The 114,233-nt window shown below is 63.8% G+C and overlaps 2 protein-coding genes across 3 annotated transcripts; both read right to left on the bottom strand.

The window, feature by feature from the left end:
- Nucleotides 1–8,857: 8,857 nt before the first annotated feature.
- PARVG (parvin gamma) lies at nucleotides 8,858–27,331 on the bottom strand. Its single transcript, XM_028533336.2, has 13 exons — nucleotides 27,083–27,331; nucleotides 25,375–25,469; nucleotides 24,307–24,371; nucleotides 22,987–23,089; nucleotides 21,969–22,112; nucleotides 21,094–21,209; nucleotides 20,222–20,277; nucleotides 18,570–18,592; nucleotides 16,192–16,250; nucleotides 15,946–16,014; nucleotides 13,855–13,956; nucleotides 9,448–9,520; nucleotides 8,858–9,194 (listed from the first exon to the last, which is right to left on the bottom strand). The coding sequence occupies exons 2-13, from the start codon at nucleotides 25,454–25,456 to the stop codon at nucleotides 9,085–9,087; spliced, it is 1,002 nt and encodes a 333-aa protein (XP_028389137.1). The 5' UTR covers nucleotides 25,457–25,469; nucleotides 27,083–27,331; the 3' UTR covers nucleotides 8,858–9,084.
- Nucleotides 27,332–28,625: 1,294 nt separating this feature from the next.
- On the bottom strand, nucleotides 28,626–98,633 carry PARVB (parvin beta). Of its 2 annotated transcripts, none has more exons than XM_028532520.2 (13): nucleotides 98,337–98,633; nucleotides 63,763–63,852; nucleotides 61,299–61,369; nucleotides 55,754–55,856; nucleotides 54,214–54,354; nucleotides 52,941–53,056; nucleotides 50,267–50,325; nucleotides 47,593–47,612; nucleotides 41,474–41,535; nucleotides 38,789–38,857; nucleotides 33,539–33,640; nucleotides 31,341–31,413; nucleotides 28,626–29,991 (listed from the first exon to the last, which is right to left on the bottom strand). In XM_028532520.2, exons 1-13 carry the CDS (start codon nucleotides 98,449–98,451, stop codon nucleotides 29,915–29,917), a joined length of 1,098 nt encoding a protein of 365 aa, XP_028388321.1. In that variant the 5' UTR covers nucleotides 98,452–98,633; the 3' UTR covers nucleotides 28,626–29,914. The 2 variants fall into 2 exon arrangements, with proteins under 2 accessions (XP_028388321.1, XP_035875619.1); XM_036019726.1 differs by lacking the exon at nucleotides 98,337–98,633 and adding an exon at nucleotides 78,624–78,647.
- Nucleotides 98,634–114,233: the final 15,600 nt, after the last annotated feature.

The raw sequence follows: 114,233 nt of genomic DNA, 5'->3' as shown, positions 1-114,233 counted from the left end.
GGCCACAGTGGGCCCCCTCCCCACCCAGGTCCCTACCTCATTAACAGTCTGCCAGAGCCGTGGCTCTCCAAAAGCAAAGGGGCCAGGCCCAGATTGGCTCAGCTTCAATATCAAATGCTAGTCAGAGCTCTTCCTCCCTCCCCCATGGGCTTGAGCCGCATGTGATGGCTTAGTGGGTGGGGCGTGGCTCTCAGCACACCCCCCTCCTCCTCCTCAGCCCAATGGGTCTCGGGGCTGGGAGACAGAAAAAGTACCAGAGAAAGGGTGAGGCTGGGGCAGATTGCTGTCACAGCTTTGCTGCTGTGCACACGTTCTCGGGGGCAAACATCGGAAGATGTCTTTGACCCCAGGGGCGTCTTCTTGTGCCCCCGTAAAGCTTATATTCATATAAAACCTGTACCCCCAAACTGGAAAGCATGCGAATGCCCTTCAGCTGTGAACGGCTGAACAGACTGCGTACGCCCTTGAGGGATGCCGCTCAGCAACAGAACAGAAGGCGCTGCTCAGTGGCCTGTGCAACCGTCTGTTTGAAGCTCCAGAGAGTCCCACTGCGCCAACAGAGCCAGTCCCAAACGGTCACACACGGCGTGACTCCATGGCCAGAATGTCCTTGAAATGGCACTGTTATAGAAATGGGGCACAGATTGGTGACTGTCAGGGACTGAGGTGGCCAGGGGCAGGAGGCCAGTGGGCGCAGCTATAAGTAGGGGCAGAGGAGGAATCCTGGTGACGATGGAAATGTTACCTATCTGTGTGCCAATGGCAACACCGTCGATGTGACATTGTCCTACAGTTCGTGCAAGATGTCACCATCAGGGAAAACTGGGTGAGGGGATCCCTCTGCACTGCTTCTTACAACTGTGTGGGAATAGGTTCGATTTGGAAAAGCAGATTGGACACCACTGAAGAAAGAATGAATGAACCTGAAGATGTGTCGGAAGACAATGCCCAGATAACGACCATGAGCCAGAAGGACGGAACGCACTCGATTGTGGGAGACGCGCGACTGGCAGGAAGCTGTGGCTCTGAGGAGGGGTGAAGGGGAAGGAAGAAGAGGCTACTTGGAGAGCTAAAAGGCCGAGACGTTTTTACAAACGATTAAAGACATAAAGCCACAGATTCAAGAATCTTTGCTTCTTAACATTTGCATCACCACAGGGCCCCCTCGTGTTGCCTTTTATGGCCACACCCACTTCCCTCCAGCCCCGCCCCTGAACCAAACAACAGTCACCGATCTGTCCTCCATCCTATAACTGTGTCATTTCAAGAATGTTCTGTCAGTGGAATTATACAGGATGTAACCTTTCAGCATTAAAGTGGGGCCACTTCAAACAAGTAGCACCCCTTCAAGATGCAAAAGGCAAAGAGAAAATAAAATCTTAAAAGCAGCTAGAGAAGGGTGGGCATCACCAAGCAATGCCCTAGAGAAGTCCCCTCCATAAAGTGACTCAGGAATCCAACTGCTCTTGATTTCTGTCTCCTCAGCATTCCACTCGGAGCTTACCCGTGGTCAATGCCACTAAACGGAAGTAGAGCGAGAAGGGAGGTTCTCTTAGCACCTCACCCCAGAAACTGTTATGTATTGTCTTCCTAAAATCCCCAAATGAAAACTCAGTCTAAACACACTGTGATCAAATCAATATGCTGTTGGCATAACAAGAGACACACTAATCAACCCTGGCTGGTGTGGCTTAGCGGGTTGAGCACCAGCCTGTAAACCACAGGGTCGCCGGTTCAATTCCCAGTTGGGCACATGCCTGGATTGCCGGCCAGGTCCCTGGTGGTGGTGGTTGGGGGGGGCTCTCCAGAGGCAGCCGCACATTGATGTTTGTCTCCCTCTCTTTCTCCCTCCCTTCCCCTGCCTCTAAAAACAAATAAAATCCTAAAAAAGAGAGACACACACACACATCAGACTACAGAGATATATGTGATTATATATGATAATTTAATAGAACAGAAGTAGTGTTTCAGTACAGTGGGGAATTGCTCATTAATACATAATTAGTATTATTGTTTCACAAGTATTTACAGATGCTGTCGGCATGACTGGATGTCCATCCAGGAGAAAATAAAACCGAACCCCTATTTTAGCCAATAAACATTCAGCCAGGAGTTTTAAAGGGTTACATGAACGCCCTCAGTGTAGAGAACGTTCTTAATCAAGACCAGACACCCAGGAGCTACGGAAGAAATGGTAAACATTTGGCAATATTATAATTACTTTCTGTATGACAAAAGATCACACAAATGTGAGCGAGAGATGTAAACGCAGAGAACAGATACACGGCTTATGTTTAATTAGCAGGGAGCACGAGCAGACAGAAGAGAGATAAACAACCCGACCTCAGAAGCAGGAGAAGGGGCGTCAGGAGGCAATTCACAGAATGACTCTCAATGCCAACAAACGCTGGGAAGACTTTCAAACGCTCTGGTGCGGAGGGGAGCGAAGTAAAATAAAGAGATGCCGCTCTACACCCATCAGACTGGCAAAAAGCAAACCTATAAATCTGTCGTTAGCAGCTGGGTGAGAACAGGGTTCTCGCACGCACGCACTGCCGTTGGAAATGAGAATTATTTTAACCTTTGTGGAAAGCAATCTGAAAATATCTATTAAAGCTGAAAACACACGCAGCCTTCGACGACCCAGCCGGGAGGGCAGGGGATGGAATCCCACGTTGGCATGGAAACGATGATGCTGAGCAGCAGGGACCCGGCTGAGAGCGCTGAGCACGCAGCTCTCCGGAAGCAAACACGTGCGTGCGTGTCCACCCCTGTATTTACCATCAAACGTGTTCGCATAGAGGATGTGTGGCCCAGAGTTTACAAATAATAATAAAACAGTATGTAATACTCTTTATTGTAAGTTTTATTAGTCGACTGATCCTCCAGGAAGGTCTATCGCAACCAGCCAATGAACAAGTGCCGGGCCGTCGCGGACGCCCTGGCGCGCGCAGTGTCGTCTTTGTCCAGCGGAAGGCGGAAGCGAAACCGGAAGACGCGGCGGCAGGACCCTCCTCTTTGGGGGACCAAGTAACAGTTTGGGAATCCGGGGAGCATCGTCTTGTGCACTATTCCCAGTGCCATCGCTACAGACGTGGCAGTTTTAAGACGCATTTGCGTTATTAACGCTACCGTGTCTTAAGTCTAGACAGCCAACGCGGCACTAAATCAGGCCCTGGCTTGTCGCGTGTGCCAAGGTCCACGGTGTGTGCGCCGCCACCGCGGCCCCCGGGGCGTGCCTGCTCGCAGGCGCGGGAAGAGTGGCGCAGAGGCAAGCCGTTCCACAGTGCGTCGGAGGGTTTGTCACCCCTGTTTCTAACGCATTTCATTATAAGCGTACAGAATTTAATTTTTCATGGGCTGCATGAGTAACTGGCTCGCAAAACTAACCACAGGCTGTGTCACGAGCCCACGTGCGCCACCTCCAGCGTGCCCCTGGAGGTGTCTGGCTAGCGCGGAAAGGCCACACCGTGGGAGTGTATGCAGCTATTCAAGGGAACGAATCGGGGGTCTACCGGGGATTTGGAGGGGCTGTCAAACCAGAACCCACTCTTGTGCAGACACAAGAGTACAGGATCGAGCGCTTGTCTGTGACCTAAGGCCCCGCACAGAACCTGTGTGTGTGTCCGCACATCAATGCACGCTGATGCGCATGGGCAGTGTGACCTGGGCACCTAGGGTGCACAAGTGGGGGGAAGGGAGCCAAGCAAAACAGGAAGACAGGACACAAGGACACCCACGGGGCAAACCGTGCCCACTCTACACAGTGCACCGTCCGTGTATAAACACACGCGTGTGTCTTCACATCATTAATGCACGTTTCAAAACTGAGTCGTCAGCTGGACGGGTGTCGAGGTTATTTATTGTTGCATAACAAAGCACCCCAAAACATAGCCGCTGAAAACACCCACGGTCATTTCCTGGGACGATTCTGTGGGGTGAGCATGTGGGTTCTCCACTCCAGGGGGCATGGGGCTGGGGTGCTGGGTGGCTGCGGGGTTCAGCATGGCCTGCCTCCCACGGCTGGTGGCTGAGCAGGCAACAAGCTGGGCGCTCAGCTGCAGCTATGGGGGGCACCTCATTCCCCCCCACCGCCACCCCGTGGCCTCTCCACATGGTTGTTCGGGCTTCCTCATAGCATGGCGACTGAGGGAGTGAGGGAGTGAGCCGAGGAAGTGATGCTACAAGGTACAGGACTCCAATTCAACGGGCCTTATAGACCCCTGTCAGGACCTTGTAGGCCCCTGCAGGACCTTGTAGGCCCCTGTCAGGACCTTGTAGAGCAGGGGCCTTTGTAGACCTCTGTGAGGACCTTGTGGGCCCCTGTCAGGACCTTGGCTGGTACTTTGGGTGAAACATGGGACACTTGGCAAGGTTTTGAAGGGAGGCGTCACCTGCTCTGAGTTAGTGTCTTCAGGGGTTCCATCCGACTGGCCTGAGAGCGCACAGGAGGGCAAGGAAGAAGGTGGCTTGTATGAACCCAGATGGAAGTGGTGGGGTGGTGAGAAGCAGTCAGACTCTGGAATCAGAAGTTTTAAGATTTTATTTGTTTATTTTTAGAGAGAGGGGGAAGGGAGGGAAAAACATCAATCCATCAATCATTTGCCTCTCTTGCGCCCCCTACTGGGGACCTGGCCTGCAACCCAGGCATGTGCTCTGACTGGGAATGGAACCTCTGACCCTTTTGCTTCGCAGGCTGGTGCTCAGTCCACGGAGCCACACCAGCCAGGGCCGGAATCAGAAGGTTGTCGGAAGTAGAGCCAACACGATTTCCTGACAGATCGGATGGGGCTGGGGGTGAGACAGAGAGGAAGCCCTGGTGGGTGCGAGGCGCTGGCCTGAGCAAGTGGCCCGGGGCTGCCGCCAGCACCAGCCGAGATGGGGTGGCCGGGAGGTGGCGGGAGGTCGGGGTGGACGGACTGAACTTCAGAGGCCGTGGTTCTGACACCCGGTGGAACCATCTCGGAGGCAGGTGGGAACCTGGCTGGCGGTCAGAGCGGAGCCCAGGCTCCAGGTGTCAGTCACATGGACGTCGCTGGCATCTCAGCGGTGGTTAAAACCCCGTGCAGGATCACTGAGGGTGCGAGGGGTTAATATGAGGAGACACACACGGTCCAAGGACTGAGTTCTGGGAGCCCAACACATTCAAGGCCAGGGAGACGGGAAGAACCAGCAGGCGAGTGAGGAGGCACCGGCAGATGCGTGCGGGGTCTGGGAGCCGGAGGAGGAGAGGGCAGCGGGCACTCAGCCCGTCGGGCACTGCTGCTCGTCTTCCAGGCCAGCACTTGAGGTCTGGCCAACGACGATGGACTTCCGGCTGGGGGCCGGGGACCTCACTCAGAGCGGTTTTAGGGAACCCACGGGACCAAGAGCTTGCCTGGGGGGCGGGGAGGAGTCAAAAAAGATGGGGAGGAGTGGTGCCCTTTCCTGGAGCGTTGATGCCGGGAGGAGGGAGGAGGCAGAGCAGAGGGAGCAGAAACGAAGACTTTAATGAAGACGGGAGAGCCAGCTGGACGCCTGGATGCTGGTGGAGGAGCTGCCGGAGGGGAAGCGGGCTGAGCACATTTCCCGAGCCGGCCTTGATGGGTGGGGACCAGACACACTGCAGGGACCCAAGTGGAGGCGCCCTGGCCCAAGCAGCCTGGGCTGTGATGGGTCTTTCCAGCCGGAGGGCACTGCACCCTCACCCAGCTTTCTCTGCCTCAGCCCTGCACCCCCAACTCCAAAAGGGAGGGTGAGCCCTGAAGCGCGTAGCAGCTCGGCACTCAGATGGGGCCTTTTCTGGAGCAGCATGCATCCCTTTAAAAGAACATCCTGCCCTGGCTGGTTGCAGCTCCGTGCATGGAGTGTCAGCTTGCAAACTGAAAGGTCGCTGGTTCAATTCCCAGTCAGAGCACGTGCCTGAGCTGCGGGCCAGGTCCCCAGTAGGGGGCACGTGAGAGGCAGCCACTCATTGATGTTTCTCTCCCTCTCTTTCTCCCTGCCTTCCTCTCTCTCTAAAAATAAAATAAAATCTTAAAAAAAAAAAAACATCCTGACTGTGGCTGGACGCCCCCTTTGTATTAACTGCCTCAGAAAAAACCCAGTGAGTGGCAGCAAGCCGTGACTTCACGAGGGATCTGCAGCCCGAGCCCGAGCAGGGCCAGGCGGCTGCTGTTAGGGACGTCTGTCTGCGGCTCCCAGACTGCTTGCTGGGTGTGACAGCGAATAACATCGGTCTTTCCTTCTGCGGCCCTCTGCTTCGGGTGCTTCAGCCACGTACATGTTGTCACCTCCGGTTTTCTAGAAGCACGGAGACACTGGGGCCCCGGGGGGTGGGGCATGGGGGACATGGCCCAGCATCTCACAGGAGGACGGTGGCAGGGCAGGGAGAGGAGCACCGGAAGGTCAAAGCCCCTCGGAGAGGAGCTCAGGGTGTCCTAAGCTTTTCTACTCCTGCTTTTGTTCCTCCCGTGCACCCTGACAAGTGCTCATCCAACTACTGCTTGCATACCACTAATGACGGGGAGCTCACTACTGCTAAGGGTTCACTCCATTGTTAGACAGTTCAGAATGTTAGCTCAGAATGATGGTGATGATGACGACGTCACCTGGCATTATTGAACTCAGTGTGCCCAGCAATGTTTCAAGCTCTTTAGATAGATTCTCTTTCTTGGCTTTCATACTAACCCCACAAAGAGTAGATTCCCATTGCTCCCATTGGATAGGGAAGGAAACTGAGGCTCAGGAAGGGAAGTGATTGATCCAGGGTCACACAGTGAGTAGAGGATGCACCTGGGATTCATGCCCTAGATTCAAGCTCAAGCACTGCACCCCGCTGTGTCCTCCGCTGGGGCTTCGAGTGCTGCCAGCACCGGGCTGCACCTGAGCCACCCGTGGGCTCCTCCGGCAACAGGCTGCACCTGAGCCTCTCGTGGGCTCTGCCAGCAACAGGCTGCACCTGAGCCTCTCGTGGGCTCCTCCGGCAACAGGCTGCACCTGAGCCTCTCGTGGGCTCCGCCAGCAACAGGCTGCACCTGAGCCTCTCGTGGGCTCCGCCAGCAACAGGCTGCACCTGAGCCTCTCGTGGGCTCCTCCGGCAACAGGCTGCACCTGAGCCTCCCGTGGGCTCCTCCGGCAACAGGCTGCACCTGAGCCTCCCGTGGGCTCCTCTGCCAACAAGCTGCACCTGAGCTGCCCATGGGAGCCCACTAGCAAGGGGCTGCACCTGAGCCGCCTGTACGTTCTCGGCCCCAAACCCGGAGCTGCACGCAGTGGGCGCTGGGGGACGGTCTGTGAGGAGTGGCCTGTCCACAACAAGGGTTTGCGGGATGTAAAAGCCCACCCGAGCACTGATGCCTTTTTAGGCAATAAGCGTATCAATTGATTTGAACTGCTCGTAAATGAGTGAATGAATTCACACAATTGTTGGCTCACCCAGGTCACTTGGCCGCTCTTCGTGGGAGAAGCATTTCTGGGGCACCCCCACGTTCCCCCCCCATGTTCCTCTTTCTACCACCCAAGCCTCTGGGAGGCTGCTGCCCCCGCTCAGTGCAGGCCCCCGAGAACCCAGGGGCCACGTGCTCCCTGGAGCGAACCTGCCATGGGCGGGGTGGGGGGAGGCCCCATGATTTCTGGAGTGACAAAGGATGCCCAATGGCACCGGGAAAGAGGCGCGGGGGCAGGGCTGGGGGAGGGGAGGCGGCAACTTGGCTCGGTTACCACAGAGAGAGGGGGCGGAACACACTTCTCTCTAGGCAAGCTGTTCGCCTACCAGCTGACTTGGGTAAAAGAAAAAAATATTCGTCAGGCCATCTGTTCCGGGAGCAGAGCGGGTGTGGGGCCTGGGGCTTCCCGCCGCCCGCCCGGGCAGCCAGACCCAGTTTCAGAGCCCGAGACAGCTGCCCCCGGATTATTTTGGGAAGAGGCTCGACTCGGAGGCACGCCCGCCTTCGAGGCATTTCCCGGCTGCGAAGCTGTCGGCACACCCAGCCGGGCCTGCCGCGCCTTCCCGGCCTGGCCGCCTTCCAGCCCAGCCCCGGGAGATGTCCTGCTTCCCACTTCAGAGGCAGCTTCTGCGGAGTCGGGTTTCTCGGGGAGGAGGAGGAGGGAGCCGGGGAGCCCCAGGGCGGTGCCCTGTGGCCAAGGCCGAGGGGCCTCGCTGTCCCCTTCTGTCTCCTCCTCTGTCCCCTTGGTGGGAGCCACTCCCTACCCCCCACCCCCAAGCACTGGGACCCCCCCAGGCGTCTGCCCCATCCCAGGGCTCACCCCTCCTCCACGGGCCCCTCCGTCTGTGAACGGGCTCCTGGGGGGAGGGGTGGCACACGAGGGCACCCCCGGCTGGCCGGCAGCACCAGAGAGCCCTGGAAAGGGCACGTGGCTTCCAGCTTGGAGAAGCTGGGGTGGGAGGGGTGTGGGCCAGAATGTGACCATCAAGAAGGTCACGAAGCCAGCGACGCCAGGAGGACCCACAGCACCGGACACCTCCCTGGGGACAGGGCACTGATCCACCACACAGATTTCTTCTTTGTGACTTGAGCAAAGCTCAGGATTTTAGCCACAGGGGTGGGCCTGGGCCACGGTTCTCCTGGCGAGGAACTGAGTTCGCTTCCCCGAGAGGCTCGGGACGGGGGCGTGGGTTTGGGGACACTCGGGGCTCCGGCCACAGGATGGCGATGCGGGCGCTGTCACCCCAGGTGGCAGCAACTGAGTGTGGGCCGGCCGGGGCCTCTGGCCACCAGCCCTGATACCTGAGAGCCCCATCTGCCCACAGAGCAGACCCTCCGACCCCAGGGAAGGTTCCGTGGCGGCAGGGCTCTGGCTGCCCCAGGGCGGACAGCACCCCCCACACCCAGCCCCACGGGGAGGGGGGCGGCGAGCTGGGTCAGCAAATGTTCACGCGCATGTGACAGCCCTTCCCGGGACCCTAGCAGGTGCCCAAGTCCCTCCCAGAAATACATCTGTTAAAATAAACCGAGTGAGGCCAGGGGTCGGCTCAAAATGGACCCGCGCCTGGCGGGTTTACATAGTCAGACAGACAGAAACAGGACACGGGGGTGGGGGGGCTCCAGCTGAGCAGAGCAGCAGCTTTGGGGGGGCAGTTGGTTAACTTGGGGGTCCGCGGGGCATCCTGTCCGTGCCTTCTTTCAGCTTGTGCTTGCGGAACAGGCTGTAGAGGACCCGCAGCGTGCTCTTGGGGTCCTTGTTCACGATGGCTGCGGCCGGAGGAGAGGGGGAGGCCGGTCAGGGCAGGGCAGGGCAGGGGCCGCCCCACCGTCCCACCGTCCCACTCTGCCCGGGACCCAGGGGCTTCCCGGGACGCGGGGCTTCTGTGCCAACTCCCGAAACCCCGGGCAGACCCGGCAGTCGGCCGTCCTCAGCCTGAATTCCCCGGGACCGCTCCGTGCACCCCGCTCCGGGCTGGCTGCACAAGGGACGGGCCGGAGCCCCGCGGGGCCGCGCACACACCTTCGGCGCTGACGGGCTGGTCGAGCAGGCCCTCGGTCTTCAGCAGCTCCAGGGCCAGGGTGACGTTGTGCACCTGTCATGACGAGACCCCATCAGATGCTGTCAAAACAAGGCCACCCCGGTCCAGGCCCTGACCCCAGTGGCAGGCCCGCCCCTCACTGGTGACATCCGTCACACATCAGGGAGGCCACCTCTGGCAGGAATGCGGTCATCACCAAGGAGGATAAGGGAAGGCTTCCTGGTGGAGGTGGTGCCTGGAGGTAAGGCCACCAGGGGAGGGGACTTGGCTGGGAGTAGAAGCATGGGCTCGCCCTGACCTCTTCTGAGGCCACCCCTGACCCTGAGGTGACAGGTCCCCTCAGCACCAGCTCAGTTGCAGAGGCAAAGCACAGATGAGGAAACCAAGGCTCCTTGTGGCGGAGGGGCTAATCTGCACTGACGAGACAGAAAGTGCTAGAAGTAGGTCTGTGACACTCAGATGCCTGTGCAAAGCGGGACGGGGCTGGGGGGACTGCCTCTGCCCAGGGCAGGGGGCCTCAGTCCAGCTCGGTCACTGGGCGGCCCCGGGCAAGCTGCTCACACCCAGGCCTCCCCTGCTCCCCTGCTCCCCTGCAGGGCGGGGTCACCGCCACCGCCCCCACACCTCGGTACAGGACACGGCGTGGGGAGCCCTGTCATCCTGGGCTCAGAGCAGACCCTCCACTGGGGGGCGGTCACCTCCCTCGACACATCCGGCCTCTCCCTGGGCCTCCGATGCCGCCAGACGGAGCCCACCCTCTGTGTGGGGTGGCAGCCCAGAGCCGTAGGGAGAGAGGGTGGGGGCGTGGGGCGAGCGAGGTCTACAGCTGGCCACGCCCCCGACTCACTGGGGCCTCAAGCAGGTCCTTCCTTCCATGGTCTCGGCCACCCGAAGGTCCACTGTGGGGGCTGGACATCCCAGACAGGTGGCCAGCCATCCCAGCCCCACAGCCCACTTCCCACATGCCAGGCAGTTCCCATGGCAACCCAGCCAGGCGCCTGGAGGCCCAGGTGGCAGCGTGGTGGACGGAGCCGACAGGCCCATGCAGGGTCCGGCCCCGCCCAGGCCGCCTACGGTCACCTCGTGGGTCTGGTCTGGGCAGGAGGGGTCCTGAGAGCTGGGTGGGACCTCCGTGCATCGGCCCCCACCAGGTCGACGAAAGTCACAGGTCAGACGAGGCCCACACCCTGGCTGGGCCTCAGGCCCCCCACCTGTTCCCGGGAAACAGCCCACCTTCCAGCTGGGTCACTTTCCAGCTGGGTCACCTTCCTGCTGGGTCTTTGGACTCAGCTTGGAGCAGGCACCTGCCATCCAAGGGGTCTCTGACGGACGGGACCCGAAGGCACCGCACAAGGTCTGGAGGTGGGGCGAGGAAGGCATGGCGGGGGCCTGGCCTCAGCTAAGGCTGCCCCGCACGTCCCCGGGGTGGAGGCTCCTACAAGGGCCCGTGGGTGGGACGGGTGGGAGTACTCAAGGCCCCCAAGAAAAGACGAACCCCGAGGGAGATGAGGGTGTGGGTCACAGTCCTGGGCCAGGGGGACACTAGGCAGAGTCCAGGGAGTACCTTCCCCCCGCCCCCCAGGGCTCCTGCTGTGTCCTGGGGCGCAGGGCTGGGGCCCCCCTGGCAGCTGGCTCAGCGCGGGGCTGCCCGGTGCCGGAAGGCCACCCTCCCTTGGGACCTGGCAGGCACGGTGAGCAGGTCCTTCCCCACTGCGGACGGTTGGCGTTGGAGCATCAGACGGACAGAGCGGCTGAGCCGGGGCTGCTCCAGGATGGGAGAGGGTGCGGGAGCGGCAGGGCTGTGCCCTCTACGGTTGGTCGGTCAAGAAGAAGAAACAAAAGCTGCCACAGGGTCCCAAGCGGGGGTGGCCACACCTCTGGGGACGGAAGGGGGTCTCCGAGTGAGCAGATCCGAGTCTGCCCCCCACCCCATGCTGTAGCTGTGTCCCCGAGTCTTCTCCCCAGACGGGAAAGTTCTGGAGAACGAGCATCGCCATTGCTCTTGTCCACGTCCTCACAGACACTTTCCGCAGGATGCACAGAATGTCAGGTCGGAGTGAGAAGGAGCCACCGGCTCTCCTCTGACAGCGGGAGCCGCTGGGCAGAGGCAGGAAAGTGTCTCCGCCCATTCCCTCGGGGGAGGGGCAGCAGACGCTGGCGTCAACAGAGCAACTGGATGTCCCCTGCCGCAGGCCTCCTCGGAGCCTGGGACACGTCACGGTGCATCACGACCCTCCGAGATGGCGCGTGTTCTCCCGCGTTGTTTCACCGTCGGGGCCGTCTGTCCGAGCCTCTCAGGAGACCACTGTCCGGGAGACATGCGGTCCACTCGCGTATTTCCAAAGTAGTGATGGAGCGTGGACTCCGCACTGGCCTGGCCGAGGGCAGCGCCGACCTGCCCCGGCCCCCGCTGCAGCCGGTGCCTGGAGGGTCACTGCTAGCGCCGCCCCGGCAGGGCCACGCGTGCTCCCGTGGGTCGCTCCAGCTGCCACTCCTCCTCAACGGGCACAGCCTAAAGTGGGCGGAGCTGCCCGGGCTCCGGAACCCTCTCGCCACGCTCTGCCCAAAGCATCATTTTCCTCCCGTGCCCCGTGGGGGAGGATGAAGGTGAAAATGCCGAGCTCCGCCGTGGAGCCGACGGGAGGTCCCGACCCGGGCGGGAGGAGGCGTCCGTCCTCGGGGGACAGTGTTAACTGTGTGTGGCAGCAGCCAACACTCCCTGGCTCCCGTGCCGTGGTTTCCACGGGGCAGACGGTCTGTCTCCCTCCGACCCCGATGTCCCCGCTGCCCAAACGGTGATCTCACGCGGACACCGTCAGCAAGGAAGGTCTGAGAATGACAGACCCGACTTCCCCAGGCCACTCTGCCGGCGGGCGTCCCGCCTTCTGAAGGGCTCTCGCTCCCTCCCCCTTCGACCACTGCTGTGCTCAGCACATCTGTCACACGTCCCCGTGGCTGGGTCTCCAGGAACCTGCCGACCACATGCATACCCCGGGGCAGAGCTAAGCGGCTGCCTCTTTCTCCCACATTGACTGACGTGGCTGGTCTTCGGCAGCTGGTTCTAAAATCATAGGCTGCATGGGGACATTTGCCCCCAGCTTGCAACTGGGGCTGGGAAGTGTGCAAGATATTGAGCATGGGTCTAGAGGTCCCCTCGACACCCGGGTCACAAAGCAGGGACCCCTGAGCTGTTCTGGGACTCAGCCCGCATGCGTCCTGGCCCGGTCCTTCGTCCCCTTTCTCGCACGGCTCACGGGTCAGGGTCCCATCTCCCGGATGCAGGGCTGGCCCCACGGTCTCAGCCTCAGTGTGGATCCCCCCGAGGCCCTGCGCTGGCCCAGCAGCATGGGGGGCAAGCCTCCTTCTCAGCCACAGGGAGGCTCCGTGCCTCCACCCTCTTCGGGGTTCCCACCGACCCCCCAGGAAGGAAGCAAAGGGTGAGGCAGCTCTGGCTTCAGGGACAGACGAGCCTGGACGCCATTCTGGCCTCTGCCCAAACCAACCATGTGCCCTTGACCGCTCACTGGACCCTCCTGCACTCGGGTTCCTGCCTACGGAGACGGGCAGGGGACAGTCCCTGCTGACCGCAGAGGCCGGCTTGCAGGGGGTCAGCGAGTGCACCCAGCAGGCCTGTGGGGGGAGCCCGCATGGGCCCCGATTCCACGCCCACACACTTTGCAGGGCTCTCCTGTATCCCCGCCAAGGCCGTGGGGCCTGCTCTGGCCGAGAGCGTGAGGCCAGCCCCCACCACAGGGCCGAACCGCAGACAACCGCCCCGAATGCTGGTGCTTCGATCCACCGCCGAGCCTCTGCCGACACTGCGCCCTCCCCCCGGGGTCCCCGCCGCAGTTGCCTGTGTGGACCACACCCTCATCATCGTGTCACAAGCCACCCACCCCTTACACAACGACTTTCCTGATTTCTTCAGGTCACACGAACCGCCCTTTCCTCAGATCCCTCGCTGGCCCACGCGCAACGAGCCAGCACGCCTCCCCGTGGCCCCGGAAGGCCGCGCAACGTTGAGAGGTTGCAAAAGCAGGCCCGGCATGGCATTGGCTCTGGGGACCCCGCAGCGCAGGGCCTGACCCCAAGCAGGGCCTCCCGGAACGAGGGATGAGGAGCATGGTGGGTGGGTGGACAGGTGGGCGGGTGGATGGATGGATGGGCAGGTGGGTGGACAGGTGGAAGAGGGAAGGGGTGACAGGATTGGGTGGACGGGCACGTCGGTGGAGGGGAGGGAGGGGGTGGTGAGCAGACACACAGGCACACGGACTTCCTCTCCACCCTGCCCTTCACCCGGAGGTGACCCGATAAGGGCGGGCCGTGCCGGTGCTGTCGCTGGGTCCGCTCAGAAGCAGATCACCCCAGGAGCATCTCTGGACACTCACCATTTCCTCAGGAGAGTTGGGCGTGAGGTAGAATTCCTTCAGGTGCAGGAAGAAGCCTTCCAGCTGTCCGATCAGCAAGAGTAAGATGACTCCATCTGCCAACTACAAGGTGGGGGCGTCTGGAGAGGAGGCACGTGGCCGGCCAGGGGACCCTGCTCTGCCTCTCAGGCCAAGTGGGCCTGTGGAGGTCACGCAGCCTCTCTGGGCCTCAGCGTCCTCCTTGGGAAAGGCGGCCAGCACCCCTGACCTTGAAGCCTCGCCGTGGACACCGGCCGCGGCGAGCACAGAGCGGCTACCGGAGGCCTGGCACCTAGGCCGCGCCCAGTGAGAGGAGCTGTGGCCTGCGCAGGGGAGCCCACCTCCTCCCATCCTGCCAACCCCCCACGTCCCGGTCCCCGAGCTCCAGCAGCGCAGGCGAAAGCGGAGTTCAGGGTGAAGCTGCCCCGTCAGGAACAGTCAGAGAACAGCGCACGGCTCACGGTGCCGGCCACCGTGTTACTATCTCCGCCTGTCCCATCTGTTGGGCTCCAGGACAAAGCCGGCTTCCAGCACTGGCGTGGCCCATGCTGACCCAATCCCGTCCCCCCGCCCCCAACCATGCCAAGTGCAAGGTTGTGTATCAGACGGAAACCTCCCCTCGAAGACCTGGATGGAAATTTCTCATGTTAGGTCCTGTCTGATGGCGTTTGGCCCGAAATCTTTGCTGCTGCTGCTCTGTCCTGGTGATGCCACCGAGACACCAGGGCCCCCAAAAGCCCCTCCTGGTCAGCCGTCTCTGAACACCGTCCTTGCCCAGGCCACCATCCTCCGAACACCGTGGTGTCACCGGGGGAGGGAGAAAGATGACACAGGCCGAATGCAACCCTAGCACGTCGCCCTGTTTGCACTCGTGCATGATGTAATGAAACGCAAATTCATTATGCATGTCATGACCCCGGGGCACAGGGTCATGATCTCATTCGTCACTTGTGGTGCCGTGAGGTTGGCATCCTTGTACCCGTTTTCAGAGAAGAGGAGCCTGAGGTTCGGAGAAGGCCAGGCCCCGGGGCGCACAGCCAGCGTGGGGGTGTCCTCGGAGCCCGGGGCAACACGGGTCCCTCTGCTGGCTCCACCCTGCCGTGTCCCCACGCCACACCCCACGGGCTTCCCCCGTGGCCACCGTGTGAGGTGGTGATGAGCACAAACTCTGGCCTCGGCAGGCTGGGGTTCAAATCCCTGTGTGACCCTGGATGAGTTCATCAACCTCTCTGGGCCTCCATGCGCTCATCTGTGAAACGGTGATGAGCACCAGTTCCCAGCTCAGGGCGTGTTGGGAGGCCTCTAGGAGATGAGGTCTGTGACGTGCTTCGCTTGGGGACTGGCACATAGTGAGGGCTTTGCTGGCCTTAGCTGCCAGGCCCCGGAGGCGAGCGCCCCCTGACCTCACTGGCTGACGTCAGGGTGTGTCTGAGAAGTCGGCAGCTCCAGCTGAGATCGCCGGAAGCCATTCCGTCCACCTGGGGCCAGACCGACCTCTCCACCCCGGCCACACTGCTGAGCACAGCCCAGGTGGCCAACGCCTGCCCCTCCCCCCCAGCGCCATGCTGGCGACCCACCTCTCAGCCCTCCCGATGCCCCTGCATTAAGGGAACACGCGTGGCACATGTCCTCCCCAGGACGATTTGGTGCATGTCCGCCCACGGCCGCGGGGCAGTGTTGGCACCTGCCGCACCGGCACCCACGCAAACCTCACCAACACCGTGGCGCGCACAGGACACAGGCAATGCACGCGTGCTTTGAGTCTGGTGTGTGCCCGTCTACGGTTAATCTGGAAAAACTAGCTGAAAGTGCTCACTTCACCATGAAAAGTAAGGACAGCACGGGGGGACCCCTGTACAGTGGGACCCCCACAGTGTCCCTGGCTGGTGACGCTGCCTGCCAGCAACACCCCTGGTTGGAGAGGAGGACCCCAAGGCCCTGAGAGGTGACACCCCCACCCCACCCCAGGCTACAGGAGGTGGGCGGCTCCCAGTGCCCTGTGGGGTCCCTGACAGCTGTCCCAGTTCCCTGACAGCTGTCCCTGCCCCATGCGCCCCGCGGCTGAGCCCCTACCTGCGTGTCCAGGTCCTGCACGGACAGGCCCAGGCCCTCCATCTTCTGGTTGATGAAGGTCACGATGGCCTGCCCACGGAAGAACGCAGACCCCAGGCTCAGGGTGCAGCCTCCCGGCTTGGGGGATCAGGAGCCCTGCCCGTCCCCGCACGGCACCCAGCAGGCGCGGCCTGGGGCCCAGTTTCTTCCACCCGAGGCCGAGGCAGGGGGGAGGCGGGAGGGCGGTAGAGCTCTCTGCGCTCTCACCTCTTTCACGGCCTTCACTTTCTCCGGCGCCAGCTTGAACAGCTCATCAAACACGTCCTCTGCAGACAGACCCAGTGAACACCTCGTTACGATGCTGTTATCTTGGAGCCAAACGGGGGCTTTCTTCCACAAAACTTTCTCTGAGCACTCAGTCCAGGGGGAGCCACAGTTTTAGCTTAAGGGTCTTGAATTTAAAAACAGGCCTGGGTGCAGGTCACCGCTTCCCTGGCTGGGGGCTGGGGGGCAATCGCCTTCCCTCTCTGGGCCCTGGTTCCCTCGCCTGCAAAGCGCGGCCCGCCGTACCCACCAGGCAGGGTGGTTGCAGGGATGGGAGCGGGCCTGGAGGCTGGGCTCGCAGCCGAGCCTCAGCGAACAGCCCTCCTTCCCGTGGGGGACGCCTTGCGCTGTGTGCTTTCGGCTGCCACCCCTCCCTCTGGGAGTGGGCCTGGCCTCCCCCCAGCTCCCTGCTCCACCCACATGTCCTGGGGGCTGCCGCAGGCGGTGAGCGGGGGTCAGGTCCGGACGGACACTCGGCCCGCAAGTCCCCTCATGGGCATCTGCGGTGGCAGAACGAGGGCACGGAGCTCTCCCAGGTGCCCGGGCCTGCAGCGCGCAGACGGCCTGTGCCCTCAGTGGCCGTGCCACCCCGTGGGGTCTGGGGGCCGAACGGCATCTTGGCAGCTCGCGCTCCGGTCCAGCCTCAGAGGCCCGACGCCGTCTCTGCACGGCCACCTACACTGTCACCGTCCCTGGCTGTCACCCTCCCTGGGGTGCCCAGTGCCCGGGCTCTGAGTGCACACGGTGGGCAGGAGAACGGCCTTCGGATCCGCCTCTCAGTGGCCGTGCGCCCGCAAGCGAGTCACCGCCCCCCTGCGCCTGCCTGTCCCTTTGTTAGCCGATGCGGAAGAGGGGCACCGGCGGGTTCCGTGCCGTCGAAAAGCCCCATCAACCGGTAACCACAGCGCAGACACCAGTGTCCCTCCTGGCCTGCGGCCGGGGAGACTGTCACCGAAGGAGCCGGGAGCGGGAGGCAAGGGTGTGCTCGGGTGACACAGGCCGGAACACAGAGAATGTGCTCGAAGTGGTTTGCAGCAGGCCCTGCTCTGTGTCCCTGCCCCTTACCGAGCGGCCCGTCTTCATGCTGCCCCTGAGCAAACTCGGCTCCGCGGGCAACCCCACGTGTCCTCACGCGGCCCCTCCACACACACACACACACACACACGCAGGCAGGCAGCGCTGCACCTCCCCTCACCTCCCTCCCCTGCCAGCCTCCCCCTGCCCGTCCTGAGAGGCCCCTTGTGGGACATTATTTCCATCTCTGCAGGTGACGTGCCCCTTGGAGGACCCCCTGCCCGTACAGTCTGTGTCCTGGGTGGGGAGGAGTCAGGGAGGAAACATAATGTTAGGGTGGGTGAGTGGACACAAGGACGCATGGATGGATGGATGGATGGATAGATAAACATTATAGATGGATGGATGAATGGTGGATGGATTGATGGTGGATGGATGGATGGTGGATAGTGGGATGGGTGGGTGTATGGATGAAGAGATGAAGAGCTGACCTAGCCAGCTGACTGAGGAAGGAAGGAAGGAAGGAAGGGAGGAAGGAAGGGAGGGAGGAAGGAAGGAAGGGAGGGAGGAAGGAAGGAAGGGAGGGAGGGAGGAAAGACTGGGTCAGTCCGTTGATTGGTGACGGGCTCTGTCACAAGAGCAGCAGCCACACTGCGGACCAATCACCGTGAAGCGCTCACACTATGTGCTAAACGCACTTACAGACCTAACAGGTGGGTGCCCTTATTAACCCCGTTTCACAGACGAGGGGATGAAGTACAGACGGACTGGGAGATCACCCAAGTTCACATGGCTGATAAATGGGAGAACCGGTGTTTGATCCCAGGCCTTCTGCTCCAGAGCCCACACACTGCACAGCCCCGCCACCCTGCACCCACAGGAGCAGAGCCACAGGGAGGAGCAGCCAGGCCCACGCCAAGACAGGCAGGAAGGGGCACAAAGGGGCCAGGAGAAAGCCCGAGACACAAACGCAGACCACGGAGGAAATGGGGGAGGACACCCAGAAGTGAACCCCTTGTGGTTGTAACATGGGGGCCCCAACCCCCAAGCCACAGACCGGGGTGGCCCTGTTAGGGACCCAGGAACCAGGCCACACAGCAGGGGGTGAGCGGCGGGGCCAGGGCCAGCGAGGGAGGATTCGAATTCAGGTGCATTCCGCCTGAGCCCTGCCCCCTGTGCCCCTCCCGCCCAGCACGTGGAAGAATCGTCTCCCACAAAACCCGCCCCCGGTGCCACGCAGGCCGGGCACCGCTGTTTGAACACGTATCAGACAGAAACAGCTTTGCTCAGGCCACGGAAGTACTCACTTGAAGGCCGGTCCTTGTCCGCGCTGAGGGGAAATGGTGGGGGAGAAAAGAGCGAACACGTGGTTAAAAACAATCTTGACACTTACAATTTTTTCACGTGACAGGCCCGGGCCCTGGCGAGGAGGACGGCAGAGCCGGCTGTCTCGTCCCCGGCGGCTTTGTCGGGAGGCAGCCGGCGGGAGCGCCCGGCAGGAGGGCGCCCTCCCCTGGGGCCCCTGCACCCGAGGGTCTGGGTTCGGTTCTTCTGGGGGTGGCCCCTCTAGGTCAGGGGGCGGGAGTGTCTTCCACAGACAATAAAGTGCACAAATCCTACATTTACAGCGTGTGTACTTGTGCACACCTGTGTGATCCTCACCCTCAGGGAGGTACGGAACCTTCCCGGCACCGCCGGGTGTGCCCTCCCGTCCCCCCAACACACACACACACACACACACACACACACGTCACTGCCGTTTTCATCTCCGACCGTCCACTAGTTCCGTCTGTTCTGGAGTCTGTGCAAGTGAAACCACCCAGTATGTGCTCCTGTGGGTCTGGCCTCTCTCACTCTGTTTTTATTGTGTTTGAATGGTTTTTCTTTGACTTTCTTGTTAAATTGTCCACCCCACTCCTGCCCCCTACAAGCAAGGTTCTGGGCCCAAAGCCGGCCCAGCTCTCTCGGGAGCCAGGCGGCCCCCTGCGGGGGGCTGGTGCCGTGGCGGGGGGAGGGGGCAGCCCGGAACGGGGCTCCGGCGCCCAGCACAGAGGCAGACTGCCCGGAGGGGGAGGGACAGGCGCCCGTGGGGCAGGGCGCACGCAGGGAGCCGGAGGGGGGCTCACTGCGGTTTCTGGGCTCACAGGGCAGAGAAGGGCGAATTTAGGGTCACAGGGGGGAAGGGACATGGTGCAATGGGCTTCAGTCGCCCCCGCAAGCGCCCCAAACACCTTCTCGGACCCTGAAGCTTCGGCCTCACTGGAGCCAGTTCAGAGCAGGTGCCCGGGAGGCCGCTCGGCCTCACTGAGTCTGGGGGGGAGGGACAAGGCCCCCCCCAGGGGTGTCTGTGGGGAAGTTAAATGGGCTAACACGTGCCCAGAACCCACTGGCGTGAGGGGCCGGCCAGGCCTGCCAACTCCGACCCCCGCCATGCTCAGCTCGCTCAGGGCACGGCTGTCCCCCACCTACCGTGGTTCGAGGCCCACCCCCGCTCTCCAGTGGAAATCCAGGTGCCCTAGACTGGGGGGACCTCGGGACTGGGGTGCACGGGGTGCGGGAAGGTCACCTCACACACATCTGTAACCCTCACCACAGCCTCAACAGGTAGGAATGGGTCCCCATCTTGCGGAGGAGCAAGAGGCTCAGAGGGGGCAGGTGATTTGCCCGAGGTCACACAGCGCACACACGGACGAGCCTAGGTGTGAGCCCAGGTGGAGCCGACCGCCAGGCCTGCGAGCCGAGGACAGCTGACCCCTCCCAGCTGGGCTTGGTAGGGGTGATGCGGGCCGAGGGAGCTCAGTCGGCTGGGTGCCCCGTGCACCTGCCTGAGAGGCCCGGCAGGGTGGAGGGCCCTGGGGCACCCCCACAGGGTGGGGAGGACAGGCGGAGCGTGAGCACCCCCACCCCGAAGGCCAGGCAGGTCCGCCCCTGTGCCCCTGCGCCCAGGCCGGCCCCTCACCTGCACTCGGTGAGCTGCTCCACGGACTTCTCCGACTTCAGGCCGCTCTTGGTGCTCTGAGGGGGGAGAGAGGAGAAGGAACAGCCGTCCCGGGAAACTCGGGGCCCCCCGCCTGCTGCTCAGTCTTGTGGGGGCCCGAGCAGCCCAGAGGACCCCAGGCGACCCTGCTGCAGGTGGATCACTTTAATTAATGGTTTTGAGAGAAGCAAGAATCACTCAGTTGAGTGAGGCTGGACTGGCGCACTCTGTCGGGTCACGTTACAGGCGTGCCCCGGGCTGGGATGCCGGCTGCTCCCTGGGCACCCAGAACCTGGGGGGACTGGGGCGCAGATGGGGCCCCATCTGCGGCACTGAGTCTGCGAGAGAGGTTCTTGGCTTCGGACCCTTTGCCCTCACCCCCAGCACGAGCCATGCACACACTAGACAGAGTGCCCCTCGGGGTGGACGGTCCTCCCAGGACCGCCATCACAGCCATTGGCTAGTGGACGAGAGACGATGCCGAGGACAGTGGTTAGGACTCGGTGGTGTCAGGGCTCCCAAAAGGCCACAGACAGATGGCCACTGATGGCCCACGGGATGTGACTGCCAGCAGCCGGGACCTCATAATGCCCGCTGGCAGGGGCCACCTGCTGACATAAGTCACCAACCTCCGCATGGCCCCTCTGGGTCCCTGCCACCTCCCCTGGCATCTCGGCACCTCCCCCCGCAGTTCCAGCTCCTGCTGCTGCCCTGCTGGGGTTGCACAGTTCCCACGGTTTTCTAGAGCACACTTGGCTCCTCCCCCTCCCCCACGGCACCCTCAATCCAGGGGCAGTGAAGGGGACCCAGGAAGCTCGCTCCACGCAGTGAGCCCCCCGCTGGCCAGCCCTTACCTCCAGGGTGATCACCTCCACCTGGACGTCGGTGGGGAGGGGCAGGCTGGGCCGGAAGCGCTTGGCCAGAGCCACGAGGAGGTGCAGGGTGGCCAGCAGGTCCTTGTTGAAGACGGCTGGGAGGGGAGAGGGATGCCGGGTCAGAGCCGAGGGGCCACCCATACCTGGGACCCCATGGGGGTCTCCTTATCATCACGACAACCCTCTGCAGACCACGGAGATGGGTGTCCAGCCTGCCGGACAGCAGAGGCCCGGAGATCGACACTCAGACCGGACACAGCACACTGGGCCCCGGGGACCCCACCTCTGGGAACGCAGCCGCCCCTGGCACAGCCCCCCGGGGGCCGGGGTCAGGCAGGGAGGTGCCCTCCGGAGCCCAGTCTACCACGGAACACAACCGCGCGTCCTGTCCTACGGTGGGGACACCGGCTGGACAAATGGGTAGATTTAAGCGTGACCTGACGCAGGTCACCATTGTCAACACTGGTCAAACCTGGAGGGGCCAGCCCAGCAGAGGTAACCGAAGCAAGTGTGTGTGGGAGGGGGCTGGGAGGGGCCCTCTCGCAGGGCCGTGGGCGGGCCATGGGCCGTGGGACTCTGTGAGCAGTGGCCATGCCACGGACCAGACCGTGCACCACCCTCGTGCTGTGTGGCTGCCGTGACGCCCTCGGGGAGCGGCTGTGTGCTCCTCAGCTGGGAGCCTGACTCTGCCCCTGCCCGCGGCTCTGCCCACTTCCAGGCCCCGGGGCCGCGTGCCCTCACCTGAGGTGGCGGAGCCCGTCCCTGGTGGATAAAGGAGAAGCCGCCCCCACTCCGAAGGAAGGACCCAGGCTCCCCCGCCCCACCCTGCCCGCTGCTCCTCCGAGCCCAGGTACCGTCCACGCTCCACTTGAGCGGCTGCTTGTCGTCCCCCTGCAGGCTGCGGTTGGTGGCCTCCAGCACGGCCTCCAGCTTGCGCCGCTGGCTCATGGCGGTCAAGGCGATCTCCTCCACCTCCAGCTTGATCCCCGCCAGCTTCTCTGAGTTTGGGAAGGGGCCGTGGAGGGCGGTGAGGGCAGGAGAAGGGGAGAGAGGGGGAGGGGAGACAGAGTTTGGGGCCCTGCGATGGGGGCGGACCCACAGCCAGGGCGCCTCCTCCCAGAGGCAGAGCCTGGCTCTGACCCAGCCCACCTGGGCAGACCAGGTGTGGGATGGGAGCAAGCCCCGCCCCTCACCTTGACCACGCCCTTGCCCACTCCCAGCTCCCCTAACTTCCTTTCTGCAGGGCAGTGTGGCGGCCCATGGTTAAAGTGCACCCCCCTGCTTTCTTCACCGGGAGACCTTGGACAAGAGCCTCGGTTTGCTCCTCTGTGAAATGGGGACAGTAACCTCCTGCTCCGCAGGAAGGGTTCAGGCAGCCTTGGCCGAGGCTGTGGGATTGCTCCCGAGCCCTTGGTAACCGGCGGCTGTCGGCTCGCCAAGGACCAGAATCAGACCCCCCGGCCCTCCAGCACCTCCCGGCTGTGTGCCGAAGACAGACCTTGGGCCAACTCGGCCTCACACCAGCAAAGGGAGACAGAGGGCAGGTGGGGAAGGCCCGGGGGCCAGGAGGCGGCCCTGAGGGGGGTTTCTGGGCCGAAGCTGCTGGGCCATCGCCTGGCCTGCCATACCTGCAGCGGCCGGGGTGGCGTGGCAGCCCCGGGCCCACGCGGGTTTGTTTGGTATCCCCGGCAGCCTACAAACGGCAAGCACTACATAGGTGCTCGCCAGGTGGTGTGGAGGTGGGAGGTCCAAGATTTGGCAGAAACGAAGCAGGAACTGGGGCCCCGGGCTGAGCCACAGGGGGGGGGATGAGGCTGGGCGAAGAGCTCACCTGCAGGGAGCAGGTGCGGGGCGGGGGGGGCTGCCACTCACGGAAAAGGTGGTGCAGGATGAGCCCGTCAAACAGGTCCTCCTCCAGGCTCCGGACCACAATGTGCTCCGGCAGGAGCTCGGCGTTGATCCACTCCATCAGCACCTGCGGGCCCCCAGAGGCTGCTGGCCGGGGGCCGCTTCCCCCCCCGCCGGCCCCTCACCCTGCGCAGCACTGCCCTCGTCCTGGAATGCCCTCTTCCCACCTGCCAACTGCCCCCCATCCTTCAAGGGCAGGTCCGACGTCACCTCCTCTAGGAAGCCCTCCCAGATCTCGCAAACTGAGTTCAGGCCTGCTCTAGGCTCCTGAAGCCCCCCTGCTTCTCTCCACCACAGCCCTGGGCACCAGGGGGCTGACGCGGGTCCTGTGTAAGGTGTTAGCAATACAGGGCTGCCGGCGTCCCCTCCCAGGCCCCGACCTTCACCACTGTGGGCACACCGCCCCACTCTGCCTGTGCTCCTCCTCCTCCACACTGGCCTCCAGCAGGCCTGAGCTCCTGCGGCTGCACCTGCTCCATCACTCACCCTGGGGGCGGGGCCTCTTCTCCCACCTTACTTCCCTACTTCCCTTGTCACCCGTGATTGTCACCTCCCAACTCAACCGCCTGCACCCACGTCCTCATGTCAGGACCAGTGTTTGGAGGAGCCCAAGACAAGACGGCATGTCGGCCCCCTGCCAGGTTTTCCAGAAGGGACCCTTGGGGTCCACTCAGTGTCCCGGTGCCCAACGGGGGACAGGTGGGAGGAGGGAGCGGGAGAATGGGGGGGGGGGAGGAGGGAGGGCTGGAAAATGGGCCACAGACCCTCTGGGTGTGGAGGCGGTGCCGCGCGGGAACCTCCCTGGAGGGGCAACAGGCAGGCCGGGAGGAGCCCGGCGGAGTCGGGCAGAGGACGGGGGCCCTGAGCCTGCGCGCCGCTGGTCCTGCAGCCTGGGACGGACCGTGCACTGGGCGGCACCCCTTCCTGCCTCTCCGCCAGCTGCCTGTGGCCGTGGGGAGCTGAGCGGGCGAAGGAGCCCGAGCTTTGGGCTGATGGCCTGGGCCGAGCCCCAGCTCTGCTGCCAGCAGCCACGTGTCCCCCACGGGTCAGCTCGCCTCTCTGACCTTCGGTGTCCCCTCCCCGGGATGCCAGGGACCGCGAATCCCTCTCAGTCCCAAGAGGCTTGCTGGGATCATGTATATAGAGGTATACAGTCAGTGCTCAATAAATGTGCCTCCGTGCAGCCGTTCCACAGGTGTCTGGGGGCCTGGGGTCGGAGGGGCAGGCTGGCCTGCTGTCCCCACCCCAAGAAGACGAAAGGAAGGTTCGAAGAGGTGGCCTTACCTTTTGCAATTCTTCAAATTTGGGGTCCTGCCGGGAAGTGGGGGGCAGGAATTTCTTCTTTTCCCCTGGAAGCAGAGGCAAGCGTGACGTGCGTCTGTGGACCCGGCGGGGCCGCAGCAGCTGCCTCCCTGCAGGTCACCCGTCCACCTGTCCCCTTGGCCACAGGGGGGACTCGGTCCTGCGGCTTCGCACACGGGCGCACACGGGCGCACACGGGTGCACACACGAGCACAAAAGTAGTCACACACAGTCACCCCCACACACTGAGGCACACACAGGCACCTGGGACACACAGCGACACACGCCCACAGACACACAGACGTGCACACACACAGACCTGCACACACAGCACAGACTCAGGCACACCTGCACTTGCACACACACCAGAGACACAGAAACATGTGCTTGCACATGTAGACACACCAACACAAACCTGCACACACTGCACACAGACACATCGACACACCTGCGCACACACCAGAGACAGACATGTGCGCTTGTACACAGACATGCCGACACAGACCTGCACACACACTGCACAGATGTACACCAACACACACCTGCACACATACCTGCGTGCACACACCAGAGACACACTGACACACACCTGCGCACACACACCACAGACACAGTCACACATTTGCACACACACATGCCAACACACACCTGCATGCACACCACACAGAAACTCAGACCAGAGGTCAGATCTGCGCCCAGACTGCGTGTGACGCCCCGTGCCTCGGTTTCCCCGCTTATACAAAGGCGGTGAGAGCACGCCCCCTCGATGCGACGGAGGAGATGCTGCCTGAGAGGCATGCTTGACGCCTCAGCACCCTCCTCCTCAGCGTCCCCATGAGCCTGGAGCTGGGCAGGGATGAGGGCCATGGGGATAACTGCGGAAGGTTCCGTATAAAACGAGAGGCGTAGGCAGGGGCCGGACAGAATGGGTGCTCAGTTGCAGTTTGGAAAGAAGGCTCATTCCCGGCACGGCCTGCTTGGTCCTGTGATGCAGACCCCCCGCTCCGCCCTCCATGCCCCCCCACCCCGCCCAGCCCCCTGGGCACGCACCTTGCAGGAGCTCTTCCTGCTCCGCCTGCAGGCCCTCCCCCTTAGGGAACTGCAGCATGAGGTAGAGGGGGTCGTTATCCATTCTCCTTGCAGTCCTGGGGGTGCAGGGGACACAGGGCGTCACTGTCTGCAGAGCCCCCAACCCGCCCTGTGTCATTTCTTCCAGACCAGGAGGCAGGGGGACAGGGTGGGGCTGGGGCTGGCGGACAGGTCACCGTGCCGCCTAGGCGAGGGGTCAGGGCCCCCGAGGGCAGCAGGCAGCCGGGACTCCGGGTGGGAGAAGCCACTTGGCGAGGGCGCCGCCGAGCACGGGGGCCAGGGCACCCCCAGCTGGGCGCAGAGCAGCCGGCCCACCCTGCCCCTGCAGCACAGGAGGCCCCCAACATACACCCCCCCCCCAGGGCACCCCACAGTCAGGACAAAGGGGGGGCCACGCCTCAGAGCTTGACCAATCCAGGGACCCCTGAGCCTAAGGGGGAGATCTGGGGGCCTGTGGGGGGACATGCGGATGGGTGTTACTCACAGACCTGAGCCTGCGGTGCGGGGTGCGGGGCCCCAGCCCCAGACAGCTGGGCACAGAGCAGCACCTCCGGCCCGAGTGCCGCTGTTCCCTGGGCTGGGTCCCCACTCCAGCCTGAGTGCTCAGGGGTGGCCTGAACCAAGGCTCCCTGCAGTGGGGCTCCTTCTCGGGTGGTTTGGGGGTCTCCCACTCATGACAGCACCCACAGAGTGTACATGACCTCCCTCTCGGGGGGGGGCGGGGGGGCGGGGCGCCCGCTCACACCAGGCCCAGCCGGGCCTCCTTCCTGTTCCCCTCCCGACTTCCTCTCCTGCTCGCGGGCAGCCCTGCCTCCATCCTTCCCTCTCCAGCCCTGGTCCTCCCCGAGTTCCCAACCCTGACAGACATCTGGGGCCCAGGCGCCCTGTGGCTGAGCGGTGGTCAGGTCCAGCCCCAGCGGCAGGGCCCAGAGTTGTGCTTAGAGGCCTCCACGGGGTCAAAGGCCCCACACACCCCCCTCCCAACCACGTTGCACTAGCAGCCGGCCTGGGGCACCCAGGGGCCGTCCTGTCCTGAAGTGGGGGGTAGGTGGGGGACACCGTTGCTGGGCTGGCCCTGCCCCCTGCACCCGCAAGCCCCTTCTTGGGCCCTGGGGCTCGGTGCGAGGGCTGTGGCCAGAGAGGAGGAGAGAGGCAGGCCTGGGCCTCAGGGAGCCCAGCTTCCAGGCCGGCTCTTCCTCACTCTGGCTGTGTGACCCTGGGCAAACGCCCTCCCTTCTCTGGTCCTGACACTTCTTACAAGGAGGGGCTGGACTGCATGCCGGCCAGAGGCGGCCCAGTGGCCATCAGCAGCCCGGGCAGTCCCTTCTCTGCCCGGGCCTCAGTTTCTCCCTCTGAAGACTCGGGGTGGACGAGGCCCAGGGGAGAAGCCGTGGCGAACAGAATCGGTTCACCTGGACACGCAGGGAAGGGGCAGAGCCCTCCCGCCCCTCTGGGCCTCCGGGCAGGAGGGAGTGGCGCCTCTCAGCGTTGGGGGTCGGCGTTGGGGGCGGGGGGCCACTTTGCCGCTCCCTCCGAGGAGACTGGGCTCTCTGGGCTCAGCTCCCGCGGCCCCTCGGGCCCTCCCTGTGTGAGCTCGGACCCCCAAGCACTGGGGACAGACAGAGCGCCCCGGCGGCCGGGACTCCCGGGGCCGAGATGCGGGACTCACCTGGCTGCCTCCTCCGCGCGAGGAAACCAGGGCCACGGAGCTGAAAGAGCGGGCCGGGCTCCACGCAGAAGCAGGTTCCGGGTTCCCTCGGTCAGCAGGGGGCTGCAGGGCCCCAGGAGGCAGGGGCCGGGCGCTCACTTCCTCCAGGCTGGGCCGAGGCTTCTGCAGGGCCCCTGGGCCGGCTGCAGCCGCTTCCTCCCGCCGGGCTGCAGGCCTGGTGCCTCCAGAGCCGCCACCACAGGCCCGCCCGAGGGCTCTGCCCGGGAGCCCACGACCTGGCCGCACCTCCCGGCCCCCCGGGAACCTCAAGAGCAACTCGAATGTAATGTTTCTTCTTCCTCCCCGCGCCCCCCACCGCACAAACCCAGCCTGCTCCTCCCCCTCCCCCAGGCTTCTTGTCTCCAGACAGCAGCGCCAGCCACCCTGCCATGAGGCCACGGGGTGGAAGTCAGCTTCCCCTGGGGCCCCCAGCCCCCACCTGGCCAGAGCCCCTCCTCCTCACCTGGGCCACACAGGAGCCCCCTGCTGGACCCCCACCCTGGCTGCCAGCTTCTCCCACACCCTAACTCCCACCCACGTTGCTCTCCACAAGCAACCAGAGGACCTGCTTCTCGACCCGACTCACTCGAAACCCACCAATGGCGTCCAATAGCTCTTAAAATAAATCCACCAGCCCTGGCCGAGTAGGTCAGTTGGTTAGAGCATTGTCCTGCTATGCCAAGGTTGCAGGTTCGATCCCCAGTCAGGGCACATGCACGAATCAACCAAGGAATGCCTAAGTGAAGTGGAACAACAAATGGATGTTCCCGTCTCTTCCTTCCTGCCTTCCTTTTCTCTGAGACCCACCTGACGGGCTCTGGGCCAGATCTGAGCCCCGCTCGCTCCACAGCCTGGCTCTTTCCAGCACGTTTGTGACATCGGTGTTTTTTTTTTAATAGCGCTGTGGCCTTGCTCTCAGGCTGGCCATCCGTTCATTGTCACAGTTTTAACATTTTTTAGAGGGCAGTCCGATGGCCCTGAAGTCCCCGATACTTCCCCAGGGAAGGCTGGTGGCAGGGCTGGCAGGGCACGAAGGTGTGGCCGCCGTCATGGGCCGCTAGGTGTCCCTCGCCCTCCGGCTGGAGCAGCATCTCCCACGGCTGGTGCCACTGGACACCGGCAGCCCCCGTTCCGGTCAGGGAGAAGGGCCGCCTGCCCCACTCCGTTCTTCGTGACCACTCACCCACTGCTGCGACTGCCACCTGTCTGTCCCCCCTCTGCCCACCCAGGGCTGGGCGCTGGCTCCTGCTGGGTGGGGATCAGCGGGGGTCACGGGGCCCAGCCCCTGGCCCTGGGCGGGCACAACCAGTGACCGCCAAACAGAGCCAGCAGCGGCCCACGCTCACGGGCTCTGTGTCGGGTGAACCTCCCGCTCTGTCCGCCCCACACGGGGCTCCCCTCACGCGCGTCCCTGACTGAGGAGCCGTCCGGGCCCGCTGGCCCACAGCCCGCGCACGAAGGGCCGGCTTCCCGCCGTCGCCAGGCAGGCCGGGTCAACAACACGCCAGGGTTTGAGTGGCTTTTATTTAACATCCAGAAATCCACAGTAAACATGGCTTAAAGACAACGGCGCGCTGGCACACCCCGGGGGCGGGAAAGGGCTTGGTGGCTTTGACTCAGCAGAGCTCCGTGTGGCATCCAACGAGGACACACGCGCTGCGGTCTGGATTCGGTGCTGCGGTCGTCCGGGGGAGACGGGGCTCCAGGCGGGCGGGCACCCCGAGGCAGTGGGGGCCGTCACGGACGCACCCACAGAGAAGGACACAGACGGGAACTGCACCCTCGGCCCCGCGGAGCCCTACCCGGCTCCCACTGAGTTCCTGTGGACCGGGGTCCCTCTCACAAAAACTCAGTTCCCTGAAAACGTGCACCCCAGAACTTTCCAGAATTAAGGAAAGTTTTTCTGCTACCCCAAGAAGACGCCCCATTTCCCTGACCTGAAATTCAAGCCCATGAGGACAATGGGTGGATTGATCATGCACAAGGCTTGGTCCCCACAGCAGAGCCCCCCCACCCCAACTCCAGGCCCTCCCCCCAGGCCCTGCAGCAAACACTGACCCACACGGGGCCGTGGGAGGAGGACAGTGACCCTCCCACAGCCCCCAGGGGTCCTCCGGGGTGTGCGGAAAGCACGCCCTCACCTTTGCACCAACGGGAACACAAATAATTTGGGTAACGGGCCACACCCTCCTCCGGAGCCTCGGCCTCGTGCAGTCCTTCGGCAGCACCTGGGTGCTGAGGTGGGACGGGACACACCCCGGGGCCGGCTCCCGCCCAGCCCGGCCCCGCGGCAAGAAACACAGACATTCCTTCCGCGTGTCGGTCCCTCCCCATGGGCGGCTGCTGGCTCCTCCGGGTCACAGACGCCGGGGCACCGAGGAAAGGAAAACGACCCAGGGTGTCCGGGGAGGGGGGACGTGGGGGGAGGCTCCTGCCGCGGCAGAAGCGCTTTGCACCAGAAAGGCCCCCGTCCGAGGACTGCCCTGCCGGGAGGGGCCGCCAGGCCCGCCACAGGCTGCTGCGGCCCCAGCGCCCCTGTCCGAGGGGGCGCGGGGTGCCCCCCTGGGGGCCTGCGGGTTTGTTTGGTTCCAGCTTCGTTGGCTTTTCCCTGCTCGTGGTCCAATCCAGGCTGACAACCTCTGACTCAGCTCCCGGAGGAGCCCCCGGTGAGGCACTGAGCCCCGGGGCCGGGAGCCCCGAGTTCAGAGCACGCGGAAAGGAGGTCGACCGGAGGGTGGGGGGTGCGGGGTGGAACTGCAGGCCGCGGGGAGGGCGGGGGCGCCCCCGCCGAGGTCACTCCATGTTCTTGTACTTGGTAAACAGGTTGTAGAGGACCCGCAGGGTGGACTTGAGGTCCAGGTTCACCACGTCTGCAGAAGGAAACGGGGGGCCATGTACAGGGCGGCCGAGCTCACGGGGAGCCCTGCACTTGGGGGGCGCGGGGCTGAGTGCCCCGTCCACGGCTGAGCACTGCCACATCCGGTCACTGGGGACGGTCTGGGCAGCACTGTCCCCAGACACGGGCCTCCGAGAGAGCCCCCCGGCCACCTCTGTGGGTGCACCCCTGCAGCGGCCAGGACAGGTGCCCCCTTCGTCCCCTCTAGGGTCGGCATCGGGACGAGAGTGATGGCCGATGACACCCGCATGGGGTGGGGTCGACAACAGCCAAGGACATTCTCAGGGGACCAAATGGTCACTGGCTAACCTGTGCCGGCGTCGGGGTCAGGCGTCCAGCTGGGGTGGGGTGGCAGCTACTGTCCCCCCCTCAAGTTTGGGCGCATGACCTGGCCCACCCCAGGACGCTTTGGGGATGACAGCTGGGGCCCAGGCAGTGTGGCACCTTCTTGGGTGGGAAAGGCCCTGTCCTCCTGGTAGGAGAGGCCCCGAGTTCTCAGCCTCAAACGACCCCGTGACCTCAGCAAGTGACTGGGGGTGGGGGGCTGCGTTCATGGGTCACAGAATGGAACCCCTGTCCCTGGATGGGCCTTAAACGCCCCGCCCAGGTGGGCATCTAGGGGATCACGAACCCACCCCATGCAGAAGTCCCGCTGCGGCTGGAGGGCAGCGGGGGCCCCAGGCCAGGAGCAGCCGAGCCACCTGGAAACTGGTGGGAAATGGGACTGACTGCTCCCACCCCACAGTCCCCGCACAGAACGTGTCCTTGAAGAAGCTCTCCTCGGCTCTGGACGCCCCCTCGGGAGAGAACCCCGGGGCAGCTCATCTACCTGGCGGCCAGGAAGGACAGGGAGAGGGGCCTGGCCCCCTGCCCGGCTCAGCCCCTCACTGAGCAGGAGCGCGCTGCCCCACCCCCCGCCCCCCGCTCTGAGCATCGACCTTTGCTGGCCACCGGGCCCCAATCCCCCCAACCCGGCAGCCGCTAACCTGCAGGAAACCCAGGCTTTCCTCCCGGGTCGGGAGACAGGCGCCCGCCCCCGGCCCCGCCTGAGCGCTGGGCCCTGGAGAGGCCACGAGACTCCGAGGCCCGTGGGACAGGCCGAAGCTTCCACGTCAAGTGGTCACGGAGGAACCAGCGCTGGTGGCTCTGTCAGCACAGCCCCCACCCCGGTCCCCCACACCAGGCACCCGGGGGCTCCTGGGAGTGACCCGGGGTCGGCAGAGCCGTCAGGACAGGCAGGTCTGGCCGCCCACTGCCTCGGAGACCCGGCCGTCCCTCCCAGCCGCGCCGGACCCTCCCCAGGGGCCTCGGTCGGGGCCTCACCTTCCGGCCGCGCCTTGGGCTTCTTGAGCCCTCCGTCCAACATCAGCTCGAAGGCGAAGGACACGTTGTGGACCTGCCAAGGACGCCAGAGTTATTAACCCCGGGGCCGAGGCTGTCCCCAGGCCCGCCTGCTGCCCGCCCCCTTCCTCCTGAAAGGCCAGGATGGGCGCGGGCGGGGTGGATCTCTGCAGTGACCACGAGGACCCAGCTGCCCGGCGCAGGGCACGGGCGAACAGAGGTCTGTTGAGGGCAACACACGCTCACTTTTGGTGCCCCCCCCCCCCAGGGATCAGACGGGGGGTGGGGGTGGCTGGGAGACGCGGAGGCAGAGGCACAGAGCCTGCGCTGAGGCTCCTCAAAACTGCTCAGCGCTGAGCGTGAGTGGGTCACAAAACCTCCCCACCCAGCCCCATGGGGACAGCGGTTCAGGGGGCGCTCCCTTCCAAGTCCCTGCGCGGCCCCTCAGCCCCACGGTGCTTGGCCAGGGAGCAAGAGTTCCCTCCTGCTTTCTCCTCAGTCCGAGGAACTGCCAGGCGGGACGCAGCCACCGCCCTCCGCCTGTCCGTGGGGGCCCTGCCCTCGCCCCTGAGCCCGGCCCCAGACACGGCACACGGAGCATGGCCGCGGGACCACCCTTCCCGCCTGTGCCTGCAGAACGGCACAGCTCCCAGGCCTCGGGGACCAGGTCACACACGGAGCCCCAGAGCCCCGAGCCACAGCGGGGAGCCGGCCCCCTCGTGGCAGGGCACCTGGCAGCCGTGTCTCCCTGCCATGGGAGGGGTTTGGGAGACCCCGGCCGGGTGAGAGAAGACCAGAGCGCTCTGGAGTGGAGTGGGCTCTTGCCCTGCGGCCCGTGTGACTGACCTCCGGCTGTCTCAGGTCTCCACACGTCCCGAGTCCTCGTCGGGGACAGAGGGAAGCCGATGGGGGCTCGGGGGGGAAAGGACTTTGAAACTGCAGAGCGCTTTCTGGTCCCTGCTTCTAGGGATAACCTCCAAGTACACCACAGCGAGCAAGGGGCACTGTGGAATCTTCCAGAAAGATGCGGGGTAGGCATAATGGCCAGCGCACAGTAAGACCCCTCCGTGGCTCTGGAGCGAAGAGCCGTGGGCGGCACCTGAGCCCCGGGGGGGGGGGGTGCAGTTGGAGGGTCCGCAGGAAGCGAGGGGACCCGTCTCGTTTCTCAGACCCACCCACTGCGGTCGTTGAGGACACGGGCCCACCAGGCATCTCTGACCTGAACCGCGGTCTCCAGCCTGCGAGCGCCACAGCAAAGGGGCCTGGGGGACACTCAGACAGCGGCCCCTCTGCACCCTGCCACCTCTGTCCGCCGCACCTGCACGCGGTGCCCAGGGGCGAGGGTCTACACAGCCAGGAAACGTTGCCTGTGAGCTAGCTGCTCAAGGGGACCAAGAGGCTTCATAGCCTCACGGCTCAGGAAGAACCTCCTGGGGCTCAGTGACACCTTCGCTCCCGGTGAGGGGAGAGGGGAGGAGCGAGGGAGGGGCTCACAGGCCGGCAAGGATTCCCTCACCCCCCGGCCCCTGGAAGTGGCCTCCGCCCGAGGAGGCAGCCTCTGGCCGTCTGCCTCTCCAACGCACAGGGCCAGCGCTTTGGGGAAATGAAATGACTGGCGCCCGCGTGTCCATACGGCCAGCCCACGTGCCAGGTTGCCAGAGGCAGCTAAGTCCTGGCGGATGGCTGAACTCGGGGGGCCCTGGGCAGGGGGCAAGCGGCCCGGCGACACAGGGCGGGGACACCAGAGAACCAGACGCAGAGGGCAGGCCCGCTGACCCAGCCAGACAGCCCCAGCTGGGGGCTTTTCCTAAAAGCAACCCCCGGGAACGAAACACCCGTGTTCAAGAAGACGCCCACTGTGCGAAGAGGGCAGAACAGGGGCACGCTGACTCTGTGACGGGGAAAACAGCAGACGGCGGCGCCACGGCCACTCCACGGGGCCCCACGCCGCCCCCGAGGAGGGCAGCTGGGAGCCTCGAGATGCAGCAGGGACCCCAGATGTGACACGGGCGTGGCAAGAACAGGTACCTGGCACGGCCGGCGGGCTTCCTTCCGGTGTGGGGGGCTGTCTAAGCGCGGCACCACTTGCGGGGCAGCTCTACGTCTGGAGAACGTCACGCGGCCCAGAGGCACCCCTGGGCCCCGACCCCGGCACCTCCCGGACGCGGGCGCGCACGTACCTTCTGGTCGAAGCTGTCCGGGGTCAGGTAGAAGTTGTGCAGGGGCACGAAGTAGTCCTCCAGCAGCCCCATCAGCAGCACCAGGTACACGCCGTCTGCAAACTGCAGAGAAACGCTCGGTGACGCTCCTGGCACGCACGGCGCCGGCGGGCACCACCACGCGTCCACTCGAAAGGAGGAGAATGCTTTAGAGCAAAACGGTCCGTCTCCGGCTCAGGCGAGAGAACCTGCCATCAGGGGGGACCCGGGGCAGGCACTGCGCTGGGGGTTGGGCGTGGCCGTGTGTGTGTGCAGGGGTGGGGCGGAGCCGCAGGGATGGGACTGTGGCTCCAGGACCAGACCGCCCGGCCACGAGGTGCGTCCCCCCACTGACTCGGGGATGATGCAGGCTCCCTCTCTCAGGTGGTGGGCGGGGAGCCGGTGGGCTCAGTGCTGCTCCGTGGGCTCAGTGGCCGCCCGCGCCGTGCTTTGGGGTGTGCAGCCCTGTCTGCTCACTCGTCAGCTGCCTGGGTACCTCCTCCCGGCTGTGCTCATGGCACAGGCAAGACTGTCCCATCCTGGACGGAGCCTTTGCGTGTCCCCAGCAAGTAGTATCCACCCCAGCGGGGCCCTGAACCCCCGGGTGGTGCTGGCGGGGGAAGCTGCAGCCTCACCTGCGAGCCCATCCCCCCGCCCACACCTGGCCCAGAACCACCTGCCACCCCAGGAGGGAGTCTGGGAATCCAGACAGATCCCTGTGAGCCAGGTCACGGGGCCATCATTGCCTTCACGGGAAAAGCACTTCAGACCGAGGAGGGCAGAGCGGCTTCAGGAGGGGCTGTGGGGAGGGGACTGACAGACAGACAGAATCACAGACGCCCACTGTCAGGAAGCCCCGGCCGTGGGAGGGAGGCAGGGTCAGGATCAGCCGAGTGGGGGCTTCCAGGGACAGGCACTCCAGGCCCCGGTGGACGGTGGTTTGATTGGCAGCCAGCCCACAGCCCGCGCATCACGGGTCTCATGCTTCCACCCCAGGAAGACGTCGCCCACGTATCTCCATCTCCGTAAGGAGATCAGAGGGTTTAAAAAAAAATGCCTGTGCACCTGATGAGGCTGTTTTCTGCTCCCCTCTGGGGGGCGCCCTGGAGTTTCCCCAGCGACACTGCGCAGCATGCCCGAGACACCGCCGTTTCCCGGGGAGCAGAGGCGGCCCACAAATGAAGATGCCACCCACTTCCCTGCCTGGAGGTGCGGCTGGGCCCTCGGGGCGCGACAGGCAGGGAGTCTTCGCTTATTTCCCCGGCGTCTCCAAGCCACCCCTGGCCCACCTGGTCCCAGGCAGGCAGGAGAGATGGTAAGGGGCTCCCAGGAGGGGACGCCAGGCGGAGCGTGGCAGTCTGTCAGCAATGAGTGGGACCCTCCATTTTCATGGAGCAGGGGTCCTGGGGGGTGGAGTGCCCCAGCTCAGAGACCTGCTCCCGGGGAGGCCCCAAGACACCTTCCCCGTCACCAATGCCAACATTGAAACGAGTCCGTCTCTAGGTAGCCTCACCGTCCCTGCCGTCTCCATGCAAACACGCGGAGAGAAGGTCAGAGAGGCGGAGAGCCAGGGGCTGCCCGGAGCACACACGGGGTTTGCACAAGAAGGGAAAACACACTCACACGTGCACACACACCCCCCCCCCCCCCCGCCACAGGCAGGAATCTGAGCCCAGGTCTCTCTGAGCCCCCCGCATCCAGACTGAAGGACGAACGTGCTGGGCTGGCCAGAAAGTCTGTTCATGCTTTTCCCGGAAGATGGCTCTGGTAGCGCTAAGCTGTCTTTAACTTCATTCGAAACAACTTTGTCAGGTTGGATGGTGCCAGCTGTCCAGTCAGCGCACACTTAAAAAACAGCTTACCACAACTGGGGAATTTTTGTGTAGCCATTTCGATATTGAAGATGGAAGAAAATAAGCCACATTTTGGCATATTATGCTTTATTATTTTAAGAAAAGTAAAAATGCAACTGAAACGCAAAAAGGTTTTGTGCAGCATATGGAGAGGATGCTGTGACAGACCGAACCTGTCAGAAGTGGTTTGCAGCCCTGGCTGGTGTGGCTCAGCGGACTGAGTGCCAGCCTGCGAACCAAAGGGTTGCCGGTTCAATTCCCAGTCGGGGCACATGCCTGGGTTGCAGGCCAGGTCCCCAGTAGGGGGTATGTGGGAGGCAACCACACATTGATGTTTCTCTCCCTCTCTTTCTCTCTCCCTCCCCCTCTCTCTGAAAGGAAATATATCAAATCTTTAAAAAAAAGTGGTTTGCAGTGTCGCAGGTTCGATTCCCAGTCAGGGTACATGCCTGGGTTGCAGGCCATGACCCCCAGCAACCTCACATTGATGTTTCTCTCTCTCTCTCTCTTTCTCCCTCCCTCTCCCTCTCTAAAAATAAATAAATAAAATCTTTTTAAAAAGAGTGGTCTGCAAAGTTTTGCTCCACGGTTGTGCAGACCAGCTGAAGTTAACAGCAATCAAACTGAGACACTGACTGAGAACAATCAACATTCTACCACATACTGAAAATACCCAAATCAAGAACATTTTGGGTGAAAATGAAAAATGTGTCTTCTAGTTTATGGAAACCACACAGACTTTTTGGCCAACCCCATCTTTATTAAAAAATACACCATTCCACGGCAATGAAAGAAAAGAGTTCTCTGCACTTCCGTGGCCACTGACCTTTTCTGGTGGACCAGTGGTTAAAAATCCTTTTCAGACACTACGTTACACACTACGGTGTGGTATGGAAGAGGAATGGAGATCCCCATTGAGTGACTCGAGGTCCAAGCAGACTCAGCTTCCAAGCCTCCGTCTGTCAGTGCTGGCGCGCGGGCAGACCCGGCACGGGACAGGCGGGAACCGCCACGAGGCCACGGCTCTCCGCTCTGAGAGGGAGGAGTGCTCCGGCCATCCAACCCCCCCCACCCCGGGCCCACGGGGCCCCTCCACCTGCTCCGTGGTCCCCCTTCCAGGAGTGAACCCCGAGGGGAAGGAGGAGGACTGAACAGCACCGCACAGCCGCTCCCTGAGCCACTGGTCACCAGGGCAGGAAACGCCCCGTGGTCGTCGGGGGTGGGGCCTCTGACGCACAGACAGCGGCTGTTAAAAGTGCTGAACGCAGACGCCAGGCCAGGGAACAGAGACGAGAGTAGACAGGAACACACACACACACTCACACGAAGAGATGCCCACAACACACTGGGTAACCAAAAGCTCATTACCAACAGCACAGGACACTCCGCTGCCATTTAGAAAATACATTTATGCAGTGAAATAGCTAGAAAAACACACATCCGCCCGTGAACTACAATGACCCCTGGAGAGGACGTGGGGGAGGCTGTGGGGAGGCAGGGAGGAAGGGCCAGAGGCTAAGTGAGCAATGTCAGTGAAGTGCTAAAAACAATCAATGTGTTTGCACACAACACACAAACACATATGCACATTTAAAACAGACCCTCTGACCCTGGCTGCTGTGGCTCAGCGGATTGAGTGCCGACCTGCGAACCAAAGGGTCGCCGGTTCAAGTCCCAGTCAGAGCCCAGGCCTGGGTTGTGGGCCAGGTCCCCAGTAAGGGGCACACAAGAAGCAACCACACATTGATGTTTCTCTCCCTCTCTTCCCCTTTCTCTAAAAATAAATAAATAAAAATCTGAAGAAAAATAAAAACAGGCCGTTGGCTCTCAAGCACACACCCACGCTGTCCACCATTAACGACCCACGCAGAGAAGAGCTCCGGGGCTGACCTCCCGGCACAGCATCTGAGGGCGACGCGTCACAAAGGGTTTTTATTGGGTTGGCGCCCCTGCATTGTCAGACGTTTCCACAATGAACCTGAATTACTTTTTTAATTAGAAAAGCAAATGAGAAAAGTTGGAGAGAAAGAAATGAACGCAAGCGCCCGGGGCTTTAAGAAGGATCAGCCGTGCATTTCAGAAGCTGCTTCCAAGAATTCGCCGCTCCGACTTCCAGCCCCAGCTAATCCCTGGAAAATTATATCTTGTCTCGAACACCTGCTGCGCGCTCGGAACACAGTTTCCCGACGCTGCGCTTGTTCCGCGTGGGGGTGGGGAGGGCTCAGCGTGCCCGCGGACCACGCAGGGCAGGGGTTAGGGATGCCAACATCCCGCACCGTCGAGAATCCACGCACTGTGCGCTGCAGTCTCACAACAAAGGACGCTGCAGAACGGACATTACTAAGAGGAAATGCACGGGCGGTTCGGCGCTGCAGGGTCCCGTGGCTTATTCACAAGATGAGCCGTCACAGGCTGTGCCTGCATCAGTGTGGCCTCACACGAGACACTGTAGGTGTTACCAGTGCCACCGTCTCACTGACAAGAGACACCAAAACTGAAAGACAGTGTGGAAAAAAGTATCTATTTGCAAGTACAACGACCCATTCCTTAATAACAAAGAAGCAGCGACAGGATTGTTTTGTTAGTAACGAGACACATCGAAAACTTCTCCGATACCCTCGTCGGACAAAAGTCCACCTGGAACCGGACCCAGGCGGGCGGTGCAGACCCGCGCTGTTCGGGAGGCCACTGCACCTCTCACGCCTGCGGCAGGAGGAGATGCGCTGCGCCTGTTCTCGGGGCTGTTTAGTGAGCATTTGCTGGGGGCCGGGGACGGAACATTCTAGACTGCGGGACTGGCATGGGCAGAGGCTCTTTGGAGGGCGTTAGGGGCGGAACTGCATCACCCCTCAAAGACAGGTGTTGGCCTCCCAGCCCCCCGGCCCTGGGAACGCAGGCTTATGGGAAACGGTCTTTCCAGAAGTGACCGGTGCAGATGAGGTCAGCCGGGTGGGCCCTGGCCCGACGTGGCCGCCGTCCTTACGAAAGCAGGAACCTGGCAAACATGCACGCACACACGGGGAACCGCTTGGGACGGTGAGGCGGAGACCGGGGTGACAACGTCCACAGCCCCGCGGGTGCCCGAGGTCGCCAGCGGCCCCCACCCCCGCCCCGCAGCCTCCGGGGCCCCCCCCCCCCGGGAGGGAAGGAGTGTCTGCCGCCTGAGGGCCCCGGGTGCTGTGCTTCGCTCCGACGGCCCCAGGAGGCACAGACCAGGGTCTGAGAGGCCCCGAGGGTGGCTGGGGCTGCAGGGTGGCCTCTCCTGCCGGGCGCACCAGGTGTCACGTGACGTGTGCTCACGGCGCCCCCACCCCGGGGTCATGGCGCCAGCCACACACGACGCGGGACACAGGGCCCTTCCGCCCAGCATGCAGCTCACCTGGGTCTCCAGCTCCGTCACCTCCAAGTTCAGCTTGTTGAGGTGCTTGTTCACGAACGTGATGAGCGACTGCGGAGGCAAAGGGACACGAGAGCCGTGAGAGGGGCCCCGCTCCCCTGAGCTCCCGTGGGCCAAAAGCAGCAGCTCGTGCTTCACACGAAACATTCCGGTTTCCAGGAGAGCCCTGTGTTCCAGCCCCTGGTTTCAAGGACGTGACGCCTAAACCGTCCCCGTGGCAGAAGGAAGCACATTCTCGGCTCGCACGCTCCGTCCGAGCTCCGCAGCCCCGAAGGGAGAGACAGCGCCCTTCAGAAGGACACAGCTGTCAGCGGGAGGCAATTAAACATTTAAATGTGCCCTAAATGTCACCGTGGACGTGAAAGATGGAGAGAGAGAGGCTGCCTGGGGCCACCCCCCCACACCCCCCCGCACACACAGGCTTGATCTCAGGGACAGGCATTTGTAAACTGTCACTTGTGACTTTTCCCAGCAAACAGACCCAAGTTTGATGGAAACTGGGGCCCAGCCCAGCCTGCCCGCCCTCCCCCAGGCGTGATGTCGTTTCCTCGTTCCTTCCACTCAAACTTTCGGAGCAACTCCCACGGCCGCGTGCTTGGCGTGGTGCTGGGGACACGGAGACAGCAGGGCAGAGCCCCACCCTGGAGACCCCGCGACCTAATTCCCCACAGACACCCCCAGTGAAGGTGACGGAGAAGTCAAGTAATACGGCAAAGCCCTGGAGACGGGAGGAGAGGTCTGGCGAGCACACGGGAGGGCGTGGGGCTCCCTGCCTGGAAGTGGGGTGCAGCAGGAGCTCTGTGCAGGGCCTGGGGCGGGGGTGGGGGGAGAGGGCGGAGCAGGCGCCCAGCCGTGAAGACCTGGGTGCACGCTGTGGGCTCCTCGGGCCATGGCTGGAGGTGGGCGGGATGGGAGAGGGGAGGGCGGGGCAAGCGGAAGGATTTCGTCTCCTTCGGTGCTGAGGTCCGAGTGCCCGAGGGACGTCTTTTCAAAGCATGACGTGGCCTCACGGCTGCTACTGGTCAGAAGCTCACCCGCGTGCACGACGGCGTGTTCAGCACACTACGGTGGCCGCGCACTGCGCGCCGGACCCTCACGCAGACATGGTCACATTTTATGCTCGTGCACGCTGTGAGGGGGGGCTGCCCCTGTCCCTCCTTGACCGATGGGGAAACTGAGGCACGGCACGCAATCTGGCTCAGGTCACAGGGCAGCTAAGTGAGGGAGACGGATTAAGCCATCCGCTGAACCAGGGACGCCAGGGCCAGATGTGGCCAGGGCGGGATGGGGGGCACTGCTCTGAGGCCCCACCGTGTGGCCCCGCTGACCCGAGGACCCTGGGAAGGCTCCACCCGAAGGACCAGGGGGGTGACTCTGCGGCCTTCCTTGAAGCACGTCCGGGAACTGCCGACCTCCCGGCCCCGGCCCAGACCGGCGGTCTCCGCAGGTGGGCTCCGCGGCCTCGTCTCGTGTCCCCCCGCCCCCCAAAGAGACAGGCAGATCTCACTACTGACACAAATGTTTGGAAAGTCCTCCCCACCAAGCTCTCTCCGGGAGGGCTCCAGCACAGCAGCGTCTTAAAGTCCCCGAGAAACCCAGCAGCAGGAAACCTGCTCTGGCTCTCCAGGTCCCGCTACGCTGCAGCCAAACGTCTTACCGGAGACGGACAAAGGCCACAGGATCTCACTCACACGTGGAACCTAACGAACAACCTGAACTCACACGTGAAACAGAGACAGACTCGCAGGCGGAGAGCAGGTGACAGCGGGCGGTGGGGGAGGGGAGGGGGGAGGGGTCGAGCAAAAAGGAGAAAGGACTGGTGGACGCGGGCAACAGGGAGGTGACTGCTGGTGGGGGGAGTATGAGGGGCCTAAGCAGTAATGGAAAAAAAATACAAGAAAGACTAAATTTTTTTTTAAAAAGAGACCTGTTTGGGGAGATTGTCCCCTGGGTCACAGGCAGAAATGGTCACTCCCCAGGCGGCCCAGGAGGGCAGGGCGCACATCCACCCGCTGCCACCGTCCCCAGTGATGCGCCTGCAGGGGCTCAGGTGACCCCAGGTGCCGCGCGCTGACACCAAACTCCTCCTGGTGGGGGAGGGGACAAGCCCTCCTGGCAGAGCCCCACCGAAAGCTTATTACTCCCCAGCCCCCGACTCCAGAGGCTCGGGTTCGAGCGGGCTTTTCCGTCCATAAGTTCACGGGCAGGCTGCTGCAGGGTGGACGGCGAGGGGCCTGCTCTCCGGGCTCCTGTCTGGGGGGTGGGGGGAGCGGCCGAGTGCATGCACACAAGGCCCCACACGCAAAGGCCTCCCGCCTGCAGTGCGCATGGCGTCCTGCGACGGTCAGCCAGGCCCGCGGGGTGACCCGCTCAAAGGCTGTCCCGCGCTGAATAAAAGCCCCATGTTGGAACGAACCGCCACGTGGGCACTGGCTGGGGCCTCACTCGCAGACCCAGGCCGGCGGGCAGATACCCAGCGAGCGGAGACGTCGCTGAGTTAAAAAGCTGCCACTTTTACGCACTGGAGTTACGGTTCGACGGTAATTAAGCTTCAACCCGTGAGGCGAACCTTTCAGGGACTTCATACGTCCCCCGCCCCCTCCCCTGCACCGTGTCCCCACCCCGCCCCCGGCACGGCGTCCACGCCCTGAGAAGCCAGGCGCCTACCTTCTTCACCACGTTGAGCTTGTCCGGGGCGTGGTCGAAGAGGGTGTCGAAGGCGTCCCGCTCTGCGCGACAAGGAGACACAGGGGAGAGGGTTTATGGAGGTCACCGGGCTGCCCCACCCCCGCCCACCTGTCCCAGGAAAAGGCAGCTTTGGGTGTCCCGCCAGCCCGGAACCCTCCCGGCTCCTACTGGAACTGAAGCGCGGGCGCCAGCCAGGAAGGGATGCTGCGGGTTCCTCCTGCCTGAGGGTCTGTCCTCCCACCCGACTCACAGGGAACACAGGGCGCCCACCCCGAGCCATCCCGGGACTGGGGGTGTGCCTTCCCATGCTGCTCGCCCACAGCAGACCTGTGGGTCCATCGGGCCACCTCTCCACCACCCCCCAGCTGCGCATGGCTGCCCCCCACCAGCCCTATCGCCCCTGACATGGGCGCAGCCAGCCACAGCCTCTGGCTTAACAGGCCTCCTGCCTCCTCCGCCCCAGGCCCCTCAACCCATTCCCCCCGGAGCAGGGCGAGCTTTTTCAAGTGTAAGTTAAATTAGCCCATTTCTGGACTCCTCCCCATCGGACAGCTGCTCATCACTCTTAACGTAAAAACCAGCCTCCCTCCCACCGAGGCGAGGGGGACGCAGACAGCGCAGCGTCACCCTGACACCCTGGGCCTCCCCGGCTTCCCGGTGGCCGCTCTGCCATCGCCCACCCCGGGGCCTTTGCACCTGCCGCTCACCGGGCCCCCCTTCCTGCAGGCGCTCGCAGAAATGGCCGCCTCTGAGGGGCCTTCCGAGGCCGTGGAACAGCGTGGCGTACTGTTCCTCCTCTTATCCAGGTGCATTTTTCACAGCAATTAGTTGCTACCTGAGAGCTTGCTCCGCTTTCCTGTGTCTGCCCCCTGAGGGCCAGTGCCCTCCACTGTGGCTCAGTCCCCGCACTGAGTCCGGCTCCCAGGACAGTGCAGGCCCGCGGCCCATGCTCAGGACAAAGGGATGAACCAGAGCTCACCCCGTCCCAGACTCTCTCTACAGAAACTCTTTCGGGGGGCCCCCTGCGTGGGAACATCTGGGGGGCCTGGGGCAGCCCACTCCACCACGCCACAGCCGTCTGCCTCCGCCCAGGCGAGCCCTACCCCGAGTTAACTCCCACGCACGGGCCCAGCCACCCCCCAAATTCACACGGGATCAGCCCCGTCCTTCTCCAGCGAGCGGCGGCTGGAGGCTGAGTTTGAACAGCTCTCGGCTCTCGGTGGGTCTGGAAGGAGCGGGGCTGGCGGGCACCCGGGGCCTAGACCTGGCCTGATGTTGCCTCGGCCGAGCCCAGGGGGCAGGACGGGACCGGACAGAGACCACTACCGGCTGGACCCCAGGCGGGAGGGCTGAGGTCGCCAGTGCGGACACAGGGCTGCGAGGGGTTGCTGCCGGGGCAGGAGGGAAGGAGGGGGGCATTCGGAAGGGCCTGGGGCTCCCAACTTCTGTCCTGAAGGAGCCACTGTCCCCCCAAGGTTTCTGGGGTCTACAGAGAAGTCCTCTGTTACTAGCCAGGGCTTAGGCTGAACCCCAAAGTGGAGCTTGGTGGGACTGGAAACCCAACCTAATGGGGCGTGGGCTGGGAGCTCCGCCAGTGTGGGGATGGCCGGGAGGGCAGACCAGAGCCAGCCCTGGTGGGGGGTCTACAGGACTGTCCAGCCTGACCCTGGGAGGTGGGGGAGGGGCCCATGAAGAGAAGGCAGTCCCAGCCCTTGTCCCGGGCCTGGCCCTGAAAGGAAGTACTCCGTGCCCACCCGAGGGCTGGCTGCAGGGGCAGCTCACACCCCAGCCCAGCCCAGGAAGCCCCCTCCTTGGCTGCAGGGGGAGGGAAAGGCGGCGAGAGGCCTAGAGGAAGGGAGAGCAGGAAGGGGTGTGTGTGTGTGTGACATGCACACCCGTGGACGTGGTGTGTGCGTGTCCGGTGGGGGTTGGGGAAGGACCAAGAGGCACGGAGCCTTCCCACCACGGCAGCCACTCCCTCTCTGATCCGGCACGTCAGAGCACGCTCAGCACAGTCTGCTGGGGGCGGGGGGCGCGTGCTAATCTTCACAAGCAAAACACAAAATGTAAATGCAGTTTGCAAAAAGCCCAGCAGCAGAGCAGCACTTGACGTCAGCAGGTATATTTAGCTGGGCCACCGCTGGGCTGGCAGAGCCGGGGGGCAGAGGTGGCATCAGAGCCGGTCACCCGCGGCCGGCACCCTGCGGGCTGGTTTGAAGCCAGACCCGGGCTCAGACCCCCGCTGCCCGGCCCCAGAGTGCCCTGACTGTAAGCAGGTGGCCCCCTCCCTACACCTGTTTCCTCCTCGGTGACACTCGGGGAAGGCGCCCTTCCCGCACCATCAGTCTGGGAATGGAGGGCCAAGCACCCCGTCCCGGCAGGCGCCCCGTCCCTGACAGCCCCCCGTCGTCCTGCCCCAGACCCTCGCCTCCCTCCGCTGGGGACAGTCACAGAAATGAACAGGGAGCAGCCCTGCCTTTGCAGGGGCACTGGTGGGGGAGGCAGCTGGGCACAGAGGAGACAGGTGACCAAGAGGCCAGGAAGGACACGGAGAGGGGCCAGACCAACCAGCACGTGCCGGTGTCCGCCAAGTTCAACTTCAGGGACGTGTCTCGTTGGGTCCAAATAAAGTTATTTTGTTTGTGTGAGTGGAAGACTTATCCGTAGTTCTGAATTTCCGGCTTCTCTAAAGAGCTGAGGCTGGGGCTCCATTCGCAGCCGGCACCGACACGCCGCCCACGGCAGTGGGGCGGGGACTCTGCAGTTTGACCCAGACCCCACCTCTCCCCACTGCCACCCAGCAGAGGCCGAGGGGCAGCTGCCGGTGGTCACTGGACATTCCAGCCACTTTCCGCGTAGCCAGCCGGGTCCACGGGGGCACGTCACACAGGAGCCGGGATGAGAAGAGCCGGGAGGGCGCTCTCGGCAGAGGGGACAGCCAGCACGGACAGAGGCCGGGGAGCCCAGAGTGGGGGTGCCCGGCAGTGGCCTGCGAGGGGGTCGGGGGGCTGGCTCCCTCGGTGTAGGGGGGACTCCCAGTGAGGGACTCGAGTGGGCTGTGACCAGGGGTGGCGGCCTGCCCTTCCAACTGCGGGGTGGGAACAAGCTCGGCGGGCAGGAAGGGGGGGAATGATGGGGAGGGGCGGGAGGGGAAGAGGAGGAACGCTTCTGTTCCCTTCTCCCCCACCTACCCGGGGAGGGGGATGGCCGCCTTCCCAGAAAGGCAGCCAGCAACCCCGTTGCCATGGAGACCAGGCTGCAGCTCCCCAACACCCCTGGGGAGAGAGGGGCCTCCCGTCCCACCTCAGCCAGTGCAGAGATGCTGTCAGGAGTGGGAGTGGGGGGTGGGGGTGGGGGCAGCCTGGACCCCCCCAGCTCAGAGTGCTTATGAGAGACGCATTGTGGCTGAGGACATGCTCCCGGTGAAGCTCGGGGCGGCTGCCTGCCCGAGGGGGGCCTACCTGGGGCCCCGGAGGCCCCCGGGTGATGCACGCTGCGGCAGACACGGCTCCGGCCCCCAGGATGCTTACAGTCAAGCAGCCGTGGGTGAAGGGGAAGTGGACAGGGCTGGCGGGGTCCCCACACCGGCCAGGCACCCCGTGTGTGGCAGGCATGTGGCAGGGCCCGACGTGAGTGTGCACGCACACGGGGAGCACAGCAACGTGCTTCCCGGGGGCACAGACGTGCACAAGGAAGTGCCAAGGAGGGTGGGCGCAGGGCGAGCCGGAGGGTGGTCCTTTGGGGCAGGGCGGTTTGAGAAGCGACCTGGGTAAGTGCCATTTGAGGGAGAGCTGGAGGAGCTGAGGGAGTGAGCCATGGCGGGGGGGGGGGGGGGGGGCGGTGCCTGGGGGATCTAGGGGGAGAGAACCCCAGGCCCGGGGCTCTGCAGCACGAAAGCTGAAGGGAGCACGTCCCAGGTGCAGGGAGGGAGCCCCAGGCGGGCTGGGCCTGCAGGGGAACGAGGAGGCCAGAGAGGAGGAGGGGGAGGGGCATCCGGGGGGGTGGTCTGAGAAGGCCTTGAAGGGCACGCAAGGGCCGTGGCTTTGGCTTAACACAAGGAGGGGGGCAGAGGAAAGAAGAGTTAGGAGTGTGGGGGGTGCTTTAAAAAGCCTGGCCGCAGCGACAGTGTACAGGAACCAGCTAGAGGGGCCAGCCGGGGACCAGCACCACCCCAGGGAGAGCCCACCTCGGAGGGGTGAAGGTGCCCACAGGAGAAGGGCCAGCGGGAGCCCTGCTACACCCCCGAGGCTGCTGGTCTGGGCCACCGGGAGACCTGGCGCGTGCGTCAGCGGAGCCACCGAGGAGTGGAACTAATTGCCTGCCACGCGCTAATAGCCTGTTTGCACTTGTGCGCCAGCAGGAGCCTGTGAGGAATGGGGCCAACTCCTCCTCGGCTCGTGGCTGCACTGTCCCCGCCGGATGCCCAGCCGGCTCCATGCTCATCAGCCCGGCGGCGGCACCCACTGCCGCACGGCGACACCGGGCCCTCACCCCAGAGTCCCATCCTGTGCACCGGCCCGGAGTGCCCGCTCGCACTGGGGCCAGGGCTCCTCACCCAGCGTCTCTACTCGGCATGGGTGCCACACAGCACCCAACGGGGCCGATTCCCCCAAGTTCCCAGACCTCGAACCAGGCCTATCCCAAACACGGAGTGACGATACCAGAAGCCAGACGACAGCCTAAAATGCTCCCAGGGCCCCACTCGTCACCTCGTCACCTTGTCACCTCTGCGAGGGGTCTGGACCCCGCTCTGCAGAGAGACAGGGACGTGACAGAGGGGCACACTGCACCCCCACGAGGGCCCCCACGAGCACCAGGCTGCCCACAGAGCCGGTCCCCTGGGTGTCCCACACGTGCGTGGCACCCCGACTGCCGTCCCGGGACCTCAGCAACGGGACACAGGGCGGTTTCCTTTTCTCTGTCCTTTCCCCCCTTTTGTGTAAACTAATAAAGACCCTCAAACAACCTGAACTGCCACTCAAACACATGGGGAAGACGGCGTCCCCCAGGCCGCCCACCTAACAAAGCTTTAGGCACGTGCATTCGTCCCCACGGGCAAGGACTTGGAGAGCTGAAGAGCCCTCTTCGCACCCTGCCGTGGGCCCCGCAACAACCCGAGGGGACAGCGCCTGGTGGCCCAGCGGTGGAAGACTCCAGGCGAGCCCCGCACCCTGAGGCCCTGCTGCAGCTCTGGGACCAGCTCTGGCCGGCAGGCCCCCTGGGGGGGAGGGGGGGGCACGTGCAAACTTCCATTCGGTTCCCTCTCTTCCTTCTCACAGCCACGCCCCCTCCCCCGCTCACTGGAGCGCTTGGTGTCTGGGGGTCATTCAGCAAAGCAGTGAGCCTGGCTCGAGCTGCCTCTGGGTTTGAATGCTGCCACGAGCTGTCCCTCTGTCCCCTGTCCCTCGCGGAGGGGCCGATGGGGTCGTGGGACTGTACCAGGACAGGGCCACGGCCACTGAGAACGAGCAGTAATCACTGCCCCACAGAAGGAGCCGGGCCGGCCAGTGCGGCACGCACCGTCATCCCGCAGATCCCCTCGGCGACCTTGGGCTGACCCGCATCTCAGAGGAGGAGCCCAGAGGGGGAGGAGCAGGCCAAAGGACGCCCAGCGGGCAGCACGGCCAAGGCCGCCCGCCTCGGAGGACGTCCGCTGAGCCAGAGGCTTCAAGGTGGAAAGGCCGCACACGAAAGCACAGAAACCCTCTCCCGGCTAATTACGCTAATTACGCTCCTCACTCCGGCCGGCGTGTCCGCCCTCCCCTCTGTCCTCCCCGCGCCCTCTCAGTCCCCGCAGGCGGGCGCAGGCCACAGCCCAGACGCGTCCCTGCCCTCCGTCCCGCCGCCCGCCCCTCCTCAGCGCCCGGCCTCGCCCGGCCCCAAGAACTAACACAGCCCACGGCACGGGCCCACGGGAGCCACGAGCTTCCTCTGGATTCCAGAACTGCGTGGGGAGTGGGGGCGGTGCATGAGCAACATGCACAAGGGGTCCTGCTGCCCCTGAGTAACTGTCTGATCTCCGGGGCTTTCTGGGGTGACCCCAAAGTGCCCTACGGCCCCAGACTCCCCAACCGCATCCCGCTCCTGGGGTTACTTACCAAACCGACCCATCATCGCCCTGCAAAGAAGAAACAGAGAGAGAGCCGTCAGCAGGGCGCCCGGGCCCGGGTCAGGGAGGCGTCGCGGAAGCCAGGGCCCCAAAGCGCCCTCCCAAGGGGCGGCTTATGAAACTGTAGCCCTGTTTTGGTGAATTCCACCCCGCAGTGAAGCACCGTCTTTATGGAAACCACCCCCTCAGCGTCTCGTGGGGGGGGGGGGTATTCAGATCACGGAAGCACTAACACGGAGAGCATTTCAGCAGCGAACGGCTCCTCCACAGCCGTGAACTTGAAAATACAAGGCTGTGGGTGACCAAGGGCCCACGCCCGTGAGTGAACACGGTGCACTTTCCAGGAGCCCTGACCCTAAAGGGTCCTGCGGGACCCAGGAGACGGGACACCTCGCTTCTCCCGGACGACCTCAAGGGCGCGCACACAGCCACCTTCCTGAGAGGGGAGGCGATCTTCGGTCTGTCCCCAAAGCCCTCTTGACCCAAGCCCTTTGGCTCCGTCTCACTTAACAAGCATGTTCTTGAGCACCTACTAGGTGCAGGTCATGGAGATACAGAAATGAGCAGCCCTGGCCCTGCCCTCGTGGCACCCAGTGGTGACAGAGACCCATGAGCCCACATTGCCACACGGTCTGTGTGCCCCCAGTATGACATACGGGAGATGCTATAGGAACTAAAGGAAGCCAGCCACGCCTGCTTGCAAACAGGGAGGGCTTCCTGGAGGAGGTGGCCTCAGACCTGCCTCTAGAAAGAGACGTGGGAAGGACATTGAGGCTAGATGGGAAGAGGGACGCCTCCCAAGCTGCGAGGGGACTGGAGCCACACGTGGCGGAGGCAGGCGTCGGATGCCACACCTGCTGAGGCCACGCACACAGAGGGGAGGGATGGGTGAGAGCAAACCCCCGAGTCAGGAGCAGGGGGCTGAGCGGCCTCTGCTGGAAGAAACCCTCCCGCTCCGGCGTAGGGGTGCTCCCCGTCCTGCTGACACCCCCGGGGCCACACGGCCCTTCCCACCAGCTGGACTGCACACGTCCAAGGGCACACCCTTCCTCGCCAGCTGGACCGCCAGCCCTGGGGAGAGGAGCGCCCCTCCGCCTCTCAGCGCCCGGCACCGCGCCTGGCACACAGTAGGCCTGCTGCATGCCGATGAGTGCCGTGGACTGTGGAAGCCACTCGCCCACCCGTCACCTCTGACGACAGCTCACCCGCCCCCCCACACCCCCCCCTTCTCTCAGGTCTCCCTCAGCCTGCCCGTGGGCCCGACTGCCCCTCCCCCCTCCAGCCCAGGACGGCCTTCCTGCTGGCCCTGACCCACGGAGCTCCACGGCAAGCATGGGGGTCCCGGGGGCCCGTGGCCACTGTCACTCCCTCAGGACCCGGAGGGCACGTGGGGGGACACCCAGCTCCAGGAGAGCGTGTGAGCAGGGACAGGGCTGCACCTTGTCACCACCCCCAGACGGGCCTGAGACCCGCCCAGCGGAGCCCGGCACGGACTGCCCACACAGGACTGTCAGCAGACACAGCGGCTGTCATTTCAAGGTGCTCGGTTTTGGGGTGGCATGTCCCACGGACAACACTGACACCGGCCCATCCTGCTTCTCCTCGCGCTGCCCCATGTCCCCCCTCCCCGCCCCCAACCCCCTCCATGGGCTTGGGACAGATGCGCACACCCCTCGGGCCACGGCCAGCACCCTCTCCCCACCCCCACCCCCACCTGACAGCGCCCACCCCAGGAGCGGCCTCCCGTGTCGGCACCGGGCTTTCAGAGACCCCCCCGGAGTCCGTGACACGGTAACTCATCAGCCCGAGAGCCGCGAGGATGGGTTCGAGGAGACCATCCATTTTTAATGTTCTGTTTCACCCGAAACAGGTGTCTCGGAGAGGCACAAAGGCCATGAATTTTAAAGACGCTTAACATGGTGTCACACGGGCCCCTACACGCGACATGCGAAATGTAACGTCTGATTTGCTCCTCTCGGGAGACGTGAAGGCCCTGGGGCTCCGTGACCAGGGCCCTCGGGCTGGCTCCGCGGGGCAGAGGCGGCTCCGCCCGCCGGCCAGGGGTCGGCTCCCGTCCAGCCGCCGGCTCTTCCCTCGGCCGGAGCCAGGGTGGGCGGTGGGTGAGTGGGGGTCCCTCCACCGGCCGAGCGCCAGCTCCCTCCCTGTCCCCTCTCTCAACATCCCCAAGGCCACCTTCTACCGTAAGGGGAGACAAGCCCACCGGTTTCTCTGGGGACTAGCTCGTGCCGACACGGAACCCTGTGGGGTCGAGCACTCCCACGACAGGGAAGCTCAAGGTTACACATTTCTCTTCATCCTCTGCTTCCTTGCAGGAGATTTTGAACGCGGTTAATTATGCCTTTCCTTGTTTGTTATTCTCTGTCTCGTTCCAGGAAAGATTCCAGGCGGTCTGAAGAGGCCCTGTGCCGTATATTTTTGTTTACGCTTCCTACTTGGGGAGAGATGACAGGTCCAGAATTTCTCATTTACATTCCAAACCCAACCGCTCGCCTGCCCTTCCTCACAAAGAAGGAAAATAAAAAACTTTAAAGGAAGCATGTGGAGGGTGTGAAGCCGGGACAGACACTTGGATGGAAATTTGATCCTACAGTTCAGGGACGTGGCATGCTGGGTCCCTGGGACAGGGCCACGGGTCCACTTACTCGGTGGTCGTGGTCAGCTCCTCCGTGACGTGGCTGGAGTGCAGCAGGCCTTCCCGCTTCTGCAAACCCCAAAACGAACACATGAACACGCCAACGTCCGGGCGGGGGGAAACACCAGAGGGGGAGCGCCGTCGCTGACGGAGAGCCGCAGCCGTGGACAGGGGTCAGGGCCAGGAGGCCGCCTCAGGGGCCACGAAAGATCCAAGTGGCACGTGCAGAACACCCAAGCCACATGAGGGGACCAGAGGCAGTGCCCCCTTTGGTGGCCGGAAGCTGTGGGTTCTCCACATTGCTCTGAGAGCTGGCAGCTTCGGGGGTCTCAGGAGGAACGCCCAGCTCCCAGCCCCCCCATTCCCAGCTTTGCGTCCTGCACCTAGGAGAGGCAGGGGCCCCGGGGAACACATGTGACAAGGGGGAACCCCAAGGACATTACACACGAGAACCAGGTTGAATGGGGTCCCCCCGATGTTGTGGCCATTCCGAATCTCCAAACTTGACCTTATTTGGAAACAGGTCTTTGCAGATACAATTAGTTAAGATGAAGTCCTACTGGACGAGGGTGGGTCTTAGCTCCGACAGGACGGGGCCCTCTCAGAAGAGAAAGGAGCAACACCGAAACGTGGGCGGAGAGGAGACAGGCCCCCGAGACGGTGGGAGCAGAGACCAGCCGGGTATGCCGACGAGCCAAGGAGACCCGCGGGCCGCCGACAGCCACCAGAAGCTGGGAGAGGCTGGGGGGACCCTCCCTCGGAGCCTTCGGAGGGACCACGGCCTCCGGAACTGGGCGGGAGCGCACGTCTGCTGGTTTGACGCTCTTGTCCAGGGCGAGCGGCCCCAGGACCCCGACAGTGTGCGACACCCGTGCCCCGGAGCCGGCAGGTGTGAGGAGGACGGTGGTGGGCAGCGGTGTGGGGGCAGCCTGTATGCTACGGGGCCTCGGGGTGCAGCTCAGCAGCCAGCTAACCTGCCCCCCCCACTGGAAGCCCCTCCTCGAACCCCTTCCAGGGACAGGGCGCTTAGCCCCTGCTGGGCAGCCCGCCCACGGTGGACACCGCTCAGCAGAGACACTTCTTGGTCGTGGCTGTGTTCAGCCTGCAGGGACCGCTCGATGCTGGCTCCTGTCACCGCGGTGACCACACACGGGTGGGGGGGCAGCTGCCAGCCCCCTCATGGCCGCACCCCGACTGACTCTCTGGGGCACCCACCACGGGGCCCAGGACAGTCTCCCCACATACACATCGGCCATGCACTGGGCAGGTACTGGGTGCCGGGCGCAGGACCAGTACCGAACAGACAAGGCGGAGTGTGTTAGAGGGTTGTGGTGTGACCTCGGTTTTGGGGGGGTCCTTGTGGCGCAGAGACATTAAACAATGTCCCAGGGCCACCACCGGGGGGCACGGAGGCCCTGGACTCCCCCCTTGCCCCGACCAACTGCCACCCTCCCACACCTCCCGCCCTCAGCCCGGACAGTGGGATATGGGGCACAGGCCAGGGGCCACAGGGAAGGCAGGCGGCTCTGCACTCGGGGAATCGGGCGGAGGCCTGAGGCCGGCCGGCCCCCTCTGGCCGTGGCCCAGGGAATCCTTCCATGACCCTGGTCCGGGAGGACGCGCCAGCGAGTGCTTGCCCGGGTCAGGGAAGCTTTCCACAGACCCAAAGATTTCCTTGGACCAGAGCTCAGGCCTGAAAGGAAATACCCCAATCACCGAGCCGCACGGCTCTCGGGGCCCCGCAGCTGACGTGTGCGGGTCTGCAAACCACGTGCCCGTGTCCTCAGGAGGCCTTTCCCGGCCGGCTGGCTGGCCAGCCGGCCACCTCGAGGGGGACCCTCTCCAGAGGCCAGGGAAGGGCACTCTCGCCCACCAGGTCAAGGCCAAGCTCCCAGGTCACGGAGGGGTCACAGCATTGGGAAACCCGGGAGCAGCCGGACCCTCGCAGACCACAGAGACCACGGGCCCCGTAAGTTTGCCAACCCGAGGAGAGCGTGGAGCTGGACACCCGGACACCCGGGTTCCGAGGGCCACCCCAACGGTCTGGCAGAGGCTGCTGTTCTTGCCGGACCCAGGTGGGCTTTCCTGCCAGCCACCCCGGTAGGCAGTGTGGGGTGCCAGGCACCCCGTAGGTGCTTAACACACGTGTGCTGGACCGAACCGCCAGCACAGAGCCGGGGCAGGGTCTGTCCCCCTGCCCCCAGGACGGGCCGCCTCCTGGTTACACGTCTCCAAGGGAAACCAGAGAAACACCCCGGAGAAGGCCGTGCGTGGGGGCGGCAGCCTGGCGCAGACAGAGCGGGGGCGCGCGGCTGTAACCGGGGTGTCTGTGTCACGCGTGGGGCTCCTCCTTCTCCAGCGAGCAGCCAGCCCCTCCAACAGGGCTGCACTCCGACTGCTTGGCTTTCGAGAGGAACGAATGTGCTTCAAAATGTGGAAAATTAAACCCCAACACTCGGATGCCTCGGAGGCTGCCTCTGCAAATCACTGCCATTGTTCCCGCTCCAATCACGGATCCCGACAGCGGGCCGAGACGCACGTTTCGTCAAGAGAGAGAGAGAAGGTAGCCTCTGATGCGGGTGGGCGTGGGGGAGGGGGAGAAGAGGGAAACGCAGGAGAAAAGTGTCCAGCTGCCTCTGTGGCAGTGCTGCGGGCGGGCCAGCTGCCCGGCGCCCAGTACTCACCCGCACGACCACCACCTGCACGGACACGTGTTCGGGGAGGCGGATCGGGGCCCGGAAGTGCGTGGCCAGCGACACGAGGAGGTGGAGGATGGCCACCAGGTTCTTCCCGTGAATTGCTTGTGGGGGGGAGGGGGAAGAAAGAAGGAGCCACTTTAGACCGGTTGCATTGGGACCCCCAGCCCACGTCCCAAAGGCGATAGAGGTGCCGTGTGTGGATGAGACCCCAGAGGATGGGCGTGGGGGAAGCCACAGGCCCAGGAAAGGGGACGAGAGCTAATGAGCATCCTAAGTGAGCTGAGTCGCAGCTCCCAATGCTTTCCTTTCCCGCTGGCTCAGGCGACTTGTGTGACCACTTCAGAGAGCCTGAGGCTCTTCCAAGGGAGGAAACGGGGTGGCGGTGAGAGGAGATGAGCAGGGACGGAAAGATCGGGACGAACGGGCTGTCCTGGCCCGCAGCTGTCACAGCGTTGTGCACTGTTATCTCGGCCCCTTGGAACACCCTCTCCCGGCGCAACCAGCGTCCCCGCAGGGGAGGCCAAGAGGGTGGTGCTGCTGGGGGACGTGAGCCGTGACTGCCGCCCGCCCCGACCCCGGGACTCCTCTCCAGGACGGGGACTGGAGCACCTGCCGTCACCATGCTGTGTGCGGCTTTCCAGCGTCCAAGGCAATCGATTCCCCACCCACAGGGTTCTGCCACCCACAAGGTCAGCCCGGGCCTGTCCGAGGTCTCGAGGTCAAGGAACCAGGGGCACATGTCACCGCAACGAGGGGAGCGCTTTGAAGCCACACCTGGGCTGCCCTCCACTGAGGGTGGGTGGGTTGGGGGGAGGGAAGCCAGGGAAAAAACTCTCAAGTTGCCTTGGTTTAGATCTTCATCTTCCGGGCTCCTGGCTTGGCCGGATGTACGGTGACGTCATGCCTTCCTAACCCGGGTGCGCTCCGAGACCCAGCCTGGGGGCCGGCGCCAGCCCTCCCTGCCCTGGGGGACATCGTGCAGCTCCCCTCTGTATCTGGGGCGGGGCCCTTGGCGAGAACCCCACCCGGCTTCTCCGGTACAACCCCAATTCCCATCTGGCCCCCGAAGTCTGTCCGATGTACCCAGCCAGAAACAACCGCACTCTGCTCTGAGGTTCGGGGGGATGGGGACAGAAACTGGTGGCTGTGGCCGAGGCCCTTAACTATGAGTTCCTGAGCCTGGGGACGCTGGCTTTCTCCTCTCCTCGCCGCCTGTCACAGAGCAGGAGCGGGACGCCCCTCCCCCGCCGCCGCTCACCGTCCACGGTCCACTGGGGCGCCCAGCCGTGGGGCCGCAGCAGGTCCTGCACGGCCTCCAGCACCGTGTGCAGCTTCTGCTTCTGCGCAATTTCCGACTGCGTGACCTCGGCCACGTTCAGCTTGCAGCCCGCCAGCTTTTCTGCGAGGAGGAGGAGGAGGAGGACAAGAGCGAGAGGCAGAGGGTCAGGCAGAGCTGGGGGCGCTCAGGACCGCCTGTCAGGGGGCTGCAACGAGGTCCCCTCCACGGCGGAGCCCATCACCTGCAGCCAAGGGGGTTTCAGGGTGCCTGGCAACGGGACCCCGAATCTCACGCCATCCGCGTGCCAGGATGCAAAGGGGGCGGGGGAGAGGGAGGAGCAGTGGGCATCCCGGCCGCTCACAGAAAACATACAAAACAATTCAGGGTGCAGCGGGCAGGCACGGGGGTGGCCTGCGGGGGCAGTCGGGGAGGGGAGCACCCCGATCAGAGGATGAGGAGGGCCTGCTGTGTCACCGCCCCCCCCCCACCCCGCCCCCCTCCTCAGGCACCCTCTGCTGTAACTATGGGAAAACATGGCCCCGCCCCCTCTGCAGCCGGAGTGTCCCCGCCCCCTTGGGCGGGGCCTCCTGTCGACTCCAGGAAGCGTGCTATCTATCCCACGTGCCAGGGGACTCGGAGTCCTCCAGGCCACCCTTGCAGCGCAGGTGGGGCCCTGAACATTCATTACAGCTCCTTGGGGACGAGAGACTGTGGAGGAGACAGCTGGTCCCTGGACGGAGCCCAGGCCCAGAGACCCAGGCAAACACTGGACCCACCTCCTGCCGAAGGGGCCGCCCCCGCCCTTGGAGGTGAGGGGCCCACAGGGCGCTCCTCACTGACTCGGTCAGTCGGCACGGTGGCCGTGTGACCGTCACCCAGAGGAACTCAGGGACTCAGCAGCCCCTGCTCTTGCTTTTCATTTCTGTCTCTTTTTCTGCTACCACTTACTGACTCCAGACAGCACGCCGGCACTGCCGACTGCTCCGCGTGCGTGAGCTCGGCGGGGAGCTCTGACTGTCCCCGGCCGGTGACACAGAAAGGGCTGCCCGCCTGCCCCCACGAGTCACACCCCTCACGTGCACAGCCCACTCACAGAACGCCCTCTGGGGACCCGCCCACACCTGCACCTCCCGCCTGAGGGGGCTGACAGTGCTCACGGCCGGGGCGCAGGCCAGCAGGGAGGGCGGACCCAGAGGACACGCGCCCCGTGCTCTCCCCTGTCCATGCTCCCCCTGCATGCACGTGCCCGACAGCACAGAAGGCACAGACGGTCTGGAAGCTATGCGTGACCAGCTGCCGCCCGTGGCTGGGAGCTCTGGTGTGATGCCCCCACCCCGGGGTGCCCCTTCCCCCTCCCCCCCCAAGAAAAGATGAGAGGGCAGGTGGCCTGAAGCTCAGGGACGCCGCCCGGGTGCTGTGGGCTCAGTGCCGCAGCCTGGCCTGGGGGTGGCCCTGTGCTGGGGCCCTTGGAGAGGGCACGGGGGAGCAGGACATGGGGGCGCCCTTCCCGTGGACTCACCCAGGAGCTTCTGCAGCACTTGGCCATCATAGAGGTCCTCCTCCAGCTGCTTCACGATGATCCGCTCCTCCACCAGCACGTCGTTGACCCAGTCGATGAGGACCTGGGGGGGCGGGCACACGGCAGGCTCAGCAGCGCCGGGCGGGCCGCCACGGCAATGACGGGGTCGCACGGGAACCGAGGGCGCTGCCCGTGGCATGGGGGCTGGGCAGGCCAGGACGGGGAAGGCAAGCTTCTTCCAGGCTGCAGGGGGCCGGAGGGGGCTGAGCCACCCCCGGGTGGCCAGGGGCTCCCACGGGAATTCTAGAGAACCGCCCTGGACTGGGCCTCCTCCAAGTGGGAGCTCGGGGAAATGGCAACACCTGGTCACCACACATGGAGGACAGGGGAGTGAACGGGTGAGTGCGGGTAGCAGGGCGCCGCCGGGCGCGATGCAGGACAGGCCGGCCACAAAGTGTCTGTCTCCTCCCTGCCCACGAGCCCCTCACGGAACAGTCTGGGTCACGCAGAGCCCAGGGCTGCAAAGCAAAGAGGATCACACAGGGTCGCCAGCTCTGGGCGCCTCCTCTTCCCAGCAGTTCCGAGGAGATAGGATTCACACACCCCCTGTGGCCTCGTGGGTTTCCGCAGACTCACAACCCTGTGCCACCGTCGCCACAGTCCCTGGAAGGACACGTCAACCCCCAAGAAAGAAACCCGGCACCTGTTAACAGCCACTCTCCCCCCCGCCCCCTGACCCCCGTTCCTTCTGACAACTGAGCTGCGCTCCCTGTGCTCAGACCTGCCTGCTCCGGACGCTCCGTGTGAGGGGGGTCGCAGGACACGTGACCCTCCGTGCCTGGCTCCCTTCACTTAGCGTGGTGTTTCTGAGGTCTGTCCCCGGCGCCCGGGGTGTCAGTACCTCGTTCCTCCCTACAGGCGAACCCCAGTCAAGGACGCACACGTGAGCACACGTGCACACACACGCTTGCTGGAGCCCCTCGTCAGCCGGGGCTGTCCCATCTGCGTGGCGGACGTGGGTGACGCTGCTCCGATGTGGGCGCACGCACGTGGCACGTGAGCACGTGGCTGCGTCTCCAGGCCTGCCCTCCCCTGAAGCCTTCGCTTGGCCACTCTGCCCGCTGCACTCACGGGTGGTAGTTTACTGACGAAGACAGCTCCGAGGGCGGGACCACCCACGGAGGGCCGGGGCTCCCACAGACCGTGATGCCCTGGGCCACGGTGGCGAAAGCCACTTCTCCACAACGTCAAGTGGACGCCTGAACCGGCTCCATCAAAACCAGACACCGTCCCTGGGTTTTCCGCGCAGAACTAATAAACCGGCCTCCTCGGCGCCCCTCGCCTCTCGGAAATGGCCATTCATTGTCGCTCCCGGAGATGACCAAAGGGCACAAATCCAGAATCCAGCGTTCCCTGGCACTCTCTGACACGCGCAACCTGCAAAACTGGCCACAGAGCCAGTTTCTGAGAAGTATATTGTGTTCTCTGTTTTCCCACTGACTCGGAGTTATTAGATCAGGCGCACAGCCCCTGCAGGGCAGAAGCAGAAGTAGATTAAAGGCCAGTCCGGGGGCGGCCCCGGGCACTCGGTTTCAGGATCCCGTCCTGGGAGAATCAGCTCCCTCCGTCTCCCTCCCAGGTGGTCAGGCGGCGTGGGGATATGGGGACAGGGCTCTGGCTGGTGACGGGGCGCCATCAGCTCCCAGCCAAGCTGCCCCCCTCCTGGCTTCCGCCCTCCTCTCTGACCACCCTTCCAGTGTCCTCGGAGGGTGGGGGGTCCTCCTCATCACCTTCTTCTCCTCCTGATCTTGGAAGGCGTGTTCCTGCCCTGGCTGGTGTGGCTCAGTGGGTTGAGTACCAGCCTGCAGACCAAAAGGTTATTGGTTCGATTCCTGACCAGGGCACATGCCTGGGTTGTGGGTCTGGTCTCCAGTTGAGGACGTGTGAGGGCGTGTGAGAAGCAACCAACGGATGCATCTCTCTCCCATCGATGTGTCTCTCCCTCTCTTTCTCCCTCTTTCCCCTCTGCCTCATCCCAGAAACCCTCAAGCCCCACTTTTGCACCAACTGGTAGGAAACAGCCACACCCACCAGTTTCAGGAACCTGGACTCCACCCCCGAACCCCGCTTCTGCCGACCTCTTCACTGGGTCCACGCCTCACCCCCTCCTCTCCCCGGCCCTTGCGCAACCCCCTTGGCCTGGACCAGCGCCCCAGCCCAGACGGACCACCTGCCTCCTCTCTGGTGTTCCTCAGATCCCGCCAGCTCACCTGTGCCTCAGGGCCTTTGCACACGCCACCCCTCCACCCTGACCACGTATGTCCTCTCCCCTGCTGCCTGGCCAGCTCTCGCTCACCCTCCAGGTCTCCAGCTTCCGCATCATTCCCTGACGGCCCCCCACCCCAGGCCACATCCCCCTCACACCCGAGTGCCTTCCCCCAACCCTGTTTGCACACGCATGCCGAGACACGGCTTTGTTCCCGGCGGTCTGCCCTGTCGCACCGTGCGTTCTCCGAGGGCAGGACCTGCGACCATCTGGTTCATGGCTCCACCCCCAGCACCGCCCAGCGCTCACTGCAGGAATGGAGTTCATTGCTCGATTTGCCGGACACCGGCTGTGTGCCGGGCTCTGGGACTAACTACGACGGAGGGACCTCTGTCCCCCAGGTCCCTACATTCCCATCAGATGTCAAGGTCAAACAAGAGGACGCCCTTCAGGCTGTGGTCGACGTTGCAAAGACTCACGCATGCCGCAGCCAGGAGGCCACAGCCAACACCGACCACTGCCGTGCTCGGTGCCAGGCCCCCGGCGGCTGAACGTGGGACAGACCCAGGGCAGGTACCCAGACCAGCTGCAGAAGCGCTGACCAACCGAGCCAGGCCTCCGGGGCTGACAGCCGCAGGTTCCGGCAGCCGCCTCACCCCAGGGCGCGGCCCTGCGGGGAAACAGCGGACATTTCTGCTGCCGAGACACCGAAGCTTCTGGCATTCCGTCTGGGTGCCTCCCCGGCCGACACCGACACCCACAGCAGAAACCACAGCCGGGACGGGGTGAAAGTCAGACGCCACACCACGGGCCAGGGGCTGGCTCCGCTCTGGGGAGCAAACCCTGCGGAGGCATGACCTCCCGGGGGCCCCCACCCTGCACGTCCCGGGTCACCGTCTCCACCCGGGGTCGCAGCCTTTCCCTTACTCCGGGGCCGCCTCCTTCGAAGCCCCGAGTCCTGTGGGCCGCACGTCCGGGGCGGATCCGAGCGACGCCCTTGGCACGGGCTCTCTCGCACATGTCACGAGCTTGCTTAGCCCAGAATACAAAGCGTCTCTCCCTCCACTCCTTCTGAATGCTAAGCGGGATCGGCGGCCCGGCGCCCTGCGGCTGTGACAGTTACGTTTTAATCGCTCCCAAACGCGCTCGTGGCTGCCGAGCCCACGGGGGCCGGCTGGCCGCAGAGCCGAGAGGGGCGTCTTTGGCCCCCCTGCTCGTCGTCACAGGGGCAGAGGGAGGACAGAAGCCGAGCGGAGCAGCCAGGTCGAGTCCCGTCCGATTCACTGGGGAGCCAGACGGGAGAGCCGCCCAGGGAGAAGACAGACTCCAGGGACGACACAGCCAGCCTGCCCTGGGCCCCGGTGCCCTCGGGGGCGGCGGCCTTTCTCCGGCCATGCATTCGGGGGAGTAAGGGGCCTGCCACTCGACTTCCAAAGGCCGGGAAAGACAGGAAGTGTCTCGCTTGTAAACCGTTCCCCACCCCAGTGGCCAAGCGCTGTGTCCTGTAATCCGGGGCGTTTCTGGGGGAGCCGGAGGAAGGACCAAGGACAGGACACCAGCTCGGGGGGTGTCAGGGCACGGCTTCTGGGCTCTGAACCCGCAGGCGGGCGGGGGGCCGCTCTCACTCCGTCCAGCGCACCTGCCTGCTGGCACTGACGTTCAGGGTATGCACCCGGCACCAGACCTGCCCCGGGGCCACAGTGTGGGGCCCTGTGTGGGGCCCAACGTCAGCCCCGGGAGAGCGCTGGGAGGGACCCCCGACGGCTCTCCCACGTTCACCAGGCTGGTTTTCCACCCAGGAAGCCGCACCCTGGAGCCCAGCACACCCCCCTCGCCCCGGACCCGCCCTGCGCGCAGCAGAGGCGCAGACGGACTCGCCCCGTGAACCGGGGCCTGCTCCCCGGAAGCGAGGGCCGCTGTCGGCGCTGCACACGGCGACAGCCTGCAGGCGGCAGGGTCAGCGGAGCACACGCACGTGCGGAGGGAGGCAGGGCAGGGCGGAGGCCAGAGCAGAGCCCTTTGGACAGCAGCCGACGGAGAAAGGAAATGGGGATTGGCCATTGGCCGAGCTTCCTCAGGAATGTCCCGCCAGTCCCAGGACTGGGACGCGGCCAACGGTCAGGACGTCACACGCACACCTCACCTGGCCCGCTCCAGCCTGCAGGTGGACCACACCCGGCTCCGAAAACCGCTGTGTCTGAGCCGAATCCCGACCAGGAACCACGGGGAGGCGGCCTGGCTGGGGCCCCTCAGGTCCGACCACCAGAGGAGGCCACTCTCCTCCCCGACACACAGTTTGCTCAGAGCAACACGCTCGTATTCACAGGAGGGAATCACCTCAGTAAGAGAAACGGGGCATCGACAGTTTTGGGTGGGTCCCCAAACTGGCATTTTCCACTTTGGTTTTTAAAGGAGGCACCTTGCATGGGTCTCCTCCAGCCTGTCTCAGCCCCTGCGAAGACACAGCCGCAGTGCAGGGGAAGGGACTCTCTGAAAAGCACTTCAAACAGAGTGCATCTGCCTGCCACGAGCACCACCCGACACCGAGCACCTGGGTCGCCGGAGTCGGCCTCAGGCTGCGTGCGTGCGAGAGAGAGCGATTTCCTCGGCTGCCTGCCCGGAGCTGGCGCCAGCAGAGCGGGCAGCCCAGGGCCCCTGCGCATCGGGGTGGCCTCAGAGGCCCTCCTGTGGTTCTGACCAGGGCAATGCAACCTGCCGTCGGTGCCCAGACTCGGGGAAAGATGTGACAAATAAACCTCAGCGCTGAGCTGCGGCTTAGAAACCACGCCAGGCGGAGAACAGCCACGAGGAAACTCAGAGTCGGCAGCCCCCGTCCCCGCATCCTTGACCTTGGGGAACGGTGCAGCTATCCCCTCGTCTAGCTCGTGTCTGTGCTTCCAGACGCTGCAGCAGCCCGCCGCCTGCCAGAGCGGGGGTGTCTGCATCAGACAGTGCCTGAGCAGGGGCAGCGGCGCCTGGGCAGGGTCGGCCACCCCTGAGCCCCCACCACGCGCCAAAGGAGTCTGAGCCCCGTGTGCTCGGGGCTGGGAGAGGCCGCCGGCTGCTCCTCCAGCCCAGCACAGGGCATAAGCCCGTAGCTGTGAAGGCCCCTGGGAGGTGTCCTCTCTCTGACCTGGGCCCCCTCCTCCACGCTGCCTCCTCGCCTACACGGGTCCCTCTCCAAACGAGGCAGGAGGAAGGCTCCTTCCTCACCAGAGCCCGGACACCCAGCGCTTCGCCCCCCAACAGGAACGCTCCAGCCAGGACGCCCCTCCTTACCTTGACCAGCTCCTTGAACTTGGGGTCGTCCTTGGAGGTGGGGTCGATCATCCTGCGCTCCTCATTCTCCTCTGCCGGGACAAGGGGGTCAGGTCAGCCGGGCGGGGGGCAGGGCAGGCACACCGGGGCGGCCCAGCACAAAGGGGGGAGGTGGCTGAGAGCAGAGAACCCCGGGTTTTCTCAGCGAGGACCAGTCACACTGGTCGTGCGTGGAGGGACAGCCCAGGGCGGGACCTGCCCACCGGAAGGCGGACGGTGGCACCCTTGCGCCTTCGCCCGCCTCTCCCTGAAGGGGGCGCAGTCACCCCCTCGCTCTGCCAGCCTCGCCCCTCACTGGCTCCCCCGTCTGGAGGAGGCCAGAGCAGACCCACGGGGAAGGCCGTTGGGAAGAAACACATACACTGGGGAAGCTGCCAGAAGAGGAGGGAACAAAAAATATTAGGGGCAAAAAGCAAAAAAAAAAAAAAAAAGTAGAAGAAAAAAGAGGTTGATGTTTTCATCCTTATTCTGTTTGTTTATTCACCTGTCTGTCTTTCCCTGCACGCCCTGGCCTTGACCCAGGGGGCCTGCGAGCCCCTCACAAGAGCAGTGACGAGGTGGTAATGAGGACGTGGGACCGCACCACGCACAGACCGACCGTGGAAATGGAAGAGGCACGGGGTGGGGTGGGGTGGGGTGGGGTGCTGCAGGCGGGGCCGGGCCCCCAGGACACACAGCGGGAGGGGACCTGGAAGCGGCGCAGACTGGGGTCCTGGGCCTGCACAGGCTTCTTCGGGGTGGGGGACCCTGTCCGTGTGGGTGGGGGTGAAACGAATTCGAGGGACAGCGGCTTCGCAGCAGCAACCCTAAACCCGACAGAGTGGGGAAGCTATTTTTGGAGACGTGCAGACCCGACCCTTGAGAGGGACACTGCAGGTGACACACGAGGGACCACACGGGGGGGACCACCTGGGGGGCCCTGGTGACGTCCCTGCTGAGGCCCTCGGCAGGCTCCCCCTTCTCTGGGAGAGGGGCTGGCATCCTCCGTGCAGGCACCGAGGACCCCCCCGCCGCCTGCCCCAGGGCCCTGGCACACGCTACGCCCCGCCTGCCACCCCCCCCACCCCACAGGCCTTCACCCTTCAGAGCTCAGCTCCAGGTGCTGCCTGAGACTTGGGGGCCATAGGACCCCACAAAGCAACCCGGAGGGCCCCGAGACCCAGCCCCCAGGGCAGCTAGTTGACAGACGGCGAGAGGAGGGGGTTGGGCCCAGGGACAGGCAGGTTCAAGGCCTCGTTGCCCAAACGAGAGCCTGCCACACGCTGAGGACAAGTTCACTCTCGGCCCCCATTGGGCCAGAGGAGGGTTCCCCTCGGGGAGTGACCGTGTGCCCCGCCCCAGGGTTTCTGGTGGTCCCGACTGGAGTGGGTGGGGACCCTCTAGAAGACAAAGGCCAGGGGTGCCGAGCAGCACCCCACAAGGCACAGGACCACCCCACAGCAAGGACTGCTGCCCTGGGGGGCCTGCTCGAACCCGGGCTGAGCGCCAGACCCGCAAGCCGATCCCGTCTCCTCCCAGACAGAGTCGCCCAGGGGCGTCCGCCGGCGCAGCCGCGGCAGTAACAGTGGAGAGCCGTGCTCTTCCGAGAGGGGAGGGAGGAGCCTCAGCGCACCCGCGGGACTGCGGCTTCGGGCTGAGCGGGCATCTGCATTTCCACACGCTCGCACCAGCCGGGCCGCGCCTCGCCGTGGAAACCACAACAGAGGGATCCTCCGGGACTTCCCTTCGAACCGGGGCTCGGAAGCCCACGGAATGTTCCACCACCGCCTTCCAGGGCGATCAGATCCCAACACGCGCTTCCAAAACAGCGTGTCCGGGCTGTCGCCGCACGAGTGCCAGGCTGTGCCGTGGCCCCGAGGACGAGGGTGCCCTCGGCCGGTCCCACCCGGCAAGCCCCAGGCCTGGGACCGCGCCGGCTTGCTCAGAGATGTGGGAGGGGAACGTCCCGCGTGTGGCTCAGTGTCTGATGCTTTCTCCCATTTGGGGGCCTCGTGGGGCCGTGCAGACTGGAGACACTGCCCCTCCCTCCCGGGGCCCGCTAGATCCCGAGACAGCCAGCCCTCGCCCCTGTGCCGGCCTTTCCCGTGCAAACACTCAAGGGCCCACACCCCGGCCGCCTCGGTTACCGGGCTGCACACTCCGGGGAGACAGCCGCTTCCCCGGGGACCGTAAGCGCCAGGCTCAGGCACCTCAGCAGTGCTCCGGGCCCCAGAGCCCCCTGTCACTGCCCATGGCAGCCAGGCCTGAGCAGCTGACCCTGCCTCCCCCTACCCACCCTCCCACCCCCGCCCCAGCCCCAGCCCCAGGAAAACCACAGACGGGCTTCCGGCTAGACCCTCCCTCCTGGTGCCGCCCCCGCCCCACCCGGCTGGGAACCGTCCCCCACCCTGGTCTCACAGCCCGGAGGGCTCGGAGTCCCCCGTACCTAGCAGGGTGTCCTCAGGGTGCAGGTCCACCGAGGCGGGGGACATCGGCGAGTTGATGGCATTTTTGCCTTCCTCCTGCAGGTCGCTCACTGGTGGGCGGAAGGAGAAAGGGGACACCGGTTAGCGAGAACGGAATGCCGCGGCCTCCCGGGCTGGCAGCGCGAACAAAGAGAAATCAGCTCCTGGTTTTCTGAGCATTGAGCAGACTCGCGCACGTGGCCGGCCGCCCAGAGGAGTCTGGGGAGAAGGGATCCCGACCAGAGCCTGTGCTGCGAGTCCCCTCCCCTCTCCGTCCCCCCTCCCCGCCAAACACGCCCCGTCCCTACCAAGCCCTGCCAGTCTGTTCACACCGCTCTGCGGAATACGTGACTAAGACACGGAAGCTTCTGGAAGCCTCCGGAGCTGCCCAAGGCTGCCGAGACGGTCAAGGCGTGGGTCCCTGCGACAGGGCCAGAAGGCAGGGCTCCCCGTCCCCACCGGAGAGCTGTGTCCCACGACGGTGACCCCCGGTGTGAAGGCCCCTCCCAGCGCGTGCCTGGGCAAGTGCAGAGATGAAAGCAACACCTTTCTCAAGGCCACGTTCATGGGGGCTGAGCCCTGACAGTCTGATGGCAGGCGCCGCCCAGGGTCGGGAGCCCAGAACGTGCGGCAGAGGCTTCGAGCTGGAGGCGCCATGGCCTCCTGTCCCGAGACACATCCCGGCTGCGTGTGTGTGTCGGGGTGGAGGGTCCACGGAGCCCAGGGCGCCCAGAAGCCCAGCGCGGATCCCACAGCGGCGGAAGGATCCCTCGCTCTCCTCATGAGAGCGTCCCGGCGGACACCTGCAGTCACATCCACCAGGGGGCGCCCCCGACACACAGGGTACTGACACCCTCACCTTCGGCCCAGCGTTTCTCCCATGGACCATGACGGTGACTTCCGGCCTCGGCCCCAAGGCCAGATTCACTGGGTGCGGGGTGGGGCCTGGGCACCTGCCGCCTTTCACAGTCCCCCATCACATGCCACAAAACCAGCCTGTCCACCGGTGACGGCCAGTGGCAAGTGCCTGGGCCTTCCCTCTTTGACAGACGTCCTGAGAGGTGAAAACCTATTTCCTCTTTCAACACCACTGTCACCTGGAACCTGGAACACCTCCAACCCGGGCACCGAAGTGACAGGTGACAGAGGGGGATGGGGACCCGGCTCGATGGCTGGGGACCCGGCTCGATGGCTGGGGAACTGGCAGGCCGTGGAGATGACCCCTGGCTGGCAGTGCCGCCCCTTGGCTGTTCCCCCCGAGTGTCAGGGCCCCCGGGAGGGCTGGGGGAGACGGGGAGCCTGGTCCGGTCCCAAGCCCGGAGCCGGGCACAGGGCGGGCCCTGGGGACTCCGCTGCAGACCCGGCTTTGGGGACGACCCGCCCTCTGCCCCTCACAAGCACAACGGCAGTGGGGCCCCGGACACTGGCTTCCGACGTCAGGCAAGGCCCTGACGCGAGGCTGTTTACGAGTGCACCCGGCTCGCAGCTGCACTGGTCCTGAGGGCCAGAGGGGAGTCAGCCCGAGCGTCCACGGACGGGCCATGGCTGGACTCTGTGGTCCGTCCACACAATGGACCGAGATCAGCCCGTAAAAGGGAGGAAACGCCGACACCGGCTACGGCTCTCGTGAGCCCTGAGGACGTGGCGCTCCGTGAGAGCAGGCAGGCACGGAAGGCCTGACCCTGTGCGAGTCCACAGACTCAGGGCCCCTGGAGCGGCCGCGTGCAGAGACAGAAAGGAGTTGGGGGGGGGGGCAGGGGCCAGGGGAGGGGGAGGGGAGGCTGTCGCTTGATGGGCTCAGAGCGTCAGCCTGGGGAGAGGAGAACGTTCCAGAGACGGCCGGCGTGGACGGCGGTGCAGCGTGAATGGACGTGATGCCCCTGGAGGACACCCTCCAAAACGGCGAAGGTGGCAAATGTTATGTGGCGCGTGTTGCAACGCCGTTGAAAAGAAAGAAAAAAGGGGACCCCGCCACAGCATTTCTGTCTAGAAGCCAGCCCCACGGCGGGTGGAATGCACCCCGCTTCAGCCCATGCACCATCCTGAGAACCGGAGCGGACTCAGCACGAGAAGCAGCCGGCACATGGCGCCTCCACGAGAAACCAGTGAGCAGGTTCACTGGTGAGACCCCCGGCCTCCCTGCCCTACGGACACTCCAGAGACCCTCGCAGCTCGCCCAGGCCACATTAGACAACAGAAACGAAATTTCAGCTGTTATTTTTACTCCAGAACAAAATACAAAGGATTTAGCCAGAAAGGAGTTTTCAGAGGCAAAAGGGGAAGGAGGAAAAGGGTTTCGCAGACAGGCTCGCACGTGCGTGGGTGAAATGCATGCACACGGAAGACCCTGGGCTCCCCGGTCCCCTTCTCCTGGGCCGATGCCACGGAGGGGCCACGGAGAAAGCAGGGGGGCCCTTCCAGTCAAGGAGAGCCGTGACGGTTATGTTCCCAGCCAGGGAAGAACAAAGACCCCGGTTTTCTATAAGCGGAGGGTTACACAGGTGGGCTTCAGGGCACAGGTGAGCCACGCAGGTGAGCCATAACCGAGAGCCCGTGACTCCTCTCGGAAAACCCCAGGCTGCCACGTGGGCCATCCACTCCTGTGGACACGGGACGGGCGGGAGGGGCAGAGGGGGATGTGAAAAAAATGCAGCAAGCCAGAGAGCGGGGGGAGGGAGGAAGGGATCGGCATTTCAAAGCCCAGAAACTGGGTCACAAGAAAACAGAGCGATTTCCACACGCCCTGGAACATCAAAGATAACACGGAACAGGGCCCAGGGCCCGAGTCGCACGGCCTTAATCGATGAGAGATGCTCTCGCACAGCCCCGCCCGGGCTCTGGCTCAGCCGGAGCTGCGGAGGGGGCTGGTCACGCTAACGCCCAGAGGTGGACGAGGCCTTGGGCCAGGAGGCAGGGGTCTCACGCAGACCGCAGGGCCAGCCGCCAGCTGCTGGGAGCCTGGGTCTGTGGTCACAGAGCCCCGGGTTCCCATTGCACTTGGCCCCACGCTGGGATGTGGCTTGGAGCAAGTCCCCTTGCCTTGCTAAGTCTCAGTTTCCCCATCTGGAGTGGGGGGGGGGGCAGCAGGACCTGCCTCCAGGGGTGTTTTGAGGAACAAGGGGGATTGAGGGCACCCAGCTCCTGGTTCAGAGTGCAAGCTCTGGGCTGGGTGGCAGGTGCGGGTACACAGGGGCTCCGAGAGGGGTGCCAGCTGAGGAATAAAGAGATGAAGAGGAAGGCGAGGTTCCTCATCCCAGGGAGAATCATGGAAGGCTTCCTGGAGGAGGCAGCAAGTGAGTGTGGCCTTGAAGGATGCCAAGAATCCAGAGAAGGGACTTAAAGATTCTGCCAAAGCATACGGTGACATAGCAGAGCCGGACTCTGAAAGCGGACCGTGGCGGTCACGTCGATGCCGAACCACAGGCGGGTTCCCAGACGCCCTGAGGACGCGGCTGCCCTCCGCAGCCTGGGTTCTCTGAGGGGCACTCGGCTGAGGAGCTTTTGGTCTGAGCCTGATTCCCATCTTCCAAGGGTCAGTCAGATGACTGGAAGGGGGGGCTCCCCTTGAACCACAGCTTCTCCCCAAGGACCCCGCTCGGCCAGATGAGTGGCTTTCCACGAATCCCAGGAATGTTTTGGTTTTTCAAGTGCCGGTCCGTCTGCCAGAAAGAGAAGCACTTCAAAGACGTGAAATCCCAGCTGTCCTGAGTCACGGAGAAAGGTCCGGATGTCGGGTGGGCGTGCGCGGGGGGCGTGGGTGTTCAAAGGGACTGGGCCCGACGCTGCGGCCAGGGTCCACGCTGAGTGTCGGCCGCTGTCCACACGGAACCCAGCAGCCAGCCACACACACCCACGGCCACCTCCCGGGGCGACACTTTGTGGCCGTGGGCCACACGGTGGACACGGGCTGGGAGCGCCAGGAGGGTCGGGGGGGGGGGGTGTGGGGGCCAGGTCAGCAGAGAGAGCCGGGGAGAGCGTTGGACGGCTCAAGGGCCCCGTCGGGGCCGGCCGCAATCATTGGCTCTCGGCAGTTTTCAAGTAAAGCAGGAAATCCGGGGTTTGGTGTGGAATCTCCCAGTTTATCTATGTCAACACATAACTCAAATTCTGTGGGCCAGCCAGGGGCCACCGGGTTGTAGCCTCAGGTCACAGTGAACGTCCTGCTTGTCACTGGGAAAGGGGAAGAGGGCCACTATCATCTCCTGAGCACCTACTATGTGCCAGACACCTCTCCTACTGTCCATTCATCTCCTCTGCTAACCAGCCTACGAGGGAGCGGCTGGGCCCTGGCTGGGCCAGCACCTGTCAGAGGTGAAGGCACCCGAGGCGCACCACCAGCGAGCCCTGGAGTCAGGACTGGACCTGGTTCTACCTGGTCTTGCACTTCACTGTCCCCAGCCCAGTCTCACAAAACTTTAAGCCTCCACTGACTGGTCACCTCCTCCGGGAAGCCTTCCTGGGTGCTCCACATCCACCCCAGACTCCTTTCTGCCCAGCTCAGGTCACACAGCCCTGTAACTATCTCTTTCCTGGACCATCTGCCCATACCAGTGCTAACTCAGCTCCTGCACACAGTGGGTCTTCAAGTGTCTTCGAGGAGCAGCATGACGAAGGGCTTAGAACCCTGGAGCCAGTCTGCTGGTTTCGGATCACGGTTCGGCCGCCGAAGCCGACCAGCTGGGTGACCCTGGGCGGGCTCCGCCACTGCCCCGTGCCTCGGTTTCCACGGAGACCCAGGCTCCCTCCACAACTGCTGGCGTGCAGCACGCACTCAATCAAGGCTGGCTTTCAGCGTCCGCTCAATGCGTACATGCGTGTTTCCAAACGCCTTCTCTTTCCGTCACTCCACCCAAAGGTTGGGCAAGGTTGGACGCGAAACCGCTGCCCCCGATCGGAGCGGCAAACACACAAGAAAGAAGAAAGAGACGCAAGAAAGAAGAAAGAGACGCGAGAACGAAAACCTGGCCGCCCGGAAGCGTCCCCGCGGGAGCCGCCCTTTCCACCCCGGGCCAAGCACCGCGCTTCCAGCTTTGATTTTCTGGTTTTAATCTTGTTCTTTGGCTGGGTTTCACTTTATTTATTTATACCTAGGTTCTTTCCAAAAAGAAAAATGCTTTTAGGCAGCTTTCTCTTTTTTTCCCTTTTGACATTATTAGAAAAACACGACGGTGGAAGCGGCTGGCTCCCAGAGCAAGGGTCTCCCCGTGAGGGGTCGCAGGGAGCTGAAGGCACAAAGGCTTCCCGGCTTCTCCGTCCAGGGGCTCCAGGTCGGGAAGCGGGGTCACCACACGCCCCTTGCAGAGATGGGGACCTCTCAAAGGGGTGCTCACCGGACAGGGCGGTGAGCATGGCCCCGGGAGACTGCAGCTGGGACAGCCCCGTTTTTCTAAGTGTGTCACCTCGGCACAGTGGAGAGGCTGTGTCCCCGGTGGGGGCCCGTGCACCCTGTGTTCACGTCCTGGTTTTTGCAGGGAACAGAAGATCAGTGAGACCCAGCAGCGGCCGGTCTGAGCCGGGATCAAAGCGAAAACGCCCACAGAAACGGCGCTCCAGGCCCCCACCCACAGCCGAAAGGACTGGGGAAGGCGGGAGGGCAGACTCAATCTGGGGCACTCACCCAGCCCCTTTCGAGACGGACCCACTTCTAGTTAGTCACCACTGACACTCCTCAAAGGAGCCGAGTGGTCCTCAGCGTCGGAGGGACAGGAAAGGCGGGCGCAGGAAGGCGAAGCTCCTTCCACCCCCACCCCCCCGCGCCCGCCCCCACCTCGGTCCCTGACTCCAAGTGTTTCGGAAGGAACCCGCAAAATCTCTGTTCAGCGAGCTCCTCGGGCCTCCACCGAGGAAACTCTCTGTCCGTTCCACTCCCCTCTGCGCTCAGGGGGGCCGGTTCTTGCCAGAAGTCGTAATTCTTCGGGATCATTAAACCTGTCGGCCAGGAAGGTCTTCATCACGGAACGGCCCCTCTAAAGATAAATCAAACTGTTCTGCACGGGACGACCTCGTGGCTCAGCGGGGTTTAAATAAGGCTCCCACAAGCCCTGAGCGAGAACAATAGGGCCCACAGACGCTGTGGCCGGGGGCTGGCAGCGGGGCAGGGGGAGGGGGAGGGGCGGGGGCGGCAGCGGGGGGCGGGGCTCAGCGCTGCGCGGCGGTGCCTCCCGCTACGCTAGACGCGCGGGTCAGAACCAGCTCCGCTCCTAACTCCGAGGGGTGAGCTGTTTCCGGCGTATCCCGCTTGGAAAGGCCTTGACACGCGAGGCGACGAACTCCAGGTTCAAGCTCAAGATGCTTGGGGTCATGGTGGGCGGACGGCAGCGATCCCGTCTGGGGGAAAGGCAGTGCGGACAGGCAGCCCGGCAGAGCCACGGCCCCTCCCGACCCAGAGCGGGAACAGAGAGAAATTGCTCTCAGGGATCTGCGTAAGGAAATGGAACAGGAGGAACCTCTTAACCTTCAGAGCGCCCAGCCTGTCCGGTCTGCGCTGAGGACTGGACCCCGGGCTCCGCCCCCAGGGGGCGGGCCCACCGGGGTCAGCTCGGTGGGCGACCACGCGGTGACCACGCTGTTGCTTCTCCGGGCAGGGGCGGCGCTGAAACACCCCGGGGGCACAGGGCGCCGTGCCCGCTGCCCAAGCACCTAATTTACGGGGTTCGCGCCGCTGGGGCACAAGGTCCTGTCCAGGTTGGCAGTGGACGGACGGCCGCTCCTTCGGGGACAAGTGCCGCTTTGTTCGGTGTCTCGGACGGAAACCAGTGGGTCAGCGTGTTCAAGCCGCCCCTGCGAACCCGGCAGGTGGGGTCCTCGGGGCCGGAAACGCGGTGAGAGCCAGGAAGGTCTGCGGCTGCACGAGCCCCCACAGGCGGGCTCCCGGTCCCCCTGCCAGGCCACCTCCTGCCGCGTCTCAAGACGACGCCGGTCCTGGACCACCGACCCATCAGGTCCCTCCTCCGCCCATGGACTGTCCCACCCTCTGCTGCCCCCAGAAACACAGCCCGAACCCCTCCCCGTGGCCCCGCTCACACCCCGCCAGGCGGCCCAGCACGCCACCTTCTAACGCCTCTGCAAACCCCCTCTGCTGGGCCCTGTTAGAAGGCAGCCCGCCCGGGGCCAAGGTCTGCCACCGCCAACGGTGTGGGGCGCGGAGGCCTTGGGGGCTGGGAGAGGACTTCTCCATCTCTCCAGGGCAGGGGGATAATAACCAGACCCCCCCCATCAAGGTTGTCATGACAACTGATTTAACAAGCGGGTGTGCGTGGAGAAGTCGTCAGCCCAGCTACACACGGGGTCTCCCCACCCCCTTCTTGCTTCTCATCAGCACCTGCGCCGGGTCCCGGCGGGGGGAGCGCCTACAGCCGTCCGCTCAGCAGGTCGGCCCGGCGAACCACCAGAGGCGCCAGGTCCGGCCGCAGACTCTCTGCAGACCGCCCAGCCTCCGGCGTCGAGGATCCAGCGGCTGTGCGGGGGTCTCCCTGCTGGACTCTAAACGCCTAGAAGCAGAGGTCCCGTGCCGGCCCCCCTGAGCCCCAGAGCGGGGCCAGCCCACAGCGGAGATCCCACGAAGGTACACTGGCCGGCCTGCCCGGGGCAGAGTCAGACCGAGCCCGGGTAGTCTCCCTTGGGTGTCCGCCAGCACCGAGGCGTGGAATGGCCGCTGCAGGAAACTGCCCAGGGGACTGCGGGGACACGGGCCCTCAGGTCACCAGTCTCAAAGAATGCAGGCATTGGGGCGTCCACCTCCCCGCACCCCAGGCCTGGCCGAGTCCCGAAGACCCTGGATTTACTGCTTGGGCATCGTCCACGGAGGCCGAGCATTTAAAGCAGACACCCGCCAGGGTGAAGAGAACTCTGTCTGTACAGACGTGTCAGGGCAGCAGCCGGGCAGAGCCGGCAATGCAGCCTGGCCCCCCCACACTCCCCCCACCAACTCTGAAAAGTACAAGTGCCTCCCAGAGTCCGCCGGGGCCCGAGGCCACCCACACCGACAGGTGACCGGCAGAAGTGAGCCCCAGAGCCCGTGGGAGGCTTGCAAGTGCAGCCCAGGGGACTCGGGGGAGACCAAGGTGCAGGCACACACGCCGGAGGCGAAGGCTGGCGGGCAGGCTTCCCAGGGACCTCGGGGGCCGCCACCACTGAGTGCGTGCCCTCCTGCGGCTCTGTGGCACCTGTCCCTTCACCCCACCCCTCTGACGGACGGACCCATGTCCCCGGAGCCAGTCTCCTTGACCCCCCAAACGGTCCATCCTGTTTTGCCTCTCGTTTTCTCATCCACCCCCCCTTTAGCTCCAGGGCCTGGCCGCCACTCCATCCTGGCCGATGTCACCCTGATCTGATGGCAGGCCCTTTGACATGAGCGCCCCGTGTCCTCGGTTTGGGGGACGGTGCCTTTGCCGCGTGCCTACCGCTCGATGACGGTGCCGGGGTTGAAATCAATTTCGACTGCCAGCTGTGGAGACCTGTCACCAATCGGTGATGAGCGAGAAAGAGTCCGCAGGGAACAGAGGGCGGGGGTGGAGAGTGACACCCCAGAGAAACTCAGAATTCTCCAAAAGGCGACACTGACGTCCCCACCTGCCGAGCTGAGGGACGTGGCCCCCCAAGGCTGGGGGTGGGGAAACCGTGGGCCACTTCCAGCAGGGGGCGCCCCCGAGGAGGCCGCCTCGCTGCATGGACTTGGGCAATAGAGGGACACGGAGCTGGCGGTGGCAGGAATGCCCCCAGTGGAGCATGTGCCACAGTCCCTGGGCTGCAAAACTTGTATTAATTACCCTGATCGCTAATGTGTCTCATTGTATCCAGGGAAGTCCAAAGTGTGCTCTGCTTTGAAAATACGGAAATTAAACCATTAAAGCATCAAAAAAAAAAAAAAAAAAAAAAAAGACTACGTGCACCTGCCACAGAAATAAACGCTCAGTTGGGAGTGAACTTGGAGAGACGCGGGCAGAAAACACCAGAGGGACGGCGCCCTCTAGTGGCCCCTTTCCATCTGTACAAGTGCGAACTTGCAAAGGTTTCATCTAAGCAAGTCTGGCTTTTGGTGGAGGGGGGTGGGTAACCCCAGGGCTAGCAGCTCCATTCCCACCTGAGACGCTCGCGGGGCCAAGATGGCATTTCCGGGGCCTGCCCAGGTGCAGACAGCTCCACCCACCCTGAGTGGGTGCAACACTCCAGGCAGCAAAGGTGGAAGACCCCCACACCCCAAGACCCCAGGGGTGTCCCCAGAGGGGGCACCTTTGGAGCACAAGCCCCAGAAGAGCGGCTGGGAGACAAAGGCACCACTCAGAGAGCCCCTCCCACCGCGCCACGATCAGGCTTCCACGGTCCTTTCAAACGGGATCAGTCGGAGGCACCCACTGGTGTCTGTGACCGGGTCTGTGGCCTCGGCGCTCTGCAAGTGCACAGGCCAGGCCTGGTGCCTCCCCAGCCCCGTGGGGTGCGTGGCCCAGCAGGGACCCCCGGGGACCCCCAGGACACCGGGCGAGTGAATGGCGAGTGCCCGAGTGAGTGTGAGGGATGCTTCAGGGCCCCGGCACCCCTGTCTGGGGTTCGTGGCTGGGACTCACAGGAGCCACGCCCCACTCCTGCCTTAGGGCCTCTGCGGCAGGCTGGACAGTGCCCCTCCCCCCCAGGGTCCTAGTCTCATCCATGGACCCTCTGGCCTCACAAAGCAAGAGGGCCTTGGCAGGGCGACCGAGTGGAGAGCCTTGAGGAGGCAGATTATCCTGGGTTTGTCCGTGAGCCCCATGGACCTTATCTCAGGGCCTCCAGGAAAGGGGCACAGGGGGGCCAGAGCGGGATGCTCTGGCTGCCCCAGGCTCTGAGGACCATAAGCACTGCCTTTGGGTATGGGGGAGGGGGCATCCTTCGGCCTTGGGGGACCAGGTGGGCGGGGCCCGGCTTCCAGACCCTTCAGAGGAGAGGATTCGCCTGCAGCCACCCACCAGCCCCCACCTCCAAACCCCATGGAGCCCACGGGGAGGGTTTCCTTGGCATGGAGGGACAGCGCCAACCCCTCTGTCCCTTGGCTGTCTCAGCCAGTGTGGGCACGAGATGGACACCCCGGGCCGGAGCCACTGCAGCCACGTCCAGTCCGTCCATCCTCATGACCAGCTGCTGTGCCCAGAAGCTGCACCCACACAGCCCATGGGGCTGTGGCAGGCAGGCGGGGGGTGGGGGGAAGGCAGGGAGGGATGCCTCGTGCTCTCCCACCTGACCCCCCTGTGGCAGAGACAGGGTGCCAGTGGGGTCTTCCTGTTCCGCCCTGTAGGCCAGGGTCAGCCCCCACCCCGGGCCTCACCCTCTGGGGCTGCAAGAAGCTCAGCCACCTGCTGAGGCCCAGCCTCCCACCCCTGGTTGTCCTGGCAACCAGGCACCGCCCCTTCTCAAGGAAGCCAGTGGGCCCCTGGGCGGGTGAGTGCTCTGGACACTGGGGACGCATCTGGAGCGGGGCAGGGAGCCAGAGCAGCCCAGTGTGCAGCCAGCGTCCTGTGCAGCTGGACAGCTGCCGCCTGGAGGCTGCAGCGACCCGAGCCCAGGGTCACAGCGCCAAGGGACCGTCTTCGCCAGCTCTGCTCGCCCAGGCAGCTGTGTGGGCGGCAGGATCCACCCAGGGGCTCAAAACTGCGGGGACAGTCCCGACACGCTAAGTTTCCCTCTGCCTGGCTCCAGGGGCAGGGGGACTGGCCCTCTCTCAGGCTCTCAGAGAATGTCCCGGGTCACCCACCTGCAGTCCCCTGGGTGCAGCAGGAACCTTGCTTCCTTCCTGCCCTGAAGTTGTCACACTCTGTTATTCAGTCTGTGTTCGAAACAGCGGTCTGTCTCCAGCTTGGACAGACACGCCCTGAGCACAGGGTCCTGTCTGCACCCTCGGAGCCCAGCACAGGTCCAAAAGACCCTCCACCCAGCGGACCCTCCAGAGACGTCGCTGACACCCGAGGAGGGGTGGGTTACACCCCCCTGTCCCTCGGAGTCACGGGGTCAGTGAGAAAACCTGTGAACTACTGAGCCCAGGGGGCACCGGATGGAGCAGGCGCTCAACAAAGGCCCAGCGAAGGAGTTTGCGGGCCTATTGTGTGCGGGTCGGTCACCTGCACGGCTGGAGGGGAAGGAGCAACTGGTCACCCACAGCCTGCAGGGGCCCCTGCTTCCTCCTTTCTGGGGCTCCCCTCCCAGCCTCCACCGTGCTTTCTACGAGCGATGACTGTGTCGCAAGTGTACCCCAAATTTCGAAGACCCGTCCTGCCACCCCAGCTGCACGGAAACGTCGAGTTTGGAGAAAATAACGGGTGGGGGGAGGCACGCGTTTCTCCTCCGGGGCCCCATTGTCCGCAGCCGGCATTGCAGCGGTCCAGAGCCGGGCCGGGGAACGGAGGTTTGGTGGCACCCACCAGGTTTTCACGTCCACCCCGCCCCACTTAACAGCGGAGGCCTGGCTTCTCACACACGTTTTACCAGACAGCCGTGACGGGGTCCCCCTCGGTTCGCTCCTGCTGTTCCGCACCCGACTCAGCCGCTCTCGAGGGGGGACACCCCAAAACACGGAATTATCTTCCGGAGGGCGGGCCCCTTGTAGCACAGGCCTCCCCTCGAAGCGAGTGTTCAAGGCACCCATCTGTACCAGCGCGCCAGCTGGTGGCATTGTGAGAGGCTGCGTCCAGGTTCAGTGAACTGCTTTTGAAGATTCTTTCACCGCATTTGCCTGTTTCGCGACAGGTGACCTATGAGCTCATAGCCCTCACTTCGCTGAGTGCTCGGCAGTTTTTGACCGAAACTGGCATGACCCCTGTGCCCCACCCTCCCTGTTCGCCCGATCTCACCCTGAGAGTGACATTTTTTGTTTCCCCGGATGAAAAAAGTCCTCAAAGGGGGACGTTTTGCCAACGTGGAAGCAGTGAAACAAAAGAACAGCAGCAGCACTAAAAGGCATCAAAGTGGACGGGTTCAAACACTGCTCTGAGCGGGGGAAAACCGTCTCCGTAGGTGTACTGACTGCATCACACGGAGAGGACTGGGAAGGTGGCTGAACTTTGAACATGTAAGAATAAACACACAATTTCTTATAAATAAATTCCGGGTCTTGGGGCCCCCCTTTACACTGTGCGTGCACTGACGTCAGGCCTGGTGCTGGCCAGGCAGGGCCAGGACTCAGACGTAGGCCTGGCCCTCAGGGCCTCGGCACCCAGGAAACAGATCACAGAGGAATGTGAGAAGGCTGTGGGCCTCAGAGAACAAGAATGACAGTCCGGGGAGGCTTCCTGGAGGAGGCAACTTCGAAGTCGCCTCTTCCAGGAGCCTGGCCTGCAGGGAGGAAGGAGAGGGCGCCAGGCCGCCACCCCCACGCTCCCAGTGGGTGGGAGAAGTGTGTCCGTCCACTCTGGGTCGTTCTGCAGCAGCAGAAGAAGGGCCAATGAGCCACTGAAGTCCCGTTCGGCACACTGCCAGCCCCTCACTCTCAAGTGCCCTCCTCTTGTCCCGCCCCTCGCCTGACGTGAACCTCCCCCCCCCCCCCGACCCCAAAGGGCAGCGACAGAGGGCGTGGGGGCAGAGACCACAGGGTGGGGTGAGCGCCTCGGAGGAAGGAGTCTGCCTCTCCCGAGGGCCCGCCCGCCACATGCGCTCAGACATGAGCTCACCCGGGCTCTGCCAGCCAGCCGGGGACGCAGGATCCGCTGCCCAAGGTGACCTGCCCGAGGGGAGGCAGCGGGCAGTGACGTTCATGCTGGCACCGAGCCCACCCGACGACCGAGCCCCGTCCATCCACAAGAGAACAAACACAGGAAGTCACGGGCGGTCACGGACCCCTGGGAAGGTGACCCCAGCAGGCGACGAGGTCAGGACAGGGGCAGGCGGATGCAGCCAGCAGCTGGCGGAGACCCGGGAGCCTGCCCTGGGCTGGCGTGGACGGACGCCGCCCTCCACGCCGCGAGGGGCCGCCTTGGCCGTCACCGTGTCACCAGTGGGGGAACCGAGGCTTGGGGCCCTGGAGGACAGTGCCCTCGGCCCCATGGCCCCTGGGTGCGCCCTGGAGGCAGACACAGGTGCACTGCAGCCCCGCGGGAACCGAGTCCTCACCGGCAGCGACAACGGCAAGCCTGCAGAGAGGGGACAGCCGTGCCGGGGGCGAGAGCTACGCCAGAAAAGACCTCTCTGGTTGCAAAGGCGGAGCTGGGGGTGGGGGACAGGTGACCACAGAGCCACAATGCACCGGGGGGGGGGGGGGGGCACTCTCAGCCCAGGCCCCCGAGTTTTGGAGCCCAAAGACCACTTATCTCTCAGTGAAGCTGAGGGACCCCCCGAGGAGGCACCTGTGACGCAGCCTTCAGGTCCCGGCAGGGCCCATGTGCACAGGGTGCCCGGGCCCCATCGACCCTGCCCAGGCGAGGCCCTCAGACACGGCCTTCACCATCTGCCACGGGTCACGCCAGGGTCAGGGGGGCGGAGCTAAATGATGTCTCACTGCCGCGTTCTGGGACTCCTCCCAGGGAAGGGGCGAGAACTCAGCGACCCAGCCCCTCCCTTAGCAGGAGCCAGAGGAAGGGAGCCCAGCCCAGCCCCTCGGGGGTGGGCCAGCAGGGCCTGGTCCTCCGGCCCCGTCCTCCCAGAGCCACCGAGCCCCTCCACAGCCGCCCCCTCCCTGCGCTGCCCTGAAGGGCCACCTGGCCCGGCCAAACCACCCCCGGCCTGTCCCTGTGAAGTCTGCTGTCCCTGGGGAGCCGCCTCCTTGGGGGAGCTCGGGGCTCCAGGATTCCTGCTCCCTAGGCCCCTCCTTCCCCTGCGCCCTCCTCCAGCCGCAGCCCCGCATATACGGGCTGGCGGAGGACAGCAGCACCAGGCGGACCCGGGCCGACAGCGGCCTGCAGCCCGAGCGAGGGAGGCCTCCCATCTGGGTCAGGAGTGGACCGGACACCGGTCCCTTTCTCCAAGGACAGGCCAGGCAGAGCCCAGAACGAGGGCGTGCCCTTCGCTGCACGGGGCAGGGAAGGAGCGTCGGCGGGGGCCGTCTCAGCGTCAGAGAGGCCACCGGCAGCGTTCACACAGCCACCGCGCCATTCAGGCCCGGCAGGCCCCTGGGGGACGGGCAGCTCAGGGCTCCGGCTGAACCCCTGACTCCGGGACCAAGTGCTGGCCGACCTTGGGCGGGTGAGCCGGCCTCTCCGGGCGTCGGCCCCCTCAGCTGTGAGGTGAAGTTGTTCAGGGGACCGCACGGGACAGCCCGTGGGGCTGAGACAGCAGGGTCCACGCCACCTGCGCCGCTGTCCCCGTTCCCCAGGCGGGCCACCTGCCACACCTGTGCCCAGGACGGCAGAGCGGGGCTCGTCCCCCCCAGGCTGCCCAGCGCAACACTCCGTCCACCGACAGCTGCGTCCCCAGGAGCGGGCAGAGCCAGTCTCTTGTCCAGCGGTGACAAGGAGGGCCGGAGCCTGGCCACGGCCCGCCAGTTAAAGGGGGGGACAGAAGCAAAGGACGGCTGACGAGAAGCCCACGCCCCCAGACAGAGAGCCCCTCAAAGAGTCTTCCCCGCACCCGGCCCTGACAACACTCCAAACGCCGTTACTCTAGGGCCCGAGGCCCAAGGGGCCACCAGCGACGGACACTTCCCGACGCACCCCACTCCTCAAAGCAGGCGCCCGTGCCTGGGTCCCCCTTCCCTGTCGCCCTCACACCAGCGTCCTGGCCACCTTCCAGGGAAAGGCCAGCGGCTGGCCAGCGTCCACTCTTGCTCAAACAACCTGCCCCCCTAAAGCGGAGAAGGGACCGGGGTCGGGGGTGCAGGGGTGGCCCAGGTTCAGCTCCTGCAGGAAACGAGGAGGAAGAAAGGGCGGGGGAGGGGGGGGGCACTCACTGGTGCAGGGCTGGGCCGGTGGCGGTGTCGGAGGCGCAGACAGACGGGGGGCGGCCGGGGGCCTCGGCGGGGACTCAGCAGGGGACTGCGGAGACGCATGCCACCTTCCTATATGGACTCGGGCAGGGACACCACCATGACTTGCAGTTTGAGGAAAAGGCCCTTTTAGGGAGACTTGGAGGAAGGGCAGGGCTGCCCGAGGGGCTGGGCGGCCTTATCGATAGGAGCCCGGAAACTGCGGCGGGTCATCTCTATCTTCGCCGCCACAGGCCTCGCCCGCCAGCCCGCCGCCCCCGGGGGGCAGACCCGCTGCCTGAGGAAGGGCGGGGGGGGGCAGGCCTGTGCCCCGGCTGCCTCTCCAGACGCGTTCACTCGACCCAGCGAACTGGGAACCACAGACTCCGGCCCCAGATTAGCCTGCTGTCAGCCGGGCCCAGAGATCAGGCCCCGGGCAGGGTGGTGGGAGGCCCCCCCACTCCGGGGTGACCCCCCCGTCCGGCTCTCCGTCCCCACCCAGAGCAGACGAGCCGTGACCCAGTGATGGCCCTCGTCACCCACACTGTGTCTCCGGGTCGCCCGCCGGGTCGCCCGCCTCGTCAGGGGGACTCGCCCTAAAGAGGAACCCTTATCAGCCCGTTGCCAGGACAACGGGAATCAGATACCAGAAACAAAGCCCAAGCCAGGGCAGGCCAGCCGGAGCTGCAAAGGCGGGTGGGCGGGCTGCCCTCGGAGTTCCCCTCGGGCGGGCAGAGGGGCCGGGGAGGCCCTGGAGGTGGCAGGGGGCAGAGGCAGAGCTCACCCGCTTTGGCCACTGGGCTCAGCCCCACCCCCCCTTCAGTGCATTTGCCCAGGGGAGCCCCAACTCTCGGCCATGCCCTGCTCGGGGTGGCTATGGACGATGTAAGGACCGTGAGGACGGGACTGGACCGGACTCGGGAAGGACCGCTCGGACCCGAGCGCCTGACTCCGGTCGCCCGCCACTCCCCTCCCACGCCCCACCACGGCTCCCTTCCTGGAGTGCTAGTATCTGGGTCTGGCTGGCGTGCGACCTCGGGGTCCGACACCGACCTCACGGGGAGGTCAGTCACCACAGGAGCGAAGTCTGCTGGTCCTCCGTCCCTATGCGGCCAACCGTCACAACCCCCACCTATCCTCTCGGTGACCGAGCCATTGCTCCCCCCCCCGCCTGCGCTCGGGGCACCCCGGGGGACCCCACCTGCTGTCTAGGTTTCACATTCCAGCGAGCTGTGTCCCCGGGGGACCTTTACCAGGGACGGTGCCCCTGGGTGCACCTGGACCCCGCCCTGGCTTCTCCCAACCCCAACCCGCAACTCGGGGATTTCTGAGGGGACCCCCTGCCCACCACCAATTTCTGTGGTTTCTGGCTCGGCCCAAGTTTCTCCTGCCCGAGTGTTTGTTCCACAGTCTCCTAGTGACAGCCCTCCTTCCTCTTGCCTCAGATATCAGCGATAAGGCCCCGAGACCACGCCCCGCAGGTCCCCCTGCAAGGGGCAGAGCCACAGTTCTAAGTCGGGGGGGCCCCCCGCCCCCGCCCCGCATACCAAGAGGAGACAGGGCCGCGGCAGAGGGAGCAGGGCCGCCGCCGCCGCCACCCCTCTGTCGTGCAGCGCAAACACACCACGAGGAGAGTGACGGGAGCTATTTAAAACCCGATGACAGCAGTCTCGGCATCTGTTTGGTGACACAGGCGCCGTGCCTGTCAAACAAGCCACGTGAGCCTCCTGAGAGGCAGGGACCCGCCGCCTCCGGTTTCCAGCCGCCACGGCAGACGCCGCGTGCGTGCTGCTGCGGACGGCCGCCCGACGCCCCCACGGGCGACGGCGTGACGGGTGTCTCCTCCTCCCCCGTGACCGCGGGAACAACTCACTCGACTCCCCCAGGCTGACGGCGAGGGGGTTTTATTGCAAAGGCCTGTGTGTCAGGAAAAAAAAAAACCCGCTGTTTTCCATGCGGCTGAAAAAGCACGTAGACCAAAGCTGCAAAGAGGAAGTTGAACTGCGCGGGCTCACCTCCACTCGCGAGCTCCGCGCCCTGGGCAAACACGGGCTTCGGGGTGTTTTCCAGGAAACGAAGACCCACCCTCCTCCTCTCTCCTCCCTTCAACACCGAGGACCGGCTTCGGCGCGGACCGGGGCGAGAGCAGAAGGAAGATAAATCACCATCGGCCGTGGGTTCATCTCCACGGCCCCTCACCTCTGAAGACCACGGTCAGAGCCTCGACGGTGCCCGGCGGGTTCCGGCTCTTCCGGAGCACAGAGTACTGTGGGGTGAGCTGCACCCCCCAAATCAGGTCCCCCCCTCAGAACCTGGGACCGTGACCTTATTTGGCAATAGGGCCTTTAGAGACGAAATCAAGTTACGGTGAGACACACAGCATCAGGCGCCCTCCCAGGAAGGGGGGCACCTGGATGCAGACACACAGGGGGAGGACGGCCACGCGAAGACGAGGCGGGAGGCAGGGGGCGGGGGGCAGGGGGCGTAGCTACAGGCCGAGGACAGCAAGGCCTGCCGGAGCCACCAGAAACTAGGAAAGGCGAGGGCAGGCCCCCCAGCCCCGGCCCCGCCAAGTGCCCAGGGCTGAGACACAGGGTCCCAGACTCACTTCAGATGCACCATCGACCACAGAGCAGGGCCCCCGCTCCCCCTGCTGGTCTCCCGGACTTGGCCCAGGCGGGTGGGCTCACCCCCGGGACCCGTCTGCCCTGTGTATGCTGAAGGACGCCCCCCAGGACACAGAGGGCCGGCCCTCCCCGGGCCGTGCTCTTCCCCAAATGCAGCACGCCCTCCCCCGTGGTCTCTGCATTTTCCACAAACACACAGATTCTTTGTAGCAGCCACCGCTGCTGCACAGCCAGTTGGTAGTTTTAGAACCAAGGATCCCGTTATTATGGCTCGTAAAACCGCCTATCGCCCTGACAGCTGCTGATGGAGCGCGCCACCCCAGGCCGCGTCCCGCTCGCTGCATTACATCTCTCACAAAATAATTTACTTGGCTAATGATCACAAGTCCCCTAATTTAATTTATTCTTAAATGTGTTTAATTTTCCCACAAGTGGAACGACAAGCGTGCAAGCTGAGCATTTTTGCCAAGCTGGAACAAGCAGCAAAGGAAAAAAAGAGGTGCGGGGGGGGGGAGAAATGGCAAGCACGGATGCCAGCCGACAAGCTCCCCGCTGCCAGCCCGCACCCGCCGCCTTCCTGGGCACCGATCCTGTCCCCGCACCTGGTGCTGTCCCTCCCCCGACGGGGACACGGGGGCAGGATAACCTGCCCATCTGGCGTGGGGGGCAGGGAACACTGGGGCAGACAGACACCAGGCCGTCCGGCCGCAGAGCCCACCCCCTGGCCACTGGCTGTCCTGTCTCTAAACCCAAACTCAGTCGGAGGGAAGCCAGGTGCAGCCAGGGGCTGAGTCGCTGTCCCCCGAGCGCCAGAGCGACAGCGTGCCTGGCCCCGGGCTGACTCGGCCCTGCAGGGACGGGCGGCACGGCCACACCCTGGAGATGGGCTGTGAAGCTGGCATGGCTCCGGGCTCAGAAAGGTGGAAGTCAGGCGAAGACCAAGGCCGTACAGGAGCACACGCAGGTGTGCGCGGCAGCTCTGCAAGGGAAGCACAGGACTGCTCGGTGCACCTGCCGGGAGGGAGGGTCCACACGGGGAGGGACACAGGCCACTGTCTAAGCCGCTGACAGGCCCCTGAGTGCTTTGTTTCATGATACTGTAAAGTGTGCACGTGTGTACTCTTTCTATGTGCGGTGTAGTTCACAATATATTTTCATTTATGTATTTTTTTAAAGATTTTATTTATTTATTTTTAGAGAGAGGGAAAGGGAGGGAGAAAGAGAGGAAGAGAAACATCAATGTGTGGTTGCCTCTTGAGCGCCCTCTACTGGGGACCTGGCCCGCAACCCAGGCCTGTGCCCCAACTGGGAATCAAACCAGAGACCCTTTAGTTCACAGGCCAGCGCTCAATCCGCTGAGCCACACCAGCCAGGGCTCTTTGCATTTATTTTTTAAATTGTGGTTAAGTACACACAGCATAAAATTTACCCCTTTAACCATTTTCAAGTGTGCCCCCGGGGTTGTAGGTGCATCCACATCGCTGTGCGACCCTCCCCACCACACCTCCATCCTCCCAAACGGAAAGTCTGTCCCCACTAAAAACACGGACCACCCCCCATGCACCTAATGACCGCTGGTGACCGCCGTCTACTTCCTGTCTCTGCGAATTTGACTGGACCTCGGAGAAATGGAGTCTCCAGCACCCGTCCTCCGGTGACCGGCTTGTTTCACGGGCCCGACGCCCACACAGCACGGCCCACCCCCGGCGTGCGAGAGCACCTGTCCGGCTTCCTTCCTCTGCCCGGCCGGGCTACATGCCACCGCGGGGAGAGACCGCATGTGCGTCCATCACCTGTGCTGGACACTCGGGGGTTGCCGCCTGTTGGCTACGGCCAATCACGTTGCTGGGTCACAGTGTGTTTTTTGGTGACCGCGTTCCCAAGGAGGACAGAGCTCAGACGCACACTGGGTGCCTTCTGGCCCCTCATGAACCCCCACGCCCCACACACGGCAACCACAGACCCCTCAGCGGCACGCCGGGTCGGACCCTCCCTCAGGGGCTCACCGTGAAAGGCACGGGCAGCAACAATGGCACCACGTCTGCAGACTTCTCCACGGTGAGCAGAGATCACGACGCAGTTTTTTATTATTTTCAAGGGGGGGGGCCCGAGGACCAGGAAGAAGGCAGGGGTGCAGGTGTTGCCCCCGCATCGTCGGGTGGGGGGAGGACCGTGGGGGGTCGGGCCCCCGTGTCTGCAGATCCGTCCGGCAGCCGTGCCCATGGAGCCCCCACCACGTGTGGCACTCACACTGTGAGGCCTCCGTGCCGCGCTCCAGTTCAGTTACCTCACCTGGACTGTGACCTTCGACCTTCGACCTGCGACCTGCAACACTCACAGCCTCCCCAGCTGGACACCACTGAGGCTATGGGCGCGGCGAAGGCCAGGTGGGGCCGTTGCCCGTGTCCTGTCACGATGGGGGTGACCTACCCCAAACCCCGAGTCTGAGAACACAAGACACTCCTTCTCCCGTGTGTCGGGGAGGCCAGGAGTCTGAGACTGGGGTGCCGGCGGGGCCGTGCTCCCCCTGACGGCTCCAGGGGACGGTCCTTCCTGCCTCTGCCTGGTGTCGCCTGATGGCGGCTGCGGTCCCCAGCGTTCCTTGACTGACGGGCACCTCGCCTCAATCTCGGCCTCTCCCCCTTCCACAGGCCCCAGGCACTTGGATTTGCACCCCCGTCCCCCCACTCCAGGATGGCCTCAGCTTCACTGCTATCACGATCCCTTCCATGAAGACGCCCCTTCCCAATAAGGACGCACTCAGAGCTTCCACGGGTCCGGACTTGAATGCCTCTTTTTTATGGGTGGGGGACACCTTCACTCTGCGTGGGTTCCTCTCTCGGGCCTCCTCGGACCGAGGCACCCAATTAACGTAAGCAACGTGCACCCTGGCGTGTGCTTGGCTCATTCATCACGGGCAGTGCCAAGCACAGAAGGGCCCCTCCCATGGACAGTCCCACGGACAGGGGGTGAGGAAGCCCAGTCCCGGAGCAGCCTGGCTTGCCTGGCAGCCTCGCCGCCCCCACTCCGGGTGCACCGAGACCTGGAACCACCCACCTGGCACAGCCTGCGGGCCTCCTGGCGGCCAGCGCCCAGGGACAGAGTCACAGGCTATTCAGGGCAGCGGCAGCTGAGCCAGCAGGCCGTCCCTTCCAGCAGGAGTGGGCAGGCCCCGCTGCAGCCGGGCACTGGGGCGCCAGGGAGGAGCCTGGGCCAGCCAGACTCAGGCCCGCTCTTGGGGCCCGAGACATTGACAGGGAAACTCACAGGGCTCTGAGGTCACGATGGGGATGGGGAGGGTCTTCGAGAGGCAGAGGGTCCCCGCCAGGGACGGACAGAGGCCGGGTCTGCTCGGGCACTGAAGCCCACTCGCTCGGGGTCTGGACGGCTGACCCCGGGGTTCTCGGGTCCACCTTCAACAGGAACGAAGCGCCGGCGGCCGTGTGGGCTCCGCCTGGACCCCCCGAGGCTCCTGCCGCCCCTGGAGTGTCTGTCTCGCGATGCACTCGGAAATCGTGCTTCAAATTGGATCGTTCTGACGCGGAGGGAAACAAAAACGGATCGATGGCCCTCAGCCGCCGGGGAAACCTAATCGACCTGGGGGGGCCGCCCGGGCTCCGCCGCACGTGCACGCGGCAGACGCTCTCCCAGCAGTTAGAGCGTGCGCAGCGACACCCGGGTTCAATCAGACGGCGCTCACCGGGGAATGAGCCCTGCAGTCTGGTCCGGCGCCCGTGGCGGCGAGCGCAGGGCGGAGGGAGCCGCGGTCCCGTCTTTGCTGGTGTCATCCGTCCGTGTGACACTGACATCGTGGAGCTTGCGGAAGTCTGGGGGGGGGGGCACATCGCCGCCGAGGAGCCCCCTCTGTAACGGAGGCGGCTTCTTGTCCGCTCTCAGGGCCTCACCTTCCTCCTCCGCAGAACGAGACTCCATTTCCAGTTCATTTCTCGTAGGAGGCAGTGGCCAAGCCCAGAGCGAAGCCCGGAGCTGTGCAGACGGCTCCCCCAGAAAGGCGTCTGGTCTGGGACGCCTCGGTGTCACAGTCACCCAGCCCTCAGACGGCTCGCTGGCCGCCCCGGCGACAAGACTCGGCAGTGGGCTAAGGGCGCAGGTGCGGCCAGACTCGGTCAGTCCGTCTTCCCGGGCCGACTCGGTGGAGGGGGCGGACGGCGGTGGGGGCCCGCCCTGTGAAGCCGTGGAGGTGGGTGGGAGCCATACACGCAGGGCCGAGTCGCAGCAGCGCCAGGCCCCTGGGTCCGCTCACGGCCAGCTCCGTCTGTCCTTTCTAAGGCTGGCTGCCTCAGCCAGGCCGTTTCTTCTGGAACGAGGCAAGCTGGGTCCCCGTCACTGGTAATCCGACTGGGCCTCTCTGCCCACGGCCAAGACTTCCCTCCGCACAGAGGTGAGGGGTGTCTGGGAAGGCTACCGCAGGGCTCCAGGCCCCGGCATTGGCCGTGGTTTCATTAGGGTGGGGGGAGGGGAATGTCGTTTACTTGTCTCTCCCAGGAATGGGGTGTGCACGCATCTCAGGGTGGAGAGGGCCCCGAGTGTCCACCGGGAGACGGACACAGGGGGCCAGGGCCACGCTCTGCCCTAAACAGGGACCCCCGGCACTGGACGCTCCCCCGGCCCAAATGACCGGCTCTGCCTGCCCCACGATGGTGCGGCTGAGCTGGGTCGTCGGCCTGCTCGGCAGGCCTCCTCTTTAGAACGAAACACACCTCCAACGAGGACCTCGTTTAACCCTGGAAACCGCGGAGGTCAGGCTGCAGGTCCCACCGTCCCGGAAGAGGGCCCTCGGCCTCCGGGCCCCCAGCCACACCCCCCACGCAGTCCCGAACCACTGGTCACAGTGCGTCGGTGCCGCCCCCACGGTCTGGCCGGCCGGCCGGTGTGCGGGCCCCTCCAGGGTCGGCACGCCACTCAGCAGGCCGCCTTTGCCCCTCCTTTCGCTGGGTGTGTCCGGGGGCTGCGTAGAGAGATAATGTGTGGCCAAGGCAGCCGGCCCCCAGTGGCTTAACAATCGGCAACTGCACCGTCCTCTGTGCCCGGAACCCTGCCTCTATCTGACTCGCCAGGGGGCCATCTGACAGCCGACTTCGTCCACCTCCGGGTGGGGCCGTGAGCTCACCCACTCCTGCAGTCGGCCCCGCCCCCACCAGCCACGACCAGCCGGAGGCTCGACCTCCCCTCTGGTTGTCACGGACTTCCAACCCCGAGGGTGCGACCCGGGGGAGGAAAATGGCAAAGACCAGGCGAGGGGGCGATGGAGGAGAGGCCCACAGTGCAGGGAGATGGCGCTGCCCGGGCAGTTCCTCCTCCAACAGCACCCGAAGGCGTCGGCCGCCCAGCAACAGGTCTGAGCTGCACGCCAGGACCCAGAAAGCACGGCGAAGGGAGGTGAGAGAAGAGAGACACAGTGTCCGTGGATTGAAAGACTTCGTGTGGCTAAAAGGACAAGACTCCCAAAGCTACCTTCAGGGTCAATGCCATCTCAACCCAAATCCCGACAGCGACTTTTACAGAAGCAGGAAGACGTGCCCCGAATTCACGTGACTCTCAAAGGACCCCGAATCAGCAGACCCCCCACCCCCCACCCGGGGCAGCACCTGCCGCCAGACAACCTTTGGAAAGAGGAGGAGGACTTGACAATCCCAGGAGGGCCCCCACCCCCATCCTGGCCCCTGGGGGTAAAGACCCTCCTTGGAAACACTCGAGGGCACTGGTTTGCAGCTGGAGGGACACCCCGCCAGGCTCCGGGCTGCACCCTCGGCGGCACGTTCTTTTTTAGTCTCTTGATTGAGACAGAATCACAATCCACACCGTCAGCCCTTTCAAAATGTGCGGCTCAGTGAGTTTCCGTATATTCACAGCTTGCGCAACCATCACCATCAATTTAAGGACATTTTCATCACCCCCAAAAGAAAGCCCATACCCCTTAGCAGTCACTCCCCGGCCCGCCTCCCCCCAGCTCCTGGCAACCACAGATCAACTTCCTGGGGACTGGCCTGCTCTGGGCATTTCACATCCGGGGAATCCCAGAACGTGTAGCCTTTTGTGTCTGGCTTCTCCCACCGCAGTGTTTTCAAGGCTGATGCGCGCCTGGCCCGTATTAGTACTCTGTTTCCTTTTCGCGCCAGACAATACTCCATTGTCTGGACAGCCACATTGTATTTACCCATTCAGCCGCTGGTGCGCATTCGGGCTGTTTCCACTTTGTGGCAATTACGGATAATGAGCAGAGCGCCGGCTCGAATCTTGAACAAACACAAACCTCCGTCAGTGACGGCGCTCAGGTTCCCATCCAGCCGGCTAAGTGTTTACGAAAAGGACATGCTTTGTCCCCCGAGTCACCGCCTGCACCCGACGGGGAGGAGCAGCGGGAAGGCGGGGCTCTGGGGAAGGACAACGAAACGCTAGTTGCAGACACGCGACCCTGCAACACGGCCCGAGGGAAAGGGCGTGAGGCGAAGCCCAGCTGCACTCAGTCACACCGAGAGTCCATGTGCTGCTCCAACAAAACGTCAAATCATTAAAATCCCATTACACTAATAATATGTTTTCTAGATAGACTTCCCGAAAACACTTCCCGTCGTGAAGCGCGGGCGCTCCTGGAAGCAGCCGTGCGGGGCGTCCCAAGGTGAAGGGCGCAGCTCTCGGGGCACCGCGCCGTCCCAGCTCTGCAAAAGCTCGCGGTCTGGGCCGACCGGGCGACAGGCAGGAATGACAACTGACTGACTTCAGGGAGGGGCCCGTGCGGCTCCGGCCACGCACCAGCAGCCCAGCCCCGGGCCTCCCCTGCTCACTCTCCCGTCTGATGGGTCAGGTGGGGGTGGCAGCGGTGGTAACAATGGGGACAAGAACAGAGGCCAACACCGATGGGCGGCTCATTACCTGCCGGGCCCCGGCATTGCCCTGGACGCGGTGCTGTAACTAAATGTTGGAACAAACAGGAGCGGGGCGTGAAGCGGACACCGGTACGCCCGCAGCCTGAGGGTCCCGCTGGCTTCTTCTGTTCGTTTCATAAGCACCCACCCAGCCCCCCCCAGTCCCTCCAGCAACCCGTCTGCACCCCTGTCCAATATCGCTGCCGCCATAAAAACCACCACACACTTAGTGGCTTAAAAAAAACCCCACAAATTTATTATCTCAGAGTTCTGGGAGTCCAAGGTCCCAAATGGGCTTCCTGGGCTAAAATCAGCGGGGCCGAAGTCCCTTCCCAAAGGCGTGGGGAGGCCTCTCTTGTAGCCCCGGAAGGCGGAGGCCCCTTCCCTGGGCCGGCACGCCCACATCGCTCCCCCTGCTCCACCGACACCCCTTTCTCTTACTGCCACACTCCTGCCCCCCCCCCCCCCCGAAGACCCTCGAGTCCACTGGGACAACCCAGGGCAACCTCTCCACCTGCAGACCCTTCCCTGAACCACAGCCACAAGGGCCCTCTCGCCGTGGGAGGGGACGGGCTCACACCGTTGGCTGGTCCGGGGAAGTGGGCCTGCTGGGGGTGGGGCATCATTTGGCCTACCCCACCCCATCTTGTTTTTTATACTTTTCCAAGTACGTTGCCGGAGGGCACATCTCTGCCCCGTAGGGACCACACTGGATGGAGTTCATGTGTGTGCTTGCACTTCTTCCTGTTTTTATCTCTTCCGAGTAAACGTGCACGCAGTGAAATGGGCGTGTTCGGTGCCCACGCGGTGAGTTGGGACAAATGCGTGTGCCTGTGTCTCTCAAAGCCGCATCAGGACAGAGGATATTTTCATAACGGAAAATCCCCTGCGGCTCCCCGGGGAAGGCCCCGCCCCGGCCGGGAGGGAGGCAGCCGCGGGAGATGACTGGGTCCACAGCGCTTCCTGCAAACGGCGCCGCACCGCGTGCGCCTCGGGGGTCGCGCTGCCCCTGCCGGGCGCGGGGGGCGTGGCAGTCGCCCTGTTTTCATTGTTTTAGCGCTTCGTCCGTCTTCTCGCCCCGCCTTCTGCCCGTGAACGTCCCCCGTCCGTTTCCCCTTCTCCTGTTGGCGGGACGCCCGGCCGATTACGCGTTTCAGCCCTGTAATGTCGTGACTGAGGCTGCTGCGACCCTCCTGCACGGTCCTCTTAGGGACACGGGGCTCCACCTCCCTGGGTACGCGCCTCAGATCGAAACTGCTGGGTCACAGCTTTGCAAGAAACCACCGAACTGACCCCCTAGGGGGCTACCGCATGGAGACCCCCGCGCCCCGCCGGCGAGAGAGGCCCGGCGGCTCCACGTGCTCGCGGAGGCGGATTCGGCGGACCCGCTGGGCGCGGAGAGCGCCCCCTCTGGTCCTAACTTGCGGCTCATCTCCCGGTGACTAATGACGCGGATGTCTCATCCGGACGCGCGTTGGCCAAGATTCCTGCATCTTCTTCACTGGAGTGTCCATTCAAACCTTTTCTCTCTCCTCCCCTGGGCCGTGTGCCTCTGCACAATGGGGCTGCTGGAGTGCTCTACAAACCCTGGACACCAGTCTTCTCTCAGACGTGTGTTTGGGGAACGGGGGGGGGGGGGGGGGGGACGGGACGGTGGCTTATAATGAGAAACACACGGACTTGGCCTTTGGCCAGGTTCCTGGCTCAGAGCCCCTGAAGCCCCAGGCACTGCCTAAGTGAGAGAGCGGCCAAGGTGTCTTTTGTTATATTAATGAGGGGAGACCCTAGGTGACCTCGGGGAGGGGCTGGTTGTCAGGGGAACCGACTCTGTGATCCGAGAGTTGGTACTTGAAGTCCCACCAGGAACCTGTGGGTGTTGCTGAGGATGGACCCCATCACCCATGGCCAATGATTTAATCGATTGTGCCCGGGTAATGAAACCCGAAAAGGGGAGGTTCAGAGAGCTTCCCGGTTGGCAACCAGGGGGAAGGGCTGGAGAAAGGGGCCGCCCGCCCCCTGCCCGGCCCCGCCCCCCACCCGGCCCTGTGCACCTCCTCCACCTGGCTGTTAGCGAGCCCTGTCCTTTTTATAATAAACGTGATCTAATGAGTAAAATGTTTCTCTGAGTTCTGTGAGCTGCTCTAGCAAATTAATCAAACCCCGCGGGGAATCCCTCATTTAAGAACAGTCAGTCACAAGCCCCTGAACTCGGGGCTGGCACCTGCAGGGGGTGGCAGGCTTGTGGGACCGAGCCCTTCGCCCCTGGAATCTGGTGCGGTCCCCGGGCAGAGAGTGTGAGAACCGAGTGGAATGGCAGGGTCCCGGGTGGGAGTCGGAAAACTGCTGGGTGGGGGAAACCCCCGTTGCTGTGGCAGCCGGGGATCGGAAGTGGCGCTGGCGCCAGGGTCGTGCGCCCAGCGTGAACCACAGCACGTCACTTAACAGCTCACTTGGCCCTCCCCCGCCCCCAGGACCCTACCAGTTAGGCCCTCTTCTTCGCAGAACAGGACGCTGAGGCGCAGGGCGGGGAAGCGCCTTCCCCAAGGTCAAGGCCCCAGAGGGCAGCAGGGCCAGTTGGGCCCCAGGATGGCTCAGTGGCTGCACCCTCACGGTCGGCCTCTTGCTCCCTCAGCAGACACACAAACTCCACCCCGAGTGACCCCGTACAACCACACACCAGGCCTGGGGGCCGGGCGAGCGGGCCCCCGGGCACCGAGCCAATGACCTCTGCAGGGGCGCCCAGGACTCGTACAGCCCGTGGGCCGGGGGGGGGGCCTGCTCCACCCTGCCGAGGGCCACTCGGGAGCCCACAGGCAGGCAGGGGACAGCGGAGCCAGGCAGAGGGACCGCAGGGGCCAATGGGAGGGGCCCTTTGGTGGGAGGCGCCCTCCAAACCCTCTTTAACGTTTTAATGACGTAATTTTGGAGAGGAGCTTCGACCCACGTGAAAGCATGAAAACCCATAGCTTCAAAACAACGGGCGTCAGCCATGAACACGGCCTTCCCGGGACACCACTCTCCCGCCCCTCTCTGGCCGACCAGCAGGGAAAGGTTTGAAGACCAAGCCAAGAACCATCACGTCAGACGCCTGCTCAGTCCCAGCACCCCTCCCCCAGCCCGACACAGCCTCAGAATCCCTCTGAACACGGAGGCGGGCAGCCGTCTACTTGGAGCTGCATCTGCTCTCGGGTGGAAACCGCCCTGCCCCCACCTCTAACCGGCTCCCAGGTCTGGCTCTGCGGCCATGCCCTCGCTGGCCCACGCTATCAGAAGCTAACACTCGCTGGGCACCTGCTCAGCAGCGGGCAAGGCTCCGACTCCTCCCTCGAATCTCCTCCTCACATCACCTAAGGGTCCCGGGGAGATGGAGTGGCAGCCCCCGGAGCAAGGGTGGGCGCTGAGACCTGTGCACCCCCCAGCGAGCAGCCCCCCTCCCAGCAGGCACAGGCTGCCCTTCTGGGAACCGGCGAGGCCCCCTGGGCTTGGGCACGCAGAGCAGGGGTGCCCCCCACGCACTCCCCCAGCTCACAGAGAAGGAAGTGAGGCTGCAAAGCCTCCCAGCTCAGAGCGTACCCTACAGCCCCAACCAGGTCTCCACGGCCCGGACCCTCCGCGTAGGTCCCAGACCAAGGGACTCCGTGGCTGCCCCAAGCCAATCATGTGTCTCCTCTGATGCGGGGAGCCCCAAAGACCGGACGACACCAGGACCAGAAATTGGGGCTCTCACCTGGGCGAGCGGCACTAAGAAGGGCCTCAAGGACACGAACGCCCCTAAAACTCGAGTCGATGGCGTTCCTGGTCTCCATTCTCTTGCCTCACAGCAGTCACCACCGACAAGCAGGTCAGTGCCAGGGGCCAGCGTGTCTGGGACACGCCCTGAGCGTGTACCGGCGTCTTTCGGCCCCTGGGTGACCAGCTAAGCCGAACACACGCGTCAGGAAGGAAAGCAGTTTCACTGGGAACCTGGAAAGTTTCCGAGAGCGGAGAGAACGTGCTTTCGCAGCAGCCTGGGTCTCCGAGCGACGGGGCCGCGCGTTTGAAAACAAGAGACCAGCCAGGGGAGGAAGGTGCCTGCCCTCTGCCCACCCTCGCGGTGGGGGGGGCGTCCATCACACGGGCCCCCCCGACTACCCCCAGCAGGTGCTCAACCACTCCCGTCTCATAAACACCCCTTCATTATTCTGACGACTGGACAGGGCGGGCCACGGCGGGCGACCTGGGGTGTGCGATACATATTCATTCCGCCGAGCGGAGACGGGATTTCAAAGCAGAGCTCCTCTGACGAGGGGGGTTGCCAAGGCGACCTGCCTCTGTGGGACCCAGGTGCAGCCGGGAGGCCAGGAGAGCCGTGGAGAGGGAGTGAGGCTGCCCGCCCGGGCCCAGGGGGGCGAGGCCGCAAAGCTGCCACCCCGGCCCGGCTTGGTTTCCGCTCCCCACGGGGGGCCGGGTTTCCAGGTTTTCACTGGCCGCCAAACACAGCCCAGCATGGCACAGGCGGCCTCCCTGCCTCTCTCTGCCCGCCTCCCCCCAACATGGTGTCCCCCTCCCCCAATGACGGTGGGACAAACAAGGAGAAACGGCGGGCTGGAAGATTACAATCAGAATAATCGAAGGAAGCCTGACCGAGCCCCACCATGCCCTCCCCCCTCGAAAGCCACTTCCTCTCGGCCGGAGAGAGGAAACGGGACGGCGAATTCCACCCAGCTCTCTCCGGAGCCCGCCACACCACGCGGGCGCCGGCCGGAGCCGCCCCGCGGGCAGAGGCAGCGCCGCTCAAAGAAGAGGCATTCGGTTTGGAGAAAAGAGCGTGGAATTGTGTTCCTCTTTGGTGGGAGGGTCCACAAAGACCCTCATGGGCCCACGGGGGCCAAACAGGACTGATCCTAGCTTGTCTTCCCATAGAACATTCTAGAGTCCACCGTGGACACGGCCCTCCCCTCCCTACCAGCCGCTCTCTTTCCCTTCGCAGAGGCCAGGGGTCCGAGCACCCTTACCCGTGGCTCTCCTGTCAGGGCCTGTCCATGGCCAGCCCCACCACGCGGGTGCCTGGGAACGTGCAGCATTCCCGGAGTCCGCCCTCCCCGGGCCGACCACACTTCCTCTCCGTGTCTCTGGCCACAGGGAAGGGAGCTGCTACTCCCGTTTTATTTCCAAAGGTGGGTGGAGAAGCTGTTAGTATCTGCTCCTGAACAGAAGGTGGAGATCACTTCCAGGTCACTGCTGTCCCGAAGCTCTCTGTGCGAGGCGTCCTGACCCGGCACAACTCCCCTCCCCCCATCCCCCGCCCCCACCCCAGGGTGCTTCGGCTCTGTGCCAGGGAGCTGGCGACAGGGTCCTGGAGACCGCGCACCTCGTCCCATTTGTTTCCAGAGCCTGCGTGCCCGAGATGACAGGGACCCTGCAGACCGCTCCGGCTCGCCAGTGGCTGACCACAGCTGACCACAGCTGACCACAGCCCACACGCCACACCATGGCCCAGCCACTACAAACCGCCCGCGTGTCCCCAAAAGGGACGAGCTGGGACCTTCTCCAGGGCCGCTGGTGGGGAGCCCCATGTTGCCCCACTGGGTAATTCCTAGCCTTCCGCTACCGCAGCCTCCAGCCGGGACCCAGAACCCCAGGTCCAGGCGGTGTGTCCCCCGCCACCCTCCATGGCTCCCCATCACCACACCGACCTGCCCCCCGCACCGGGCTTCTGAGGACAGGCCAGGTCACCGCCTGTCCTCAGCTCCCAGCCCACCAGGTGAGCACCAGCTAAAGACTCTTATCCGTCTCCGAGGCCCTCCGAGCTCCTGGGCCCCCCCGCCCACCCTGGGACAGAGAACGAGGCGGGCCATGTGGGTTCTCTCCTTCAAGATGCTGAGCTGACAGCGCAGACGCTGGGGACGGGCTGGGCTCCCAGCAGGGCACGGGGTCCTGACCCCCAGACTCTGGCATGGAGGGCCCTGCAGCACTGCCCCGGCACTGGGGGCTGGTCCACCTGCCCTGGGAGCCTTCGCTGGAAACACCCCAGCGAACGAAGACCAGGGATCACCCCCTGAGCCTCACCCTTTGGCGTCTGATTGACTCGGGGTTGGAAAACTCAGTGTTGTGTGCGTGTGGGCGGCCAGTGCGCTGCAGGGCGCTTCCCAGCACCCTGGCCTCCAGGCACTGGAGCCAGGGTCACCCCGACCCCCAGCTGTGACACCGCCACTGTCCCCGGGGCAGAATCGCCCCCAGCTGGCTTACACTATCGAGGAGGAGCGGCTGCTGAGTCAGGCTGTGCTTCCAACTACAAAACGAGGGGTCACTCCCACCTTGTGGGCCTGACTTACGAACTTATCACAGGGCAGGGAGTCAGCGGGCTGCTGTCCCTCGACAAAGACCGGGCGGTCCGAAGGGAGCCCGCGGGATGAACAGACAGCGGTTTAGGATGAGGAGGCATCTCTCCCGGAGTCACTTAAAGTCACAAAAGGAGCGACACTTCCCACCTTCGGCCCGAGGCCGTGGTCACCGAGCGATGTCGCCAGGCCTGGTTTCAGGAGGCCCGGTCAACACCCTGCTCATTTATGAACTCTCTCCGCCTCCAGTGCGTGGGAGACGGCCAGGGTCGGCGACCCAGAGGAGAAGCCACAGCCCGGGAGCGTGCGCCCACGGGGGACCCACGGGTGAAGGAGGGGCATCCGACACACACCAGGAACCGTCACGACTCAGCAGCGACACATCAGACAACGCAATCACGACGCAGGCCGGGGACCTGCACAGTCGTGACACCGGCCTGCTCGCAGACGGCACGGACCACCCCCCGAAAGGACACGCGAGTCACGCAAACCTAAACAGCTCTGAAATGTACATTTACCCCCCCCAAAACTAGGCAATTAGGGATGTGAATCCCCTTAATTCCCCCCCACACACACAGAAAAGGAGGGACAGAGCCCCCGGGTGGCTCTGGCGGCCTTGGCTGGGAGCAGGCCTGCGCTGGTCACAGGTGTGGGCGGGGCCGGGGGCTGGTGGCGGACACCTGCGTGGAGCGGACTCCACCCGGCCCCTTTCCTCCAGGACTTCACGGGCCGCTGAGCTGGCGGCCTCACCCCCCTGGAGGATTCTACCCGTCTGCTGGGGCACCCCTGGGGCGCCCCTTGCCCAGCCCCTGGCCAGATGGACCCAGGGGAGCTCCCATCTGCGGTCACGAGGGGGCCCTCCCTCGGGGAACCCCTCCCCGCACCTGCTTGGCTTGCCCCCCTGAAACCAACGCAGCTATTAATACGTTGCTCCTGAAAGTCCCCAGAGCCTTCTACTACGGGGAGCTCTGCGCTTTTTTTTTTTGTTTTAGTGCTCCTTGCCACTTTTCCCGACGCCCGGGTTAGTCACCGTTCCATTTCCTGCCCCGGGGCCACCACATGATGCGATGTGGGGCCCTCCCTGGAACGTGGGCCTTAATCACCCCGGGCAGCGGTCCACAGACACTTCCAGCGCCGCCGGTTCCTCGACCTTTCCTGAAGGGGCCACCCTGGGGGAGGGCAGGTGGTCCTCGGGCCCGTGCCCAGGCGCCCTGTCAAAACCTCGAGCTCCGCCGCCAGCCTGGGTGGGGTCACGCGCCCCGGGCTCCTGCACCTCTAACCTCTGGGCAGGGCTGCCCCCGCTCCCTGAGAAGGGCCTCCCCCACTGCCCACGCGCCTGAACTCAATGTCAACTTTCTAACAAAGGAGGAAACGAAACCCTCAGTGCAGCTGGCGGCGCCTGGCAAGCCCCAAACCCCCTCTTCCTAACCCTTGGGTGGCAGGCAGAGTACTGTCACCCCCAGGGCCCCCAAAGTCAGGGCCGGGACCACCTCGGGCGCCCCGTGAATGGCAGGGAGGGCAAGTGGCCAGGGCGACGGGCCTGCAGGGACCCTGGCAGCCCCCAGCCATTCAGGGCCCCAACACCTGTCTTCACACCTGGCCCCCGCCGAGGACCCCGCCCTCTCCCTCCCCCACGGCCCAGATGGAGGCCTCTAGGCCCTTCCAAGTCCAGCCCCCCCCCCCCGCCGCCCCCAAGTGCTGCGTCGGAGCCCAACTATAGTCCTCAGCCTCGGGTTTCTGTGGGGCCCCTACGGGTGCTGGGCGCCCCACCTGGAGAGCCGAGGCAGGGGATCTGGCAGCCTCCCTCGCCGGGGTGCGTGTGGCGCCTTCTGCTGGGCTCGCGTGGATGCTGCTCCTCCCGGTGCATGGGGCTCCGGGGTGCAGGTGCAGAGGGGTGAAACCAGGGTGGCCCCCAGCCCCCCCCCCAGCACACACTGCTGGTCACCTCAAAGCAAGGACAAGCAGAGCTTCGCCCTGGGACTCGGGGCAGGCCCACGACCTCAGGCACTCGCTCCTCGTGTTCCAAGAGCATCCAGAACATTCTGCTCGCTCGCTGTTCCGTGAAAGATGTCTTTCTAGCTCCTGCTGGTCTCACCCCAACATCGCCTGTGCTGAGGCCTTCCCCGGGCACTCTGCTTTTGTCTGGTTACCTTCTCTTTAAGACTTTATTTATTTTCAGAGAGAGCGGGGAGGGAAAGAGAGAAACATCAGTGTGCAAAAGACACATCAGTTGGTTGTCTCTCGCACACACCCCCCGCTGGGGACCTGGCAGGCAACCCAGGCACATGGCCTGACTGGGAATCGAACCAGCAAACTTCCGGTTCGCAGGCCGGCACTCAGTCCACTGCGCCACACCAGCGAGGGCTGGTTATCGTTTCTTCATGGAACCCGTATCCGTGCGCGGGGTCTGTTTAGTACAGCTGGCTCCCCGCTCCAGGGGAGCCGCGCCTGGTCTAGCTTCCCTCCCTGGGGTCCCCCCGCGGAAGGCGCTGGACAGGGAGCGTCATTTACGTCTGGGATTGCGCTGGCGCACAAACGGGAATTGAAACGATGTCAGGGAAGGCGAGGATGCGGGTGGGAGAGGCGGCAGGAATGACGAGGAGTCCGGGACCCGCCTTCGTCCTGTCCTCAGGAGGCGTGGCTCCATAGAGACTCACCGGAGCCTCTGGCCCTTCAACGTGACGCCGGAGGGCAGGGGACGGAGGGCGGGGGGGGCAGCCAATTTGCTCCAGAGGGCCGGCTAAACGGGACAAGGCCCCGCCCTTCAGGAACCCGGCCCTCCAACTTGTTCAAGGCGTCCCAGGGGAGAGGCCCAGGACAGAGGTGCCTGGGGACTGCCTAGGAGGCAAGTCCGGCTCCTGGGTCTAGGCGGAAGGAAATCCCTCTGCCCACCCCCAACTCTGGGGGCTTGCCGTCCCCACACCCCGCCCCAGGCCAGCTTCTCGCCCCCCTCCACCGCCCCATCCCCCACCCCCACCGCCGGAAAATTCAAGAACACAGCCCTGGGAGAGGCCCCGGGGACAGCAGTGTGTTTAAAGCACGCACACAAGGCACCAGGGGTGACGCCCCTCGCGACTCTGAAAAACGTGCAAGGGAAGGCAGATAGTTTTCTAGAATTATTTCCACGGGCACACGAAGTGCAACCAAGGGCAGGCAGGGGTGGAGGGCTCTGGGGTCCCGGAGAGCAGGACCCCGCGGCCTCTGGCCCCGCCTCCCCCCCCCCCATCCCAATGCGCTCCACACATACCACCGTGCAGGGCAGGGCCGCGGGCGCACCCGCCCCAAGGACACCACAGGCCGGCCCGCCGGGCCCGGCCCGCATAAGGGTCCAGTGAATGCTCGTGGGACGGGGGTCACGGCGCAGGAGCTGTAGCAGCCGAGCGGCAGGCGAACGGCGCTCAATAAATGGCGACTCCAGCCGGCTGGGGCGCGGGGCTGGGCGCGCGCGTGCCCGAGCTCGCCAGACGTGGGCTCCCAGTCCTGCCCGCAGCAGGAGCTGGCGCGGCGTTTCAATGACGCAGGAGCCCGGGAGGGGCTCGGCGAGCCGCCGCGGGAGGGGGCAGCCCGGCTCCCGGCGGGTTCAAGTGGTGTTTAAAGGTCTCGGAGAGGAAGAAGGAGCAAGGGTCAAAGCCTGTCCCAAAGGTCGCGGCTGCGCGCCCCGCTGGACGCGACTCGGGGCCGCGTGCGCGGGGTTGTCTAGTCCCGGCGGGGATCGCGGAGGCGCGCGCGGGGACGGGAGGTCCCGGCGGGGATCGGGGCACGCGCGGGGACGCCTAGTCCCAGCGGAACTGGGCGGCGAGCGCGGGGACGCGTGGTCTTGGCGGGGCGCAGGCGCAGCTGGAGGCCCGCGGCGGACACACTCACCCTCCCTGGACTTCTTCTTCCTCGCCAGCGTGCCGCCCAGCTTGCCCAGGAACGACTCCTCCTTCTTCATCCTCGGGGGCCTCAGGGGGGACGAGCGCAGCAACACCGAGGACATGGGCCGCGGAGGCACCAGCGGCAGGGCGGGAGCGCAGCGCTGGGGGAGCTGCTCAGTAGCTGCCCGGCCGCTGCCCGCTCTCCCCGGGGAGTGGCCGGAGGGCGCGGCCCCAGCGCCAGCCCCCGCCCCGCCCCGGTCCTGCAGCGCCCGCTGCTAGAGGTCTGCCTGGAGCCGGCGGTGTGGTCACCGCCCGCAGCCCACGAGCTCTTCCCACACCGCGCTCTCACTCTGGAGCGGTGACGGGGCGGGGCAGCTCCGAAGGCCGCGACCGGGGCAGACCCCCGGGGCTCGCCCGCGTCCTTTTGTTGGGCTGATGCTGCCGGGGCTCGGGACTCGGGTGGGCGGAGGGGGCGGCGGCGGCCATGGCGTGGCCCACGTGCATCAAGTCCCTAAACCAACAGGCGCTTCGCTCGCTCAGCTTCTGCCCAGAACCGGACCCGGGGTTGCAGGAACCCCCGGGGACTGTCCCCGTCCTAGGGGAGCAGGGGATTTTTTCCTGGGGAAATGGCGTCCTGTAGCCACAGGAAACAGCTGAGCCGTGCCCCGGAGCCCGAGTTCGGCCGGAGGGGGGACAGTGTGGGGGCGCCAGGAAGGGGAGCGTGGAGACCAGCGCCAGCGAGGCTGGCCTGGGAAATACTGGAAGCTGGGGAAGGGGATTGGGTGTGCGCTGACGCGATCCCATCTGTGTCTGAGGCTAACTCCCGGCTGTGTCGCCAGCGAGCGCTGGAGGAAAGGCCAGGGCTGGCAGACCGGGTCCCAGGCCCACAGGGACTTAGGAGACAAGTGCAACAGGTGGGAGCCCCAGACTGGGAGGAGTGGGCCCAGGGTGACGGGTGGGGTCGGCCCCCCACAGACGGGGCTGTCAGAGGAGGTCCGACCTCCAAGGGCGGGAGAGCCTGCGTGTCTGTGTCCGCCCCTGCCGGTGGGGCTGTTCCCTGTCCCTGCACGTTGGTACCTCACAGCAAACCTTGCTCCTTCAGCTCCCAGCAGCAAACTTGGACCGCAGCCACCCAGACGCCAGGCCCCGCCCTTCCGCTGCGGGTGCCTGGGCCACAGGGACAGAGCCTGGCCCTCCGGGGGGTTGTGCCCCAGGAGAACGAGGCCCCAGTGACACCGGGTGCAAGAGTCATACGGTTAGGGACCCCTCGGGGTGGAGGGGGAGCTGCAGGAAGAGGGGGGTACACAGGGGCAAGGAGGCTGGTCGGGAAGGGGCATCTGACGGGGTCAAGGTGAAGAACCTCTTGTCCGCCCGCAGTAAAGGAAGAGAGGACTCGGCTCACAGGAGAGAAGGGAGAACAGGACCCTCGTCCCTGGGGCTGTGACGGACAGGGCAGGGACAGCACGCTTCCCGGTGCGGACTGGCAGAGGGCAGGGAGGGGAGCCAGAGCTTGACCCCGAGGCCCTGGGAGCATGTGAGCGGGCCTGAGTGCCTCGGAGGGCGAGGGAAGCAAAGCCCCAGCCGGGGCCGGACTCGGCAGCCGCTGCAGTGGGCCAGGCCCGAGCCACCCGGGCTGAGCACAGAGGCCGCAGTGAGGGGCGGGGACAGGTGAGAATGGCCTTGAGGGGCTGCAGACCGCAGCGTTCGGACCTTCATCGGATGCCAGGGTTTGGGACAGGGAAAGGTCAGAGGTCTCTGAGGCTTCCCATGACCCAATCTGGGGTGTCTCGAACCAAGCTGGGGAGGACCCAAAGGTGGTGAATTGGCTACTGAGATCCCGATGGGGTCCAGGCAGAGTTGGGGCCGGACTTGCACTGTGCGTGCGGGAGGGACGGTGCCAGCTGGGAGGGGGGTCTACTCTAGAGATACGCACAGACAAGGTGTTACATCTCGGGGGGGCCAACCGGTGACCCGCTGGCCACACCTGGCCCAGGATGGCTGTGAATGCAGCCCAATACAGGACCATAAATTTACCTAATACATTATGAGACTTTTTTGTGACTCCGTGTCGCAATGTATCTAATGTGTGGCCCAGGACAACTCCTCTTCCAGAGTGGCCCAGAGACGCGGAAAGTTTGGATATCCCCCGGCAGTGTTTTGAGTGGTCCATCGGCACCCCGCCCACCCTGGGCGCACACCCAGACCCCACGCAGAGGCTGGGACCGAGAGGGAGGGAGCCAGAGAGTAGCCCTGGGAGGGAAAACGGAGATGCCCCGCTGCTGGGCCCCAGGGACCAGGAGGCCGAGGAGGCGTCCGGTGCACGGCAAGGCTCCGGGAGTCACTGGTCAAAGGTCCCGTCGGTGTGTCCAGCTTCCCGGTTTCCGCACAGAAGTTAGAGCTGCTCGTTTGAACGCTGCAAGGCGGGCGGAATCCTCCCTTCCACCCCTGGCGGGACCCCGTGGGAGAACTTCTCTGGAAGTCGACGCCCGCCCCCTGGCAGGGGTCCGCCTACTTCCAGCGGGCTGCTCGCCAGGGACGGGGGATTCTTAGTTGAAAGAGGAACTGACCTGGGCCTCGCGTGGTAGTAGAGTTCCTGGAATTTTGTAGACATACGTCTTTGTATAAAAAGCATACTCATATTGTAAATGCAAGTGTGGTGCTTGTTACTAAGAAATTCACGCAAAGCTGCTCCTTCTGGGACAGCGGTGTGGCGCCTGCCTCCCCCCACACCCCCGCCCCAGTGTGGGCCCTCCCGCCTCCCCCCACCCTCGCCCCAGTGCGGGCCCACCTCTGCAGCCCACCACTGACTGCCCCGCTCCCACTCCTCCATCTGCCCTGCACCTCCTGGGCTGGAGGACAGGATGATTTCTTCTTGTCAAATGCAGCTGGGAAGACTTTTAAAAATATATACATTGTGTTAGTTGTAACGGATTTGTTTTCTCTCCTGTGTGCTGCAGAGGAGAGGCAAGAATGGATTGGTTTGTGTGTGTGTGTTTTTTTCAGGGTTAGAGGAAGGAGTAACAAATGATCTAACCCCACAGACTTCCCCTCCTTCCTGGCCGGGCCCCTGGGGAGTTTACGCAGGCATTCTCCAGCATTCTCCAGCATTCTCCAGCATTCTCGCTGGGGCTGTCATCGAACAAAACGGCTTTCCGAACTGCTTTTCAGAGCAGTGAACACATATTCACTTGAAGTTTGGAAAGTGTTGGTTTTCAATAAAAAATTTTAAAAAAGAATTTGCCCTGGCTGGTGTGGCTCAGTGGGTTGGGTGTTGTCGCACAAGGGGAAGGGTTGCGGGTTAGGTTCCCAGTCAGGGCACGTGCCTGGGTTTTGGGCCAGGTCCCCAGTAGGGGGCGTGCGTGAGGCAACCAAGAGATGTTTTTCTCCCTGTCTTGCTCCGTCCCTTCCCCTCCCTCCGAAAATTAATAAAATCTTTTTTAAAAATAGAAATTTAGCCCTAGCTGGCGTAGCTCAGTGGATTGAGCTCAGGCTGTGAACCAAAGTGCCTCAGGTTCGATTCCCAGTCAGGGCACATGCCTGGGTTGCAGGCCACGGCCCCCAGCAACCGCACATTGATGTCTCTCTCTCTCTCTCTCTCTCCCTCCCTCTCTCTCTCTCTCTCTCTCTCTCTGTCTCTCCCTCCCTTCCCTCTCTAAAAAATGGATAAATAAAATCTTTAAAAAATAAAAATTTTAAAAAAGAATTTTTAACAAGAAGCAGAGAGAGGACCTTAGTCCTCATCAACTGTCTTCCGTAGCTTAGCCTGCTACTCGCATCTCTCCCGCCATACCCTACGTTTGGAGCACGATTATAAAAATCAGATTATGTGCAGCGGCCCCTCTTAAAGAAAACCAGTCGCTCTGCTTTTGAACCGTGGCTCTCAGACAGGCCACTGTCTTTGAAGCTTAGTTAAGGGCGAGGAACCAACACCCCAGGAGCGCGTGCAGGCCCTGCACTGTGTGACCTCGGTCTGCCCCGGGAGCGGACAGGCCTGGGCAGTGCGAGGGTGTGATTCGCCCACACACGTCCCCGGAGGCAAACCAAACACACCGCCCTAAAAGTCACGAGCCAGGAGAACGGACGGACGGACCGGTATGGCCCTACAGTGGGACACGACGGAGCCGTCCAAGGGAACAGGAGCACAGCCCCAGCCCATGTGGCTCGGGCTCAGTGGGGTTGGGTGTTGTCTGCAAACTGAAAGGTCGCCGGTTCGATTCCGGTCAGGGTACATGCCTGGGTTGCAGGTTCAGTCCCCAGCTGGGGTGCAGACAGAAGGCAACCAGTTGATGTTTCTCGCTCCCATTAATGTTTCTTTCCCTCTCTTTCTCCCTCCCTTCCCATCTCTCTAAAATCAAAGAGTGGAAATAAATTAAAAAAGGAACAAGAGCACAAACTCAAAGCCATGGTGAGCAAAAGAAACTAGACACCAGAGTCCACGCTGAGTGAATCCCCTTATTCGAAGTTCAAGTACAGGCAGCCCCTTTTCCACCTTGCGAGTGGTCGCCCTTGGGGGCAGGGGCAGCTCCGGGTGAGGCGGACGTGCTGGGTCTTGGTCGCCGTGGCGGGTACTCAGGTGTACGCCTGGGTGCACGTCCCGGCCACGGGCACCGAGGGGTGGGGCACTGCACTGCCTGTCGGCTGAGCCTCCGAAGTCCTGGGTGGGGGCGGAGGAAGTAAGCAGACGACACGGCTCAGCAGGGTGAGGTGAGGTCTCCACCTGACCGGCTCTCCTTCCGGACCAGCGCGCCCCTGAAAATTCCACAGCGGCTCGCTAGGCGCTTCGAGAGCCTCGCACCAGCGGCGCGCTTCCCCTCACTTCCCTTTCTTACAGCGAAAGAGAAGGGATACCTTTCAGAAACCTAAAAAGAGCCGTTGGCTCTTTGGGAGAGGGGCGGGAGCTCCACTGAGGACGAGCCGAGGCTGTGGGTCGGGTCGGGTGCTGCCCAGTTTCAAACCCCCTAGTGGAGGGTCGGGGAAGTGCGAGGAGAAACGAGGGGAACGGGGCGCTGAGTCAGCCATGGAGCCGGTGCCCCGTTGCCCCAGGCGACGCTTCCGAGGAGCCTCTGGGGCAGCGCTGGAGGCGGGCTGTAACTGGAACACCCGGCGTGGCCCTGTGCACGGGGCTCTTTCACCAGTGTGCTGACGCGCCGTGATCTGGCCAGAGGTAACCTGTGGTTTGCGCTGTACCCGCTGGGAGCCTGACGAGATGACCCAACTTGCCTGGAATGTTACAGCTGTGCGGGTAACGCTCTGTGCCCGAGCCGGCCAAACACGAATCACCGACCGCCGCCGCGTTCCACAGCCAGTCGCTCAAGCGACTTTGGAAACATCAGCAGGCTCCGCGACCGGGGAAGTTGGATTTGCATTTACTAGCAACTCCTCTGAGTTCTGTTTTCGCAGAGTAGGCAAATTGCACCACATACGCCCTTGGTTCCCATAAAGATTTTCGTAGATGAGGAATGAATGAGAAGTTGGCGCTGGGTTCTTGATTCCTAGTCTACTAGGGAGAATGGGTAAAGCCCCTAAAAGATTATGCATTCAGAGAGCAAATCACTTAGAAACAAAAACAAAAACCAGTGCATCTTATACAGGTGAAAGAATAAAGGCAGGCCTATTAGACGTTCACACTTTAGTCTGAATTCCTTTCACCATTCATTTGCCATATGTGTATCACCTGCCTGCAAAAATAAAAGGCTTGGCTTTCCTCCTCCCACCGAACTTGGGAGCAGCAGGGAAGGAGAGCTGTGCTTTGGGTGCAGGGGGGACGATGAAGGGTGGGGCACTTTGGGACAGAGACCTGGCTGCAGGCTGCTGGGGGTGGAGCAGGACACTGGCCACCCCAGCACCAGGAGAGCATCGCTAGGCCACAGTGGTCCAGGGCAGGGGTCTGCAAGGAGCCAGACGGTGAATACTTCCGATGCTACGAGCCGAACAGCCCGTCCCAACTGCTGAGCTTGGCTGCTGGAGCCAGACAGCGGCCACGGACAAGACCTAAGCCCGCACGTGCAGCGGTGTTCCAATAAAACTTTATTTACCCACTCGGGACTCTGATTTCCTGTCGTTTTCACGTTGTGAACTGGTCTCCTTCTGATTGCTTTTCAAAACGTTTACAGTGTCAGCTCCTCCTCAGCTCACGGGCTGAGCACGCCCAGGCGCTGACCCAGACTTGGGAGCAGAGGCAACCAGACGGAATCTCAGACACTGAGCATTTTTGCTTAAAAATCCTGACAGGGCTAACGACGATGGCACCACTAAAAACTCAGTGTTTAAAAGATGACAGTGATTCGGACCCTGTCGTGTCGAACCCCGAGGGAGTATACAAAACCTTCCTGGCATTAGAGATAGGAACACGGCACTCCCGAAAGCGGGTCAGTAAGGATTCCTCTCCGATGGTTTATTCTGGAACCCTTCCCACACTGGTGTGCACGAAGGCAGGCGTACGCTGTGGCTCGGCCGGCTTCCGGGGCGATGGAGGCCCCCTGACCGCGCCCTGCAACAGCACCAGCCATAGCGGAGCCCAGCTGCTGCCCTGGGGAAGGGGACCCCCGGCACGGGCCGGTGTCCCTCACAGGTGTGGGGGCCTCACCCGTGAAGCGCTGTCTGCCACTTTGCACCCTTATGTCCTTCAGTCATTCCACAAACACCGAGGGTCCATCTGTGCGGGGCGCAGTTCCAGGCCCGGGGCCCACGGTGAACCATCGAGGACGGCCTGCCCAGCGGATCCCACGTTCTGATGGTGGGGACTCGATCAGCAATTTAAAAACCTTTATAGAGACGTGTGTGCCCTTTACATGTAGGCGTGTGCCCATAACACTCATTGTATATAGATACAAACGTTTACGGGGCCCTGACTGGGTAGCTCAGTTGGTTAGAACATTGTCCCCGTAGGCCGAGGTTGTGGGTTCGATCCCCAGTCAGGGCACATACAGACTCAACCGATGAATGTGTAATGAAGTGGAACCACAAATCGACGTCTTCCCTCTCCCTCTCTCTCTCTCTCTCTCTCAAGTCAATAAATTTTAAAAAATCAAAAACATTTATGGGAGCCCAACTTCTAATACTTTGTCCAGGGGAAATGGCTGATTCAAATGCCACTTTTCCGTCAGTATGAAGGGTAACCACCTGGTGTCTCCGTGCAGCAAAAAGAACAGATTTCAGAGCTAATTAGAACACGCGTGAGTGAGCGCGTGAGCGGGTGGCTGCCCAGGCTGAGCACGGTCGTGAGCGGAAAACACGGCCGCGTACAAATGAGACCAGTGCCGACGCGTCAGGTTCACAGCCGGCACCTGGGGGTCTGCTCCGTGCTCACCCACCTCCCGCACGCCCCGGGGGCTTCACTAACAAGGATCAGAAGGCTGAGCGGCCGGAACTCATTACGCTCTTGAGTGGGGAGCCTGCTTTTAAAACGTCGGGCTCCGAGCTGCCTGGTGAGCTGTCTGCAGACAGTCAAAATGTCAGATTCGCGAGGAAACCAGTAACACGCACGGCTCGAAAAGACTGTTCAATTACCGGTGCTGTTTAAATGCGTATTACCGAGAACAGTGGGAATGCAGAGCTGAGATTCTCAGAAGCACCCGCCGAGGCCCTGGCCCTCGGGGTGGCCGGCCGGCAAAGGGTTCCAACGGTCGGCTCCAGCAGCAACTAAACACGCATTTTGTACAACTCAACGCTCTACTTTTCTTGCAACCTGAGAGAAAAATGCAAAGCGAGTCTTTTTTCCCAGAAGCGTTATGTCTTGCTCAGAGTAGATACTCAGTCGGTGTTGGATGAGCCACACGTTTCTTTGTCTGAAGGCGGCGGCCACCCCGGTGTCCACAGGCAGACAAGCGGGTGGACAAAGTGTGGCCTGTCCCCCACACACACACCCGGGAAACCCTGTACACGCCGCCACACGGATGGAGCGTGAGGACAGCGCGCCGACGAGAACGGGCCAGACACGCGAGGCCGCGGAACGCTGAGGCACTCCACTCACGAGAGGCTCTGAGGGGCAGAAGGAGGACGGGGGTCGCCAGAGTCGGAGGGGACACGGGGGTCATGTGGGGTGGGAGTGGAACCTCCGTTGCACAAGACGGAGAGAGCTCCGCTGTCGGGCTTCACGCCCCCGAGCTGCGCACTGAAAACGGTTGGAATGGTACACTGTCTCTTATCTCTATTTTACTGTGATTTTTTTTTTTTTTAAAAAGCTTGCATCTCAGTCCCAGAACAAATGAGGCTGGGACGCTGAAGGTAATTTAATGCCCTGAAGAGTACAGCCTTGGGCAGGAGAGGAGGCGCTGAGGGTGTGCACGGAGGCGTGACAGGGAAGAGCTATGGAGATGGATCAACCGAGGAGAAATCTCTCCTAGAAAAGGGTTCGCCAGGGCGCCAGCCGGGATGACAGCGAGAAGGACAGGGGAAGAGACTCACGGCGCCCCAGCCGCACTGCCACCAGGGAGCGGCTGGCCTCTCAGAAGAAGGGGTGCAGATCTTCCAGCCCCCCCACCCCCCGTAGGCAAAGCAGGCCCCTCCCCCTCCAGCCTCCCCAAGCGAGTGAGGGACCCACTGGCCCCCACAGGCAGGCAACACCGTGCACCCCAGCGGCGGCGGGGGGAACCCTGGGAGCGGAGAGCTCCACCTGAACTCGCCAGGTGCGTGGATGGAGGTGTGCAGCCATGGCGGCAGACGGGTGGGGAGGACTGCATGGGGGTCCCCCACCGCTTGGGATGGCCTGGGCGTTCGCACCCGTGCAGACGAGCTCTTACTGACTGACACGCGGGCAGCAGGGCTCCCTCCCATCGCCCACTGGGTGACGGATGGACAGGTGATGAGGACGGACCTGCTTCACGTGCTGCCTACCAGGGCGTGGCGGGGGGGCGTGGGAAACACCCAGAACCGGAGCTCTGCTGCCCAGCCCCCCATGCCTGTGCATGCACCCCGTGGAGAGGAGGGGAGAGGGGTGTGTGGGTGGGGGCCTCTGGGTGGGGGGCTGGGGGGCGGGTCTCAGAGGAGGGGCTGCGGGAGCCAGCTGTCCTGAGTCCACAGCCACACCTGCTCTCCTCAACCTGAAATGCACACAGGGCCCTGGAGGAGGGCCGGGCAGGCCCGAGACTCTGCATTTCTTCTTTGTACATGTATCTTCAGCTAGAGCTGACCTGCAAACGCTGTGTCAGTTTTGGGTGTACGACATAGTGATTCGACATGTGCCCGCCTTACGTAGGAAGTGACCGCCACAGCCAGGCCAGCACCCACTGTCACGGTGCCTCATCATCACCGGGTCATCGACCCCGCTGCGATTCCCTGGGCTGCTGCACGTCACATCCCTGGGACCACGTGCCTGCTTCTCAGTCCCTCCCCCTCCCGCCCATCCCCCACACCCGCCCGAGGTCACGGCCACAGGCCGCTCTCGTACTGAAGTGTCGCTGCCAGGCCAGCACGCCACTTGTTTCCTCGGAAACGCCACGTGAACGCCCCAGGCGTGTTCCAGAGGAGCGAGGGGCGGGGCCGAGTCTGTCCGAAAAGGAACGGGGTTCGATCCCCAGGGCCCCGAAGCTCTCCGGCCTTCGCAACGTATTTTCCAATTATTTAGCTGCTTGACTCAAATAATTACTTTTTAAAAGGCGGGTGCTGGCCCCTCTGCTCTGCCCCTGACTTTTGTGAAAGGGAGACCCCGTGAGCGCCGCGGAGGGCAGGGTGTGGACCCTGGGGAGGGCGGAGGCGCCCCGGGGCCATCTGCAGGAGGAGGGCACAGAAGGGCCATTGTGAGAGGCTGGCCCGTCACCCGCCCCCCCGCCGACGGGAAGGGTCCCCCTTTCAGACCCAGCCTCTCTTTGGTCAAAGAGTCATTGTCGCCCATGCGGCCGGAGCCCACGGACACGGGTCTCCTATCCTGACCCCTCCCTCCCCCCCCCTCCTCCCCTCCCGTTGCTTGGTTTGAAAGAGCCTCTGTTCTCTGCCTGCCGGTCCTCGCCCCCACCCCCGCTGGCCCCGAGCTCTCCGGGGCCACTCACCCCCACGTCAGGCCAGTGAGCTCGGTCCCTCCCGCCACGTGTCACGGGGTGACCACCTGTTACAGCTCACATCGCTTCTCCCTAAAAACACGTAGGCACCCTCGCGCCAGGTCCCGGGAAGTGACCTTTGGAAACAGGAAATCTTTGCCACAGTAACCAGTCAAGTGGGTGACCACTGGTCCACGGGACTGGGAGGGCCGCGTGGAGATGGTGGCCGCACAGAGCCCAGACACACCGGGGGTCACAGCCACACCCACTGGAAGCCGAGGGAAGGTCAGGCGCCTCCGGAGCGAGCGGCCGGCCGGCCGGCCGACCTGGATGCTGGATGCCCGGCCTCCAGAGCCAGGAGGGGCACACGTCTGCCATTTCGAGGCCTCGGGTCAAGGTGCTTGGTTCTGGGGGCCCCCGACAGCCCCCCGCCGCCCACACCCACCTCCGTCACAGCCCCCGGTCCTGCGGGAGAGGGCTCAGCGCCCCGTGCCACCCACCGGTGCAGGCTGGGCCCCTCCCCGGCGCCCCCTCCTCCCCTTGCAGCTCTCCCTGGTGCCCAGGCTTCTCCCAGCCCCTCTAGGCTCCCGGCCCCACAGCGGCACCCCCAGCCCATTCTGCCCCGCGCCACGCCCTCCGCCTGACACCCGGTTCCCCAGACACCCTCCCACTCGCCCAGTCCCTCTGTCCCCGCACCCACACCGTGTTTGCCGACCAGGGTTAGCTGGTCGGGCTGTGGCCACAAAGGGCCCCGGCACTCAGGGGCTAGAGATGCAGGGCCGCTCCCTGCTGGCCCATCGTGTCTGTCCAAGGTCAATGCACCTGGGCTCCCTGTGGTCCTCACTGCTGTGTCCGGGTGACACCTGAGTGGGGCCAGTCCCCACGGCAGAGGGGAGGCCACCCCGTGGAGTGGTCCTGGGCACATCCAGTCCCAAGGGTGCCGAGAGCGGTGGCCCTAAGGTGACCACATGGCTGGGGTCCCGCACTGCAGTCTGCCGGACTTAGTGGATCCAGCCAGCCCCCCGCTAGGGACGTGGGGGCCACCAGGGGCTCCTCCGTCTCCCAGACCTGTGATGGGCTGAGTCTGGGTGGTCCTCCCTCCGCATCCTCTCCTGGCCAGCCCACCCGGGGACCGAGTCCACGCCCCGCCCCCTCTCTCCTGGGCCAAGGCCGGGCGATCTCCCGGCCAGCAGCGCCCACCCCGCCACAGCCCTCTCTCCAACTTCGTTTTCACGGGCATCCCCGCCGCCGCCCGTCTCTCCTGGGCCTGGGGGCGGGCCCTCCGAGCTCCTGTCCCCTTTGACCTCTCCAGCTGGGCCTCCGCTCTCCCCCCACACAGGGGCCCGGTTCCCCGAAACAAGCCACTGCAACCCCCACCCCAGGCCTCGTCTGGCAGGCAGGCACCCTCTTGTCCTGGGGACCCTGCCCAGGTCACCCCTTCTACCTGACGCCCTCCCAGGCCCAGCGGGTTGGCTCCTCCCTGGTGACTCTCTGTTCCCTGGGGTCCTTCTGTTACAGCAACTGTTACTACCCTCTCTGACTCCTCCCTCCTCCCTCCTCCCTCCCTTCCTCCCTACCCCCACCCTCCCTTCCTCCCTGCCCCCACCCTCCTTCCCTCCACCTACCCGTCAGTGCCTGCTCACATCAGCGCCTGCTGGAGGACAGAGACCACCCTCCCCCGCGACCCCCCCATTGGAATCATGGGAGCTGAAGATGGCCCAATAGTTTTAAATGGTTAAAAAAATACCAGCTGCCCTGGCTGACAGGTGTGGTTCTGTGGGTTGGGCATCCTCCGACAAAGCAAAAGGGTTACTGGTTCGATTCCCGATCAGGGCTCATGCCTGGGTTGTGGGTTCGGTCCCTGGTCAGGGGCGTGTGAGAGGCAACTCATTGATGTTTCTCTCCTTTTCTTCTTCCCTTCCTTTCCCTCTCTCTATGAATAAATAAATAAAATATAGTTTTAAATCAACAAGAGAAGGATGTTTCCTGGCAACTTTCTACTTAAAAAAAATTCTTGGCTCTATGCAGATTTTCACATAAAAATAATCATCTCCCTTGAAGAGATTTTTAAATGTTTGATCTTTCTTGAACTCAGCTACTCGTTATCCGGAAATGCTGACCCGGGGTGTTTAAAGGGTTCGTCCGTAGCGGTCCCCGAGACGGCCGGTGCCACCAGAGGTTTCCGCTCGTCGCTGGGTTTTAAACGTGGGCACCTGTGCAGAACCCGGGACATTCTGCACCCAGAAGCCTTCGCCTGCCTGTGTGTGTGTCTGCTCACACCTTCCTCCCTGCAGAGATACACCGTTCACGGATCCGCGAGGCAGGCGGGCACTCGCTCGCAGGAGACTCGCTACCTGCTGCTCCCACCGCCGGGGCGGGGCCTCCCCGAGCCCCGCCCCCAGCCCCTCCCCCGGCTCCGACAGGCACCAGCAGCCCTATTTGGTTGGGGGGCCGCGTCTGGAGGCAAAGCTGATGAAAGAGCCGCTTTTGCTCCCTGAAGGGACCGGCCCTCTGAGCTCCGCTCGCAGCTCCAACAGCCCTGCCTGTTTCCCATTATCTTCGCATTCCCATCTCACTCGTGAGGAATGCGAGCTCCAGGAGGGAGGGCCGCCAAGACTGGATCAGCCCCCGCTGGGGTGGCTCCGTGGATGGATGGAGCGCTGGCCTGGGAACCGAAAGGTGGCCGGTTCGATTCCCGGTCAGGGCACATGCCTGGGTTGTGGGCCAGGTCCCCCAGTGGGGGTTATATATGAGAGGCAACCAATCAATGAATCACTGTTTCTCTCTGTTGCCCTCCCCTCCCTCTCTCTAAAATAAATAAAATCTCTTGAAAAAATAGAAATTACATTATAAAATACACAATGCAAATGATTCTTAAAAAAAAAAGACTGGATCAGCCTGCAGCCACCAAAGAACACACACCGTCCCTCCTTCCTCCCGTTCGTCTCCAGGACGACAGGTTCTGTGTGCGAAAGCTGCCTGGCCACCGCCTGCACTGAGGCCAGCTGAGCAAGGCCAGCGTCACGGTGATCAGTCTCGTGGGCAGTGTGTCCCCTGACAGGATGTGATGGGAGGACCCTTCCGTCTGGGGTCCCCAAACCCCTAACTCCGTAAATGTTCTCACGTTTCCCTGAGAAAACCACCTGACGAACCCCAGGGGAGGGGCGGCACCCTACGGAATCCCCGCCCAGCCCTCCCCGCCACTGCCAAGGTCGTCCAAACCAGACCCGCCCACCGCCTGGGAAGCCACGGAGGCTGGACGACTCAGTGTCCTCAGGGTGGTGTGACATCTGATGTCAGGAAAGGACAGGAGGTGCGCACTAAGGGAACCTGAGTAGGGTAGGGGTGTCAGTTAGTAATAACAGGGCCCCATTGCTTCATTAGTTGTAACACACGCACCCAGACCAGCAGAAGGTGTTAACATGGGGGAACGGGATGGGGCTTCCGGAACCGGCAGGGCACTGGGAGACAGACGGGCCTGGAGACAGTGACAGGGAGACAGACAGGACCGCAGTGGGGGTGGCTCGTGCGGCCCCCGGGGCCTGAAGGGGACAGAAGGCAGAGGAGGGAGGGAGGGGGCTGCCCCTCGTCTCCCCGTCACGCTGCTCGAGCCGGGGCACCTCGTCGGCCCCCGCACCCCCCAGTGTGGACTCCCGCCGTGGGCTCCCCTGGTCCTCAGGCCTTCGGGCACGGGATGCGTCCGGCCCGCAGCTCTCCGGGGTCTCCCGCCCAAGGGGTGCGCCAGCCTCTGGGACCACGTCGTCAGCTCCTTCCCATCGCCTGCTCCACACACGGGCCTCTGGGCCGCCCACTCCTTCCCCCCCACCCAGACCCCCGCCTCTGCGGCTTCCTCTCCCTAGAACGCCCTTCCTTCCCCCGCCCCACCCCCACTGCTGGCTTCCTCCTGCTCCATCTTCAGGTTCCAGCCTAAGGGGCCCTTCCTGAGAAAAGCCTTCTCTGACCCCTCACGCTGGGACCAGCGGGCCCCACCCCCAGCACCCAGCTGGACCTCAGACCCCTGGAGAGCCAAGCCTGGCTTCCCTCAAGTGGCAACGGGGTGGGGGAGGCTCTGGAGGGAGGCGTGTGGCCTGCAGGCCCAAGCCGCTGGGAACGACCATCAGGCAGGGGGCATGGGGTGAGACAGGGGTCAAAGTGCAGGCACCTGGCGCCCAGGGGCCTTGGGATAGAGGAGGAGGCCAGGCTGTGCTCTGAAACGATGCACGTGGGGCCCGTGCGCCTAACCCAGCGCCTGGCACGTGTGCGTGGAGGGAATGGACAAAGGGAGCGAGATTTCCTGCCCGGCTCTGACCCCCCAGCACACGCCCGTCCTCCTGGGGCAGTTTCCTGCTCCTGGAGCCCAGAACCTGGGAGAGTGTCGGGGTGAGGGGAGAGGCTGTGTTCGGACAGAGGGGAAACCGAGGCACTGGCTGGGGCGGAGGTTGTGGGGACGGACAGGAAGGGTCGGACTCCAGGGGGTTCTTCCGGGAGGGCCGCTGCGGCCGCTTCCTGTCGGCGCCGAGTCCGTTTCTCCGGATCGAAGTTGACGACAAGCCCTATTCCCGGCGTCGCTAGCTCCACCGACGTCGGGAAACTCCGTCCCACTTGACTGTGACATCCCACGCGGGGAGGGCAGCCTGTCGGTCTCACCCCTCCACGCTCAACGCCGTGGCCGTACCACGGTCCCCCTCTGCTGTGCTCTGGCTTTTCCAGCAGGACCTCTGCCCCCCGAGAACTTCTGGGAAGTTACGTGAAGAGGAGCCATCCTTTCGGGAGATGATCAGGAGATCGAAGGCCTGGTGGCTGACTCAGTGCCCGGAGGTCACCTTCCACTGCAGCGACAGACGCCTCCGGCTCGCGTCCATGATCTCAACCACGAGACGTCAGAATATTTTAGCCGACCGGCCTGTCCGTCTTGTGACGGACGCCGGAGGAACCGGCTGCTGGATAAGGCGGGGAAAGGAGCCGGGGAGGGAGCGGCTGCCGGTCTCGCAGCTGGTCCAAATTCACAGCATGCGCTTTCTTTTCAAAAATGATTGCTGTTTATTCTCCGAGCCAGATAACGCTGCACGCCCTTCCGCACGAACGCGCTTTGTTCTGAGACGTTATCTAAGGACTTGGCCCAGGAGTTCGGTCATTTCCTCGTTGGGAAGACGCCACCAAGAAAGTCACAACTCGGGCGGGGGGACGCGTCACCCAGGACGGCCGCTGGCCCCTCTGAGGGCGCCCTGTTCGCCCTCAGAGACGGGAGGGCCAGCAGCCCCCGCACAGCACCGTGACAGCCGCCCACAGTGCGCGTCTCAGACTCTCCCAGTGCGGATGGGAGCACGCCCACAGCTCGCCCTGGCCGGTGTGGCTCAGTGGGTGGCATGTCGTCCTGCAAACTGAGAGGTCGCAGGTTCGAGTCCCAGTCCGGGCACGCGCTTGGGTTGCAGCTCTGGTCCCAGGTTGGGGGCGCACAAGAGGCAGCCACACATTGATGGTTTCTCCTCCCCCTCTTTCTTCCTCCCTTCCCCTCTCTCTAAAAATAAATTAAAAACCTTTAAGATAAGATAGAAATTCGAATTTTGAGTGCGAGCTGCCCCTGAGGCTGGAGGCCCACTCGGCAGAGACACGAGCCGCAGGTCAGGGGACAGAGGGGCGGGGACCCGGCCTGCCCGGAGAGGGAGGAAACCCGACAGGAAGGCACTGCAGCCGGGGCCGTGGGGCACCCCCCGCAACCCTGGACATCGTCATACAGCGCCGTCTTTTCCTAAGAATCGACAGGAAGTTTAACTTTAAAAGATAAACTTTCTGCACATGTGACTAAGTGTATCTCAGAACTGTGACGGTGAGAGGTACTGGGTGTGTCAGACGGAACAGGGGTCCCCCCAAAATGTCCACATCCTCCTTCCCGGGACCCATGACAGGCATGACCGGAGCCCAAGGAGGCG

Source organism: Phyllostomus discolor, chromosome 2, assembly GCF_004126475.2.
Source record: "Phyllostomus discolor isolate MPI-MPIP mPhyDis1 chromosome 2, mPhyDis1.pri.v3, whole genome shotgun sequence".
Taxonomy (NCBI): Eukaryota; Metazoa; Chordata; class Mammalia; order Chiroptera; family Phyllostomidae; genus Phyllostomus; species Phyllostomus discolor.
Note: the sequence above shows the minus strand (reverse complement) of the source record. Positions and strands in the feature narration are given on the sequence as shown.

What these genes read in the sequence shown, in the direction of transcription:
- PARVG (XM_028533336.2), bottom strand. Translation starts at nt 25,456, where the DNA reads ATGGATAACGACCCCCTCTACCTCATGCTGCAGTTCCCTAAGGGGGAG. An exon ending in CATCCTGCACCACCTTTTCC is followed by an intron (nt 22,113 to 22,986) that starts GTGAGTGGCAGC and finishes TCCCAAACTCAG; the next exon opens with AGAAGCTGGCGGGGATCAAG. An exon ending in AAGTGAAGGCCGTGAAAGAG is followed by an intron (nt 16,015 to 16,191) that starts GTGAGAGCGCAG and finishes TTCCGTGGGCAG; the next exon opens with GCCATCGTGACCTTCATCAA.
- PARVB (XM_028532520.2), bottom strand. Translation starts at nt 98,451, where the DNA reads ATGTCCTCGGTGTTGCTGCGCTCGTCCCCCCTGAGGCCCCCGAGGATG. An exon ending in TGCAGGTGGTGGTCGTGCGG is followed by an intron (nt 50,326 to 52,940) that starts GTGAGTACTGGG and finishes TGGGGTTTGCAG; the next exon opens with AAGCGGGAAGGCCTGCTGCA. An exon ending in TGACGGAGCTGGAGACCCAG is followed by an intron (nt 33,641 to 38,788) that starts GTGAGCTGCATG and finishes GTTTCTCTGCAG; the next exon opens with TTTGCAGACGGCGTGTACCT.